Source organism: Pelecanus crispus, chromosome 17 (genome assembly GCF_030463565.1).
Source record: "Pelecanus crispus isolate bPelCri1 chromosome 17, bPelCri1.pri, whole genome shotgun sequence".
Classification (NCBI taxonomy): domain Eukaryota; kingdom Metazoa; phylum Chordata; class Aves; order Pelecaniformes; family Pelecanidae; genus Pelecanus; species Pelecanus crispus.
The window spans coordinates 3136515-3275493 of NC_134659.1; the positions used below are offsets into that span (position 1 = coordinate 3136515).

Below are 138979 nucleotides of genomic sequence, written 5' to 3' on the forward strand. Positions count from 1 at the left end.
TGTTTTTTGGCTGCACAAGATAACGAATGGGGCAGGTGATATACCTCAAACAAGCTGGAGATGTAGCAGGGTGCTGGTAAGGGGCTGAAAGGTGCTGCCGGGGCTGCTGCCTGCGGGCTGGGCTCTCAGGACGGGCTGGCAACAGGGTCCAACCACCCATGCCCCGGCTCTTCCCTCTCCTGCGCTGAGAAACCCAACTGGATCTGGCCGAAACCCCAGTCTGAGAACACACTCTGATGCCAATATCTATTTTTTTTTTTTCTTTTTTTAATGTTGAGGAAAAAAAAAGTGCCTTTGGTGAGGCACTGCTGCTTTATTTATTGCCTTCATCCGACTTGATGGAAGACTTCAGCAGCACGGGATCTGTCTGGCTCCATAACGGCCACCCAGATGTTTTTCACGGGGGGGTGGAGGGGTCCGTGCCGTTGTCTCGCGTGCCGCACGTCGACGCTCCGTTGCACTATTGCCGCGTGTTCGCTGACCCTTTCCCTTCTCCGGGGTGTGTGTGTTTTCCCCTCCTTCCTACAAAGTGGTCTTGAGGAAAAAACATTAAATTAAAAGCAAGCAGTAGATTTGAGTTGTTCTCTTGATTGCCGTGCCACTGCAGCTCGAGGGCAGGGAGGTGTGGGGTGCTGCTGCCCCGAGCTGCCTGTCCGGAGCTCGTGTCTCGTGGCTCCCACTGGGATGGGGCTTTGCATGGTGCTGAGGCTGCTGTGTGGGCTTAAACCGGGCTTAAACTGGGTTTAAACCAGGCTTAAACAGGTGCCTTCCCTGCAGCGCTGCACGGTGCCGAGCTGCGGCTTGGCATGCCCCTTATGTGGGGTCCAGCGCCCGCGGGGAGGGCGACGGGCTGTGGGTTTTAAGGCTGAGCAGCTGCTGCGGCGTGACCCAGCGAGGGGGGCTGGCTGGAGGCAGGAGTTGCCGTCCGGGTACCACGGCACTGGTGCGGTGATGCTGCGGGTGCTGCGCCCCTGAGCCAGAGGGGACCGAGCAAGCGGAGCCCGAAGTTTGGGGGAAGCTGCAATGGGGGTGGGTGGCTGCTGAGGATCACAGAGTTGCAGAATGGTTTGGGTTGGAAGGGCCCTTTAGAGATCATCCAGCCTGACCCCCTGCAGCGAGCAGGCACATCTTTAACTTGCTCAGAGCCCCGTCCAACCTGACCTGGGATGTTTCCAGGGATGGGGCCTCCACCACCTCTGTGGGAAACCTGTGCCAGTGCTTGACCATCCTCACTGTAAAAAATTTCTTCCTTATATCCAGTCTAAATCTATCCTCCTTTAGTTTAAATCCATTATTCCCTGTCCCATCACAAGAGCCTTGCTAAGAAGATTGTCCCCATCTCTCCTCTAGGCCCCCTTTTGGTACTGGAAGGCTGCAGTAAGGTCTCCCCGCAGCCTTCTCTTCTCCGATGGAGATGAGATGGTGGATGTGTCCCCCCGGGTTGCCCCCTCCCCACCGCGGGCAGCCCTGCTCTCCCGGCTCTGCTCCCAGACCACTTTCACGACGCTGGTGGCTTTAGATTTGTGAAACACCCGCAGCTCTTGGCGGCAGGAGTTCCCTCCCGGGGCGAGCTGCCGCCTGCTCTCGCAGTGCCGGAGGACGGACTGAGCGGGGCTGAGCCCCCGCAGCCGGAGCTCGGCCGTGGCACGCACCGCGGGGCTGTCTCCTCTCCCGCCCTTTCCCCCAGCTCCCTTTACCTCCTCCTGCTGCGGCACTGAAACCAGGTTTATTGCTCTATAAAGCGCTGTAATGATTTCCCGTTTCCAGTTGGGTTAATAGGAGACTTTTCGGGTCGCCCCCCCGCCCCGCTGCGGAGAGGCTGAGCCGCAGGGGCCGGGCAGCAGGGCTGCCTGCCGGGAATGCCACCCCTCATCCCGCGTGGCTGGAGCCGTGGGGGGCCACGCACGCTCTGCCCCCCGCCGCGCATTCCCTGCGTGCTTCCTGCGCCATTAAGAAACGCCGGAGCGCTTAAAGCTGCTCCGAGGGCAGCCAGCTTAGCAGGGGCAATGTCCTGGTGCCCTGTGGGCTGCCAAGGCGGGGTGGGGCGAGCCGGGGGCTGCAGCACCCATGGGTCCTGGGCATGGAGCATCCCAAGGCGGAGGTCAGGTCGGGCTGAGTTTTTAACAGCCACTGCGGGACACAGCCTCCTTTTTGGAAAGCGTCCATGGATTTGGTTTCTGGAGCATCCTGGGCTGCTGCGGTCCTGTTTCATTAATGACGTTAATGATCCTAAAACACGTTTACTTCTGTACAAGATGGTCAAATATTTTTTCGGGACATGGTTCGGTCTAGTCTACCCTTGATTGGTTTAGCGTGGACTTCGTAGTGTAGGTTAATGGTTGGACTGGATGATCTTAAAGGGCTTTTCCAACCTAAAGGATTCGATGATTCTATGATTCTATAAGAAAATGTTCTTGCGTGCTGGCTTCAGAGCGGCGGCAGCTCCGGGTGGGCACTGCATGGGTGCAAGGCACGTGCTGACCACCCCCTCGTGCAGCAGCTGCTGTTCGCACTGGTTTGGGAGCTGTGTCTTGCTCGGCTCAGCCCAGCTGAGCCCCCGGGGCTGCGGTGGCAAGCAGAGCCCCTGCCCACCCTGTCCGGGCCCGCGGCAACGTGCAAGGGTGCAAAACGCCGTCGTAGGCTCCCGGGGCTGGGTGAGCAGGTGAAGGCGGCAGTCTCAGCCCGAAGGCACCTCGGAGGCAGTGGGAGGGGGCCGCAGTGACTGTCCCCCATCCCCGCTGGTGCCCCGCTCCCCACGCTGTGCCTGTGCTCCCGGCATTCCCCCACCAGCCCTTGGAAACAGCCTTTTCATCCCAGCCCCAATTTCCGCTGCCTCTGCCCCCCCTCCCCGTACGGCGGCTGCTCCCCACAGCCAGGGGCTGAGCCCCCCTTTCAGGCCACCACTATTATTAACAGCTCTCTTTTGTTCAGCCCTTTCATCCCGAGGATTTGCAAACCCTCTGCTTCCCTCCTGCCTCCCGAGCTCCTGGGAGCTGCTTGGCACAGACCCGGCCCCCCCCCGTGAGTGTTTGCAGCGGGTGAAAATTACCTCAGCGGCATTTTGCTGAGAAAATGCCATTTTTTGGGGGTGACTTCAGCCGACCTGCTGCGTTTGCTGCCAGTGCAGGCAGCGCTGCCTCGGCATGCGGGAGCGGAGCTGTGCTCCTTCCGGGCTGGCTTGGGGGAGAGGGAAATGGGGAGAAACACCCAAAGATAAATTGTCCCGGATGATGAGGTGATGCTGGAGTGCTTGGAGTGCAGCGTATTGCCCTGCGGATTTATACCAGCCCGGTGCAGGCTTCCCTTGTCACTGTCCCGAGGGGTTTTTGGGGTGAAGCCAGCCCGCAGCACCGTGGCTGCTGGGGGAATGCCTGGACCCTGTCCTGCAGGTCCTCGGGGTGCTGGCTTCTTACTGGGGGCAGCCGGTACGTCCCCACGGGCTGCACCCCAGGGACTGGTGCTGCGGACATTGCCAGAGGGCAGGCGTGGGGGTTTTCAGGCATGAAATTGGGCATTTCCTGGGATTTTTCAGGTGGGGGGCGTTGGGGTGGATGGCATGGCTGTGGTTTGGAGGGTGACTTGCAGCCCCGGTGCACCATGCACCAGCCCAGACCTACAACCCCTGCTCGTCTGGGGGCTGTTTTGGGAGCCACATCCCTGTGCGACATCCGCGAGCAGCCCCAGGGCCCGCGTGCCCTGAAAAAGGGGAGAAAAGGGTATTTTGGGGCCGGGGCAGCTGGCTGGAGGAGGGGAAGCGAGCGGCTCCACCGCTGCTCCCAGCAGCTCCTGGCCGGCCGGGCTGGGTTTCCCGGCAGAGGGGAGCTGTGGGCGCTCCCCCGGCCCCGGGGAGCTGCCGGGGCCCTGAGTCACCCCGCGGTGCCGCGCTCCTGTCCGGGCTTGTGCCGGGGAGCCCGGATGCGCCCAGCCCATATTTGGGGCTCGGAGCGGGGCAGGCGGAGTAGGCTCGGGGAGGATGTGGCGTGGGAAGGATGACATGTGCCTTCCCGGGGGGGGGGGGGGGGGATGCCGGAGACCCCCAGGGACAGCCTGCAGCAAAAGCCACTTGCACAGAGCTGTTGCGAAAGCGGCTGCATGCAGCACAGGGGTGCAGCTGGCATCTCCCCTGGCGCTTGCAAGAACCCTTCTCATATCGGTGGAAAGGAGACGGTGGCGGGGCCACAGCCTGCTCTCGTTAGCAGCCGGCTCCTAACGATGCCCAGGGCACGGAGCGGCTCAAGAAAACGCGGGTGGGTGCCCCAGGTGCTCTGGGGTTTTCCTATCAGCTGCCCACCAGCTGTCAGCTCCCCGATGGCCACGACTGAGCCACGCCGCCGTTCCTTCCTACAGAAATCTGTTGTTGGTTTTTTTTTCCTCAGGTTTTCTGCTTGAGCATTTTTTTTGTCTGTCTGATGCATCGTGAGCCCAGAGCCAAAAATATTTCTAAGACATTTTGTCGTAACTTTGAGTGCCAGAACAATTAAGACAACAAAGTTTAGATGTTTCTTTTGCGTGTGATGCTTTCAAAGTAGGGCTTTTCTTTTTTAAGGTGCCTGCACAACTACTTGTTTGATTGCTGGATTTCTTTGAAGATCTGAAGAAGAGAAATCCCCACATGAAAGTCCTCCCATCTTCAATGGCACTTTGCTGCAGCCTGGAGCAGCCGAAAGAGGGGAGAAAGCGGCACCCGGAAACTTTGATCCTGTTTCCCTGGAGCACAAGGAATGGCTGCATCACATCTGAGCCTGAGACCTAAAAATGTAATCCCGGACCCGGCTGGGGACCCAGATAACCGAGCGCTGGTAGCCACCCTGAAGCCCCAGTGCCCTCCCGAAGCCACGGTGATGCTGCTCGGGCTGCTGGCTCCCTGCCGGAGGAGGCAGCCCGCGGGATTTCTCCAAGCAGGACAACTCTGCCCACCCATCCAGAGCAGCAGCTCCGCAGTCCCGGGGCGTGCAGCGCTGGGGCTGCGGTCCCTCTGTGGCAGGACGGGGCGGAGGGGATGGGGGAGAGGGTGCTGTGCTCTGCCGGCACTGCTGGAGCGTGGTTTGCAGCCGAGGGACTGTCCAGCCATCTCCTGTCCTGCCCATCATTTGCAGGGCCATCCACCCCATCGGGCCTGCCATGAGCTGATGGGATGCGAAAGCCGCACTTGCAACATGGGACCCGCAAATGCTCTCACCGGACAACCATTTTTTTGCCCGAGCCTCCTGCCCGGCACAGCCCATCCCTTGCCGAGCCCCTGGGCGGGCTGGGCACGGCTGCACGGGCAGCTGCCATACGGCAATAAAACCCCATATGCTTCTCAAGTACTTCATATATGTGCAAAGCAGGCACGGGAGGCACAAAGCTGGCGGGGCTCCCACGGAGACACGGCGAACCAGCCGCGCTGGCTCGACCGCCCAGCCGGGCGCGCCGTCACCGGCTGCCTGCGCCGGGGGCTGCCGGCTGCTATCGCCTGGTGAGAGCAGGGCTGTGATCGGGCTCTGCAGGGACATGGCACACCCAGATGCTGTCTCCTTGCCAGGCTGCCAGCTCGGCCCTCCCCGCTGGATCCGGCTGAACCGCTTTCTCCGGCTGCGGGCTCGGCTTCTTACAAAAGCAGGTGAGGCAAGAAAGGAGCCCATTTTTCCGGAGGCAGCGGCTGGGAGGGTTGGGACTCAGCACCGCTCACATGCAGGGCAGTGCCACTGCAGGAAGTTCCCAGCCGGGATGCAAACCCGCTCCCGACATGGCAACGATGTCCCAACCTACGCAAACACCGTGAGCAAGAAGCAGGCCTCCTGGCAACTCTGCGGTAGGTCCTGTGGGTAGATGGGTATTGGCGTTCCCATTTTACACCTGAAGAAACTGGAGTCACAGTTACTTGGGTGCCTAAAGATGCAAAGCGTTGCCTCACTGGATCGTCAGGACTGCCTTGGTTGGCTGGGTACCAACCTCCCAAATTCGGGACCCGCCAGGTCCAGCCCTTTCCAAAAAAACCCGTCTGGGTGCTTCTTTGCATTCACAGACAACCAGATACACTGGGAAAATCACCCTCCCCTGCAGCTCCCAGCGGTCCCGCACTCCCTTCCCGTGTGACACACGGGACAAGCTCCCTCGTGGCGCCAGGCTGGGGGACGGCGGCTCCCAGCCGATGCAGAAATGGCTCTTGGCAGAGGCATTTCGGAGCCTCCTGCCCCCAATGTGCCGGCTAACGGCAGCCCTGCACCCACCGCCAAGCAGACCCGGCCGGGAGGGTCACAGTGTTGGGGTGCAGCCTCGCCCAAGCTTTCCCCCGGTGCATCGGCCTCTGCAGAGCTGTGCCCGGCTGGATGGGCGCTGGCCTGGGCGCTGCAGAGATGCCGTCATGGTGACACGGCGGTGAGGGAAGGTGTTGCAAACCTCGGTGTCCCACGGGGCCACCTGAGTCACTGCGCTGTCAGGGCTTCGCCCCAGACGGGCCAGCCCGGGGACCTGCGCTGCCCGAGGGATAGCTGCCAGCGGCTTGTGCAAGCCCACAGTGCTCCGCAGGCAGCCGAAGGGATGGGATGAGGGTGCCCGTAGCCAGGGAGCTGCCCACGGTGCAGCCCTGCACCTCTGTGCCCTGCCTGCTTCTGCCTGCAACACCTTGCCCTCTGCAGCCAGGAGGGCACCAGCCCCTGAGCACGGGGCACGGGGATGGCAGAGCCGTCACGGACCCTCCCGGAGGCCTGGGAGCGTAGCAGGACCCTGAGCCTTTGGCCAATACCTTTGGCCGTTTGGTGCCTGGCATGGGGCACCGAACGTTTAATTTGGTTTACGCTGGGACCTGCGCATTGCTCCTCGCTCAGCCCCGCGAGGGTGACTGGGGCTCGGCACAAGCGAGCCGTGGTCCCAGCTGAGGGGTGCCCGTGGTGCTCGGCGGGGTCGGCACCTTGAGATGAGGCAGCCTGAAAGGGAGCGACGGTGCTGCCCCTGCCCTCGGCTCCTCCCCGGTGGCTTTTGCCAGGCAGGGGGCAGCCAGGGAGGCAGCACGGACCCCCCCAGCCTCCGCCACCCTACCATCGACCCGCGAGTCCGGGCAGCCCTCGGGGAGCTACGCGATCAATTATTTTTCTAATCTCATCTAGCTGTCTTTCTCCTGCTTTCTCTTGTGTGCCTTTCTCTCCCTGCCTTCCCCTCCCTCCCCTGCGCTTTGTAGCCGCCCGACAGCCCCGCTTCCCCCCTCCAGCCCTTCGCTTTGATCCTAGGAAGAAGCAATTGATCCTCCTTATCTTTATTGTGGTAGAGACATTCCCAGCACTGCCCTTAATTAAATTCCTCTTCATTTTCTTCCATAAGCCTTTCTTTCCCCCAACCCCAGACAAGTATTTATTTTTAAATGTGCAATTAAGTTATTAGATTGGCCATGAGTCTAACAGCAGCCAGATCCACCGGGGCTCTGCTCCCCGCAGTTCGGGGGGCAACCTCGGGGCTTTCCCCCTGCTCTCCCCTCCCGCACAGCCGAGCTGCGGGCTGCCGGGTTCATAGGAGCTCGAGGTGCTGCTGTTCACCCCGCGTGCCCGAGCGTGGGTGCCCGGGGCAGGGAGCTGGGGCTCAGGGGCTGGCAGCCCCTGTGCTGCTGCAGGGCCTGGCACCAGCTTGCGGCGCAGGGGCAGCGCATTTCTAGCAGCCAGCACCTGCAGGTGTTGGTCTTTCCAAAGCCCAGAGTCACCAGGAGCCGCTCCACGGTGCGGCTGACGTGCCTCTGACGGCTGCAGACGATGTGCATGGGTGCCCCCGGTTCCCCCACCACCAGCAACAGCCCTGGAGAGGGAGACAGTTGCAGCCCACGGGGTGATGGTGTTTGCTGGGCGCTGAGCTTGCCGAGAGCAAATCCTGGGAGGGGTCCGCATGCCCCCGGGGGCAGCCGAAGTGCCTGTGTTGGCCAAGAGCACGAGGGCACATAGCAGCAGTCTGGAGAGCGGGCGGTTCCCAAAACCACGTCACTGGTATGGAGCAGGCAGGCAGCATCCGAGACCACCCGTGCCGACCTACCCATCCCTGTCTCTGTCTCCGGCCAGGATTTGCCCTCCGTGAGCGGCTGCAGAGGCTCATGGCAGGAGGTTGGACTCGCGAGCCATGGTTTTCACTGCAGCCCCTCGGAGGAAAGGGGCTGCGTGGGGCATTTTCGGCTCCCACCAGTGGCTCCCTCCCCACCTTTCCCTGGCTGCAGGAAAGAAAAGCGAAGCTGCAGGCGGGGGCAGGCAGACACCCCCCTGCCCTGATGGGGCTGAGGGAGGCAGGACGGGCTGACAGCAGCCTCTGGCGCCCTGCCGTGCTCTGGGGAGGGCCATGGTGGCGCTGGCACCGGTCTCAGTGGCATGGGTGCTGGCCACGGTGGCACAGGCACTGGCCACGGTGGCATTGGCACTGGTCACAGTGGCATGGGTGCTGCCCATGGTGGCACAGGCACTGCCCACGGAAGCACAGGCACTGCCCACAGTAGCACAGGCACTGGCCACGGTGGCATTGGCACCGGTCTCAGTGGCATGGGTGCTGCCCACGGAGGCACAGGCACTGGTCACGGTGGCACAGGCACTGGCCACGGTGGCATCGGCACTGGTCACAGTGGCATGGGTGCTGCCCACGGAGGCACAGGCACTGGCCACAGTGGCATTGGCACTGGTCACAGTGGCATGGGTGCTGCCCACGGAGGCACAGGCACTGCCCACGGAGGCACAGGCACTGCCCACAGTAGCACAGGCACTGGCCACGGTGGCATTGGCACTGGTCTCAGTGGCATGGGTGCTGCCCACGGAGGCACAGGCACTGCCCACGGTGGCACAGGCACTGGTCACAGTGGCACAGGCACTGGCCACGGTGGCCCTGGCACCAGTCTCAGTGGCCTGGGCACTGCCCATGGTAGCACAGGCACCAGCCATGGTGGCATTGGCACTGGCCACGGTGGCACAGGCACTGGCCACCGCCACTCGCCCCAGGTGAGACCCGAGCGCCCTGGAGCTGGCTGCCGGCTGTGACTCCGCACTGCTTTAAGCTTTTCCTCTCAGAAATTTTTCCTCCAGACACTTTGACCTCGGGGGCAGTGTATTTTTCATGTAGATCAGTCGAAATTCCCCCGGAGACAGCGCAGGAATGTGAAGCATGTTATCCTTGGTACCAGCTCTTTCTTTTTACGGGCTAAGCTTGGCCACGCCGGCGGGGGGGAGGGGACGTCTGGGGTCCCACCGTCTTTCCCATTGATGATTGCCAACATCCCCCCCCCAGCCCCCCTTCCTCTTCCTCCTCCTCCTCCTCCTTGGGAAAACTCCCCCTCTGCGTTGCACCCCCACGGCGTGCCGGGGTCTGCTGTCCTGGCGGGTGCCTGGGTGAGGGTCTCCATGCCAGGGTTTGCAGTGGGGTGAGTGGGGGCAGACCAGGGGTGAGGCGATGCCAGCAGCACCCCAAAAAGGAGGTGAGCGCTTCTGGGTCCCTGCATGAGGGAGCAGCCTCCGGCTTTTGGTTCTCCTCTCTTTGGGCACGCAGGGAGGTGCCCGCCACAACGGGGACGCTGCGGGGATATTTGGGAGATCCACCAGCAGAGCAGAGGGCAGCAAATACATGATTTTACCATCTGAGGCTCGTGCAGCTGGAAACCCGATGGCGTAGCACTAGCGAGATAAATCGCTGCCTCGTTCATCTCCATTAAGTGCAATTACCCCTTAGATACCAAAACAATTTATTATTATTATTACTTCTTCCGAGCTCACCGTGGTGACAGGCGATCACATGCATGAGGCAGGGGAAGGGGCCAGTGCTGCCTGGCCACCCCTCGCCCCATGCCACGGCACCCAGGCACCCCGGGGTGCCTTTGGGTGGCACCGGCAGCGCGGTTGCGATGCTGCAAACCAGCCCCAAACGGGTAGCAAAGGGAAACGGTGCGCAGGGAAGCGCTCCACCGGCTGTGCCAGCTGGAGAGGTCCCACCGGCAGCTTGGCCGCAGCGCTGGTGCCCCTCGCCCCTGCAGAAACCCTCCCGCCCCGTCTCTGGCTTCCCCGCCGCGTTCCCAACATCCGTCCTCCCCGCGCGCAGCGAGCACCGGCCTCTGCACGCACCCACGCCAGCCCCACGCGATGCGGCTGGCGGCGTTTGCGAGCCCTTCCCCACGCCGGGGAAGGGGTGGCTGAGCCCCGGGGCCCCAGGGTGCGGGGCCGTGAGGGGCCCCGTGCCCGGTGGCAGCGGCTCGGCGTGCCTCGCAGCCCCCGGCGCTGCCCAGGCCCCCACCGCCCCGCCACTCTGTCTTATCCTGCTCTCAATAGCGGACTGGGAGCCCAGCTGCAGCTATTACATAAAATGCAATTAGCAACGCGGGCGAGGGAGGCCTGAATGGCATTAAGGAATTCCTCCCGGGCTGACGTCAAAGCTTCACCTCTCCTCCCGCCACCCGCACAAAGGGGGCCGTTATGAGCCCCCCGCACCCGCTGCGCCGGTGCCCGCTGGGAGAACGCGAGTCCTCAGGGAGCCCCAGGCTGCACATGCCACGAGGGAATTGTCCCTGCGACCAGCACGAATGTCACCGGCAGCTCCCTGGCTCCCTGCGCAGGATTTTCTGGCTCCCGCCTCCCCCTTGCCAGGCATGGGAAGATGCCGGCCGGCCCCGGCTGCCAGCTGCTTGCCTGCGAGCGGGGGCTCGGCCGGGTGCGCAGGCCAGGGGAGCGGGAGGATGCTGGATGGGCAGCGGCGATGTCGCTCCTGGCTGGCTGGCGCGACCCGGCCCACGAGCTCTGCTGCTCCGCGGGGCAGGATGGAGTGGAAGTGGGGACCGGCCCGGGCAGCTAGGCAGGGGGGACAGGCAGGTCCGGGAATAAGAGGTATCAGAGGTCCTGAAATTCCTGCTGGGATGGCGGTCGCCCAGCAGGCTGGAGGAGCTCTGCTCACTGCTCCAGCACCGGGGCCTCCTCCGGCCGCTGCCAAGGAGGTCGCGGGGTTGGCGGGTGGCAGGACACGAGCATTTCCACGTGAACGCCCCGAAGTGTCACGGGCTGCTCCCCTGCCCTCAGCCGCCTGCAGCCCTGCCTCTGCTGCCGGGGGTGCCCAGCTTGGCAGCGGTCCCTGCAGCCAGGGGAGGTGGCAGGGCGCACGCGTGGTGCTCCTGCCCCAACACCTCCTCCACTTTGCAGAGGACACAGCAACTGCTGGTGCTGAGCCGTGCCACGCACCCTCTCCGTGCTTGCACACTCTATTGCACCCATCCTCCGGCCGCAAAGGAAGCCTGCAGCCTCCTGCGACGAGGTGCTCGCTGTCTCCAGCACAAATTCCCCCTTTTCCCGCAAGCCCAGGGACACCGGCCCTCGCCCTCCGCACCCTGGGCATCCCCTCCAGCCCCTCCTCGCTGCTCCAGCCCCCCCCCCGGGCAGGGGAGCTGGGGCAGTGCCGCGCTGCAGGCAGGAAGGGGTTAAAGCGGTAATTGGGGTGCAGAACCCCACCTTGCCCCTGTGCGGCATTTAGGGAGAGTGGTCCCATAGCCCCGTGGGACACCGAGACAGGTAGGAAAAAGGCTTTTCCCCATCCTCCCCCCTCCTGCCTGCTTTTCCCCGTCCTCCGCCCTGCCCCGGCTCTCAGGGTCCGGGCTCGCAGGGCCAAGTAGCGAAGGGAAGTGGGTTTAGGAAGCTCAGGATTTGAAAATTAATCACTGGCTGTTTTGTTCTTACGGGTATTTAACGGCATAAAAGCTGACCTGGCGCCGATGCACGCACCTCGGTGGGATGCGGCAGGGCTGGTAGCTCTGCTGAACCTGAGGACGTGGCAGGATCCCCAGCCCTGTGCCCCAAAATCGGTGCAGCTCCGGGCAAGCCCCCATTGCCCAAATGAAGTTCACGGAGATAGGAGCCTTCACTCCAGAGAGGATGTGCCCTGGGTGTCACCTGCAGCAACGGGCTGGGCTTCAGGGAGCCTCCACAAAGTCTGTACTGGCCTGGCCCCTGCTCCTGCGCGCTGGGGCTCGGCTGCCCTGCCTACGATATTAAACCCGCATCACCTCCTGGATGCCCTTTCCAGTAAGCACAGGGGGTTCCTGGGAGCGGGGTCCACCCATGTGCCCGCAATCCATCGCCAGCCAGAGGTATTACCAAGCCCCTCAAAGCCCCGCCGCCCGCTGCCTTGCTTCTCCCCGCCCATGCCTGCTCAGCAGCCAGGTCACGTCCATTTGCCATCTTGCCGGGTCAAAGCAGCTGAAACCCAGCCTGCTGCTGCGCTTCCGAAAGGCTTGTCTCCCGGCTGCCCCCCACGCTAGGCTCGCCTGCAGCGTGCGGGGTTTCACTTCGGTGCAAACCGACGGGCTGGGATGCATCTGGTACCTGCTGGCCCCGCTGCCAGGGATCTGCGAGGACAGTGGGGCCACCTCTTACTGTGGTCACCCTCCACAAGCCGTGGCTCTTCTCTGCCCTTGGTCTCCTCTATCACTTCTCTCCTTGCTGATGCATCAGACCCAGCGCCCTGGGGCCAGGGCTCCCACTCAGGGCTCTTGGCTGTCACCCCAGGGGACAACCTGGGGTCTCCAGTCCATGCCCCCCAGCCCTCCTCCTTGCAGCCCCCCACCCTTGTGTTGCCGGTTCCTCTGGCAGAGCGCAGGGCTCCTGCGGGCACCCACTGCCCCATGCAGAGCTTCTGCTCCGAGCCCCAGCTGCTGGGATGCACTGGGAGTTGAGCCAGTGTGAGAAGTGATGCTCAAGTGCTGAGGGGATGCAGGGAGCCCAATGTGGGGCTGAGGGCGGGATTGGCTTGGCCCCGGGAGCATGGAGGAGGTGGGAGAGGACATGCACCTTCCCCTCCGCACGCTGGAACTGCTTCTGCCCCTTCTGCAGGACCCCCCGATGCTCCCAAGCACCCCGTGCCCGGCACTGGCCCTGCGCATTGGGCTGGGAAGGGCCACAGAAAATGTGAAGGGCCAAATTCTCAGCTGAGACAAACTGGTTCAGGGCCTCCGAAGTTGGTGGAGTGGCACCCATTTGCACCAGAGAGGATCTGACTGTGCATATACTTTTATATATATATTTATATATATGTGTGTATAGATATATTACATAAATATTTATGTATGAAATAATTTAAGAAACATCCGAGACAGCATGCTGTGCTCTTGTGTAGGGCCGGGGAGGCTGGGAAGGCAGCTGCTTGCCTCCCCCCGCTCTACCAGCTTTGATTCACAAATGGAAACAGAGTCTTGAATTAAATTAAAAAAAAACCGCACACACACACACGCACACGCACACATGACACGGTGCAGAGGCTGTAAAACTCAGAGGCGTGATGCTGGAAAGTCCAGGTGTCCCTGAAGAGATCAGATCAACTAAAGCCAAAGGAGGGGGAAATAAATAAATGAAGGGAACCCGGCGGAGGGGATCTTGCTTGTGCCGGTGCTGTCTCCGGCATTGGGTCCTCCCTGTCTGCCCAGGCCCCCGTGGGGACACAGGGACAAGGTCACAGCCCCGTTGTGCCCTGGCCAGGCTGTGGTGGGTTGGGAGAGGCTGGTGGGATGTGCATGTCCTGCTGCATTTGCCTTGGACCCGCTTTCTCCTTTGCCACGTGCTTTGCTTTCGCTCCATCCCGGGACTGAGCTTTTTGCCATCTTGGTCTTCAAGGATGAAGGGGAAAACCCAGCCCCAACTAACCCCTCTCCTCTCTCTGCAGAAAGTTCTCCTGGAGCTGGGTTTGGTCCAGCTCAATCCTTCCCACCGACAGAAGAGCTCTGCAGAAGACCTCCTTCCCACGGACTTTCAGAACAGAATGACATTTAAAAAACAACCCCCAAACCCTAGAAAAACCCAGCACCCCATAAATCACCAGTTTCTTCCAAAAACTCCTCATTCCCCATCCCACCCTTCCCAAACCTCCCAGAGGACTGACGGATCCCGGCTCCGACACGCCACGCTCCGAGCAATCGCCGCCGGCTGCGGCGAGGATGGAGGGCTGGGAAAGCAACCGAACCGAGCGTGTGAAGAAACAACCTGAAGGCTTTGGACCACCGTCCCCCCGGCCCTCTCCTCTGCGGGAAATGGAAAGCCCCTGGGGCCGCAGCGGCTGGGCTGCGGATCAGCTGGGGAGCAGGACGTGCTCCAGAAAGTAGGTGATGGAGTCCCAGTGCTTCCAGAGGAAGAAGAGGAAGAGGACGAGCAGGGCGGTGCTGAGGATGCGCATGCGGGTCTTCATGAGCGGGGTGATGAAGTTGGCGATGGTGGAGACGAAGACAAGCAGCACGGCCATCAGGGCCAGGATGACGTTGATGAACTTGCCCAGCAGCGCCCGGGCGTTGGCGTTCTCCACCCCTTCCAGCTGCACCACCTGCTGCTGCTGCTGCTGCAGCTCCAGCTTGGTCACCCGCGTCAGGCAGGACTCCACCGCCTCCTGCGAGGGACGGCACGTCAGGGCCGGCCAGCGGCTCCGGGGATGCCCCATGAGGACTTTTGGTACTCGCCCCATGCTCTGAGATCTTGCTGCTAGAAAGTTTTGCTTGCACAGCTCCAATGGGTGCACGACCTTGTGACAGTGACCACCCCAGCTGGAAAGGGGTTTGACCTCTGCAAACCCTTGGCCCACGCGATGTGCAACGCGTGCCTGTCCCATTCTGCCTGTGCTGGGGAAGATCCCGGTGCCGGGAGCACCTGCTGCAGCAGCAGAGATGACCCAAACGGGGACAGCGGGGACTGCGTGTTGGCCCACACGTGGCTTGTAACAGCCCAGCGCTGTAGCCACTCATCCGGAGCCTCGCCCTGCCTCGAGCACCCAGGGACTTTAGCACAGTGGGGACTCGCTGGGGCACAGACAGGGATTTTGAGGACATGGCTTAATTACCTGCTTCTTGCTGCGACAGCATCGCTGTGAGGACCTCATCTGGGGGGTGCTAGAAAAAGGGATCCCCCTTGCCCCCCCCTTTCCCAGCCCAGGGTCCCTGCCTTGCCCCGTGGATGGAGGGTGCAGCGGGGGGCTGAGCCCTCACACTCGCCTACCTGGATGTCCCGTGCCCTCTCGTAGGACTGGTAGGCCACCTTCTCCTCCATGCTGGCCAGCTCCTGCTTCAGGTTGGTCATTTCGTTCTGGTGCAGCTCGGTGAGGTCATTCAGCTGCTCCTCCAGACGCTCGTACCTGCGCACGGGGGGTGGAAGGGCACTGGGGTGGGCAGGTCCCCCCGTGGACCCCCGGCTCCCCTTCCCCTGACGCTGGGGAGACCGCTCGGCCCCTCCAACCCACCCCACTCCTGGCTGTAGCTGGTTACGGCTGCCGAAGGGAAAGCATTCCATGATCCTCCACGGGAGTGGTGCTGCCGGGGGGTCTGGCAGCAGGGACTGCAGCTCCCCATGTCGCTGGCATGCAGAGCTTAGCTGGACAAGCCCAGGATGGTGGCTCCGTGGTCCCCAAAAAGCCACCCGGGGTGACGCATGCTGCCACCCTGGCACCCCCCCCATCCCTACCTGTACCGCTCCTCTTGCAAGCACTGTGTCATGTAGGTGTAATCCCGCTGCAGCTGGGCCTTGAGGTCCTCCATGGCATCCTCCAGGTGCGACTGGCTGTCCTTGATCTCCCGGAGCTCCTCCAGGATGGTGTCGAAGTTATTGTGGTGGCTGTCCAGCGTGTTGGACTTGGGGCTCCCCAAGCCGCCGGGTCCTGCCCCTGAGTTGCTGCCACCAGCCGAGCCGGAGGTGGCACTGGAGCACTCGTCGTCACTGCCGTACTTGGGGCTGGAGACCAGGGTGGCACTGCCACTGAGAGCCCGCGAAGCCTCCTCCGGGTGCCCGTCGTCCAGCGTGTCCTTCAGGTGGGCGATGTTGTCCGCGCTGCCGAACTTGTTCCGGATGAGGCTGGCGAACTCCCGGGGCTTGGAGACCACGGCGGTATGGGTGGCCTGGGACAGACCCGAGAGCCCTCCCTTGACGCCCTCCACCACGCCGCCGCCGAAGCCGCTGATGCTGGAGCGAACGTTGGCGCCCACGTCCTTGAGACCCTGGTGCATGTCCCGGAAGACATCCTTGGGCTGCCGGGAAGGGCCATTCTGCTCGATCTCCTTCAGCTTCTTGTGGTAGTGCTCCAGCTTCTTGTGCAGCTGCGCGATGGTCTGCGCCGACTTCTGGTTCTTCTTCTCGAAAACCTGCTTGATACGGGAGGCTTGCTGCTTGTCCGCGTTGTTGGCCAGCTTCAGGTACTCGGCCACGTTGTCATCCCGAGCCTCCTGCTCGATCTTGATCTGCTCGGTGATCTTGAGGATCTTCTGGTGCAGGTGCTCGATGGCGGCTTTCGTCCTGTGAGGGTCAGGGGTGCCATCGGGGACGTCCAGGCAGACGGTGCCGTCGGCGTCGCCGTGCCCGGCGGTGGAGGGCAGGCTGAGCGCGGCCACGTCCCCCTTGTCCAGCTGCGAGCAGAGAGAGGAGGGCGATGCTCAGGGGAGGGAGCGAACGCCCAGGCAGCCCTGGGGAGGGGGCAGGAGAGGAACGGGGTGGGGGGCAGAGGAGGGAGAGGGAGGCAAGAGCTGGGCGGAATACTTAACCAGAGCAATAGTGAGAAGTTGGGTTTTTTCCATCTGGTTAAGCATTTCCCAGCCATACCGCTACTGCTGGCATCCCAGGAACAAGCCAGTTAAGAGGGCGCAGCAGCAAAATAATCAGGGTTTCCGGGCTGGGTTGGGGCAATTGCTTTCAGCGCGGAGCATCCGCTGTCGGGAGCGCGACTCTGACTTTCCGCCCTCGCTCTGTGCAGAGATGGGCACCCGCGTTTCTGGGCTGCTGGACACCCAGTGCCAGCCAGGGAAAAAGGAGCGAGGAGCTAAAACTGGAACCCATCATCAAATCTCCCACCAAAGCAGCAGTGAGAGCAGGGATTGAGCAACCCGGAGGTATTTTAGTCTCCTTTTCAGACTTTGGCTTTTAGCCTAGATGCACACAGGGGTTTTTCAGCTGAAGAAAAACCCTGCCGTAACCCCATTTGCAGGTTACTCGGGAGCAACTCCTGATCCCCAGAGAGCAGCCGGCTGCAGGTGCAGGGACTCCTTTGCTTTCTTTTCCAAAGTTTCTCACCTGGCAATGCCAGACCCCTCTGCAAACACAAGCTGCCACCTAGAAAGTTCAGACATGTGCTGATTTCCATTTTACAGATGGAAAAATCGGAGCATTGGGAGAGGAAATCACTTGCCCGAGGCCACACTTAAAATCACTGGCAGAGCCTGGACTGCAACCCAGGGTCCTGCCTTTCGCTTTCCGACCCAGGCACGCTGCTTTGCCACTTAAAAAAAATTACCACTAAATCTTTCCAGTTGCTGGGTTTTATATGCAGATTCTTATGCAAATATCAGTGGTTGTATAAATGGCTCCTGGCTTCTAATTAAGAGCTGCTTGAAAGTTAAATACTGTTTGGCAGACCTGAATAATTTCTAATTTCCATCACACTTTCCCCGAATGACCCTTTAATAGGGATAATGCTGCGAGATCATTACTTAGGAGTGTGTTATCACCAGGAAATGCCTTGCGCGGGAGGGAGGAATGTTCTCAAGATGCTGCTTATAAACACTCCTGCCTGCAGCAGGTCCCGCGTGGGGCTTGGAAAAGCGGGGGTGAACGCTGCCCTCCTGTTATTCCCTTGCGTCTCCTATTTCCCCGGTGCCGCTGTCCTGCCAGGAGCCCGGGGGTGTTGGTGCTTTGTGCAGGGGGTCTCCTCGCGGGGGTCTCAGCCTCCTCGGGAGGCGAAAGCAGACAAGCGCCAGCTCGGTGGGAGCGTCCCCCAGCCCCCTCCCCAAGGCTTTCTGCTCTCTCCATTGCAGCAGCGCTGCCGTAACATGGGGCAGGGGCTGGAGGGGGAGAGCAAAGGGGAAACCCAGCAGCCCCCAGCCCGCAGGCAGATGCGGGGCAGAGCTGGGAGCTGGATCAGTGCTTTTTTTAAAAAGAAAATAATGCCCGACAAACCTGCGGAGTTTCCAGACCTCGCTGCCAGGCTATTCTTAGCCGCTCGGCCAGGCTGGGCCCTCCAGCTGCCCTGCAAAGGGTTTCGCTTCGGTTTCTTATCAAGGGGCAGAAATTAGAAGCAGCAGGAAACAGACTTTTTGCTCTGATGCCCAATTCTCTGTACAGTAAGGGACAAAGTGGCTGTGGAAAAGGAAAAGGAAGCCCCGGAGATGCCGAAATGGGAAACCCCAACTGGGCCAGTGAAGGGGAGAAGTTACCCAAACTTTGTTTCCAAAGAGGGAAAGGGTTGGGAATCACCCAAACCTTTGCCCCTGCAAAGCCAGTCTTTTGGATTTATTTGTGGGAGTACATTTGGGAGGGCAGGGTGGGTGGTGAACAGCATGGATCTGATGCTGCCCGTACGTGCTGACGTGGCTGGGCTGAAATCCTTTCCCCAAGCACCGCTGAAAGCTCTGCTCTCTCTCAGACGCAGGGCACATCACAGGAAAGCCACATCAGGTTATTGCTTTGAAAACAACCAAAAAAAGACAATACCGATCTCTGCAGTATTAACAGACAGTGCCTGCTAAATCCCAGCAAGCCTAAATGACCGTGCAGTGGATTTAATCGGGGGATTAGTAAAAGCCACACTTTCCCTACATGCAGAAAACCTTCTGGTAGGCACATCAAAATGAAAATGTTGTTTTCCAGTGCTTGTTTTCCTGGTGGGCTCGGAGGGGAGAGCAGGGACTGATGTGGGATGCAGGAGGAATGCAGGACGCAGGAAGAAAAATTATTCTTATCAACAGAGTTCAACCCAGGAGAGCTGAGATATGCAAAAGGCTCAAGCTAATAAGCTGAGCGAATAGTACTTAGAGGGCCATGGCCGGGCACAATTATGCAATGCTGGTTTATTTGCTGCTGCAGGTTTGATGGAAGAAAGCCCAGGTGAGGAGCTCGGGGCCCAGCAGCTCGCTCGTGGCCGCGTCCCCGGCGCAGGGCTGCGGGTCTCCTGACACACCCGCGACTGGAAGGGATTTAAACCCGTTCTTAAGAAATTGCCTAATTATTGCAAAGTTCAGAACGAAACTCTCAAGACACTCATGCCCTGAACTCTTGTTTTCCATACCCTGTAGCCTACTGGGAAGCGCAGCGGGTGAGCTAACGCCGTGGTTTCTGCTGCATCGACCCCGAGCGAGGACTTTCACTACAAAGGGTGACCGTGGTTCCCAGCTGAAATACAACCCGGGGACGAAACAGCTGTGGGAAGGACCATATGCACCTTCAAGCGTGCAAAAAATAAGTACCACCGAGCTGTCGAGGGATGCTGGCGGGCAGGGCTGACCCGAGGAGCTGCTGCACTGGTCCGGCAGCTCCGCAGCGCGGGTGTCACCGTGCCCCTTGGGGGCTGTGGAAAGCCACAGAGGAGAGGCCACGGCCGGCAGAGAAATGCAGGTGGGCAGTGGACGTGGGGAGCTTGGTTTTGGGGTAGCCGTTCAATGTGGGTGCTTCCACGGCCCCTCTTCCCCAGAGCACTTTATCAGCGTAATTCGGGGCAGCATCTGTGAGGGTGAGTGCAGCGAGCCCAGCATGACAGGGGACGCGCTGGGTGTCACCGTCCCCGTCCCCACGTGCGTTTGCAGCCCCGTGCCTCCCGGTGCGGAGCCGCTATTCCCACCAGACCGCGTTACCCACCCCAGGTGTTGAAAATAGAAGCAGGAGCCCTGACTCAGCCTTCCCACCCTCCTTCCAAGCCTGCAGCGGAGACCAAAGCAGGCAGCCCTGTGTCCCCCTCCGCGCCCTGCCTGCTGCCCGCTCCCGTGCCACCCCTGGACGGACGCAACGGGCCGGCGGCAGCTCCCTCTGCTAATTTACCAGCCTGAGAATAATTTTTCTTACATAATGTAGGGAGGCACGTTAAGGGTTTCAGCTCGCAGCGGAGCTTCCCACCCCGTCTTTGCTGCGCCGGCACGGATCACGCCGGTGGGTTTCATTCACCGAGCGCCAGAAACAGAGGTACCGAAAGCCCCCGCGGGTCTCTCTGCCCATCACCACCCTCCCCACGGTCTTGCTCTAACCCCGACGGCTGCCGGCACCTACCTCCATCGCGGGCAGGGCTTGGGTCCCCCGGGGTTAGTTGGCGTGGGCGGCTCGGCCGCGTCCCTGCCGCGGCACGGAGCCTGGCAGCGATGCGCGGGCAGCGCTGGCTGCCATGGCAGGGTGCCTGGCTGGGGGGAAGCGGCAGCTGACGGCAGCAAAGTTTTGGGGAGCAGCAGGGAGGGAGGAGGAGAGCCCTCCCGCAGAGCCCCGTCAGGGCTGGCCCCCCGTCCCCGGGCGCTTCCCCAGCGCGCAGGGACTGAGCCGATGGCTGCAGCGGGATTGCCGACTCAGGAAATCTGCAGGAGCTGTTTACAGCTCTCAGTGACTGGAGCTTTCAGGGCTGTAATGCAACCCCCCCTCCCCGTCCCTGTGGCGGGATATTCGCACGCCTCCAGCCCCGTACGCTGCCTGTGCCCTGGCGCAGGGGGTCGGGACGGGCCGCTGTCATCTGCTGTGTCACGCACCAGGACGTGAGGCCTGGGAGAGGCAAGGGGAGGCACGCACAAAGCAAAACCCCGGGTGGGACCGATGCACGGGAAAAATACAGCTGTCAAGCAAGGAGCTGGGCAGCCTGAGGGAGCTAATAGCTGGGAACCGGCCACTTGTACCAGGACCAGGTAGCATCCTGGCCCATGCCATGCACTGGGATCGACCCGGATCCATCCTGCTCGTGCCACGAAGAGCGATGGGGAAGGTTGAACCGACCCGATTCTGCCACGGGAGAATGCACAATGCACACAAAACACATCCAGCCAACTGACCAGATACAAGTGTTTGAGACTTCACGTGCGATTAAAAAGATATTAAATGGGACGTCCAAAAAGCAAGCAGGGACAACAGCAGGCTCTGGTTCTGCAGAGGCCAGTGGCAGTCTGGAGTCACCCCCCAGGCGCTGCCTTTTCTCCCCGGGCCAGTGGAGCTGGTGAGGGGCCAGGGCAAAAGTCCTGGGCGAGAAAGCAGACCTGGAGCTTGTGCATTTGCCTCAGCCCAAACCCATGGGGCTGCACAGAGCAGGGTTTATGTGGCCAGCACTGCAGGATCAGGCCCGGATAAGAGCAATTGAGGGAAGCAGAATTCAAGCCCACAGCCTTACGCTGTGCCAGACCAAAGCCCTCACCGTGCCCGGCTGATGCTGAAACCTCAAACCAACTCTGGCCGCAGACCAGAGCATCTGTGCAGCTGCAGACAAGGGGCTAAACGAGAAAGGTTCATTTGCAGCTCTCTGGTTCAGTTATTTCTCAAAAAAGGCAACGAGACAACAACAGCTTAGGAAGTATTTTCAGCCACACATTGAATTGTACAGGCTGGACCGATGAGCTGATCGTGACCTAGATGCATGTTTAATGGGGAAGACCGTGCTGCTCCCGCAGCTGAGACAAGCCGAGCGCCGCTCAGCCTCGCGCTTCCCATCATCTCTTGGGCTGTCCCTACGTCCATCCGTGCCCTGGAAGTGTAACCTGCTGCGTCGGAGAGGCTCTGGGTGCGACGCTGCACCTCTGAGCTACCCCGCGGTGCGCAGGCAGCGCAGCCCGGCCGGCACCGCCTGTGCTGGAGCTGGCTCTGCCCAGGTTTAGCAGCTGGGATGGGCAGCACAAAAAGCAACCTGACACAGGTGGATTTGAAAGGTTCGGTTCGACAACTTCATAAAAGCATCATCCCCAGGTCTCGGTCCCTCGGTATCGTGCAAATGTGAGCTCCCCTAAACCTGCAACAGCGGTGATGCTTCCCTGTGAAGGCTTCCCTTCCAGGAGACATCGGCTCTGATGGGTCTGGGCCAGGGGCTGCCTGCGCTGCCCAGCCGCAGGAACACACGCGGCTGCAGATAAGCTGGCTGGTGTGACAGGAGGAAATGGGCACAGAAGCAACGGCCTCCGCTTGGGCTGCTCTGAGCTGGGAATGTATTTCTTTGAATCACCCCATCCTTTAGCCCGGCACTGCCAGACCCTCCCGGACCAACAGCTCCCATGTTTCTCAGTCTGTCCTCTCGGGAGGACAGGATCTCGTAGGCAAAAGGCTCCCCTCCCCATCTGGCTGCGAGTTTGCGTGAGCAACTTTTGTGCATGCCAGCGCTGAGCCCCTTCCCTGCACGCTCACCCCCCGTTTGCAGGCGCTGGCAGCGGGCTGCGGTACCATCCATACCGAAGGGCAGAGAGAAGAGCAGATTCCCTGGCAAGTTAAACCCACCAGGAGCAGAAACCAGCTGCGCCTACCGTACGGTTCTCGGCCGCGCCGGGGAAGGGCGAGGAAGGAGCAGTTTCCTCCCGGTGCCGCACCGACGCTCCAGAGACGTGGGGTACGGCCAGACCCTGCGGGCAATGCTGCAGTGCTGCCCACGGGGCCTGGTGCTGGCAGCACACACGGCTCCGTGCCGGCGTGGGTAGGAGCAGTGTGTCTGCCACGGGCAGGCACCGCTCCTCGTCCGTCCCTCCGATCCCACCGAGCTGCCCTGGAGAGGGTGGATTTTGCAGCCTGGCCAAGCCCCGGGCCGTGGACGCCTCCGGGCATGACACGGGGCGGATTACCGAGGGACTTTGGTTTAACATCTCTCATAGCATCACTTCTCGTTTTAGCATGGGAGCCAGAGGTCACTTCCCATCACTCTTCTGTTGCCTCAGCAGGGCAGGAAAAATCCCCAGCTGCACGTGGCCCTCTGGAAAACACCCTCCCTGCTCCGAGCTCTGCTTCCGTTTCCCTCGTTTAAAGCGCCGGGGCCAGCCCCGAAGCCCGTCTGCTCCCCGCCGGCCCCTCGCAGCCGTGCTGCCGGCAGCGGAGGGAAGTGCTTTTTGGGGCTGCCAGGCACAGCCCCGCTTCCGGGCTGCGGCTCGGTCCTCCCAGCCTGGGGTTAACTGCAATGGGCCCCCCGAGCCCCCCACACCTCCTGCCAACTGCCCCCTGCAAGCCCTGCCTGACCTGCCAGGCTGTCCCTGGCCTTGGGGAAGGACGGGGGAGCACAGATTTCCCCTGAGGAGGCTGAAGAAGTGAGGATTTGATAAATGCCAGGATGCTCAGGATGAGACTTTGCAGGCAGCCTGCCGCAACGAGACCTGGAGAGCATTTTTTTATTTATTGGGGACCTCAGGCAGCTTGATTCATAGGAAACAACCCATTCTCAGCTCCCCAGCGCAAGGGGAAGGTTAGGGTTAGCAAATAATTGCAGAAGGAAGAAAGGCACCTATTAACGCCCCGGTGAAGTGAGGTGGAACAGTGGTGCAGCGTCTCCCCTCCCGAGGGCACAGCCTCCCTTCCACACGATGCAAAAACCCCACCGGCATGGGAAAAGTCGGGGGGTTTGCAAGGAAATTACCCGAGAGGTTGGTGGCGGGTTCCCCTTCATCCTTAGATAGCTCTGCTTTAGATTTAGTCCACTGCTTAGAAAGTGGCAGCTATGTTTTTCAGGCCTGCCTGTAAGAGGCAAATTTAAAAATAAATAAACCCCAGCTCCCATGCAAAGAAAATCCCTGGATGGCCATGAAATCACAGCACATTTGGTGTGTGCTGGTGCTGAGTGGTGCAGAACCCAGCCCTGACCGCCTACAGTGTCCGGGTCCGAGCATCTCAACCAAGAGACCGGTCAGCTAGCGATGCAACGCAAACACACGGCAAATTTTGGACTCGGGCTCTGCCTTTGCTGGCCGGCATGGGCAGCAGCTGGGGCTGGGCTTAGCAGGAACGTGCAGGGCCTGAGCTTAGCGCAGAGAAGCAGGTACTGGAAAAAGGAGGAAGACCGGCCGAGCTGCACTAGAGCGTCCTGAACTGGGCTGGGAAAGCTGCGTATGGATTATGGGGAGCCAGGACGCTGACAAAGGTGAAGATCTGCAAAGTCCACAGCTCCTTAGCCTCATGTTCCCGAGTGCATTTGGTGTCCAAAGCAAGTGGCTTCTTGGCTAAGACCTCAACCCCTGCAAGCAGCAGCCACGCAGAGCCCAGCAGCAGCCAGACCTTCGCCTGCAGGCACCACCTTGCTCCTCACCCCTTATTCCTGGACATCCCGAGTCCTTGCCTTGCCGGCACCTAGGAGCAGGAAGGAGAGCAGAGGGGAGTACTTACAAAGACACCCAGCAGAGAATTTAAGAGCAATATCCTTTTGCCAGGACAGGATTCAGGAGGATGCGGTTCCGGCATGAGGATGCCCTGGTCGCTCCTGCAAAGCGCCAGGCCGGTGCTCCGCGAGGCGGCCGGATCCTCTCCCTCTGTCATGGCTGTGGTTAAGGAGTTGAAGGGACAGAGGCTCGTACGACGCACGTTTGCAGAGGAGGCACTATGAGGCTCTGAGGCAGCCAAGAACAAGCAGCACAGGCTGGCGAGCTTGGAGGGAGCCCGGGGGATCGGGAACAGGCTGGGTGCCGCAGGGGCCGGTCCTGCTCCTCCAACTGTGCTGGGAGAACAAACAGCACCGCCAAGCGCTGCCTGGCCGGGCTGCCTTCCGAACGATGCGGAGAATAACCAAACGAGCCGCCGCAACGCCGCGGTCCCCACTCTGAGCTGGGATGGTGCCACCATCCCCCGGGGCTCTCGGTGGCGGCCGGCGGGGAGCGAGCGCGTTCCTGCATGGCACCCGGCGAACAGCCCTGCGCGGGGGGTGGCTGCGTGGGTGCAGGCGGGCAGACCCCCGGGGTGGCGGGGATCCCTCCCCGCTGCCTGCCCTGGGCTCGGGGCGTCCCTGTGCCTCTGTGCCCGGCCGCACGACGCGGGCCCCAGCGTTTCCTAATTTGACGCCACGTCCTCCAGGCTGGGGCCCATCCCTTGTGCCCTGGGCTCACAGGGCAGCGGGAGGGACACCCCTGCAGAGCTGATTCAATGACCATCCCTCATGGGTGAAGCTATTCAGGGCCCTGCCTATGCCTGGAGAATCTTTGGAAAAATTCCTGTTGCTCTTTTTACTGGAGGGAGTAACCCTGGGTGCTCCAGCAATGGTGCTGCTATTTCACTCGCTGGGTGAGACAGCATTACAACCCGTGCTGCAGCTGGGTTTCAACACCTCTAACAGGGTGCTTGTGCAGCCGGGGGGGGGGATTTTCGGCAGCTTATGTGGGAAGGGTTTGAGGGGGAAGGCAGGGAGAAGCAGAGCTGCAGCTGCAGCTGGGCGAGGAGTCACAAGGCAGGACCCTGCTTTGCTCATCCTGACTCAGGAGCCAAATCCTGCTCTCGGCTACAACCCAGCCGCCTGCCCACGGCAGCAGGGGACGGCCAGGACAGACTTGCGGGATGGACATGAACCCTTTGCTCTCCCAATCCTGCCCTGGGCATCCACCCCGCACCCCAGCCGCCTGCTCATCCCAAATCCCCCGGGAGCAGGCGGCGTTTGGTGCTCCTGCCTGCCGGGGAGCGGGAGCTGCTGGTGGGCTGGAAACAACAGCCATATGTCACCGAAGGCTGAGGAACACGATGTCTTTTGCTAGGGGGTGAATCAGTACGAGAGTCTGATCTTCTTCTGAATTAATTAAGCAGCAATCTCGGGTATCTTTGTCTTCACAGCTATTATCTGCTTTTCCCGAACTGCTCCTTGAAGCGCCATCCCGATGGGAGCGAGGGAACGAGTTCCCAGCACCCCCCTGCACTCACAGACTCTCATTCCCCTGTGACACGCGAGGAAGCGGAGGCAGAGGGGTGGGAGCCAACCTGGACACGAGCGCTCTCGCACCTCCAGTTTCGTGATGCCTGGTTTGCAGTGGAGGTCAGCAGTTCTCCCCCCAAAACCCTTGGCACTTGTAACGTCTCCGCACGCCGGTGCTCCCCAGCTCACCCCCTTGGGACCCTGCCCAGGTGCCGGGGGGATGCCCGGCCGAGGGGCTGCAGGGAGGGCAGCTTTACACCACCGTTCCGGCTATTCACTTCTGCAGTCACCGCTGGCCTATTTTAGCTCCTTCCTCTGGGATCTTAACACCAGAACTCGCCCGGAGTCTGGGTGGGAGGGGAGCATGTGCTTTGCCGTCGTCAGCAAATCCTCCTAAAGAGATGCAAGAGACTTCACCCAACGCATGGAAATGTTGGCCCTGGTTCCCAGCTGGGGAAACTGAGGCAGGGAGCGAGGGGAAACCCCTGCCTGGGTTAGACACCTGGGGACAGCAACCAAAGCAGTGAGACTTGAAGGTCCTGCATCCCCTTAGCTCCTGCCAGCTCCTCGGGGCACCCTAGGTGCTCAGCACCCCCGGAAGGCAGGCTACCTGCTCAGGAGCTCAGCTTCAGGCTTCTGGTTTTAGGATTGCTGGCCCCGGCACCACAGAATTCCCATCGACAGGGAGTTCTAGGGGCAGCAAAGCAGCACCAGCATCCCACCATCCAAGCCACCCCAGCGTGCCCGGCCGACCTCCCTTGCCACCACCACGTCCTCACCCGCCGCAGGGAGAAAGGATACTCAAGAAACACCACGGAGCAAACCCGGCTTCCTACCAGCAAGTCCCCGGCCCCGCGGCATCTCCCCGCTGCGCTGGAGCCAGGCTGGAGCTCAGCACCCTGACGGGCCACACCGGCCCCGGGGGGTCACGGCTGGGCTGCGCAGAGTCCCTGTTGCTGTCCCCATCCCAGTTGGCGACTGAGACCAGTTCTGGGTAACCGGAGCCGCAGGAGGCGAGAAACCACGTCCCCGCCCTGAAACCGAAGGCGGTCGGATGCCGGTGAGGCCGGAGGGAGCCAGGGCTGGGCTGGACACACTGCAGCCAGAAAGCAGATGCCTGAGCAGGGGAGATGAACTTTGCCCGACAGCCCCAAGCTGCCGGGGCGAGGGCTGAGCCGTCCCGCAGCCTCCCGGCCACTGCTCGCCCAAACCCCTCCATGCCCACGGACCACAGCCATGCTGGGTGTGGACGCTCAGAAACTGCGGGTTTCTCCCTGCTGACTGTAATCCGCCTCGCCCTGATATAGCCACTGACCCAGCAGGCATCTAAATTTAGTGGGATGAATCCTGCCCTGTGTTCGGAGCGCTGGTGGCCTTGCGGCAGCCAAGGACAGGTCCCCCCTGCCAGGCAGAGCCCCCAGACTGCAGACCACCTCCCGCAGGGACTGGGCAGGTGGCCGGGGAGCGGAGGGAGGAGATGGGAGCAGGGAAATGGCACACTTGGGCTACGAGCCCATCGATAAATGTGCCTTGTAGCCACTCAGCAGCCAGCCTGGCCCGCAAGCCCAAAGCTGAGAGGTGGCACAAAGCCCCCCCTGCTCCCCCCCCGTTCCTTTGCCGGTGTCTCACGGCAGAAGCATCCGCGCCGGGGGCCAAGGCGGCTGCGGGACGGGCACAGGGGGCCCTGGGCCCCCGCAGCTGGTGCTGTCACTTGCCGAGGGACACCGAGGGCTGGCGGGCAGCGAGCATGGCCGGGGTCCGGCCCTCGCCCCCCTCGGGGGATGCTGCTCGGGGGATGCTCCGTGGGGGATGCTCTGCGGGGGATGCTGCTCGGGGGATGCTCCTCGGGGGATGCTCCTCGGGGTATGCTGCTTGGGGGATGCTCCTCGGGGGATGCTGCTCGGGGGATGCTCCTCAGGGGATGCTCCTCGGGGTATGCTGCTCGGGGGATGCTCCTCAGGGGATGCTCCTCGGGGGATGCTCCGCGGGGGATGCTCCACGGGGTCTGCTCCGCGGGGGATGCTCCGCGGGGGATGCTGCTCGGGGGATGCTCCTCGGGGGATGCTCCTTGGGGTATGCTGCTCGGGGGATGCTGCTCGGGGGATGGTCCGCGGGAGATGCTCCTCGAGGGATGCTCCACGGGGTCTGCTCCGCGGGGGATGCTCCGCGGGGGATGCTGCTCGGGGGATGCTCCGCGGGGGATGCTCCGCGGGTCCGAGCCGTGCTGCCGGCCGGGGCTGAGCACTTCCACTCGTGACACTTGTGAGCGGGTCCCTCTGGGATGCCGGGGAGAAGCCGGCTGGGGGTGCGCACGGACGGACGGACGGACGGACGGACAGACACCCGCGCACGCCGGTGCGGTAACGCTGCCCTCTAACGGCCACCGGCCCCGCACCCAGCCCGCTCGCCCGGCCCCGCCGCTGCCCGCGGTGGGTTGCGGGGGCTCGGAGGGACCCCGGAGCCCCGGCCCACGGCGGGGGCTCACCTGGACCTGGCCCACACCGCAGGCGCCCGCGCAGCCCCCTGGCAGCACCAAAACCCCGCGGCCGCCCCGGTCCAGCTCCGGCCGCCCCGACGGGGACAGGGGCGAGGGTCCCCCCGGGATGCTCGGCCCCGCCAGCACCGCTGCTCGGCTGACCCCACCGCCACGGGGGATCGGGCTCTGCGGGGAGACCCCGCAGCCGCTGCTGCCGGGGCCGGGGCCTCGGCGGCCGTCCCGGCTGGCAATGCCCGTCTGCCCGCTTCTCCCACAAGGCGCTGGCGGGTCACCAGGAGGAGATTAGGGAGATCAGGAGAAAGCTCTCCCGCACGCTCCCATCGCCACGCGTGGTCCCTGTCCTGCAGCCTCCCCCTGCTCCAACCACGTACTCGGCGCTGCTCAGGCCGCACCTGGAATGCTGTGTCCAGTTTTGGGCCCCTCAGCACAAGAAGGACATTGGGGTGCTGGAGCGTGTCCAGAGAAGGGCAACGGAGCTGGGGAAGGGTCTGGAGCACAGGGCTGGTGGGGAGCGGCTGAGGGAGCTGGGGGTGTTCAGCCTGGAGAAGAGGAGGCTGAGGGGAGACCTCATCGCTCTCTACAACTGCCTGACAGGAGGGGGCAGTGAGGTGGGTGTTGGTCTCTTCTCCCACGGAGTTAGCGATAGGACGAGAGGAAATGGGCTCAAGCTGCGCCAGGGGAGGTTTAGGTTGGATATTTGGAGAAATTTCTTCACAGAAAGGGTGGTCAAGCATTGGAACAGGCTGCCCAGAGAGGTGGTGGAGTCACCATCCCTGGAAACGTTCAAAAAACGGGCAGACATGGCACTTTGGGACATGGTTTAGTGGGCATGGGGGTGTTGGGTTGATGATTGGACTGATGATCTTAGGTCCTTTCCAATCTTAATGATTCCTAGTTTTTACTTTCATTATAATTAATCTAGCCACCAAGCCAGGAAACATGAAATTGCTACTCTACCCTTAATTGGTTTAGTGGTGGACTTGGTAATGTTAGGCTAATGGTTGGACTGGATGATCTGAAAGGTCTTTTCCAACCTAAACGATTCTGTGATTCTATGATTCTATGCCACTGCCACCACAAGCCGGCACGTCCTCGTGTGAAACACCAGCACCGGCCACGTGCTGGACACACCGATACCAGCGTATGCCCCAAATGCACCACCGCGCTTTGGCCAAGCAAGCGAGCCATGCACGATGGGATGCGTGGGAGAGCAGCTGCTGGAAGTCCAGCGGTGCTCCTGGCTGCTGGTGCCTGCAGCCCCGGAGAAGCAGCTCCCCCAGCGCACCCAGCGGGCTCACCGGCAAGCGGAGATCTGCCTTAGGGCAAAGCAGAGAGCACGCACTTCATGGGCACACATCCATCGGCTGCAGTTCTCGGAGTCAATGTACAAAACCTTGGTTCCAAGCCACGTGCAGTTGGCAGCGGGAGGCAGGGGACGTCGGGGCCATCGCACTGTCATCCCACCCTCATCAGGAGCTGCTCCTTGCACGCACAAGGTAGGCAGAGCATGGCGGGGAAGGCTGGAGGCGGGGGCAAGCCATGAACATGTGTGCTGCAGGTGGGCACCATCCCAAAAAGCAAAGCCTTGTCCCCAGCTCAGTCCCCGACGTGCTGTGGTGACAGAGCCCCAGCCCCAGCCGGGCGTTACCACTCCACGACGCTCCCGACAGGCAGCTGTGCCGGGCACGGGGCAGCTGCGGGCGCAGGCAGTGCCGGGGCATGCGAGGCATCTCTCCGATTACACCGCGAGCCCCAGCCAGAACCGGCGCCCGGCACTGAATGCCCAGACCGTGCCATAGTCCCACTCACCTCCAGCCACCCCGTCTGCTCCCCGCGGCCGCAGCGCCCCGGCAGCTGCCTTTTGGGGGGACTTAGGGGGTGCAGGGGGGAGGAACCGTGTGTGCCCGGCCCTAGCAGGGCTGAGAGTGGCCCAGCGCCCGTGGGGACCCCAGGACAAGGAACTGGTCGGGGTGAAGGTAGGGAAGGGAAAACTGCAGGAACCTAATTAAGAAAAAAAAAAGGGGGGGGGTGGGAAATCAATAGCTGTTCAAAAAGCGCTTGCTGAGGCTGAGTGATCCCACGAGGGATTAATCCAGCGTGCGCTCAGGGCCCTTGCGCAACGGGTGGAAAACTCAGCATGAAATTTCTGGGGGAAGAACGGCTCTTTCACGGTGCCCTGTGCATCCCTGGGCCGGCGGCTTCCAAACTGGGGATGAAACGGGGAAGAGGCGGAGGCGTGTGACCCTGGCGGGACGGGGCAGAGGCGATGTGAAGCGGCTGCTGGCCCAAAGCCCCGGTGCAAACCCGCCGGCCGGGGTCTGCCGGAGCTGTGCCGGAGCCCAGGGCATGGCAGCACCAGCCGTCCCTGCGGAAGAGCAGCCAGTTTGCTGCGGGCAGGGGACCGCGTTTCCCGAGGGCTATGGAAAAATAATACGGCATGAGAATATCACATAGCTCTTGTTTCTCTAAATAGGTTATTTTTCCACTGCCCCACAAAGGCCCCAGTATCGTGTCTCTTCTTATTACTCTTTGTGTCATATGCAGTTAATTATTCATCCCCTTTTTGTGCTCTTTGTGCTGCTCCGCGAGCAGACACGGACCCGCTCTGCTCTCGCCTCCCTCCGGGTGCTTCTGTCCTGGGGTGAACCGCTCCGGCTCAAAGCTTTGGCTGTAACCCCAGAGGGCTCAGCGGGGTCGGGCTCCTTGCGAGGCCGATGCCATGGGCCAAATGGAAGAAATTTTGGCTGCAGGTGCTCAAATTCACAACCTGAACGGCCCCTGGCCCTGCTCGGGCACTTGGTCCGGGTGCAGCGCAGGGACTGCCGGGGAAGGGTCGGGGTGCCCTGGTTTGCACACAGGAAAGCAGGCAGAGGAGGACCTGGGCAGCTGTTTCTCACCAATACAATGACGTGTTTATCCTCTGGGACCAGATTCCTACATCCCGGTGGTGGCCCCGTCCCCGCACGGCTGTGGCCGGGGAGCAGCGCTGGCACCCGCTGCAAGCCGCGAGTGTCAGCTGCAGCTCGGCGCTGAAACAGCCGCGCGAAAAGAGAAAGAAAAAGTATCTGGTTGATCCTCTTTCCATTAGCTCAGAGGGCAACAGAAGTCTCCAGGTCAGGTTTCCCTCTCGGAGACTCGGTGCCAAGGAGAGAGGAGTGGCTGGTGGGGGGGTGCGTGGGAAGCGTCGCCCCCAGCCCCTGCGCCCGCTGGGTCCCACTGCTCGGGGGGAGCGCAGGGACCTGCCAGCCCCGCTGCTGTCCCACCCCAGCAGCTCTGCCCAGCCACTGCCACCCCGTTCCACAGCTGTTTCTGTAAAAGCCACCCAGGCACCCACCCACGAGCCCCCACGGGGTGCCGGAGCCTGCCTGGCCATCTTCCCACCCCAAGCCCAACCGCTTTGCCAATTCACCACTGGCATTTTCAGGTAAGTTAAGAAAAAAAAAAAAAAAGGATGCGTCTAGTCCTCAGGGTTTTAGAGTGTGACACCCCCTGACTACCCATCAAAGGCCAACACAGAGAATCCCACCAGCCCCCGGAGCACCTCTCACCACTGTCACCGTGTCCCCAGCGTGCCGTGTCGCTGCGCTAATCTCAGCTGTTTCATAATTAACGGGGCTAAACGCTAGATGGAAATACCATCCCCTCTATTAGCTCTGCACAGAGCACTTTACAAATGACTTCGGATGGGACCAACGTGCAGCCGCCCGGCCAAGCCCTTGTAGGCGCCCGGCGCTGGGCTGCCCCGGATCCCCTCCGACCCCGCGCCGGGGGTCCCACCCCACTGGCACAGACCTCTTGCCAGGTCCCTTTCTCTCTCCCTCAAATCCCACTTTGGGAATCGGCCCAGGCCATGTCCCTGCTTTCACCTCCCCGCGAGAGGAGCATCAACCCCAGCGGCGTCTGGACCCAACTCACTCCCGGGCGGGGGCTGCCGTCTGCCATCCTGCACACCCGGTGCCACCAGCGCTGCCCCGAGGCACAGCCTCTTCCCGACGGCATTTTGGGGTGCTCTGCACCCAGTCTTGCCCCGTTGCCCCGGCTCGTGCCCCACAGCTGCCCAGGGATGCCCCCGCAGCGCAGCCCTACCTTATCGGCCAGGCACTCGGTGTCCTCGGTGAGCAGGTAGACGGTCCCGCTCTCGGCCAGGAGGATGGCAGTGTCGGTGGTGGAGGAGGACCTGGGGCGGCCCTGGTGCTGATGCAGGATGGCGGTGAGGCTGCTGTCCTGGGGGGCCTTGCGGACGAGGTGGGGGCTCCCTTTCTGGGGCTCCAGCGAGCTGCTCTTGGCCCGCCGGCTGCCGCTGTGCAGGCTGGTGCCGCGCTTGATGGAGGGGCGGGAGCGGATCTGCTGCAGCACCCGGTTGAAGGCGGTGGGACGCGCCGGGAGGTCGTGCAGGGACATGGCATAGGAGACGCGGTGCATCTCCGGGGACCGCTCCTTCTCGTCGGGGGAGTCGTGGTCGGACATGCCGTAGTGCGGCGGCAGCGAGTCCTGCGAGTTCTGGTGCTCCCGCTCCCGCGACCGCCGGCGGCTGTGGAAAAGGTGCTTCAGGCCATGGCCAAACATGGACCCTTCGGACAGCTGCTGGATTTTCTGCAGGAGAGGAGAGAAAACAACCCCTGTTACTGTCAGGAAGGGATGGCATCACGCCGCTTCGGCACACACAGCTCTGACGGACGGTGCCCATGCTAATGCCAAACTAAAACGCGAAGCTCAAGGGATTAAAGAGCTTCTGGAGGGCTCTGGGGACCCCACACCGGGCCAAAGCGATCTGCGAAAGGGAACAAGCCTTGTTGCCGGCACTGCACTTTATACCCATGGAAAAGTATTAAACGTCAGTGGCCATTTGATGGCACGCAGGGCTGAGCACGGTGGCTCGGGATGGCTCAGATCTGCAGCTCCAAGAGCATTACTCACGCAGGCGAAGGTCTCTGATGAGCGCTGGCTACGCCTGAAAGTCGCAAGAGGAGCGGAAAGACCCTTCGGAGCAATGGAGGGAGGAGGGTGCCTGCTGCAGCCAGTGCCACGTGCTGCGCAGAGACCCCGACTCTGCAGGCAGCGGGGACGGAGCAGCCTTTTCCTTAGCCAGAAAAGCCATGGATACTCCCAGCCTTGGAGCCTCAGCCACCGGCGTGCTGCCAGGAGCCACCTTCTCTCTGAAACATGCTCCAGGAAGGATTGGGGAGGGCTTTTGCCTGGGGGATTTTCCATGGCCTCCAAGCACAGCCCATACCGGACTGGCCTCGCTTACAGGGGTGAAATCGCAGCTCGTGGCCCAGTGCCACCAAATCCAGTCCCCACTGGGCAGCAACTGGTTCCCAGCAGGAGATGGGGGCACGCCGCTCCCCCGAGTACCCCCAGGTTTTCCTCTCCCAGGGGGCTGAGACTCGTGTTCCCACAGAGCACATGGCTTTTCTCGTGCCAGCTCCTGGGAATCGGGGCGCATGCTAGCCACGGCAGAGTCATGCAATATGGATGGTGGAACAGATTGTGCTCTTGATTACAGCCAGGTTAGCCCAGAGCAATTTCCCTACAGACACTGGAATGCCCAGATTTGCATCTATGGGAGATTTTGGCTGGGTGCCCTCTGCAATCCCCTGCATGTGGTTGACAGGGGGGGCAGCGGCATGGGCAGCAACTTCCAGCATCTGCAAAGGGCTCAGCAGATCCCAGATCTCTGGTCCATCCCAGCTCCCAGACAGCAAGTAAATGATCTTGGGATGTTGAAAGATCCTTTCACCTCTCGAAGCAGCCTCGGCTACCAGGAACCCAGCAGATCGCAAGGCACAAGTCTGCCCTGTTGCTCTCTGCCTCGATTTTGGAGTTAAGCCGAGCACCCTACCTTTGAGGACGCCAGTCCTGACCCTGCTGACGTTCAGGGGCATTTCACCACCGATTTACTGCGGCTGCGACTCTCCCCAGGGATGCTGGTTCCCATAACTGCAGCGCTGCCATTTACTCATCCTTGAAAACCAGCGTGAAGCGGGATCCAAACCAGGAGCTACTTATAGCCCCAGCGGACACTTGGCAAAAGCCCCGGCTTTTAGAAAAGCAGTGATGTTTGAGACACGACCTCCAGGAGCTGCAGACTGTGGAGGATTTCATGGCCCTACAGAAAGGACTCCACCTCCTGAAAACCCCAGGCTTTAAAGCCACAAGGTCCAAATCCATAAGGGCCTAATTCTCATCACACCTGTAATATTGACAAGGAATCAGCAATTAGATCCTGTGTCACTAAACGCTACAGGCAAACCCTTTAATCCTTCTGTTATCCATTCATAATGAAATTTTCTATCCTTTTGTTTTTTCCTAGGAAATGTGTAACAAATCCACGGTGCCAAATTGCTACTTCAGGAAATTGTGATTTAAATTTTATTCTATTTATAGAGTCTCTATGGAAACAGAGACAGCATTAGATAGGTAATAACTATAAACCCACAGATTTCTACCATCAGGGGCACGGCATACCCTCGGATGCACAGTTAGCCCTTTAGAAGGTCCACGTGAAAAGAAACAACCAACTCCCTTCCTTGAGGGTAATGAAAAACAAAATAAAAGCGAAGCCGGCAATAAAGGGGAAGACGTTTCTCCAGCACCAGCGTGGAGGTGGAAGCCAGCCGCCCTCCGGGGGTTCTTGGCCCAACAGCTCCGTCTGACAGAAATTCACCTTTTAAAAGAAACTCTGAGGCCCTTTCCAAGCTTTCCTGAAAGAAAAAACCTTTCCTGGGCTCTGCAGGTGAGGCTCCCGGTGGGACGGTAAGAGATCTGCATGGGAAAAAGGGGAAAGAAAGCAAAAGGAGGAATCCCAGCCCTGCTGTCCCGGGCTTGAACCCCCCCAGATCCACGGCTTGTCAAGCCAAGGCTTGGCTACATTAAAGAGTGGTCGGGAGCGCTCACCACGAACAAGCCATTCTGCAAGGGTTATTGCAGAGAATTTGCTGACGTAAAAACTCTGTTTTCTTATGTTACTCCGGGATATTACCGGACTTGCAAAGCAGAGGCATTTTTCTGGCACAAAACCACTCAGAACAGGGCGTCTGCACAGGCTATTTTGGAACAGCCGTTGCTTAATAACTGATGCAATGGATATGGAGATTAATTTCTCAGCGTGGACAGCTGTAAAACACTAAGATTAATACAAAAGTATCTTTATTTCTTTTGTCTTTTTCATTAATGCAGACAGGGTCTCCTGCTCAGTGGCGGGGACTTGTTTCCGCGGACTTCAAAGGAGCGGCTCCTGCTTTGCGTCCCCCATAAGCGGATCTGTTCTCGCCGGCTGCGGCGGGGTCAAGCCCAAGGCACATGGCTTCGCTTGAGCGCGGCTCTGGGCTGACCACGGTCGCACTCTCTGCCTCCTTCTTACATGTTTATCTACGGATGGAAACTAATAGCTCGAGTGTGAGAAGCTAGGAGGGGGCTGCACGACCCCCCCTTGTACCCATCCCACCGCCCTGCCTGCACCGAGAGCGGAGTCCCAGCCCTGCGGGGACACCACAGGGACAAGCCACGCCTGGCCAAGAGCCGAAAAAAACCCCATTTTAACCCAACCCAACATATCTTGCAGGAAGACAGTGACTTGGATGACTGTTCTGTCTGGGACGCTGCTCTTTGGCAATGTCCCATGGGAGAGCCAGGTGCTGCCCTTGCCCGCTGCGGCAGGGCTGTGCATCCCGCCCGGTCCCTGGGGCCGTGCCGGGCTCTCCAGGGCTGGCGTTCCTCCCGCTGCCAGACGGCCGCACAGCCCAAACCTCCCAGTTTCTCGCTAAATGGTTTGGCAGCTCTGCCCCGGCATCCAAACCTCTTTCTTGGCTTTCAGATGCGCAAGGAGGGGATCTTGTTGCCATCACCTTATAGCACAGCCATATGCCGCAAAGGCCCACTCTATTATTATTATTATTATTATTATTATTATTTATTTATTTATTTATTTATATCCCTGGCCTGCCCAGAGGCTCCAGCCAAGATTCTGCAGCCCTTTGGAGCCATTACACAGATACAGTGGAAGTCCATCCCATCCCATCCCATCCCATCCCATCCCATCCCATCCCATCCCATCCCATGCCATCCCATCCCATCCCATCCCATCCCGTCCCATCCCATTCTGTTCCCTCCGATTCCATCCCATCCCATCCCATCTCATCCCATCCCGTCCCATCCCATTCTGTTCCCTCCGATTCCATCCCATCCCATCCCATCCCATCCCATCCCATTCTGTTCCCTCCCATTCCATCCTGTCCCATCTCATCTCATCCTGTCCCATCCCATCCCATCCCATCCCATCCCATCCTGTTCCCTCCAATTCCATCCCGTCCCATCCCATCTCGTCCCGTCCCGTCCCGTCCCATCCCATCCCATCCCATCCTGTTCCCTCCCATTCCATCCTGTCCCATCTCATCTCGTCCCATCCCATCCCATCCCATCCCATCCCATCCCGTCCCGTCCCGTCCCGTCCCGTCCCATCCCATCCCATCCCATCCCATCCTGTTCCCTCCCATTCCATCCTGTCCCATCTCATCTTGTCCCATCCCATCCCATCCCATCCCATCCCATCCTGTCCCATCCCATCCCATCCCATCCCATCCCATCCCATCCCATCCCATCCCATTCCATCTCGTCCCATTCCATCTCGTCCCGTCCCATCCCATCCCACAGAATTCCATATTTTAAGGTGTGTGGGGAGCCATTCCCCGAGTGGGCAGACAGGGAAGGAGCCACTGAGCGCTCGCAGCCCTGCAGACAGGACGCCGGGAGGTCCTGCCCCACCTGCACAGGGTGTCCTGCCCTCCTGCTGCTTTCCCCAGCCGATCCTCCTACGCGTCCCCCGCAAGTGGGTCCCACCCCCACCCTGCACCCCGCTGCCGGCAGCCAGGCTGGGGGCGGGGGGCAGAGCTGTCCCCGCGGGGTGGCAGCCAGCCCAGCTGCCCCTCGCATCCCCATCTCACACCAGCATCACGAGCCCCCGTTCTGCGGCTCCTCCCGTTGCCACAAATGCCAAGGAAAACGTATAGATGTTCTAAAATGGAAAATAAAGCACTCCCCCACACAAGCTTCTCCTCCCGGGGACAGGATGAGAGAACAAACATGTGACGAACGTTAGTCATGTTGTTTAATGCACTACCAAAGCGCTACAGTGAACGCAGCTCCTTAAACGCTCTCCAGAACATCTGCGGGGCCGGCACCGACTGCCCAGGTGCGGCTCCGGCCGGGGGGGCTGCGGATCCCCCCGAGCTCCCGAGCGCGGGCAGCATTTGCAGGGCGAGATCTCTGCTGCCAGCGCTGAGAGGAGCCAGATGCGCTCCCGGGGGAATAACACAGCGAGTGGCAGCCCACGACCGCTTCTCCCACGGCTGTCACCTCTGCATCTCCTGGCCTGACTGCGGGGATGCTGAGCGCTGAAATTCGGTGGGAAGCAAGGATGGGGACGCTGCGGGGGTCAGTGCCGGGGGGGCTGGGACTGTAGGCAGCTGGGCACGGAGCGCTCGGCCTCAGCCGAGCGGCCCACGCCAACACGAGCGCGTGTCTGCTGGGACGAGCCGTGCAGCTCCCGGGAGGGCACCGCGCTCCGGCCTCGGCTCTCATCCCTCCACCGCGCCTGGCACAAACCCCGGGGACACACGGTGTCCTTCGGGCTGCGCCCTGCCTGGGGGGGTGCTCTGCTCTCCCTGTGGTGCCGGGGGTCCCGGCGTGCGGCTCCGCAGCCGTGAGAGCGGGGACCCGCCGGGGTCCCTGCCAGCAGCCCCAGAGCTTTTGATGAGCCGTGCCCCAGGGAGATGATGGATGCGGCCGCTCCAGGGACCGTGCTGCTCCTGCTCGAGACGCTTGACAACAGCTCCATCCCACTAACCGCAGGGGAGCCGGCTCACCTTGGCGGTGTCCTTTCAAGACCAAAATATGCCTGGAAAATTGTTCACGCGAGGGATTAAATATAAATGTACCTGAGGGTTTAGAGTAGGGGCTGGCGACCTTTACGGAGAGGAGGAGTCCTCTGCATCCTCCCGGCAGCGAGCAGCCTGCACAGGCGCTGCCATGGGGGAGCCTCTGAACCGGATCGGGGGGTCTCCACCCCCAGACCCATCCCCTCGTAGCGAGGGACCTTCCAAAAAAAGTAAACTAGCTGAGTGGGTCTGACCTGCTACGAGGAAAGGGGAAGTTAATGCTTCACCCTGCCCCCTCCGGCCACCCCCGCCCCAAGCCCATTGCTGCGGGCAGGACCTGTGCTGGGGACTGCAGGGCCCATGGTGGGACCCCCCCTTGTCCTTCATCTCCCTCCTCCCCGGGAGAGGCTCCCCAGCTCCAGGAAGCCCAGGGGGAGATTTTGTCCATGGATGCGGGGTTTGATCAGGCCCTGGGAGGAGGGAAGAGCTTAGGCCAGTGCCGCTGGACTCCTGCTGATCTTGGCTTTCAGGTTCAAAGGAGGGAAAGGCAGGAGCCATGAGGACCAAGATCATGAAACGAGATGGAAATGATGTCAGGCTTCAACTTTCAGCCCTTGGACAGATTGGCCCATCTGGGAAAACAGAGAGACCCAGGGAAAACACTCAGCTCGGAGATGCTCGGGGAAAGTGGGAGTGGGGACCAAGTGGTGAACGCCTTGGTGGTGGGACGCCCCGGACCCCCCGGCAGCCGCGAGAGGCTGGATGGCTCCTGCAGTGTTTTGTATGGATCCAGTCACTCTGCTGCAGAGCACAGAAATCCCTGCCACCCAACATATTTTTGAGCAGAACTATGTGTCATGCATCTGCTTTGCTCCTTGCCAGAACTTTTTTTTTTTTTTTCTCTCTTTTCCCCTAATGGAGCCCTCGCTCTCGGCAAAGGCGCCGGAGTCGGGGCTGGGGAACGGAGAGCTGCCGCGGATCTGCCGGGGTTAGGGGATGGAGATGACACAAGGCAGCCTGTTGTTTCCAGGTTGCCAGCTCAAATCCATCTTCGGCTGGCAGCAAACAAAAGTTTACATCTGATGCTTGTTCACTGTCCACGGGGAGATGACTCTGTGGGTCTCGGTGCGCGGCACCACGCCAGCCTGGGGACAGCAGAGGGGCCAAGGACCAGCCTGTTTGAACCCACACCGCCGTGGCGAATGCAGTGCAGCTCCAGAGCAGGTTTGGGACAGGAAAACTTTAAGATTATATTAACAATGCCGCTAATTGTAGCAACAGGAGGCAAAGTGGCTGAATCGGTGGTGACTGTGGCGGGGCCAGGCAGAGCGCCCAGCTCCACCGCGGAAGCTGCGGGCAGCACCGAGACGCAATTTTTCATGCGTTCTGCCTGGCGAAGCAAGTTTGAGGATTCGCTCCATGCAGGCAATTAATTGCTGAGCTACAAATGCGTTAAAGGCGAGCATTGTGAAGCAAACCTGCATTAGGGTATCACTCGCGTCGATAAAATCAATGGGCGTTTGGCCACTGCTGTCGCTGCGAGCTGGACCGGGCTGCAGACCAGGCTGAGCTCCAGCTCAGGGCCAGGAGCGCCGACCGAGGAACGCTTGGACTGATGGCCATCCCCGCCGTAAGCCGCGGCTCCTTTTGCCCCACGCGCCCACCCCTTTCTGACTCGCTGTGCAGGTGAGAAGGGCCCCGGGGGGGATGGAGAGCGGCTGGGGGATGATGCGGGTGAGAAGCACCACCGTGGCCAAGCCAAGCCGAGCCTCTGCAAGGTGAGGGTGTCCCACCCCACCAAGCCTTGCGTGGCCCCGAGCACCACATCCCCACAGATGTGCCTTCCCCTGGCACGGGGCTCTCCCCTCCAGCTGTTTTTAGCAGCAGCTGTACATCACGTCAGCAAAGCCAAAACGGCCTCAGGAGCAGGAGCTGCTACTCGGGCATCGAGGAAAAGGCGCCGTGTCTCGCAGCAAGCAGCGTCCTGCAACCACAGGGCTTCTTGTGCTTAAAGCAGCTGAGTTCTACGGGAATGGGGCTTTTTATTTCCTGGCTGCCTTTCTGGAAGGGATGCATGCAGGCATGGCAGCAGCCTGGCAGTTCTGGCTGTGCTTCCCAGCTCTCATGTGACCTTGACCGTGCCAGTAAGACGTTCTAGGTCAAGCAGCAGGTTGGGGTGCTCCACAACAAGGGTCTCTGTCCTGGCTGCCAGGCTGCCCCTGGGTGACCAGGGACATTTTCCACTTTTGTCCAGGTCTTTTTGAAACCAAGGAGCGGAAGCGGCACCTCCGTACCACCGCAGCGCACCCGCCACATCGCCTCTGACAGCGCTGCCACGAGCACGCCCTGCCCGCGGCCGCAACAAGCTGCAGCGCCTGAAAACACCAAACTTACAAATTCATCTCTGCAACGTAAAACCCCACCGCACCCACGCCAGCGGGACCCTGTTGAACGGCCGGGCGTCAGAGCTGCTCCGCTTTCAAACCCACAGGAAATTTCTGCCCAGTTTCACCCGGGAGCGCTCTGTCCTGCCTGCCCGCATCTCTGCCCGCGCCCTGCCGCCGGGGACCAGCTCCCTTCCCTCCCGCAGCGCTGCAGTGCCGCGTAACTTGTTTTCCTCATTAACTGGACACAGCCCGAAGGCACAGGAGGAGCAGCCTCGGGGCCATTTATACACCGGCGCTTCCCGGCTGCCGCAGCACTAATCCTATCAGCGTGGCTGGCAGTCCCCTGAGCATCTTCCCCACGCTCAGCGCCGGGGTGACTCCGGTAGTTATTTATCAGGGTCTGCTCAGCCCCTCCGCAGGGGGACAGCCCTGGGACCCCAAAAAAGCCTGCTCGGGTGATGGTAGCATGCTCCAGACCTGCCCCGCGGTGCAACCCTCGTGCCCGCAGCCCCCTTGCCAAGGGGGGGTGGTGTCAGCAGGGTCCTCCCGCCTCTCCCACCGCCGCCCCATTATTATCGCTGCTCTCGGTGCCAGGCTGCAGCAGGGCCACGGCCTCGGCGGTGCCCAGCCCCGTGCATGCTTGTGCGAGCCCACCGTGAGGCACCTCAACCCTGGGAGGTGGCCCACTGCGGGGCACCCACGGCCCAGGGCCATATGCTCCCCTGGGAGCATCCCCAGTGCAGGAGCATCCCCGATCTGGGAGCATCCCAACCTGGGACCTCTTCATCCCAGGAGCATCCCCATCCCAGCCACATCCCCATCCCAGGAGCATCCTCTGTGCAGGACCATCCTCATCCCGGGAGCATCCTCTGTGCAGGTGCATCCTCACTGCAGGAGCATCCCCAATCTGGGAGCATCCCAACCTGGGACCTCTTCGTCCCAGGAGCATCCTCGGTGCAGGAGCATCCCCACCCTGGGACCATCCCCATCCCAGGACCATCCCTATCCCGGGACCATCCCCATCCCAGGATCATCCCCATCCCAGGAGCATCCTCAGTGCAGGAGCATCCCCATCCCAGGACCATCCCCATCCTGGGACCATCCCCATCCCGGGACCATCCTCATCCCAGGAGCATCCTCAGTGCAGGACCATCCCCATCCCGGGACCATCCCTACCCAGGAGCATCCTCACCCCGGGGCCATGCCACATCCTCCAAGGTCACACCTGTAGCAGAGCGGGGCCCAGGGGGTGGGCATGGTGGGAGCCCACCAAGGCGGGCGTCCCACCGGTAACCGCGCTGGGCGCTCACCACACCGGTAACCCCACCGCTAACGCCACAGGGCGCTCGCCCCATCGGTAACCCTGCTGTTGACTCTAAGCGGCCCTCACCCCCCCGGTGACCCCACCGGGATGCTCGCCCCATCGCCGCCCCACCGGAACCCCCCGGCCGGTGCCAGCGCCGCTCACCTTCAGGTCGGGGGGCTTGGTGCGCGGCGGCGGGACAGCGCCCGCCTCGGGGGCCGCCGCCTCCCCGGCCTTGGCCTCCATGGCGGCGGGGCCGGGCGGCTCCCCCGCGGCGCCGGGGTCCTCCTCGGGCTGCCGCAGCTCGTCCGACCGGCACCGCTTCATGCCGGTGCGCCGTGCCCCCCGGGAGGCGGGGGCGCCTACGGCCGCGGCGGCGGCTGTGGCCGGCGCCCGGGCGGCCGCTGCGGGGCCCGCGGGCTTCGCGCCCCGGCCCCGCCCGCGCCTGCCCCGCCGTGCCCGGGCCGGGCGGCGGCTCCGCGCCGCGGCGGCTCCGCGCCCGCCGGCACCGGCACCGGCATCCCCGCCGCCGGGGCCGGGGCCGGGGCCGGGGCCTGAGTGGCGGCGGCGCTGGCCAATGGCGGCGGGCGGTGGGAGGGGCCGGCGGCGGCGATTGGCGGCGGCGGCGCGGAGCTGTCGCGGCGCGCGGTGCTGCCGGGCCCGCCGCCCTCGGCCGAGCCGCTCCGCGCAGCGCGGACACCGAGCGGCCCCGCCGCGCCCCGCCGCCCTGCCCCGGGGGAGCCGCTTGGCCTTTTGTTTCCCCTTTTTAAATACGTTTTTCTATTGCAATTCATTTGGTTTTCATTTATTTTTTCCCTCGCTCTCCGCGCTGCGGCCCGCCGTAGCTCCGCGGGCCGCGCGGTGCCGAACGGGCAGCGGGACCGTCCCGCCGCGACCGGGGCTCCGCCGCCGCTTTGCCTCAGTGCGGGCGTGGCTCCGGGCCAGGGCTCCGCCGGCCGCTGTCATCCGCCTGCCGCTCCCGATCTCCCCGCTCCCCGGGGCGCCTCCCTGCCGGCCCCCACCTGCCCCCTCCAAGCCCGACCGGGGCCGGGCGGAGGCCCCGGGGAGGGGGCGGCAGCCGCGGGAGGGCGGACCGGCGCGCCGGGCCCCGCCGGGCTCACGGGACTACAGCTCCCAGCAGGCCCCGCGGCGCGGCGGGACTACAGCTCCCGGCATGCTGCGCGCCCGGGGTCCGCCCGGCCTCCTCCCCCTTTGCCCCGCGGCGCCCCGATAAAGGTTCCGCGCCGCACGCAGCGCGGCTTGCTGAGGCGCTGCCCCTGAGGAGGAAGGCGGCGGCGGGGGTAGGGGGAGGCGGGAGGGGTGGGGGGGGGAGGCGAGGAAAGCCCGGCCGCCGGGGCCGCGCCGTTCCCTCCGGGAAGGCGGAGAGGCCGGGAGCGGCAGCCTGGCAGGGGCCGAGTGTCCCCCGCGGTGGGGAGGGGATAGCGGAACGGACCCGGAGGACATGGAGGGCGAAGGGGCCCCGTCGTGGCGGGGTCCCGGCGGGGGCGGCGGGGTGATCCGCGAACTGTGCCGCTCCTTCGGTCACTACAACCGGCACCTGGCGCGGCTGCAGCACAACCTGCGCGAGACCAAGAAGTTCTTCCGCGACGTCAAGTACTCCCAGGGGCACCCCTTCGCCTCGGCGGCGGTTGGCGAGGGTCCCCCCACCGGCGCTGGGGATGGGGCCCCCCGGGACGGCCCCGCTCCCGGCGGTGAGAGCGGGACGGGGGGAGGGCGGGCAGGGCCTGCGGCGGGCGGGGAGGCCTGTGTTTAGGCTGGGGGGAATGGAGGCGGGCTGTGGGGAGAAACGGGGGGCTGTGGGGTGAGCTGTGGGCAGCGGGGAGTTGGGGTGCGGGTGGGAGGCGGGGGGTGGGCTGTGGCGAGGGAAGGGTGTGGGCGAGGGGCTGCAGGGTTTAATGGGGGGGTAGTGGGTGGGCTGTGGGTGTGTGGGGAGAGCTGGGGTGCCTTTGGGGGGGGGTGAGAGGCTTTGTGGGGTGAAACGAGGAGCTGAGGGGGTGATGGGGGCTGTTGGGGAGATGGACCCCTCTGTTTGTCTTCCTAACACCCCACCCTGCACCTCCCAGCCCCTGGGGGGCTGGGAGGTGCAGGGGGGGGTGTTAGGAAGATGCAGCACCTTGGGAGTGCGTTTGTCCTGGAGCTCTGTGGGAATAGTGCCCGGCATAAATCGGGAGCTTTTCTCCTCATCTCTCACTGTTGACAAACATTGCTGCTTGGTGGGAGCCCTCCCGCCGTGTGCAGAACTTCACCTTTCCGTAAGACTGTCTTGTGAGGAGAGTTTAGCATGACATTAAATGTATATAAAGATCCTCTTTATTCATTTCCAAGTTGCTCATGAGTCATCTGTTGGCTACTTGTCCAAGATGCTTGCCCATGCTTGTCTTATGCTTACAATTCTGATTTGAAAATTGAAGTGTTGTGGAGCTCTTCTGTCAGTCTGTGTTAAAAAAAAAAGTTAAAAAAAAAAAAAAAGTAGCATTCCACAAAAACTGTCAGAATAGAAGTGGATAGTTTCATAAAAATGTGGTGTCTCCGTTTACATCTTTCTGTGACTTCCAAAAAGTAGGAACTAGTTGGCTTCACTCATTTTCTCTGGGTCTCAATGCTGTTTGAATGGTAGTGCTCCATCGGAGTTGCTCTTCTGTTTGGTTATGTCTTGTAAAACATTGCCAGTCAAATATGGTTGCATCTTTGAACGTCTGCTTATAGGGCTTTATAGATGTGGATGCATCATTAGTTAAATATTCCTGACATAGAATGTAGATTTCACCAAATATCCTGATATCCTGCCTGTTTCTAATACAGAGTGCTTAAACCTTTTTTTTTTTTTTTTTTTTCCCCCCCCAAATACCTACCTTGGCCCAGTTTGACTTTACTGCTGAATGTGTTACCAAGTGGCCCTTAAGTATCAGGGCTTCAAGGAAAGGCTGGCTGCTTTAGAGCTTGTTCATGCAAACAGTAATAACAGTGTAGGCTTTTGGCTGAGGATTTCAGACTGTAGAGGTTGTATAACATTAACTGCTCTTAAAAAGAAAACTTTAATCAGTAGTTTTCAAACTGGTGAAGTGGTGGCGTGTTCCAGGTGGGGCACAGATCAAGTGCATAAACCCGCTCCGTGTAAGAAGGTGGGCGGTCTTGAGGGGAGTGTGGAAGGAGGAAAGGGAGAGCGTGAAGAGCAGGACTTGGTGGAATAATGGAGGCTGGCAGTTTTCTTAAATGAATCAACTGCAAAATAACTGTGAAGCAATTATTATTATTTTTTTAAGATATGGGAAGATGTAAGCCTTTGCCCGAAACCCAGAGCCTTGGTATTGCTTATTACCTTTGTGCCTGAATAATCACCTTTGGACAGAGTTGCTTGTTCCTGTCAAATTTTAGTTGTATTTTACATTTCCGGTACTCTCTGAAACTTAGTGGCCGGTAATAAAGCTTTTTTCCCCTGTCTGACCTGGGGAGATTATTTTAAGCATTAGAGGGTTTAAGGAGCACAGTTCTCACTGACTTCAGAACCACTTTTTCCTGGAACCTGCCCTACAGGTGGTGTCAGAGTGAGAGGAATTTTGACCAAACAGTTCTGCAGACTTTTTGCAGTACTCTGCAGTGTGCTGAGGCGTGAATGCTAAGGTTTTGTGAAATACAAAGGAACCGGGAAGTGGAATGGACAGGACACTTACTGCCTATGGCTGAAGTGGAAAAATAAACTGTGAAAGTAAATTTGGATGTCTTGGAAACAAAACAAATGTGAAGGGGTTTGCTTTTCAGACACCTGTGAAGCTAGTGTAACAACATAGAAAGGTAACTGCCCTTCAAATCAACACAACTCAAGCAACCTAAAGCACGGCCTTGGGTTACTCTGTCCAAAACCAGACCTAAGTATCTGCCAAGCTGAGTAGTAGCCACTGACCTTTCAGGTAAGCTGGGTCAGTCAAAGTTGGGTACTTGAAGGAGCAAATGTGTACTTGCTTTCACATCCCACCCTCCTCTGCTTCAGAGGATGAACGGCAATATTCATCCCGGAAGGATTGTCACTGACCAGATGTCCCCTCTGTGGTCTTAGTACCAGGACTTACTCCTCATAGTAAGAGAAGTAAAATGAATTCAAGGGAAAGAAAATAATTGCCTTCCAGCTACTGTTCATGAGGGGAGGCAGAAAGTCTTGTTTGCACTGTCTGCATTTCTGAAGCATTCAACAAAATATTGTTTGTTCTCTAGGTCTGCTTTGTCATGAATAGGCTTTTAAGAACGATTTGTTAAAGTACTATACGTACTGGTTTTGGCTGGGGTAGAATTAATTTTCTCCACGGTAGCCAGTATGGGGCTGTGTTTTGATTTGTGCTGCAGACAGCGCTGATAACACGGGGATGTTTTCGTTACTGCTGAGCAGCGCTTACGCGGAGCCAAGGCCTTTTCCGCCCCCCGCCCCAGCAGCGAGCAGGCTGGGGGCACGGGGAGCTGGGAGGGGACACGGCCGGGCCAGCGGAGCCCAGCTGACCCCAGGGATGCCCCACACCGCACGGCGTCGTGCTCGGCACACGGAGCTGGGGGGAGGAGGAGGAAGGGGGGGACGTTCGCAGTGATGGCCTTTGTCTGCCCAAGTCACCGTTACGTGGGACGGAGCCCGGCTTTCCTGGAGATGGCCGAGCATCTGCCTGCCCATGGGAAGGAGTGAGTGAATTCCTTGGTTTGCTTTGCTTGCGTGCGTGGCTTTTGCTTTACCTATTAAACTGTCTTTAGTGCAGCTCACAAATTTTCTCACTTTTACCCTCCTGATTCTCTCCCCCGTCCCACAGCAGGGGAGCGAGCAAGCGGCTGCGTGGGGTTTAGTTGCTGGCTGGGGTTAAATGATGACACTATGACAATCCTGTAGCTTTAGCCTGCACAGATCTGACAGCTTTTTATTCTTGGTGCTGTTAGCTAGCGTGTTCTGTACTGACTTTCTGTAAAAAGAAAATCTTAATTAGGGACTTGGTAGCAGATTTTACTAAAATATGTAAAGAGGCTAAGAAAAAAAACCCCAGCTTTCTACTAACCGTAGTTGTTTTCTTCATTCTGTGCTTGAAATAATTTGAACTCTTTGACCTAGGAGCCTGAGTTTTTTTGGTATTTCTTTTGCCTCATTTCAGAAATTTCTGTAAACTGAGCTGTACCTCTTGTACAGATGTCCACAGCATCTCCAGAGTTTTGGTCAGCAGCTGTGGTGTTATCTTAATGAGTGTGTGCTGGGGGGAAAGCCCTAGGCTTGGTAGCCTAATGATTCCGTACATAAATGTATTTTGTAGGGGGTGAATGTATTAACCAGAGGGTTTGGAAGAGTTTTCATTCTGACACTATACTGACTGAGGGTATATATCCTGGTTAAAATGTGACTGCTCTGCCTATATGGCTGTGATCCTCAAAAGGTTAGGACCTCTGTTGTTCTGTTAGGCATGTCAACATAAGACGACGGGTTTTAAGAGTAGAAGATAATGTGTGGAGAGGCGGTTGGGAGGGTATTTGTGAAATAACTCCTCAAATAGATGGGAGGAGGCACTTGCTAAGAAGCTTCAAGTTAAGCAGAAGGTGAAGCTTGGTTCTGCAGACCAAGTAACAGCCGCTCCTGTAGGAACTGCTTGTGTTCATATATTGATCAGTCATGTGTGTTCTCCTTGAGTTATCGCTACTGTGCTGATAGATGTGTGGTGGGGTGGAACTAAAACTTGGTTTGTGTAACTGAGTGTGTTAATCATGAGTCTCGTTGTGGTCAAAGCATGCTGCAAGTCATTGCCAGCACCACGGAAATGTAAGGATTTCTGTGAAAGGTGTTGGTATTTGCAATAAGAAGTATGAGGCTCTGGCCTTATTTAGGCACTGTTGTCCACGTATATTATTGAAAATAGAATAGAAAGACAAGTGAGGCCGGCAGTGTAGTTGGCCTTCCTTGAAAAAGGGATGAGTAAATGCTTGGGGCTTCTATAGATTCCATAAATTCAACCTAAGATTCTTCTGCCAAGTGTTTGAGTGAATTTTAAGATCAGTCTTGTTGGGAGGTATCCTTGTTCTTGGACAGGCCTCCTTTCATCAAAAGGAGCTTGATAGGATGCACGCACTTAAGGACTCCCCCTGTGGCCTTTTTTTTTTTTTAAGTGTTTATCACATGTCTCCAAGTGATACAGTATATTGATACAGTATGTAGCACCAGCAAACATCTTTGGCAAAAGTCCTGTCGCGAACAGGAACTGCTCACATAAATATGGGAATATTGCTGTATCTCTTCAGTAAGCAAGTTCTAAATCTACTTTTTGTTAGGTACCACAGGAGGTCATAATTCCTCCCAACTTGCATTCATGTTCCAATTAGTGGCATCACCTCTTAAGTACTATACGAGTGTTTTTACCCTGAGTCTTACTCGAATGTGCAGAAATAGTAATACACTTTATGCAACGCAGAATATCATAGAATCATAGAATTTCTCATAGAATATGAGCAATAGCTCCATCGCTGTGTGACTCGCTTCAGATTTGAGACCTTGAGGTCACTGTAAGATACCCAGTGATAGGTACGTGCAGGGTTGGAACCACTGCCATGACTTGGGTGCCTTGATGGTGCACTGCGTTAGTCGTGATACAGCTGAATCTTGCTTTTGGTGTTGGTTCCAGGTTTGTACTTCACGTACTTGGAATATCGCAATGTGACATAATGTTAAAGGTAATGGCTTCGTTACTGATACTACTTGTAGTAAACTTGTTGAATAAATGCTGACCACAGGGAGGTTATGTGCATGAAAAGATGAAAGGTGTTTTAAAGAGGTAGTATTTATATATCCATTCTGTGCTGCAGTAATTTCAGCTAAGCTGCTGTATTTCAATCATTTTGTGCTGGCATTAAATACTTGTAAATACAGAGGCTGCTCAGGATGAGGAGAGTGTGCAATCTGCCTTTTCTTTTCAAAAGCCTCTGCAGAGAGGGCTTCACAGCCTGTACAACACCTTCTGAATTGCTTTTTTCATTCCTGGTAGTTGAAGAGCAAGCCTGAATTCTAACTGATGTTTCAATAGATGTAACCAGATCAAAGAAGTTCTTTATCTTGTAGATCAAGGCTTAAATGTCCTATTTGTGGGGTTTTGCTGATTTTTATCTTTGTGAGCCACTAGCCAGATTCTGCCCTTCAGTCACTTGATGTGCCCACTCTGCTACGGCTGTGGATCTTGAAAGGCTTGCTTAAGAAACAGTTACGAAGAGACACACTTCAAGTGATGCCTCCCTTAACCTTTTCCAAGCTGTTGGTTTATGGGGGTCAGCGTGGGGGGCTGCGTGCGGCAGAGGTGCAGGAGAGGGGCTTGCTGAGGCACGGAGAGGGTTTCCCCTTAGTGTTGTGTGGGATGGAAGGACTCCTCTGATGAAGAGAACTCCTCCAGCAGTCCTATTTCCAGACTGCAGATTTGAAGGAAAGGTAAATTTTGGGCAAGATGTTAAAGAAGCCTTAAACTGGGTCTAATTAAAATAGAGGAGTGGAATGCTATCAGAATGAGGACCAGAATAGCTGTTGTATGTTATCTTTAATTTGATTAGCAGTGTTGAGGAGTATCTTGTCTTCTTGGGGCTTGAGATGCTGAACCAATTTTGGATGCCAGAACATGACTCATTAGAAGAATCTTAATAGCCCTGGTGAAACAGGACCTTCCCCTACAGAATCCCTGCTGGTGCTTCTCTGCTGTGTTGTCTTTGAGTCTCTCTTTAAACCATCAGCCTTGTCAGTTTGCCTGATATCAGGGCAATTGTACTGGTTTATAGCTTTCAGATTTGGCCATTCTTTGGGGGACTGGTGTCTCCATTTGCCATTTTATTCTTGGGTGCCATCTGCCTTCAGATCTGGGATCATGGGCTAGCTCTCTGGCTGGGGTGGAACACTAGCTGTTTTGTACTAGTGGAGATTGTGCTGAAGTGCAGCAGATGGGGAATTTGTTTGTATCCGTTTTTTGTACTAGCAGAGTTATTCTGTTGCTATGCATAAGGTAAGGCAAAGCTTCTTAGACTTCAGCTTAGATGACTGAGCGTGGGAAAAGCTGTATTTAGGACTTGTAAAAGAATACAGAAGCTAAATTCAGTGCTGAGACTGAGAATTAATGTAGTAAGGCAGATGCAGGGAGTTGCAGCATTATGGACTAAGAATTCAAAGGGCCTGGTTAGTGGGATGGTACAACTGATGCTTCAGATGGAGGATGGGTAAGGAGGGTGATTACAGGGAGTCCGGCTACTCTGAAGAAGATACAGATGTTGAGTGGTTTCCTTTTGCAGTTTAAATGTTATTCTTAAAATTAATAAAACTATGTGGCAAACTGTACCTATTTAGTTCAACTATATAGGTTAAGAAAGATGTTCCTGTTAGCGTGACCACAGGATTGAAGCCGTTTCTTCCTGTGTTTTAGATTGCACTAGGAACCTCTTGGCTGCTAGGAAAGAGCATCTTCCCTTGGGCTCATCTCTACCCAGGCTGCTGAAAGCGTGACAGTTTCTTTAGATGCTCTGATTGTGTTTCCAGCATAGGGAGTTACTGACAGAGGCTCTTAGTTCTGCTACCATGTCTCGGCAAACTTGGTCATGCCATATGCTTCATGTAGATAAGCATTTCTGCAAGAACAGCTTTCCTTGAGGCTAGAAAGGAGGTTTTGCTGCTAATTTAATGTCAGTGATCCTAGACTTGGTCAACAAGCTTGTGTACTAATACCCTTGGGATTTGGGAGATACAAAGTATTTGCCATTTTTAAGTGTGTGAGTTGATTGATTTTATTTCTGGTATGTGACAGGAATGCTCTGTACAGCCAAGCCATCAAAAGAAGAGTTAGCCTTAGGGACCCATTGGGCCTCATTGAACTCTGGAGCAACGTCAAACGCTGTTCCAACCCAAGGCAAAATTAACCCTTTGGTTGTTTCAACCTCGACAACTGTTTCCTCTTGACTTCTAGGGCCTACCATTAGTCTTCCACTAACCTGCTGAAGAGAGCTCTGTGTAAACACTTGCCAGTGCAATAGGTGGGGAGAACAGTAAGAAATTGTCTTAATGGCTTTGTGAGAATCAACCTGCTCTGGACCTCTGTGTTGGTGCAGTAGAGATGCTGAATTGCTGACAGTAGTTTCAGGATACATAAGCAAATTCTTGGTGCTATGTGGGTTTCTTGGCGGGCTGTGGGGCAGCAATGTCTGAGCTTTTGTGTTCAGCTGCCTTAAACATATGAGACTTATTGTTCAGCCAACCTGTTCTAATGCAGTCTGTCCTCAATTTTAGGACAGAATTTCATTTCCTTCCCTCGCCATGAGGAAGAGCATCTCCAGCGGACTGTGAGCTGGCACCCTTGCCTTCTGATTCTTGGCCAGAACTGTAATGCCAAATGCCAGTTACTCAACATACTGTTGGGTGAGAAGCTGCTCCCTACCACCAAAATCAGCAACGAGGAGAATTGTAAGAGGCGACGGATCCGTTTCACGCATGGGACACAAACACGGATTAGCCTAGCGCTGCCTGAGCAGTATGAACTGGTCCATATGATGGCAGCCCACCGAGGGCACTGGGACACGATACCAGAGGAGGACTTAGAAATTCATGGGGACAGTGAAGATCCTGCTCACCAGATAGCGGAGCTGGAGGTCATGCTGCCGTACTCACTACTTAAGGTAACTGGGTGAAGCTGGAAGTCTTGTGTTAGGATTTTAATTGGACGTCACTGTCTCTGCTCATGTGCTTTTGTTTCAATGTTGACTCTTAGCATTATTATTCCTCTGTAATGTTTCCATCCATCTCAGAAGCCAAGCCTACTCAGATGTAACTCCAGGTGTCTTCTAAAATTTTACTCCAGTTTCAAGGTCCTTCAGAGTTAGCTTTGCTGTCTGATTTTAGCTGGCATACAAGGATATGTACTTTTTTATCCCTGTCCTGAAGAGCTTGTCAGAAAAAAAGCTTCTTAATTCCAACATCTGATAAAATGACCTGACTTCATTTGAGAGGGTGGCTTTTTACATTTCTGTGGCATCAGTGGAAATTCAGGGTGTTAAGTACAGGAAGGTGGGAGTCTGTTCTCAGTACCGTTTCTAACATTGCTAGCGTCTTGCTTTGACTTTCATTTTACTTGTCCATAAAATGTGTTCCTGTCCTGTGAGTGTTGCAGTTTGGTGTTTAGCAAATATCTTTAAAGGTGAGGGTTGTATTTCATAGCGTTGTATAGCTTCCATAAGCTTTCATTGCATTTCGTATCTTATGTTGAGCCTTTGTTATTGTAGTATAATACTTCTGGAGCATTGTGTTTGGCGGTCGAGTATTTGGAATAGATAATTAATTCTTAAATTGCTTAAGTGCAAAGAATATGATCTGTTGTCACATGAGTAAGAGTATGAACTTCATAGTTGAATAATAAAATAGCAAGGGAATCTTTTTCTGGACATATGAATTGACACATGATTGTAATTAGGCAGAAAACGAAGACTGAGTCTATCTTCTTAGAAATCCTGCCTGTAGCTAAATTCAAGCCTATCCTAACAAGATCAGCTGAGTCAACGCTATGTTGTAGCGCATTTGTGGCTTCCAGTATCCACTGAAAGAGAACAGAAGTGCCATGTTTGTATAAACTGTATGTGAGGCATCCACTGCTTTCCCAGAGAGCACCAGATCAGCTGCTGGTGCTGCAAAGCAAATGCCTGTTCTGGATCTTCTGCTTGTAAAATCCTGTCTTGCTCTGCATAAAAGAGTATTTAGCTTTACATTTATTTTACTTGGTTACATTTTTATATGGGCCAGTTTAGACACACTGCAGTTTACAGCCCTCTTTCAGATTTCTCATGTGAGTGACAAAGATCTCTCTGTCTGGCTTTGGTTATATTTAGGACACTTAGATGAAAACAGCTACTCAGATTAATTTGAAAAGGGTTGGTGAAATAAAAAGCTCTTCCAACAGAGGGAGAGGGAGGGTGAATCACAGATAGCTTCAGATGGATTCAAAGGATTCCTTACATGAATTCAAGGGGCTAAAGAAAGAATAATTTTTTTTTTTAAGGCTGATAGGAGAACATAATGCATTTTGGCAGGTAATTGGGCTAGGGATAGCTTCCTGTTAAATTACAGGAGTCTGACCTCCTGTTGAGAGACCTGAGGTTTTTCCCACCCTTCTAGTTAATGCGTGTTCTCCAGCTCTGCTCAGCGTACACCAAGACAACAAAGCTTCTTAAGTAAATATCTGCAAGTCACGGACACTACTTCTGTAACTAGTGGAATATATATCTGGAGCAATAATGCATGAGGGTTTTTTGGACACTATCCGAAGTTGCATGTCTGCAGAACGACTCTGAAGGAACTTCTGCTTTTTCTTAACTTGTGAAACAAAACTAGGAATCTAATAATAATTGCATGCTTGATGATAACGTGATATTCAGTACAGATCTTAAGGATTTAGATTCGCCCAGGAATCAAACAATTGGGAGGAGTTCAGCACCTTTTGGGCAGAGGGGGAGGGAAATCAATCTGAATTTTACCCTGCCTGTTACCTAGAATCCCTGTATTTTCATCTGTGTGTTTTTCCCCCAACAGCAGAGTGCTTAAAAGTAGCACTGTGTTTCATGATAACTTTACACTGTAGATATTCAAACACCGTACTAGTGTTTGAAGAAACATTTGCGGGTCCTTATTGTGGACTTGAACAGTTATAGAAGATGAGAATTTAATTTGTGGATTTCTGTTTGAAATCACATTCACTCCCCATAGTGAGGACACTTATCCTACGCGTAGGCTGCCATCAAAGGAGCTGTCAGTGACTTCAGGACCTGGGGAATGTTGTGCAGCTTTTGAGGCCTAAGTATCTCTTGGTAAGAGACTTAATTGCGCAGGCTGGCTTGGGCACCTAGATTACATGCTGCTGTTTTGTGCAGGCACTTAATGCTGAATAATGCTTCTTGGTGCAGATACTTGTTTGCTAAATCCAAACTCATTAGCCATGACTTCAGTAAAGAAAGGCTAAGTTATTTGTAAGTTAATAATGTCCAGATATTAACTAAACTACTTTTTTACTTGGAGGTAAATTCAATACAAGTGTAGAATATACCATTTTTTAATATTGCACTGCCAGTGGAACACCCTGAGTTTTTCTTCTTTAGTCTGATATCCAGGATGGGACCATGCTTGCTTTTCTGTGTTACTGAAGGATGTCTTAATCAAAACTTGTTTCACAGAAGGAGGGGGTGAGGAGGAGGGAGCCAAAAATTTCATTTGCATGGGTCGGCTGCTGTGAGAACGCTACCTTGTGCTAATAGGTATGTGAACTTAGTTATTTTTAAATGTAAAATATCAGGGAAGGAAAAACTTTGGCAAAGCTGCTGTATTCCTTGGGGATCACTGTGCACAGGAATGCATCTAGGTCATGGGGAGTAATCCATCTACCCAGACAGATTATTAGATTTATAGCAGGAGTAAACAGTTGGCTCTTTCCCTAAGTCTTATCAGTTGTGCCTGGAAGCCGAAATGGACTTCTCTGAAGTATTGGTTTTTGTCTGGATGGTACAGCTGAATGGGAGGAGGGTAACGGGGCTGAAAGCTTCCTTTTTCATGCCTCTGTCTTGCTCTGTGCTTCATGTGACTTTGAGTCTAGGGCTGAAAAGTTTTAGCTAGGGCTTGTAGGGAAAGAAAAATCTTCAGCTGCTCTGACTAAGCTGGAAAATGAGTGAAGAAGTACAAGATGGTTCTATGAGTTCTAACAGAAGAATTGAATTAGTTTGTGTTTATTGTTGCATTTCTTCAGGTACTATAGCAGTGATTCAGGTCACATGAATTAGTACTTGTTACAAGTAGCAAAGAATGTGGCTAAGTACCTATTGGGTGGTTATTTAATGTACATCCTGCTTAAAGCTTGGAAGAACGTGCCCCGATGTCCTTCATGAGAGTATTTTTAATGTGTTTGGTTGTGGCATTCATACAGAAAACTGAAAAGCTTTCACGCTGGCTGAGACAATCTTCCTTCCACGTAGCATCAGTTTACTTTGGGCTATGCTGAGGTGCTCCTGCCATGTACCAGCACCAAATACCAGAAGTCTTCTTCCTCTGTCCCCTTACGCTGGCATAACTGAGGGTAGAAGATACTGAAAATGCCAGCACCATGAAATTATTCTTCCACCCATGTGAAACCTGTTCTATATTTCTAGTTTTGCTGGCTTAGTGACCTATCTTTTACAGGGGAAGAGTTCATGATCAGAAAAAGAGCATTGCTTCTCAGACTGTTTTGTGAGTGTGTACACCTCACAGGCTTTCTTGGGCTGGCCCTTCCAGCAAAGGTAAAACAAAATTCCCTGATGAAGTGGGGTTCAGAGTCATTGCACAAAAATCAAAAATGGACCAAAAAAAAAAAATCAAATGGACAGCAGTGTTTGCTGGAGACCGGGGGTGTAGTTCAGTTTTCTTTCCTGGGATTCTCTAGATCAGAGGTACTGAACTTGTGACTCAGATCCCCATGGAAACAGAATAAACTGGCAAGATTTCAGAAGAAACTGGGGGGGGAATGTGTGTTTAAAAAAAAAAAAAGTTCCAAGTAGAATCTAGGGGTATATACATGCTTCAGATTAATAGGGAGGCAATGAAATTAGATCATATATATAATAAATGCAGTAACTGTCAGACTTCAGTGATTCACAGACTATTCTTGGAAGGCAGAGTATTCAAATTGGCTTAGAAGAAGACTGAGCTGGGCCTTCAGTCATCATCTGCTTGGTAGGAGTTTGGGTAAAAATCTGACTAAATTGGGTTAGCTTCTCAGCACCTCAGTTAACTAAACAAACAGTGATTAAACTGCCCGAAGCCTAGCAAAATAGGACAAGGTCCTCTCGGGATGTAGCAAATAAATGCTTTTTGACTGATTGGAAATGAGGAATTACCTGTTGATTTAGTAAAATGGCACACTTCACTGGTCCCTGAATACATTTAGTGAGACTCTACTTGTCTTATTGTAGGTCAAGACCTACTTGATCCTTGATTTTAATTTTTGTTCTGGGATATGGGATGCAGTGGTCATGCTAGCATTGTAAGTCTGAATCCATAGATGAGTGCATAGTGTCTCTGCATGGTATTCTCTTTAAACTGTATTTTTTGTATTACTGTTGCCAGCAGCTGTGCACCATGTTTTAAGTGGAAGAGTTGTAACTCTGACATTTGTGTACCTGATGTTCAGATTGCTAAGTGGGAAGCTTTGATATTTTAAAAAGGGCTGTTTAGTTATGGAAAACACGAAGTTACTTGACAGCAATTTCATGCTTACAGCTCTGTCAGAAGTGTTTGAATGTGTTTATAGCGATGTGACTTTGCAAGAACCAGCTTAAAAATTTCAGGAATCCAGCGTGAGTCATAGGTATTCCCCATATAACAAGACTTGATCCCTAATAGTATGAAGCTGCATAGACAGTGCTTAAACTTCTGTAGGACATTAAAGAGAAGAAAAAAAAAAAAGCAGGGGGCCAAGAAATGTTGCTAATGCTCTTGGAAAAGCCGGAGAGGCCTCTATGGAAACAGAAGGACCAGTTGCTCAGGCTGTATTCGGTTGTCCGTGTTGGTTTTCTCCCTGTCTCCTAGAGACAGCGCTGGCTTCCTCCTTTGTTTACAGTCGCTGGCGTGAGTCATCGGTGCTGGTGAATATTGCAGCACTGCGCATCCCGTTCTGCTCAACCTCCTGTGCAGCAGACAGGTTTGAGTTTGGCGCCGGGGAGTCCCGTGGCACTAATGACTTCCTGTTAGCTCTAAGAGCAGTTGGGAGATGTGGTCAAGTCTTTGATTTTTCTGGTGGAGAAAAATGATCGAAGAGTTCTTAATTATCGTCCCCTGTTACGAGTTGGGAAGATGGCACTTAAATTATGTCTTCAGTTCAAAACCTTTGATGTTTTATTTCCTTATTTTAGTAGAGCGACATATGCAATTCTAACGCTGTTCTCGCATATCCAAAGGTGAATCTTATCTCCTTCCTTGGAAGGGAAGGAAGCGGGTTTCAGAACTGGCCCTTTTTAGTAGGGTTAGTAAGAAGTGGTGACAGCAGGAGCATATGACCAAAGTAAAATACATCTCTTAAGTTTTGGTTGGATTTGAAGAAAGTCATAACTAAGCTTGTCACAACCATCTGTTCCTCCTTGTCTGTCCTTTGGCTGTGAACTCTTTGGAATCGGTTATTGTGCTGCCTTTGTCTTGGCAGTAGTGGCTAGTGTAGTGCTTTCTACCGTTGGAAGCTACACTGAAAACTGACAGCACGAATATCTCCTCCAAGAGCTGCAGATCTGGTAAACATCAGTGGGAGGTTGAGAACGTATATTTCCTGGGAGAGCTTGTTGCAAAATGGGGCAGCTATAAGCTAAAGAATAACAGCTATTCTGCGATAGCACTTACCTAGGAAACGTGTTCTAAGTTTTGTTCTGAACTAGGCTAAAACTCAAAGGCATTTGGTATAAAATAAGAGTTTTGGAGTCAGTGGGCCCTAATCCATGTCTGGCTGCATCCCTGCGAGAGGGCTCTCATCAGCCTTGCAGGCAGGCTGTATACTAAAGCATGATGCGGTATGTGAGGCTCCATAATTGTTCTAAAGGGTTTGAATGTTTCTGGTTTTGCACTTTGTAAATGAATTACCATGCATTTTTGCATGTATCAGTTTTCAAAAAGGATCTGTACAAACCTTTTTTTTTTTTTTACTTCCTCACTTGCTAGGAAGTGGATGTGGTGGTAGCACCGTGTCGTGGATTCCAGTCTGCTGAAGCCACCTTGGGAGAGTACGTGAACCAAGTCTTGCCTGTTGTCATCTTTGCCATCAGCGAGGCTGAACTTTCCTCATCAGACGAGAATGAACTGCGCGAAATCAAGGAGAAATTCTCTTTGCCCATTTTCTTCTTCAAAGTGCCAGAGTCGGGGGTTGAGCTGATCACTCCTAAAAAAACTGATAATGAAAAGTCCTCCCTCTACTGCCAGCTGATGGACTTGGAGTACCTGAGTACCAACCACTGCAGCTGCGGGGCACCCGGTCCTGATGCTGATGCCCAAAGCATGCTGGTGGAGCAGTTTGAGAAGCTCCGTCTCCTAAGCACTTTTTCCAGGCAGGTGCTTCAGAAGCATCTCGTGGAAGCAGCTACCAGTTTAAATGAGGTGCACTGCCGCTGCCTGAACATCTTCATCAATCAGGCTTTCGACATGCAGCGAGACCTGCAGATCACCCCCAAGAGGCTAGAGTACACCCGCAAGAAGGAGAATGAGCTGTATGAGTCTCTGATGAACATTGCCAACCGCAAGCAAGAGGAGATGAAGGACATGATCATAGAGACTCTTAGCAATATGAAAGAGGAGCTCTTGGAGGATGCTGCTAATATGGAATTCAAAGGTAACTACTGGCAGGAGAGTAAGGGGAATGAAATGGTTAGGGGCTTTAAAGGAGAGTGGCAGAGTGATATTTGCTGTCTGCTAAGGGGCGGTTGAATGGCGGTCTAGACAAGTGACTCTGCAAGAAAATTCAGAACTAATACACAAAGAATTTTTCTGTGTCTCTGTGTCTTCTGGGTAAAAAGCACTGTCCTTAAATGAGAAGCCTGAACATACTAACTCTTGATTTCTTATAAATCGGACTTTTTCCCCCAGAACTTGCTGGGCATTTCTGGGTTAGGGTATTTTACTTCTTTGCTTTAATTCCCTGTTCTGCCAAAGAAGAAAATAACTCTCTCAACTTTGCCTCAGTGGTTGTGTTGAGACTTGGGAATAAATCTGTCCTAAGAAAAAAAGCTGTTTGAGTTTTAGTGGTGAAGGCATGTTTTGTACTTTCTGCTTGATTTCTTTGTCTGAGAGAGGTTTGCATAAGACTTTTGGGTATAGAACCTCCTGAAATTAAATCCTTCTAGGGAGGTAAGGTTTTCCTTTGTAAAAAAAAAAAAAAATCAACACAACATATTGTGCTCCTGAGGCCTATGTTTGGCATTCAGTGTGTGTTTTTGGGAAATGTGAGAATTCTCACCATCTTCTAGTACCAGAGCTTCCAGGAACACACAAGCTGGAAGCGTACAGAATGATGTGTAAACTGCGAAGGGCGAGAGGCTATCCAAATCTTGTCTGCAGGAATACGTGGTCTGTCATAAACATCAAAGTGAAGATTTGTAGGTTGATACTCCACAGCTCTTTTCTCCTCTGCTTGCTAAGCAGAGGTTTACCATAACAATCATTTCTGGTCTAAGGAAATGCGGTTCACTGGGCTGATGGGGAAAGATTTTTTCCTCTTTAAAATAAAATCGGAAATAACTCTAGGCTATAGGTTTAGGAGAAATTATTTTTTGTGCATTGAATGCTCTTCTGAGGCATGAGAGAGGCGAAAGCTCTAGATAATTTGGTTTGCCTTGACTGACTTCCTCCCAGTTTCAAGTTGGAGTGTTATCTCCTGGGACAACGAGGAGAAATGATGGACTATATTTAATCCTGCAGATTAGGATCTGCATCTTTTTGCTTCTGCAGGTGGGAAATGGAGAAGATCTTTCCTGTTTCTTGAAATGTTTGCTTTGTAGTGCCCATGCAAAATACCGTCCTCATAAAGAGCTTGTCTTAATTGCCTTAATTAACCTATTTACATGCTGCAAAAAACCCCCAACAAACTAGCATATGCTAAGGGAATAATGAGTGTGTTAATTCTACCTTTTAAGGGCTGCTATTGCTCCATTATCAGGACAGGTAGTAATTCCTGTATTTTGTCTGTCCCACTCTTCAGAGTTGAAGCACTGTAGTGTCCGAGTTCAGGATTCTGTATGTGCAGGAGTATGTTCAGGGGCAGCACAAGCTAAAACACCTGCAGTAAATGTGTGTATATATGGACATATGTGTTTATATGCACAACAAATATCACTTAGAGTACTTAGAGTGTAGAATCTTGTTGGCTATCAGTATTTGAACTAATATCCTAAAAGGAGGAAGATGTTATTTTGAGGAGCTAATGCCACCTGTCGATCACTGGATTTGTTTTATGTAGGCTAGACCACTGTTGGCCAAAAGCCAGAGACAAGGTCTTCAGCTCCTGGTAGCAATGTATTACTGCTCAGAGTGGTTACAGTGCGTGAGCAGCAATTGCTCAGTGTTTGTTTAAAAATACCAAGTGGTAATCAACCTTTTCAAGGTTCCAGGAAAAAGATTTAATGTAACCAGCGTGGCTGTTACATCACTTTCTCCGTCACATTCAACATCCTGCAGTGCTTATGGATTGCAGCGTGGCCTGGAAGAATTTCCTGATCTGTACTTCTTTAGAAAGACAGCTTTGTGCTTCTGCCCTTCAGTTTTTGAGATGATAGTTGACTTGTCAGCACTGTGTGACTGTAAACCTGTAGTAGCTACAGAATGCTTGTATAGAGTCTATCAGGTGGTAGAGTTGAGTATCCTGTGAATTTGAACACCGGTGAATGGAAGCAAACATCAGAATATTTTCCACCTTGGTCAGATGTGATTTTTAGCTTTCCTGAAACTGGAGTACCAGATGTGCATTCCTGGAGCTACTCTAAGGCTTTAGTACTTTCTATCACAGAATACCAAATTACTCAAAATCTGTAGGATTGGTTTTGGGACCTCTGTAAAACTGGCGTTGTGGCATTAGACAGAGACTGGCAGAAATTTAATCCTTTGTCATAGTCAGTATATGCGTTCTTCTGTTGCTCATGGGTTTCTTTGTGTGACTTAGAAACGCTGTTGGCTTCGGGTTATATCATCTGGGCCTAAAGTAATGAACCTCTGAAGGAGCAAATTAGCGAAGGAGTGTTTGGAGCAGAAGCTGGCTGGACGGGCTGTGCTGTAGCTCCTTTGCAAAACACTCAAAGCAGCTCTCGGTAGCCATTGTTGCAACAGTGCTATGTTGAGTACCAAAGATGCCTCTTTCTTTACTTTTATGCAGATATCATCATTCCTGAGAATGGAGAACCTGTTAGTTCCAAGGACATAAAGTGTTGTATTAAGCAAATTCAGGAACTGATTATTTCTCGATTAAACCAAGCAGTTGCCAACAAGTTAATTAGTTCAGTGGACTATCTGCGAGAGAGCTTTGTAGGGACTCTGGAGAGATGTCTGAAGAGCCTGGAGGAGTCTTGGGAGGTTTCAGTACATCCTGCAAGGAGTTTGGAGAAGTCAAAGGATGTTTCTGTACACATCACAAGCAATTATCTCAAACAGGTATGGTGGCTTAAATGGCTGTCTAGAATATTCTTAATAATTGTCTTTATCCTGGTCCAGCAAGGGTGGTAGGAGACTGAGAAGCTCAGTGAAGTTAGAGGAACACTGCTCTGGAGTATTTGTGGGTCTGGTGTCATTAAGGGAGGTGCTAAACCTGGGGAACAGTCACTTAAAGCCCTAGTACTTACCTTTCCTAAATCTGTACATAGTAGTCGTATTACAGCCTGGAAACACCTATGAGCTTGATACAATAAATTAATTGAACCAATTGAATCATGGAGTATCCCATATAGTGTCCATTTTTTTCATTTTCAGAGGGTCTAGCAAATTTTATAGTGACTATAGTTTGCAAAGTTCCTGTACTTTCATCTTTCCCCTGCTTTCCAGATACTAAATGCAGCCTATCATGTTGAAGTCACTTTCCACTCTGGCTCAACAGTAACGAGGATGCTGTGGGAACAGATCAAACAGGTATGGGCATCTTTATCATTAATTTCTGGTGTGTGTCACTGTATAGTGAAACGTTTTTGGAGCAAAGAATAATGTGCATATTCACAGCTGCTTTCTAAATTTTGACTCTGGGCACATACATTGGAAAGCTGTTGCTTCCCCACCCAGCACTAAGGCTGTGTGTATAGTTTATTCCAGAGGATGCTAATATTTAATTTAAAGCAAATACCTCTTTAGTGTTTTCTTTCTGTTCTAAAACAGCAAAGGAATGATGATCAATATTTTGAAACTCTTGCTGTTTATGTTTTGGGTAACTGGTTGTTTATTTGGGTTTGGAGGTTTCTTGTGGGTTTTTTGTTTGTTTGTTTTGCAATGTGTCTTGATTTGGGTCAATTCACTCTTCTTCCTCCAGAGCAGACCAGATTTCCTCAGGTCTTTGTTTTAAATTTCTGTCTGTTAAAGCATTCATCTTCCTGAAGTTCCTGCTCTGAGCTGTTGATGACCTTTACTGCCATCTCCTTCTTGAGATTCCTTGTATGGATGGGTGAGGGGAATACGAGTTTTTCCCAAATAGGTGCAGTGCAGGCTGAGTGGTAACAAAACCTTCAGATTCCTCCTTCAGCCTGGGAGAAGGATCCAGACTGGGTGTGCAGCAGCTGGATTTCTGTGGCTTCTAATAAAGGGTGGGGCAGGGCATCTTAATCACCCAGCAATTTAAGGCAAGTGGCGCATACAAACACCTCGTATTTCTGCACCTTGACAGCATCTCTGTCCAGCAAAAAGCTGCTTCCCTGTAGCTTTCACCAGTTTAGGAACATATCTCTTCCTGAGTCTCTGGGTTACTGCTTATGCTGCCTGTTCTTCCAGCCTACAAGCTGCACCACAGCTGTGTGGTTTTCCAAGCGGTGGCTGTCTAGCTTTGTATGTTCTTGGTCAGACGTGAAAGGATGGTTGGCTTGTAGGAATGAACGGAGCGGATATTCAGAAAAATCAAATCTCTTTTTTAGTGTGCATGTACAACAATATTGTGATCAAGACCTCTAAATTGTTAGTAGTTACTGTAAGGTAACTATTTAGCCTGATTCTATGTGCAGATGACTGTGTTATTACAAGGCATCTAAGCAGTCTGAGTAAATCAACTGACCCTTTGCGGGTTTTTTTTTTGTGCTAGCGCCTGAACTCTGTTTCCTGTTTTACTAGATAATCCAGAGGATTACATGGGTCAGCCCACCTGCCATCACCAGTGACTGGAAGAGGAAAGTTGCTCAGGATGCTATCGAGAGCCTCAGTGCGTCCAAGTTAGCCAAGAGCATTTGCAGCCAGTTCCGGACCAGGCTAAACAGCTCCCATGAGGCTTTTGCAGCTTCTCTGCGACAGGTGAGTGTGTGGAGCTGTCAAGGATGTCGTTTTGTACGCTGCCACTTACAGAAGGAGGATTTTTAATTGCAGAGATAGCTAAAAGAGCGGCTTGTGCAGTTAATGCTGCCATTCTGTAGGTCGAGGTGGCAGAGCTGATGTGAGTGCCCTAATACAAGGTCCTAGTTTTAAACTAGGCATGCTTTAAGCAGGATCTCTACTCAGTTGTGCAAGGCCCGTCAACCTCATTACATTAGGGCTTCAAACCAGACAGGATTACAGTGTACATGTGGTATCTCTTGTAGTTAGAAGATGGCCATTCTGGCAGGCTGGAGAAAACAGAAGACCTGTGGCTGAAGGTGCGGAAGGATCATGCTCCTCGGCTAGCACGGCTCTCGCTGGAGAGCAGGTCCCTCCAGGATGTGCTGTTACATGGTGAGCATTGTGCTTGATGTTCTCTGTGTTATCGTCTGCCCGCTCCTTCTGAAGCAGTCAGTGGGTGTAAAGGAGTAGGAGGGGTGTTTTGCTTTTTACTCAATTACTTCAGTGAGCCTCCATCTGACACATACTGAGTACCTTGAATTGTGCAGCTGTTGGCCCACGAAAAGCTCTGGGCTGCCAGCCTGATAGTGTATGGGAAGAAATAAAACATGCTTTAATGTCGAACTAAATGGATGTTGTGCCTTACAGGCAAACCAAAGTTGGGCCGTGAGCTGGGCCGAGGACAGTATGGCGTGGTCTATCTGTGTGACAGCTGGGGAGGGCATTTCCCATGTGCACTGAAATCTGTTGTTCCTCCAGATGAGAAGCACTGGAATGACCTTGCACTTGAGTTTCACTATATGAGGTGTGTATCGTAAGCGCTTTTCTCATTCCACATGGATCTCCTTAACTTCACTGCTGCAAACAAGCGCTATTTGCATTTGCCTAGGCAGAACCTTCCTTGCTGTAGTTCTGCTCTGCAGTCAGTGGCTTGACCTCGTGAAATGCTAAGCTGCCATTTCTAGCAAAGGCAAGGCAGCTTGCCAGTGTGACTGCAAAAATGTAACAGGCGCAGAATGGCAGGCAGACGTGCTCCTTCCTGTCTTAATCTGATTCTCTGGTGTCTATGCTGTTCGAATGCTTGCTCTTTTGCAGAGTAAATTAGAATTACTGGAGTATGATAGCAAACAGTTCCTTTCCCTTGATTTTTGGCATTGAATCATCCCTGCTTTCCCAATCTGTCTTTGTCTGTCTGAATTCACAAAAGAAAATGATGGGTCTGCAGTGCAGAAAAGAGCTTGTTTTCAGTAAACAGCTGCAGGCAAGTGCTGCAGTACAGACAGCTGAAATGATACAGTATTTCTTTGGTACTATAACCTTTAATAAGCTTTCTTGAGTTTAATTGGATCAGACGGCTGTATGTTGTTATGGTCCTCAGAACTGGGGTGCCGTGAGTTTACTGTACAGCCCATGGTGTAGGTGTATCTTACTCTTGTGCTAAAGCTGCAGCTATTGGGCATTTTTCCTTTACACGGTGAGGCTTGGCCTGGGGTGGAGGGAAGGATATAAAAATGACTAACTTTCTGCGCTGAACTTTCTCTAGGTCTCTACAGACACATGAGCGGCTCGTCCATCTCCATGGTTCCGTGATAGATTACGGCTATGGAGGAGGCTCCAGCATTGCCGTCTTACTGATAATGGAACGCTTGCACAGAGACCTCTATACCGGACTAAAGGTAACAACAATCTGTGTGTATGTATATACATTTTTTTTTTGTATATGCATTAAAAAAATCCATTCCTAAATATCTATTAATATGTAAAACAAAGCTAGAATTGCTTAGTTTTCGGTGTTTTTGGCAAATAAGAGAAAGCAAAAGTAACTTCCACTTGTAGGAATTAAATCTGTGTGTGTTTATTCTTCAGGCTGGGCTAGAATTAGAAACACGATTACAGATTGCCTTGGATGTAGTTGAAGGAATCCGTTATCTTCACAGTCAGGGACTTGTGCACCGGGATATCAAACTTAAAAATGTCTTGGTAAGGAAAACTTTTGTATCTGGCTAATCCTGAAGTCTTACAAGGCCCTTTTAGTGGGAGGAAGAAGCATAATATAAGTGAAGTAATACCTTTCTTCATACAGGATCTTTCAACTTGTGGTATCGTTAGCCACAACGAGCCTTGCAGTGAAGTTTCCCTAACTCATTTTCAGGCAGAAGGCCTAGGGGAAAGGGAGCAGTAGAGCAACTTCTCTTGAAGGTAGATAGCTTGAGCTGCGAGTAGGACTCCCAGTTCTATTAAACCCCAACCACACCCTCTGTGTAAAAGACAAGCGAAGGCATGTTTTATTACTGAGCTTAACTAGGTAAATGTCCAAAAGGAGTCAAGTAATCAGGGAAGCTTACTTAAGAACAAATGCCCAACTTTTCAAACATAAACAGAGTTTAAAATGTTAATATTAAAATGCAATACTAAAACTGAGAAGTATGGTTATCAGCTGCCTGTGTATGAATTCTCCTACAGCTTGACAAAAAGAATCGAGCCAAAATCACTGACTTGGGGTTCTGCAAACCAGAAGCCATGATGTCTGGCAGTATTGTAGGCACACCCATTCATATGGCTCCTGAGCTCTTTACAGGTAAGCTTGTGGATCAAATCTGCTACTGTTTCTGGCTTGAATTTTGAAGGCCGTTACTTTGAATTAATATCTCAATTTGCTTATGAGGGAAATATAATGAAATCAGAAGACTACCTGCTTACAATGCATAGTATGTATTTTTCCTTTATTTTAAGACTCAGTCTTAAATCTTTGTTTACTTGAAAGAGAACTGTGGGATTCATAAGCTTTGCTAACGTGATTAATACTCTTGCAGTTGGAAAGCTAAATTATTAGGAAGCTGGAAATATTTGGCTTCCGTAGGCAAATTCTTCAGAAAGGATCCCCTGGTTTTTGTAGAGATACCAAGTAAGGAATTCCCAAGCTGTTACTAACATGTGGAGTGTGTTCAAATTCACTGTGCGTTGTGCTTCTGGCAGGTGCTCTCTAAACTTTTTGTCCTGTGCAAGCATCTTTCAGTAGCACTTAGAGGTCCATGCCACACTTATCAGAATCCTTTTGGTCTCTCTGAGATGCTGTCCCTGCTTTAACAAGATTTGCAATCAAATTGAAGCAACCCCCTTTGTGTTTAATTTAGAAAATATTATTCAGGTGGTTGTCACTACTAACTCATGACTAGCAGGCTAGACCTTGACCTTGCAGAGGTGAGCATTGGCTTAGCCCTTACGCACTTAACTGTGCTCAATCTTTTCTTATTCAGTGGGTGAACTTGCTATAAATGAGTAATTGCCCAGCTTCTGGATTGAGAGGCTGATGTTAGCTCCGTCAGACTCCTGGGCTAGCAGCAGAGCCAAACAGAACTCATAGTCTTACAAATGTTGGTGTTTTAAGTCTGAAATATGCCTGAGCACCTGTACCTGCAGTGGTCCATGAACCTCAGCTTGGGAACTGTGTACAGGTTAAGCCTATAAATCCTCTTGAGAATGGAAGGTCTTAACTTTTATCCTTCCACCTTTGGCAATGACTCCTGATGTATTACTAGGCTTCATACAAGTCTTGCCTTCTGGCAATGAAGTTGTGGTTTTAATTTGAGGAAGTCGAACACTGAAATTATTGTCGGACTGCTCAGTTTCCAGTGATGATGATGATGTTTGCCCTGCTCATCAAATGTGTTTTTGTTGCAGGAAAGTACGATAACTCAGTGGATGTTTACGCATTTGGCATTCTGTTTTGGTACATTTGTTCGGGACATGTGAAGTTACCAGAGGCTTTTGAGAGATGTGCAAGCAAAGATCACCTTTGGAACAATGTTAGAAGAGGTATAAATAGCTTATTTTGAACTCTATTGGCTGATACCTTATGCTTGAGTAAAATTTGAGAGGAGATTAGGAAATCCATTTTTATCCTCTTGGAACTGAAAGGTAAAAATACAAGTTGTATTGCTTTGTTGACAGTCTAAAGAGTAACACTTATCTAGTTAAACTTGGTCATGTTCTACTGAAAGTCTAACTAAAATTAGCAGGGGATAAAAAAAAAAAAAAGGCTTTCAGTTAACCACCTCCTTGCCATAGTGTCATAGGAGCTGTGCTAAAGGAGCTCTTAAACCACACAAAGTAGTACAATGGTTATGATGTAAACCAGATCCCAGAACCAGCCAGGCATGATCCCCTAAAGAATGTTTAATCCCTTGCAATTTCTGGAGGCTGTGGAGATCTGCACATTCAAGTGCTTAATATGCAACATGCTGGGGAGGCTGTCACTGATGGGCTGGATGTTGAGTAAAACACACTGATATTTTTTTCCCCAAAATATAAACTTATTCTTATGCCTGTGTGGGTTTAGTGTAGTACTATGTTTAGTGGTAGCTTAATCCTTCGTGCTGCGTCATGGTATCAGAATGCTTTACTACTTTGTGTCCTTAGTTCCTGTCCATATAATCTCACCCGTTCTCATGTGAAAAAGATTAACTCAGATGAGTGGGTCTTGTATTTGGTCAGAAGGCTGCACTCGCTGCTTGTTCTCGTGTTGAACTTGCTCCCAAAGGCACTGTTATGAGTGGATGTGGTGGGGGGGACCTGCTCTTAGAGGAGGGTACTCATTTTGCTCCCAAATAGTTGTAAAGAGAAGGCTCCAATGAAACGAAATGTGTTGGCCATCCTCTGGAAGCATGCATGATCTCCTGAGCGACTTAGCAATGCTCCCAAAAATGTCTCAGCAGTGCTGCTGAAATGTAAGCTTTTATCAAGAGCATTAGACCCCAGGCAGTCCGCTCTGGTCACTTCAGGCTGCACCAAAGTAATGAGCAGCAGACGAAGTTTCTCTCAGGCTTGAGGTGTACTGATGGTAACCAAGTCCCTCTCCATTTCCCAGGAGTTCGCCCGGAGCGTCTTCCGGTGTTTGATGAGGAATGCTGGCAGCTGATGGAAGCCTGCTGGGATGGAGACTCCTCCCAGCGCCCTCTCTTGGGGATTGTTCAACCTATGCTGCAGGGGATCATGGACAGGCTCTGCAAGTCAAGCTCTGAGCACCCAAATAAAGGGTTGGATGACTCTACTTGAAAAGGAAGCATGGAAGAATTTTTAATTGTGGGAGAATTCTGAACCCCTAACTCTACGGATGGCTTCTTCAGATGTAGCTCTTTGTGGCTAACATGAGTGGGACAGGTAATAGCAACCAGAAGATTGGTCATAGAGGTGAGACCTCGGGGATGTTCCATCTTGAATAGCGGCCAGAGAAATCTCCCCCGGTACACCCCACTGATGCTAGTTACCCCGCTGCAGCTTTTATTATGGAGTTGTGCAAATAAGATAGAAAATCTACACCCTTGAACTGAGAGGGATTTTTGCCAATCCCACACAAATACCAATCAAAGAAAAGCATCTTGTGTGTTCCAGGTAGCATCTGTGTTGCTAGGAGTTGGTCACGACAGTCTTTACTCGGTAAAGTAAAAACTCTTCCAATTAACTGATGGCCCTAGGTGGCCTTTGGTCCACACGTAACTATCCCAATCACTTGTCGATTGGCACCAATTCCAGTGCGGTCGGAGAGGAAAGAGAAAGCAGAGGCTCTAGGCTAGAAAGTGTTTAGAAGCTAAGAGTGTCTGTCTGTATTAGCTTCTTGCAACACTCAAAATGTTTACATTGACAGGAGCAAAGCTTCCATGTTTTACCTAAGGGGGTTTATCTACTGTTCCACTGCAGTGCAAATACCCCAAGTTATAAGCTATTTATCTCCTATGTACCCTTCACCTCTTACCTATGTAAACAAGCTCTTTTCTGGTAATTTTGCTTCAGAATAGTTATTTGAATGTCTGAAGAAACCTGACCTTTCTTTTACAGTCTTCTGGTAAAATGGAAGACTGCTCAGAGATTACATATTGTAATACCGAAACAAAGTCATTACAGCTAATGACTGTCCACGGGGAAAATGCCAATTAATTTTAATTAAATCTGGGTTTTGAATTGGTTGTAAAGGCAATGACAGTTTTAAATTGTGCTAACTATGACGGACATATTTTTTTAAACATAAGGTTTCTTCAGCTTTTTTTTAAAGTCACATGCTTGGTGGAGCATACTTGAGGGAAAACAAGTCATCCGTTCTTCAGTAGCTGTGTACTGTGGCTGTGTCCATTCATCTGATCGTTTCACTCTGGGATCTCTAATTTGGCTGTGTTGAAAAGAATAAAAAACCGGGGGGAGGGGAGGGGAAACCTTCTCAAGGAAGGTATGGGCTGGGGTGCTCCTGCTGCCCTTCCCAAGAGGGCTGCTGTTGAAAATAATGTCCTTGCCCTTTGTATTTCTGGGGCAAGATTGGTTGATCTTAATGTAACATACAGGGTGGAGGCTGAAACAGAAAATGCACCTTGTTTACTACAAGAAGAAACAGTGAGTTGGCAAGTTCTCCCTGGGTTTGCTGTTCCTCCCAGCTGCAGGGGATGAGCACGCCATGGCTTTGTTTCCCAGGAAAGCTAGCATGCTGCATCCAGAATAGCGTAGGCATGTGGAATTACTGCACCTTGTTGCTGGAATTTATCGGCTAGTATACAGCAAAATTACAACCGATCGTCTGCCTGTTAAACAGCTTGAACAAAGGAAAGGGATACATAACCCTGCAGTGTTAGTTTAGTTTAAATCCTCCTTTCTTTGTGCAATAAACAGAATTAATGCTTTTTTTTTAATAAGAAAAGACTTTTTTACTTACCTGCACGAGTGGCATTTTCCTGGTCTGTGATGGCATTAACAGTATGGTTCTATACAGATGCAGCCTCGCCAGCTGCTCCAGCTGAAAGTGCAGCAACCAAGAACCACATGCGCAGAAGAACGAATACTTGTCCAAAGTAGAATCGTTAGGCGTTTCACTACCTTGGTGCACACTCATGCCACCAATGACACTAACAGTGTTAACTCTGTTCTACCATGCATGGTGGTTAGTAACCTTATTTAAAACTAGGAGAGTCAAGGTCAGCCTCTGGCAACTAATAGAAGTAGCTCGTGTAAATAATAAATGTATGAATAAAATTTAAATCTCTGTATATGCAATTCCAGAAATGTCTTGTATAGCTTTTCCTGTGTAGCCATCTCCAGACACTTATCCCATGCCTTTTTATTGTTGTTTGTAGCGACCTTGATGTCTTGGTTCCATTTGGTTTGTCTTTTTGCCTGTGTGGCATTGTAGATCTGCAGGTTTTCCCAAACTCAGTACAGCTGTTTCTCTGCATTTCTTTCCTTTTTTTTTCCATTGGGTATAAAATCTGCCTGACTGAACTTGTTTTGAAGTATTTCACACACACTGTTTATCTTTAAAAGTGTTCTCCCCCCTGCCCATTAGAGCAAGGAGAACAAGGTGAATAATTACTTTATTAAAACATTCCACAGACTGTAAATTGAAAGTGGTACCGAACTGAAACACCTCTGAGCCTGGTGCAGTGAGCCTAAGCTGCGCGGGTCCTCGTCTCCTAGATAAGGCTACCTTTATCGCCTCAATCTGCTGAAGATGTTTGTTACAGTACGTTTTAATGTTATGTTATAAAAGGGTACTTATAACTTCTGCATTGTATGACATACCACATGTAACCGGGTAGCGGACTGGCTTCTGTTGTGTGTGGACATAAACCTGTGCGTGCTGTCCCAGTGCTGTGATCGTTGCCGCTTAAAACGAGCTCCATCCCGGAGGCCGAGGCTGCCTTCTGTGAACGCTGAGGTGTAAACCTCCACTCTCCCTGCGCACTGTACAATGGCGAAAGTGGCGATCAGGCCTAAAATGATTTGGGGGGGGGGGGGGGGAGCTTTGTTTACAAAGGTGTGAGGCTTCCCTGCTGCCCTGGCTGAGGTGGCTCTGCTGCAAGAGTCCCGAGGTTGCTGCAAGGTTCAAGTGCAGCCCGAGAGGTGCTGGGAACTGGCTCTGCGCTTCAGACCCCCCAGCCCAGTTCCAAGCCTTTCCTTCACGCTCCGCTCGGTGGGATGAGCTGGGAGAAAACGCGCTCGCACCCCATGGGGGGAGGAAGGGGCTGGAGGGCTGCGGCAGCCGGGTGCTGCTTTTGCTGCGTCTCGCTGCCAGAGCAGAATTCTGCAGGATGCCGACTGTGTCTCTTGCGGAACCAGATACTTAGCTTGATTCAGAGGATTATGACTTACACTAAATGCCTTGCTTTGGGCCTGAGAAGCAGACCTGGCGTTGCCTGGAAGGCGGCTCTCCCCCCCCCATGGGAGCCTGCAGCCCCCGGTGTGGTGTTTGGGGAGGGGAGAGCAGCCCCCCGCCCTCCCTGGCCCTGATTTTAGCTTAAGTTACACAAGTAACTCTTTTTTTTTTTTTTTTTTTTTTCTTTTCTCCTTCTCCCTAAAGCAGAACTGACCTTTTCAGGGGAGAGCGGCCCTTTATCTGCTTCAGACCTCCTCGAGGCTTAAACATAAAACAGCACTAAAATGTTCTTAAAGGCTTGGCCGGGGGGGAAGCCCGTCACGGCGTTACAGGAGACTGTAAGCAGCTAACCGGGCGCGTACGCGGCCGTGCGGTAACCGGAGCGACCGAGCTCAGCCCTTGTATTTTATTATTATTATTGTTGTTGTTATTTTTTTGTATCCGACCCGCGCGGTACCAACCTCCCCCCCGCACTCCGCGTGTTGCAAGCCAGGCGAGCGTGAGCCCGGCCCTCCCGCACAATAAAGCTGCTCTGCGCGGCCCCCGCCGCCGCCGCTTCTTCCGCCGCCCCCGGAACCTCCGGGGCCCGCCCGGAACCTCCCCGCGCAGGCGCCGGGCTGCCCGCCGCGCTGCCTGCGCCCCGCCGCCGCCCCGAGCGGGAGCCGCGCCGCGCCCGGCCGCCGCGGTCGGGTCGAGCCGAGCCGGGAGGTGCCGGTGGGGTGGGAGGTGCCGGTGGGCAGCGGGGCCAGAGGGGGAGCGGGGGAGCGGCGGCGGGGAGCCGTCAGGCGAATCCCGGGGCGGCGCAGCGCAGGCCCCCGGCGGGGTCCTTCGGCGACGGGGACGGAGGGAGCGGGACGGCGGCCGCGATGAACCTGGAGCTGCTCGGTGGGTCCGGGGGCGGCCGGGGCGGGCCGGGGGCCGCGCGTAGGCGGGGAGCGGCGGAGCGCGGCCGGGCGGGGGGCGGCGGTGGCGGGCGCCCCTCACTCAAGCGCCGTCTTTGCGTTTCGTTGCAGAGTCCTTCGGCCAGAACTACCCCGAGGTAAACGTCCTCCCCGCCCCGCGGGGCTGCCCCCCGGCCCGCCGGCTGCTGCGAGCGGCTCGGCGGCCGGGCGGGGCGGCGGCGGCGGCGGCCTGACCGCCCCCTTGCCGGGCTCTCCCCGCAGGAGGCCGATGGCACGCTGGACTGCATCAGCATGGCCCTGACCTGCACCTTCAATCGCTGGGGCACGCTGCTCGCCGTGGGCTGCAACGACGGGCGCATCGTCATCTGGGACTTCCTCACCAGGGGCATCGCCAAGATCATAAGCGCCCACATTCACCCCGTCTGCTCCTTATGGTGAGGAAGGGCTCGGCGGTTTGCCTTCCTCGGAACGACCGAATTCGCTGTTGAGTTGTAACTGAGCTCGTAGCCAGTGCGCTAGGTGTGAAAGGCTGGTCTGGTTTTAATTAGAATTTGTCCATGCCTGCGTTGGCCGAGCATCAGGTGCTCCCATACCCTGACAACCCTTAACACCCGGGCACGTTGATTACTGGAATGCCAGCCCGTTGCAGGATGCTTGCTCGTGTTTTAGGATCATAGAATCACTTAGGTTGCAAAAGACCTTTAAGATCGAGTCCAACCATTAACCTAACGCTACCAAGTCCACCACTAGGCCAGTTAAGGGGAGAGTAATATAATTTCATGTTTCCTGGCTTGGGGGCTGGATTATTTTTTAATGAAAGTAAAACTGGGAATCACTAAGGTTGGAAAGGCTCTCTAAGATCATCAGTCCAACCGTCAACCCAACACCTCCATGCCCACTAAACCATGTCCCAAAGTGCCACCTCTGCCCGTTTTTTGAACCTCTCCAGGGGTGGGGACTGCACCCCCTCTCTGGGCAGCCTGTTCCAATGCTTGACCGAGGATAGTTTCCTTTAAGAGAGTTTGGAAACATTATGCCTGTTAAGTTTTTGACCGTTAGGCTGTTTTCCAGGCTAACAGATTTGTATCTGAGCCTGATAAGTCAGTCTGATAATTTTAAGCTGTGGGTGTATGTTTCATGCATCTAAGGAGTAACTTCCACTTGAACTGCTTCTCGTTACTGTAGCTGGAGTCGAGATGGGCACAAACTGGTGAGCGCTTCGACCGATAACATTGTGTCGCAGTGGGATGTGCTCTCTGGAGACTGTGACCAGAGGTTTCGATTTCCTTCGCCTATCTTGAAAGTTCAGTACCACCCTCGAGACCAGTAAGTCCTGTGAAGAAAGGGTGGAATGCTCTCATTTTGGTAGAACTGCTCTCGCGTTGGCAGAAGTAATGGTTATTAACATGCTTTTATTCCAGTTTGCAAAGTGAATTTTTCTAAACCTAACAGATGCTGTCCATGTATTTTCTTTTTGTGATTAGAACCCTAACTGGATTTGTTGTGGCTCTTTTTATTATGAAAATATCAGGAAGGGGGGAGAGTCAACAAGAGAATAATTCTTAGAAATGTGTATAGAAATGCCTTGTTGAGTTTACAAGTTACTGCATAAACTTGGAGAAGCTTCCAGAAAAAGAAAGGAAATGAAAGCAGACACCAGCTTAATGTCATGGTGCAATTGAAGTAACAAAGATGAAATAAGATAATAAAAATATGGAGGTGTTCTGTATTTCTTGCTTTAAGTTGAGATTTTTTTTTTTTTTTTACTTCTAAATGTGGAAACTTCTTTTCCAGAGAAGAAACTACTGACTCCTCTTTCTGCTTTGCAGAAACAGAGTTTTGGTTTGTCCCATGAAGTCGGCGCCGGTGATGCTAACGCTATCAGACTCCAAACACGTTGTCCTACCTGTGGATGATGATTCTGATCTCAATGTCGTGGCCTCCTTTGACAGGCGAGGAGAATACATTTATACGGGCAATGCCAAGGGGAAGGTGAGGCTTTAGCAGGCGGCATTGGATATGCAGTAGCTTAGGTTGATTCCTGTCTTTATCAAGATGCTTAACGTTTCGGGGTTGCGTTCTTTGTTTTAATACGCAGATAAGGCTTCCTGAATATCTCTTGAATAATTGGTGTTGCGCTGATATGATCTGCTGAATGAAGCATCACACTTTAAGATTTCTGGACTATAATACTTTGGCTGAGTTACGTCTTTGTGTTGCTGTTGTCTTTGACCGTATTTGTTGGATCCTTTTCCAGTGTAAATAAACCAATGTTTATGTCGCAGAACTGTCGCAGAAACTGTAGTAGAAACTGCAGTTGCAGAATCCCAACTATTCCTGTGTAGATTGCTGAGGCTTCTGTTGTCAGGGTTAGTAGCTGATGTGAAAGGTACCAAAAGGGGAATGAGTTATAATAAGCCGCTGATTGCCTTCTGTCTCCTTGATCTTCAGATCTTGGTCTTAAAAACAGACACTCAGGATCTTGTTGCTTCCTTCAGAGTGACAACTGGAACCAGCAACACCACAGCTATTAAATCGATTGAATTTGCTCGGAAAGGAAGGTGAGTTACTTCCTCTGTCGGGTGGTATCTTTCAAGATGAATTGAAAACTACAGGGTGGATTGACAGAGCAGACAAGGTCTTAATCCCCCCCCCCCCAGTTCTTTCATGGAACATATTCTAATTATTTCTATTTTCTTAGTCTTCTAATGCAATACATGTTCGGTGCCCTCCTTCCTACAGCTGCTTTTTAATAAACACAGCTGACCGGATAATCAGGGTGTACGATGGCCGTGAAATTCTAACTTGTGGACGAGATGGGGAGCCTGAACCAATGCAGAAGCTGCAGGATTTAGTGAACAGGTAAGAGGCAGCAGAGTGGCTGGTCAGCCTGACTTGAAAAGGTGAGGTTTTTGTGCTCTGCACTAGTGGGAGTCTCAGGATGAAGGGTAGCTTGGTGTCTTATTCAGTGTAGTGGACAGATGCTTTTGTATGAAACCTGTCTGCCACAGCTTGAAGTTTAAATACTATTTGTGGGTGGGAGTATGCAAGATCTCAGTCTGAAGAACAAGCCCACTCCGCAGTCCTCCATCCCCCATGTTGTGCTGTCGTTTAATTGTTTAACTTGCAAGGTTGTTTTTGCACGCAGGACACCGTGGAAGAAGTGCTGTTTCTCTGGTGATGGCGAATATATAGTGGCAGGTTCAGCACGACAGCATGCCCTGTACATTTGGGAGAAGAGTATTGGAAACCTGGTGAAAATCCTCCACGGGACCAGAGGAGAGCTGCTCTTGGATGTAGCAGTAAGAAAACTGTCTGTTAATACAAAGTTTCTTGTTATTTTGAAAACTAAGCTTTCTTAATTCCATTTACCAATTAAGTTCCTCCTCTTTTCTCTTTCACCTAGTGGCATCCTGTCCGACCAATCATAGCTTCTATTTCAAGTGGTGTTGTGTCAATATGGGCTCAGAATCAAGTGGTAAGCATTTTAGTGTTTCCTTAAGAGGATTCCCCAGTAGTCTCCATACTAGTAGACTGAATTGCTGCATGTTGAAATCCTTTATTAAACCCTAATTCAACAAGCCTGTTGGGTTCACCTGTCTAACTTGAAATACGTTTGCCGTCTTGCTGAACGTGAGGAGGGTGCTCGCACTTCAGTTGCTGAACTAGTTAAGCTTTGCATTAAAGTCCTTGAGTATCGTCACAGGGACACTTTATGTGGAAATGGTGTCCTGAACGTGTCGTGTAAGTGCAGGAAATCTGTGTGAGCGAGCCAAAATTTACGTGGCTAAACATGAAACACACAGCTTTGGTTTTAGGGGTAATTATGACATACATTGCAATATTTAAGGACTACTACGAAGTCATATTTTCAGTAGGAACTAACCTGTGCAGTTTCTAATTTGCCACGTGACTGTGGACCCGAATGAGGCTTGATTTTTGTGATCTTGCATGTGGCTTGGGGACTTTAATGCAGAATGAGACTGTAATTGCATGAGTCCTCACTATCACTGCTGTTCCTTTGCATAAGGTAAAAATTGTTTTGAATATGTGGTTTAGGAAAACTGGAGTGCCTTTGCGCCTGACTTCAAAGAGCTGGATGAAAATGTAGAATACGAAGAGAGAGAGTCAGAGTTTGATATTGAAGATGAAGATAAGAGCGAACCAGAACAGACAGGTACTGCCTAAGCTGTCTTTCTGTGTAGCAAATAATTTGTAGCCTGAATACATGAGCATAGTAAAAATTAAAACTAGTGGTCACGGTAGCGTACATGGGTGGTGACAAAACAGGAGTGGAATAAATGAAGACGTATGAACTAGCGCAATCAGTGTGATTCCTGCCAATTGACATGCAACATTCTTTTAGAAATGTATGTTTACGCAAAAAGCAATAGCAAATAGACGTGTAGCGTTGTACAGGCTTGCTCTCAGCAGCAGCAGGGCTGAATTTGAATCAACAGCCTCAACCTGGCCGCTTGGTGGTGCCAAAAAATTGTGTACGGTGAAGGGCTCTAGTTAACCTGTGGGAAGAAATAAGGATTATTCCCAGCATAGCACAGAGCTCTCCCTACCAGGCTTTGCAGCACTTCCCATACTTAGATTAATGGTTGTTTAGCAGTTTTTAATATTCAAGTGTAAGATTGACTTATGCGAATTAAGCGCTGAAACAAGTTTCATCTGGTTAAGGACTATTTTAGTGAAAAGAACAAAACATTTAGAAGACTTAAAATCTTCTATCTAGCTTTACTATCAGTGTTTCATAACAATAGGTGTGTATTAGAACGCAGAAACAAAATAAAAACCTGATGGATTTAAGAGGAAATTCTTTAGGTTGGTTTTCTGCTTTAATTCTCACTTTAGCATGCTGAGACATTTAAGCACATTTTTTTGAAGTCATTTGATCTTTTCCTTGCTGTCTTTAATTCTTCTTTTTTGCCTGACTCTCAGGTGCTGATGCTGCAGAAGATGAAGAAGTGGATGTAACTAGTGTGGATCCTATTGCTGCCTTCTGTAGCAGGTGAAAGAGTGGTTGTTTTGGTTGAAGTATGAATACAAAAATGTATCACTAAGACTCTCTGTGTAATATGTTTTAATAACCCCTAATTTTAAATGAAAGCAAATTTTTTTCCTTCACAGCGATGAAGAGCTGGAAGACTCCAAGGCTCTGCTTTACTTACCCATTGCTCCTGAAGTTGAAGATCCAGAAGAAAACCCCTACGGACCTCCTCCAGATGCGGTTCAGAGTTCTTTAACTGATGAGGGAATAGGTTCTGAGAAGAAGAGGCAGTCCTCCTCTGATGGACCTCAGGCACCAAAGAAGAAGCCCAAAACCACCAACATTGAACTACAAGGAGTACCTAATGATGGTGCGTAGAAGCTGCCATTGTGTTATTGCCTGTTCTGCATCTGAGGTGGTCTGACGACCAGAAGTTCAGAAGGTCACTCCTTAATTTTCTCCTCCCTGTAAAGTCACTTCTTACAGCAGTTATTAATGGTCACCAGCTCTGCAAATTTTGCTGGCATTTTGCAAGCTGGGAATGAGTAAAGGCATCCTGAAATTGTGATCTGTCATGATGGCATGTGCTGATAGAAGCATGCCAGGAGATTAACTCCCTTTGGTAACACGCTGTCTCTCCGCAGAAGTCCATCCGCTGCTGGGTGTGAAGGGAGATGGTAAATCCAAGAAGAAGCAAGCAGGCAGGCCTAAAGGATCAAAAGGTAAAGACAAAGATTCTCCATTTAAACCGAAACTCTACAAAGGGGACAGAGGTGCTTTACCTCTGGAAGGAGCAGCGAAGGGTAAAGTGCAGGCGGAGCTGGGACAGCCTTTGACAGGTAAGGAGAACCCAGCGTGAGCGTCGTTGGCTTGCTTGGTGGCCTTGCTTTGTACAGACCCTGACTTAATATAGTCATAGCATTTTATCTTCCCAGATGGCACTTGCTCACTAAACGTTTACCTGCTGTCAAGGATAGGCAAAATTTTACATTTTAAGTGGAAGTGCTTTCAGTATTTTTAATAAAATCGGTATCTCTGCCTGTGTTGTTGCATATAAAGAGCATGTAGGGTTTTTAATAGAGACTGAGCCCTATTTCAAAAGCAAAAAAAAATCTTTCTGTGACTTTAATCCTCTCGATAACTTCTATCAACTCTTACATAAACAGTAATAATGTTTGGTTTTACTGGGTCGATTCTGAGGGGGGAAAAATGTAAATAGTGAAGGATTCTGAAGCTTAAATTGACATTTTGTGCCATCAATACTAGGCAGAGTGATGAAGAACAGAAAAGTTCTGTAAGCAGAACTAGGACATGGAGCATTAATTTGATAATTTGATATCAAATTAATAATCAAAAACATTTGATAAACAAACCCCGAGAATTCAGGAGCTGAATTTTCTATTCCTAGCTGTACAGCAGCCTTAAATTCCAGAAAGTACAGTTGCTGTAAATGAGGATAGATTTTTGGTGGACTCTTTTTTTTTTTTTTTTTTTTTTTTTTGGTAGGTAGGTTGGTTGGTTGTGTACTAAACCAGGACTGTTGCAGTCACCTTTGTTGGGGCTCAGACTTAGTCTCAGAGAGGCTAAGTGTTTCCCATGTGTCTCATTTGCTACTTCCGCTTCTGATTTGGGAAAAGTTCATTCAAGTGTAGTAAAGAAAGCACATGTTTGGATTAAGTGATGTGGACTCGCATTTTTTTTAGATTGTAATGAAGGACTCAGGGTTGATATATAAACAGTTTCAAAACCACAGTGTAATTGATATACCAAATTTTGCATTTCCTTGAACTCAGCAGCTGCTGCTGTGGATTTTAGACTGTACAGAAGTGATTTTATTTTTCCCCCCCTTCCTTCCCTCACTGCTGGTCCTATGCTGCCCACCTTGCTCATTGTCCTTCCTGCTCAGCTCCTGTTATGTTGCTTGTACTACTACTGATAATTGCTATTTGCAGAAAAAGGGAATGTGATAAAAGAAACTTAGTCTATACATGGAAAAATGTGGTGGATGCTTTCTGGGCTTCCATTTAATCCTTTCACACTGCACACTGCAAAATCCAGAAGTTAAACAGATAACCGAGAATATCCTCAGCCCTTGTTTGTACCTGGGAGGTACTGAGTAGCTTCTAGTGTCAGATTTACTGGACAGGGTGATTCTCTTTTGACTTCTCAAGTCATTAGGGGGCATCCAATGTGTTTTAAAGTATGATGGTAAGGAATTGTCTGGATTGTGTGGATCCTCAGCTGTTTTTGCTGGCATCTGTTACACATCCTGATCGCTCTGTTGGGCCGTGCTGGATGGACAAGACTGGTTTGAAGACCAAATGAGTAAAACCATTAGTTTCATCAGCAGGCCTGTTGATTGCTTTCTTTTATCACACCACTAATTAACATGACCACATGCAAAAGTATGTAAATGAGAAAGGATCGTGCACTGGAATGATCTACATTTGTAGACGGATCTCAGCGTACTTTCTTCTTGCAGCTTGAGATCGCTATTGCATCGGTCTGTTTTGAGAGCTGGAAAAACAATACTCCCATTTCCTCTAACACATTTCAAATGAAGCAACATTCTAGACAGACTCCTTCCTTGTTTTGTTTTTTCACACGTCCTTGCAAAGCCATATTTGGGAGGATTTTTGTGTGGTTTCGTTTGTAATGCTCCCATGTAGTTGTTGTAGTCTGACTTACTATAAAAGACAACAGTGGAATTTTACTGGCTACTGCTGCTGAGCTTGGGATGTCTATACCCATGCCAGAAGAGTTAGCTTTGGTTTTTGGGCACTGTAAAATGGAAATTTTCTTTTCTTACGAACAAATGGGTTTAGACTCGCATTCCCTACTTACTTTACGCACCTATTGGAGATGGTAGAGCTTTCTAAAATTTACTTCTAGTCTTTGTCGCCTGTAAGCACTTTAAGATACTTTTCCATGGTGATGTTCTTTAGCTGGATTGAGCTATAGGCAAATAATTTATATTGCTATAATGGACTTCTGTCTCTCATTAGGACCTGTTATTATGCTCCCTTCTACAGTACTGTTGACTTAAGAGGATCTAATAGATCTGTGCAGCAGATCTCAGCAGTCAGTGTTGGAAGTGTCTGTACGAGTCATGTTAAGAGAAGAACAGATTGTCCACTGAAAGAAACTGTCACTTGGATCTTTCCAAACTCACAGTAGTCTTCTAGTCCATGAAGTTCTTGTCTGTCTTCCTTTATTCTCTTTATGGCTTGCACTTACAATTCCTAGTTTGGGCAGCCAGGTTTTTTTCTTGTGGTTGTTGGTGTTCCACCACGTGCAAATACACACTTCTAAATTCAAATGGCCACCTGCCTGGGATCCTGGAACCGGACTGCCTTTTCTGTCTCTCGTGCATGAAACTGTTAATTCTGCTAGTTCCTTGTGCTGTTGCTTTCTGAAGTAACTAATCAGCTGCTAAAACAGTCACACAACAAGCATTTCTCGTCTGGAAACTGTTTGCTGACGTGCGATAATACAGTGTCTTTCTGCAAGCTGCATGGCTGGGACTTGGAGCCTGCTGCAAGTGCGTCTGTGTTGCTGTGCTGTGCAGGCTGGCAGTAAACATCTTATTCTTAAAGCTGCTATGTCAAAATCAGATTTCAATAGAAACAAACTGAGAAGCTTGATCCATTTTATAGTTTTAGAATAAAATCTTACGGCAATCTGGTTTAGCCCAAACTTCGTTGGAACTTGTTGTTTTCAGTTGTGTTTTGCTCTGAGATTTTTGGGATTGATGAATCAAAAAATTTTACACCAGGTAAGTTTGCTTGCAACTTTGTGGAGTAAAAGGTCAGAGTTCTGTAGCCACCTGGTCCATGCCTGTGCATGTGATCTCAAATACAAATGCAGAAATAATGGAGATCTTAATTTGTCATAGGAGGTATCTTGCTGATTATATCTTGTTCTGAAAAGAATGTCTTTATCTAGGAAATCTTGTTCTCTCTTTCTTTTTTTTTTTTTTTTTTCTGGAAATGCTACCATATTTGGTGGTCTCTCATTTCTGGTAACATCTGTTTGAGTCTGATTACTTATTTTTCACCTGTCTTTGATCTCTTTAGCAGGTGGTGCAATCTCAGAATTGTTATGAAGACGCTCTTCTCTATCTTCCTGTATTCTTTCCTATATTGGCACCATAATGTGGAAAATAGATTAAATGCTCAGTCAGAGTGGACTGACTAATACAGCGGACTGATTGTTCGTGGATTCAGGGAGTGACTTTTGTAAGAAATGAATATGGAAGAGGAAACGGCCTTCATTCCTCCTTAACTGCCTCTTCATCGAACAGTGTAAGATGCTGACTCTCAGGTCATGCGATTTGCAAAGAGACTAACTGGACTGCCTTTGTGTTGACACACGTAACTGTTTCTAAAGTGAGCTGGTACCCAACACTCTGCCACTCCACAGCTTATCAGCCATTGTCTTTTAAATATTTTTTTTGGTTGTTCCTGGATTGAAGAATACCCAAAGTGTGTATTTTTATTCCCGATGCCGTGTGACTGTGTATCCTGCAAACTTCCCTTTCTTTGCTGTTAATTTTCCCTTCAGTGACTTGTAAGTCCTTCTATGCCAGCTGCATTACCTTGTCAGCTTTTCCGTTAGCTCAGCATGATGTCTTCTGTGCTGACGTGCTTAGTGAAACACCGCTGCCGATTATGTGTCCGCTTTGGTTTCATCTCAAGCGGATAGAGATCTAACGTGAAGAATCAAGACGCCCTCTGAAGTCTGCAAAGAATGAATCTTCATATTGTGAATTTTTTAGACATGAAGAATGACTCTGCTTATGGGAAAAGGAACAAGTGAAAGTAGCTCTAGATAAAATACTCGGTTTATGCTTTTTTCTAGCCTGTGATGAAAAGCTGTGTTGGCAGTTTCTTTCTGTCCTTGCAAGTATTTTTATTCTGTCTCTCTCCTGTGAGGTGCCCTACCAGAAACAATTGGTTTCCTCCTTAGCCGGTAGGTACTGGCAGTTAGAGAAAAAACAGAACCAGTATTTCTCCAAACTGAAACAGTAGTTTTTCAGGGTTTGTTTTTCCCACTTCTGGATCGAGAATGGAAGAAAGATGAATGCTAACAGCTCATTCCCAGCTATGCTTTAACTTTTTATTCCTTAAAGACAGTTGTAATATTTTCCTTGTGGGAATGGGAAGAGATGCTTTATCCAATACCTACAAGCTGGCATCTCTCTGTACTAGACCAACCACCTGTTAAAAGAAAGTTTTCATTCCTAATGCCCCTTGTTCCTTGTTTTGTAGACTTTTATAGTCCCTATGCAATTACTTTCAGTTTTTTCCCCAGGTGTAATTATTGAGATTATCACTGCATATTTAAATTTTCAAAGTATCCTGCAGACATTAAAAACCAAGAAGAAGAGTCATAAAGAGATTTATTAATTTGCAGTTGGAAGTATGCAGTAGTTGCATGAGATATAAGCATGGGAAGATAGGAGACATTTTACATCAAGGTTTTTTAAAACTGGTATTTTCATTTCTGGCTTTGGTACAGTGGCCTGCTTCATTTAATGAAATTCATTCCCATGCGTACAGTATTAGTTTTCTTTGTTCTTTCTGCTTGTAGGATGACTCGCATCTTTGCTGGAACACTGTTATGTCAAATCCACCGGTATGTGGTGTGGCTGACCCCGCAAGCTTTAAAAGATGCACAGGCAATGGTTCTCCAGATTGTTTTAAAGCATATTATTTGCCACAGACTCCAGCCTTCATTTCTGTTAAAACTTCTCTGTACAGTGTATATGTCCTTGGTTTATTTTCTTCTGTCTTTTATTTTATTTTTTTGGTATCTGTAGTTTTGTACAATATTTGTCAGATACTGGCTTGATGGTAGTATATAGCAGTGATGTTAGTTTTTGTGTTTGTAAATAAAGAGGTATGTTTTATTTCCTAAAGTCAATGGGTAAGTTTTGGCTTTTCCATACTTCCGTGATTGCTTATATCGTGACAATGTTTAGGAATCCTACGATACAGCTCTGCTGCAAACACCAACATACTGTGCCTTCACCACAGCTGGTGTGGTGGTGTTTGGTTGGTTTTTTTAGTGTGGCGTTTTGTTGATGATCTCTTTTCAAGAGGCAGGAGTAAATCTGTAGTCTAATAAAACCCCTGTATCCTGAAGCCCAGCCTCAGCACTCCGAGACAGACGTGCGAAAGGGGAGCTGAACACAAAGCGTGCTGGTGTAGAGTGCACCTCCAGGGAAGTTGAATGTGGAAAATTGCATATGCTAGATCTTCAGAAGTCTTCATTTTAATAAATTAAGGATTGTTAGGTAGAAATATGGATATTCATTAAGCAGAGCTGTTGAAAAACATGGCAGTCCAAATCCTTTCTGCAATCCATGATTCAGCTGCTGGTGAGGAGACACTGATAATTGAACTGGCTTGACCACGGTTCAGTCATGCCATCAATAATAAGTAACTTTGATTTTTTTTTTTCATGAGGAACTTTTTTAGTAGTGCATTATTCTTTTGGGATGCTTGAGCACTAAGTGAATTATTCTGGGTGTACGAGTGGTTTCTGTTCTACAGATGCATCGACTGAACACGGAGATTTTTGGCTCGGGTTGCTCTTCAGAGGCGGTGGCTGTATGCGACGCAGAGCACGGGGCTCAGGGTCGCAGCTCCTCCAAGTGATGCCGTGAGGCCAGTGCTGTCGAATCCCTTCTGAGTCTGACATTAGATGTCAAGAGCCTAATATGATGCTTTTAACGCTGAGTCCTCATCTCAGAGGACTCGCTTTGGCTTCGGAGTTAAGGGAGTTCCTTGTTCCCCCTCAGAAGGTCTGGGGCCACGTTCTGACCCAGGCAGCCGGACTGTGACATCGGCACCGCTCCCGGGGAACACGGGCTCATGGAGACGTGACTTCGCTCAGCCCTGCGTAGAGATGGATATCATCAGTGATAAAATACTGTTCAGCTTCCCTCGTCAGTGCCGTCAGTCTGTCTAGAGGGTGAAATCATGTTTTTGTGATCTTGGTAATTTGGGGAGTACTTTAGATTTTGGGATACGCGTATGAACTGTACAGGTGCTGCATAAGGAATTAGGATTTCCTTCTGTTCAACAGCGTCATTTTAAGGGTTGCAGTAATGATTACTTATATTGCTTTATAGTTTGTTGGGAAAGTTAAACTGGAACTGTACTTCTTTACAGTGGAAATAAATCTAAAATAGTATGTAAAATCTTACAGAGAAGGGAGGACTTCATCTTTTTTAAAATGTTCAAATAGATCCCAATTGCGGGAATGTAGTGGATTAAAACATTCTGTTGCTGTGTTACAAGAACTGGAATTCATGATTCACACTCTGACCGACATAGTAACATGTTGCATCTTCTTTAGCAGTGTTGTACTTCAAGCCTGTCTTGTTGGAGGATTTTTCCTAACAGAAGGATTGTGTCTTGAAGATGATGCGATTTCAGAAATACTTAGTTTGAAGGTTTACAAAGAATGATTTGTGGGTTTGGGTTTTTTTGACTACTGAATTTGCACGGCTTTAGAAAGCTGCATGTCTGATTTGATAAGCCCAATATGAAGTCCTTGGGGAACAGCCACATCCTTGGGATATTACTTTGTGCTTTCTATGTACGGTTGGTAGTTTCCTTTGGAAAAGTTACCATCCCAGCAGAGCTGAAGTCAGCTGTAGCGAAAGTTGCAGTCAACGCCACATCCTGCAGCGTCACCTGTGGGCTGGGCTTCAAACTGGAGGAGATGTGCGAGATCACTCCCACCGGAGAGAGGAGGAATTGTACCGTGCGCAGGTCTGGCTGCCTGACCAACTGGGTTTGTGGCTTACTCCACTTCACCGTCCCGGTGGGCAAACCCTTCCAGTTCAGCTGCCTGACCTCGGACACAGTCGGCTTTGGTAACCAAACATATGGCTATACGTGGAGGCTTGCCCAAGGCCTTGTCACCACAAAGGATACACTGTTCAGACCTTTCAAAAATCCCAATCCTGTCGTCAGATTTTCCCCTATCAGGGAGTCTGATGCAGGGACTTACCGATGTGATGTGCAGATGTTGAAGATATTCAAAGTCATCAAGAGGGTCTACTTTGGGGTCAGAGTGATCAAAAGTGACTTAGTGGATCTAAACTTTCAAAAATCCTTGACCTGGGAACAGAAGTTAGCAGCAAACGAGGAGGAAGGAAACACAAAAAACAGCACCCATGAAGAAGTGCAAGAGCTGCAGCACTTTTGGCAAGGAGAATTGTTTTATGAAGGCTTGGTAGGAGTTGGAAGTGGAGTGATAGGGGGTGTCTTGGTGAACTTGGTGCTCTACTTCTTGCGGAAGACTTTGAGGAGAGCTGGAGAGAAATGAACTGAGATTTAATGCAATTTCTTGTCTCTGTCTCTTTATTAGTCTTGATGCAGTATTTCATGGCGATGTTCGTAATTTTTTTTTTTCTGGCTGACACAGTTTATTACCAAATATTTTCTTAAGCTTCAGAGTCTGCTTAGTATAAGACTGAGCACCAGAGCTTGAGTCTTAATGGAGTAGTGCAGACAGTATCTCCAGATGGGGCAAGGCAGTTTGCCTCCACGTTGTGTGAAAGGATGGTCTGGAATGGTCCAGGCAGGAGTTAGAGGACACTGAGCCAAGAAACTGCCCACTGCTCGCTGCTAACTACCCTGCCATGCTCCTCTACCTGGCCTCTATTTTACCTCTAGATGTTTGGGGTTTTTACTTAGCTAATAACTTGCGATCCTGATTCCTGTCTTATTTCCTCAAATTTCTTCTGCTTTGCCCAGAGCTCTGTGGTGATGTGAGCTGACACAGATCACTATTTGGTAGCTGGTGTTTCTCCAGCAAGAGGTGCAAAGAAGTAAGGACGCTTTCGAGGTGGGCTTACAAACCAGGTTTCCTGGCTGGTTGGTGTCCTTTCCATCAGATCCAAGTGGTCTGGTCTCAGTAGCCGTGGGGCAGTGTGGGGATAAGGGGTGGACCACCACTGCCTGCTTCCTCTAGAGAGATTTATCTCCCTCTGCTAGAGCCCAGAAAACTGTAAAGGATCTTCAAGTGATAGCTTGGAGCTTGCACTGTTTCCTTTGTAGTGTAGAGTAGCGAAGCAGGGAGCATTGGGTAGCACAAGCAAATCTTCAATTTGAGCGCTGCTGCTTAGGAACATAACTGGGTGTTTTTAATCATGGCTTAGAGCTGAGCTCTTTCCTAAAATCTTTAAAGGGGAGAAAGGGAGCTCAGTGGGCTTGTGAATCTTTCATTTTTCCTGGTGATTAATAAGTATAAAACACACAGCAACTTGCTAGTGAGTATTGTTTGCCTCTTGGTAGCAGGATCCACAGAGGGACCTATTAAGTGCCTTCTCTTTCTACTTTCTGTGTCTTATTTTACAGTAAACAACTATATTTACTAAGTCTGTTTCCTTTTTTTTTTTTTTCCTGTGAACTCAAGTAGAAGAATGCATAGGACACCCAATTCTGGAGAAAATAATGATAGGTCTCTAACATTAAAGATTGAAACATACTATTATTTTTTCTTTTTATCAGAACAACAAAAAAAGAACTTTAATACAGAAAGAAATGGATATAGAAGTAAGTACCTTATTTGCAGAGAATGATGTATAAAAAAATCAGACTGAAATGTAGTGAGCCAACCTTTCAGGTCAGTAATAAGTATATCAGGACAGTGATCAGTAGAGCCTGGGGTTGTCTAGCTGTGTTTGAGTGGAGCAGCAAGCCTGGCATCAGGCTTGAATTCCCAGTTTGTACTTCTGCTGAGTTCCCTATTTCTGCGGGAAGGCTTTAATGGGCACAGTAACCAGCAGAAGTTTGGAAACGTTGCAGGGAACCATTCTGCAGTGACAAAAGATGCTTTTGGGAAGATGCACTGTCCCTTCCTGATGCCTGGGGTGACCCTCTGGGAAGGGACAGGGGGGTTGTCACACAGTTGTGACAGACAGCAAGAGACTGTATGTCCTTCTTCTGTCTGGTGACCTGGTCCTGTGGGTCAGAAGCTCCTGGATGGTGATTGCATGAAAGGTCCAGGGCAATCCATTTTCTTACTGCTTAGCTGAGGAGGTCAGAGTGGAAGCCAAAAGGGTCCGTCATCTTCTTATTGTGCCCTCCCTTTTTTTTTTTTTTTTTCCCACTGAGGGGAGCCAGATGCCCGGAGAAGGAAACATTAGTATATATATTTTTTTAATGCTTATTTTAAGATGGAGGGCTGTGATGGACAGTGTGGCTCCAGCTATCGGAAAGGATGGGACTGGGCCTCTTACTGGCATAGCTGCTGTTTGAAATGGCGCTTTCCTTGTATGCTTTTTGAGCTTTGCAGCAATCTCAAGTATGTTGGCTGATGTTTACATGAGCTGGGGGATGGAGGGAAAGGAAGGGAGAGCAGTCTGAGCTGAGGGAACAAAAAGGGAAGAGGGGAGGTCAGTGAAAGCAGCTGAAGCAAGGACCCTTTGAAACAGCATACCCTCCCCATCCCTACATTTCTTTCTGTCTCTTCCTGTAATCTGCATGTTTTCTTAGTCGCTGTCCCTGTTCTTCCCAACATAACTGGCTGAATTGCAGAAAAAAAGTATCTCTTTCTGCTCTGCATTGGTAATATGATGCCTAAACTTCTTTTTCCCACACTTGGCCAATTTGTCTGCCTCACCTGGAGGAGAGGATGGTGGGGACTGCATGCAAACCCTGCGTGCTACCCGTTCTCAGCTGGAGGGGTTTTTTGTGGTACAAACTTCTGCTGCCTGCTGATGGTCCTAAGTATTAGGAAGCGATTAGTATTGTACATACTAGAGCCAGACAGATTGTGTGAGGGAAGAAGTCAATTTGCTAATGGCATTAACACTTGGAAAGGAGGAGGTAATAACAGAATAGTGAAGCATAGGCAGCTGTTTAAATTGCTGTTAGCTACTGAAGCTTATCTAAATTGAGGAACTAGATAACTACCTGAAAGGAGGGTGTAGTGAGGTGGGTGTTGGTCTCTTCTCCCAAGTAACTAGCAAGAGGACGAGAGGAAATGGCCTCAAGTTGCATCAGGGGAGGTTTAGATTGGATATTAGGAGAAATTTCACAGAAAGAGTAGTCAAGCATTGGAACAGGCTGCCCAGAGAGGTGGTGGAGTCCCCATGCCTGGAGGTGTTCAAAAAACAGGCAGACGTGGCACTTGGGGACATGGTTTAGTGGACATGGTGGGGTTGGGTTGATGGTTGGATTGATGATCTTAGAGGCCCTTTCCAATCTTAGTGATTCCTAGATTTTACTTTCATTAAAAAATAATCCAGCCACCAAGCCGGGAAACATGAAACTAATTATTACTCTCCCCTTAACTGGTCTAGTGGTGGACTTGGTAGTGTTAGGCTAATGGTTGGACTGGATGATCTTAAAGGTCTTTTCCAACCTAAACGATTCTATGATTCTGTGATTCTTTTTGGTCTGTCTGTGCCAGTAAGCCGTGCGGGTCTCAAGGGCTGGGGAAGGTAGCAGATGCATCTCATGCAGATCATTGCATTTGCTGGTGGCTCCAGCTTCTCCGCTGTCACTGCTGCCATCTGGCTGTTGTCTCTGTGTCATGACATGCAAAGGCTGCAGGGCTCATAGCAAGGGGCCACCAGACTCACTGGGGAGCTTATGGCTTGTGGGGAAACCTCTGGTTTCCAGCCATGTGCTTCCACCATGGCTCCCTTTTTCCCTTTTTCTGGGTGCAAAGGACCTGGCACACACTGCTGTTGTACCACTGCCTCGCTGATGCTCTATAACGAGGAGTGGAGCGGATAAGGCCATGGCGCCACAAGCAGCATCTCACCCTGCAGGACACACAGCCCTGCGGTTTTAAGCTACCTGCACTGAAACCACATGGCAAACCCTCCACTGTTTTTCTTTTCTGCATCAACCAGCGAGACAACAGGGAGTGTGGTCATCTTCGGAGGAATCGATGAGTCTTATTTCACCAGCTCCATCAACTGGGTCTCCGTCACTTACGAAGGTTACTGGCAGATCTCCATGGACAGGTAAGAAAACAGCTCTGCTGGTCTATATTCATTTCTAACCATCATTTCTAAAGACACCTTGGACCCATCAACATCAGAGGCTTTCCACTGGCATCTAACACCCCATGGCTGTGGGATGCAGAAGGTTAAGGGGGCCAAAATCCATAGTACTTTGGTAATTGCCACCCAAAATTGGGATGCTTTGTGCCTGGGACACAGCCTGTTTCTTCTCTGCACAAAACCTGTGCTCTTGGGGATGTCTCTGGTGATAAGCAGAGCAAAATTATGGTCTAAAAACTACTTTGTTGCGCTCAGTTGAGTCCCAACTGCTGGGTTGTGTTCAGTGCTTCAGTGCCCACGTGTGCAATAGGGGCTGTGATACCAGCTGGCATTGCAAACTCCAAGAAGCAAAAGGCTCAAGGGCGACACTTTGGGTTATCCAGTTTTAACTCTTATAAAAGAGGTTAGAAAACATCACTAAGATCCAGCTGGTTATTAAATGGCCCCGTGCTTTGTTTGTGCCCCCAGCATCATCGTGAACAGCCGGGAGATTGCATGCAGTGGTGGCTGCCAAGCCATCATTGACACCAGCACTTCCCTTGTTGCTGGGCCACCCTCCGGCATTAGTATCATCCAGAGCACGGTTGGGGCTAGACAGGACATGTACGGAGAGGTGAGAGCACCCCCCATGGCTTGCTCTGCTTGCCCTGGAGGCAGCCTGGCACTGCCGTGCCCGGCACCAAGCCTGCTTCCACGCACAGGGAAACCACATCTTTGCTCAGGGCAAACCAGCCCTGCTCCTCTGGTACCTCTAATAGGGATCACCACGAGACACTCCTAGACTCTAGTTTGTACTGGTGAAATCAAACCACTTCACTCCTTGCCCTGTGAACATGTTGTTTCCCACCTAAGAGCCTCTTTCCTTTGCTCTCTACAGCACAACGTGAACTGCAGCTCCATTTCTGCCATGCCTGATGTCATCTTTGTCATCGTTGGGGTTCAGTATCCTGTGTCTGCCATGGCTTACATTGAGCAGGTAAGGGGGAACGAGGCGGTCCTGGTTTCAGGAGCCTCTCTCAAGGTCCTTCTACATTCTCCAATGGCTCTGGTCACCTTGGCTTCTCCCATTCCCATGGAAGACAGGGGATGGATGGCCATGGGCCTCCAGGGCAATGCAAGAAAAGATACTAGCCCACATTTCCCCCATTTGCCTTTTCTTGCTCAAATGCAGAATGACCAAGGATCTTGCATCAGCAGTTTCCAGAACACCTCTGGGGCCCTCTGGATCTTGGGAGACATCTTCATCAGGGTGTACTACAGCATCTTTGACCGGGCCAACAACCGCATTGGACTGGCCAAGGCTATTCAGATCCACCACAAGGCCAGCGGTGCTGTGGTTTCATCATGCAGTGAGACCACAACTATGCTTTTTGGCGTAGCAAGAGATCCCCAAGGAATCTCTCGCTCACACACAAATAAAGCATTGATGGTTCAGAGTTGGTGGCTGCACATTTATTTAGTAATTAGGCAGGAGCTGTCATACACTTGCTGCTTCATGGTGGCTGAGGAGCGTTTGGTCAACACAGTCTTGACTGAGGCCTTTGGGAGCTGCGGTCATAGCCTGCAGCGTCTGAGGGCAGGTCCTAGGAAGTCGAGATTGGCTCTTTTATTGGGGCTACATCAAGTGAGTGATTCTGGAAAACCCAAATTTCCATCCAGGGAGGATGAACTCGCCATCCCAGACAGAGCCTGTCTCGGAGCAAATCCCTGCAGACCCACAGTCATGTCCCACCAGTGGCTCACCCAGTAGCTCCCCAACCCTGGGCTCAAGGTTTGCCCCTGTGTCCCCTACATGGTGTCCGATAGCCCAAAACCATCTCAGGGCAGTGGCTCCCCAAGGAGGCTGTGGCTCGGCTGGAGATTTCCCTTGCCCTACCCAAGAGAGCAGGGCAGGAGATGGCTCTCGCCCAGTGTGTGCCTTCCCATCGTGAGCCTTTTACAGAAGCGCATCCATAGCTGTGTATGTGTAGAGCTGATGTCTTATTTCAGTTTCCATAGTTTAGAACAATCCAGTTACACTTAGTTGTTTCCCCTTAAAGAATCTCAATTAAGTGCCCTTTTCCCAATATTGAACCAGTCTATGCTATGAGATGGTCACCAAGAGCCTGGAAACACCAGCTAGTCCTCAGTTATAGTCTTTACTACTGTGCAAAAACCCCACCAAAACCTAATATATTTATTTTATGAGCATTTTCCCTTGCAATGGTCAGGACGGTTCCTTCTCTAATTTTGTTTCATTCCTTTAAAGTAGCGGTTCCCATTTTTGAAAAGGAAATTGCCTCCATCCTTATAAAATCCTATTAAAAATGGAGTCTGCCTCTTTCCTCCTGAGCAGCTGCAGTGAAAGTGCTCAGCAGGCAGCTGGGAGAGAGAGCCGAGAGTCCCTGCTGCTGCTTCATTGCTACTGTGCTGAGGGCTAAGGGGCTATTTGCATTATTGATTGGTAAGTGAGGTTCTATCACTGATGGGCCTCGGAGATTGCTTACCTGATTGCAACAGGGATGCAGAGGGAGAGATCCAGGCAAACGGGTTTGGAAATGAATCTTTCTCTCCTCTCACTGTGCAAAAGTTGCCCTCTCTTTGCGCTGACTAGAAAGGAGCGTACGATGTGGGATGGTGGAAATGCGATTTATCCCCCCCAGCTCCCTGAGCTCACACAGCCCTGGGTCACTGAGCCCCAGCATGTGGGAATCCCTTGTCCCCAAGAGCAACCCAAGCCTGGATTTTGGGCAGACGGGGCTTTACCTCAGCTCCATCACAGGAATTTTCTCATTGTTGTGAGCAACAAGAAATGAACCCTATGCAGTGGGAACCATGGCTCTGAGGATCGGCAACCCATGGGCCAGCCCCTGCCCCAGGAGGGACAAGACCCAAGGGAGCACCCAGGAGCTGGAGCTGCGCTCCTGGTGAGTGGGACAGGAAAGGGAAGCTGTGTCCTTGTCCCGGGCAGGACCAACAGCCCAAATGCTGTTGGAAGGAATAGTGTGGCCAGCAGGAGCAGGGAGGTGATTGTTCCCCTGTACTCGGCGCTGGTGAGGCCGCACCTGGAATGCTGTGTCCAGTTTTGGGCCCCTCAATGCAAGAAAGACCTTGAGGTGCTGGAGCATGTCTAGAGAAGGGCAGCGGAGCTGGGGAAGGGTGTGGAGCACAGGGCTGGTGGGGAGCGGCTGAGGGAGCTGGGGGTGTTCAGCCTGGAGAAGAGGAGGCTGAGGGGAGACCTGATCGCTCTGCAGCTCCTGACAGGAGGGGGCAGGGAGGTGGGTGTTGGTCTCTTCTCCCAAGTAGTTAGCGATAGGACAAGGGGGAACACAGAAATGTCTGCCTGGTGGAAAATGGATGCTCCAGGGAAATTTCAGCTCAAAGGAGGAGGGAGATGCTTCTATATTGACAAATATTTCTCACATAGCCACAAGTTCTGACTTGGTCCAGGGATAAAAAGCAGCCAGGACATCTTTCTGATAAAGCAAAGAGGTGTGTTGTGGTGGGTTTTTGGGGTGGTTTTTTTTTTTTTTGTCTTCTTTTTAGCTTTTTCAGTGGCAGTACAAAATTTCAAGTGGGAATTCAGCCTGCATGGTAGAGGACATGACAGATTGGCTCATTAACGCTTGACTCAAGAATAGTACAGTTAATAAGGGCCTTTTTTGGATTTTGTCGAGCTTTGAGCTTTGGGCCTGTATTTGGGAAGGTACTAAGCTGCAAATTGTATGGGAGAATGGGTTTTCTGGCAGGTTTTTATCAAGCACCAGCTGAGTGTTGACATTGGGTAGTCATAGCCTGGTTTTTCCTCCTCTTCACTTTAGGATAAGGCAGAAATAAGCTGTTGTGTCTGGAGAGGTTTAATGCCTTGTAGCATAAATCAGGGATCCCCCTTGGACCTGGCCTCCTGCAGCAGGCGGTGTAAGCCAAAGTGCTGGGGAAAGCCCGGCAGATTTTGTCCTCAGCTCACAGAGCTGAAGCTTTCAGGTCTATAATGCCCCGTGTCTCAACCCACACATGCTTCCCAGCTGGGTACCAGCTCCCTTGGAGCAGCACAAAGCCAAGAACGAAAAGTTGGGTCCAAATAAACAATATTTTCTGCATGCCAGACTTTGAAGCATCTAGTCTTTTATTTGAGAATAAAGTTTACAAGTTAATAAGAATCAGGTTGTTCATCAGTCCATCCATCCATCCCAGCACCATTTCGGTCCCTGTTTGCTAAGGGAGCTGGAGCAGTGAAGCTGTGCTCGTAGCTGATCAGGCTGAATTTTTCCCAACCCAAACCTTTACATCAGGGTTTCTTGTGGTGACTTCCCAAGGAATAAGCACCAAAAGTGCTTCAGGTTTGACAGGCTGGGAGTGAAGTTTGGGGAGGGGAGCACTAAAAAAAAAAAAAATAAAAGAATGTAAAAAGTTCAAATTTTCTAGAGGAAAAGGAGAAGGACCCTGCTATGAAATAAAAAGAGTGATGTGGCAGAGCTGCTGGAGGGACTTGAGGGGTGAATGGAGAGGAGCTGGGGATGTCTTGGGCTGCTGTGCTCCAGCTGTGCCTCCTCCAGCCATCCCCACAGCTGATGAGAATGTGAACACGGTGGGCAAGAGATTAAGTAGCTCTCACAGCTCCTCCTCCTGTCCAGGATGATGGTCTGGGGATTGCAAGTGATGGGGTGAGGAAGAGGATGGTGGAGAGATGGGAAGACGCCAGGGAGACCAGGCAAAAAGGGGGATTTGGCCCAGAGGGAAACACTGTCCTGAAGGAGCTGTGCTGGTCATGTCCCAGATTCAGCTCCCTGGGGTGCGAAAGACCTCACTGCAGAAAGACAGTCCACAAAAAGGCCCAAAAACCAACATACCCCCCCCCACCCCCGCAGACCAAAGCCAGCACGAGCTCTGCAGCAGAGCTAGCAGGATGCAGGATTTCTGCCACAGGGAAAATCCCAGCACACACATTTTTCATCAAACCAGGAATTTAAAAAAAAAAAAAAAAAAAAATCAAATCCATCTTTCATGACTTCTTTCGGAATGAAATTGCAAACCAGAGATGCTGGCACATTGTGTAATGATCATGTTGAACCTTTAGGAGATGAGACATCAAGTATAACAGATGTGGGATATAAAAGCAGCTGTGTAGACACTGCACGAGAACCTGTGATTTTTAATGTAGGCAGAAACATCAAAAAAAGCTAAGTGAAACAGTGAAGCTGGAACAAAATGTTTTTGTTGGAAGAAAACCTGCTGGCTTTAGGGAGAACGGCTCGATGAGCTGTTGCTGGTTTCTCCCATCAAAGGTGCCAATGGAAATTTGCAGGGTTTAGCAAACCAGAAGTGCCTTTTTACAATGCGAAGCCAAGCTGTCGGGAAATGTCAGCCCTCATTACTCTGTGCCCCATTTGTGGCAACATAAGGGCCAATAAAAGCTACAAGGTCACGGTGGCTTGTCCCCAAAGGACATTTGCACACCAGATAACCCCTGAGTCCAGCATTTTTTGCAGGAGAAATCCCCTTCCCTCTCTCAGAGCTCGGTTTTCCATCAGAAACCCCAGTGGGCACTGAGCCACTGTGCCCCGGACCGTTTTTGGTGGCCATGCCACCGTGACCGGTCACCATCCCTCTCCTCCTAATCCCCCCACACAGTGGCTTGGTCGCATCCATCCCTCCCCACCCTGCTGTGCCAAACAAATTGTTTAGGCAGGCAGACCAGGGAACTCATCCAACTAAAACTGTAACTTTTAATTTTTTTTTTTTTTTGCCAGTTTATTTTTCAGTCTCAGATCTGAGATTTGTTGAGACCCAGATCCTGAGTGGTGGGTGGGGAGGAATTATTTAAAATGGATTAAGAAAAGCAGGGAGCGGGACCCATCTTCATCCCTGGACAGCTGGATGCCACCAAGCAAAGCATTTAATGTAATTTTGCCCTTTTTTCCCCTTCTTTAAATGGGGGAAATCTCTGTATGTGGAAAACTCCGTTCTGATGCCATGGACAGAGAAGCTAAATATCAAGCAGATGAGCATCAAATAATAAAAAACAGACTGATGGGCAGGGAAGAGAGATAAGAAAGATGGTATTTATTTGAACAGCCACAGGAAATCAGAGATTGAAAAATGTCTAGAAAAAAAAAAAAAAGCAGCAGCACATTTGGTTTAAAAAAAAAAAAAAAAATCAGAGCGTGCAGATGTTTTATACCTTATCCAGCCAATCCCACCTGACAGTGTCTAGTCCCATCATGGCCTTGACCATCATTTTTTGGCCTTGTCTCGAGGGTAACCCCCATTGGTCTTATTGAGTGACTCCATGCTGCCATTTGCCGTCACCACGCTGGTCAGTATTCGCTCTACCTCCCCGGGCAGAATTTGCTTCTCTTCGTTCTCTGTCTCCCTGTGGTAGAAATAGTTGAAGTTCGAGACGATGACAGGGACGGGCAGTGCAATGGTCAATACCCCTGCAATGGCACACAGAGTCCCCACGATCTTCCCACCCAAGGTGGTGGGACACATGTCTCCATAGCCAACCGTTGTCATCGTGACCACAGCCCACCAGAAGCCATCGGGGATGCTGGAGAAATGGGACTGCGGCTCATCCACTTCTGCGAAGTAGACGGCGCTGGAGAAGAGTATGACACCGATGAAGAGGAAGAAAATGAGCAAGCCCAGCTCCCGCATGCTGGCCTTGAGCGTCTGCCCCAGGATCTGCAGCCCCTTGGAGTGCCGGGAAAGCTTGAAGATGCGGAAGACCCTGACCAGCCGGATGATCCGCAGGATGGCCAAGGACATGTTCTGCTGCCCGTTGAGTTCGCTCTGCTGGATTAGCTCAGTGGTGAGCGTCACAAAGTATGGGATGATGGACACAATGTCGATAATGTTCATAATGTTCCTGAAGAACTCAGTCTTGCTGGGGCACACGATGAACCGCACGAACAGCTCAAAGGAGAACCAGATGATGCAGGCTGTCTCTATGACAAAGAAAGGGTCCGTGAAGGTGCTGTGGGCCAGCATGGTGTCTGTCAGATTCTTAGAAAGCTCCTGGGTGGACTTAAATTCCCTTTCCTCCCTGAACTCCGGCAGGGTCTCCATGCAGAAGATGATGATAGAGATGACAATGACTAGGACGGAGACCAAAGCCACACCCCTGGCTGCACTGGAGCTTTCAGGGTACTCGAAGAGCAGCCAGAATTGCCTGTGAAAGTCATTGGTTGGTAAGAGGGTCTCAGGGTCCTTGATGAACCCTTCATCCTCCCTGAACTGGTCCATGGCTTCATCACCCAGCTCATAGAAGGTGATTTCATCAGCAAAGACATCGATGGGGACATTGGCTGGGCGCCGTATTTTCCCACCGGACTGGTAATAGTACAAGATCCCATCAAAACTGGGCCTGTTCCTATCGAAGAAATATTCATTCCTCATGGAGTCGAAGTAACGCATCCTCTTCTCTGGATCCCCAAGCAAGGTCTCAGGGAACTGGTTGAGGGTCTTGAGCCGCGTCTCAAACCTCAGCCCAGCGATGTTGATGATGACCCGTTGGTCCCCCTCATCCATGCCCACCCTCTCCCCCACCAGGTGCTCACTGAACTCGGCAGAGAACCTGGAGAAAATGGTCTCATTGTTGGCATTCTCGCTGTTGATGAGGATTCTCAAGTTGGAGAGGAGGTTGGCGCAGCTGGGATGGCCTTTCCGCGACTGGCCAGCGGGGCTGAGGTCGTTTGAATAACAGGGATCCTCCACGATCTGATCAGCGTTGTCAAAACTGACTAGTGCCACCTCCATCTCCTTCCAACTGGACACGTCCATCATACACTAATCAGATTAGCAGCATAAATCCCCGGGTCGGATGCCGGCAGCTTGCGTCTTTCCCACGCTATGAGGATCTGCAAGTGAACGGACAGGGAGAGAGCGAGCTGAATTGTGCATATGTAGCTCTTGGCTCGACTGAAAAGAATAAAACAAACCTGAGGTCAGAAAACCCTGTATTTTTTTAATGCAAACATTAATTTCATTGACTGGCAAAAGCCTTATACTTTTCGTCGTTCATCTCTGGATCCTGCAAGCCCTTTTGGCATGGCTTCATTATCATCGTTAAACCTCCCAATACCATTTACAGCACCCAAGGATGAAAGGTCAGGCAGTAGCAGAGGATGAGGGTGAACCCAGGTGTCCCACCTTTCCCCAGTGATCACAACCTTGCAGAGCAAGGCGTCATGTCAGACATTTCCAGGTGCTGGTCCAGAGTTTGGAGCAGGATTTGGAGGTATTAAGCATGGGTGTCCTGGTTAGCAGCAGCCCTCGCCCCAGCTGGGAGAGGCATTGGGTCAAACCCCAGCAGGTCCTGGGCAAAGTTGCAGCTGGGTCAACCAGTGCTGGGAAAGCAATTCCCAAACTAGGGGCCACACTGGGATTTGGGGAGTGCAGTCCATGAGGAAGGCAGGTCAGGAGGAGAAGGACATCTCCACCAGCCTTGGAGAACCCCTTTGCTCTGCGTGAAGAGGGGTACGAACTGGAACCTCTTGTCTTGATCCAGATTTTGGGGTAGGCAGTGGATAAGATGATGTCCTCCAGAGCTCTCCTAGGCCTCCTTCATGGTAGACCTGATATTCCCAGCCATAGGAAGAAGATGAGGACTAAACGCTCAGGCCACTTGGAGTGCATCTTTCAGGCCATGGGGTGGATTTTTTCCCAGATCAGCTCTGGCAGGTGCTCAGCAACAGACACCGTGTCCCCAGAATACTCTCAGGTGCACGTCTCCCCAACACGCCGCTGCTGTTGTACTGAACAGAGGCAAAGTCAAAGAGGAGCCCAGGGACCAAGCCAAGTTATGGAGCTGGGAAATTACCTGTTCCTGCCTCAGGGAGAAGCACGAACAGAAATTAGACGTTAACAGGGAATGGTTCTGGGGAGACTTGCACAAAAATGCACTTTCCAAGTAAATTCAACCCCCTGATTTATTTCCCCTCCAGCTCTTTCCCCCAGATATATTTTCCAGACGTGAGAAACCACAGAAGGACACACAGAGCTGTTCCGCATGACTGCTAATCACCAAGGGCATGCTGGCTTTCTTACCCAGAGAAGTTCAGAGAGAAGGAGTGAAAAAACCCAAACGCCCTCAACTGCCAAGAATAGCAATGCAATTTAGGCCACGCCTGCACGGAGCAGCAGCGGCGGCGCTGGGGCCGGTCCTGCGATGGGATGCTCTCCACCGCAGGCTTTGCTTCGTGCAAGCAGGTGCTGGGAAGGGAGCCGTTCTGTCCATGGGGACTGAGCTGCACCCGGTGCCTCAACACCCCTACTTAACTGAAGCCATTTGGGGCTCTGAAGTTTTTCTTCCCCTGTTCCCCAGAAGCAGACTCATCCATCCATGCCGATGCACTGCTGGTGAAGTTGGGTAGGACAAGCTAGAAGCCCAAATCTCTTACAGAAGTAGATGTTAACATTCCAGCTTGCTACAAATCCTCCCTCTTCTGCTCTCAGCATTACAGCCCCAAAAGCAAGACTTCATACAGGAGGCCAGCATCGATATCCCAGAGGAGGGCTCAACCTCAGCAGCATCATGAGATTCTGGATTTGGGGACAAATCCCACAATTTATCATAAACCAAGGCAAAGACACTTAAAAATCACATTTCTTTGCTTTAAAAAAAGCCATGGAGCATGGCTGCTCTTAGGTATCCGTCTCTGTAGAGCTGCTTCTGGCTGGTTTTGTGCCAATTTTCCCACTTGGGGACGTGTAGAGAGGAACATTTGGGGTGATGGGGCAGAAATGATGCCTGGAGGAAGCAGCAGCAGCTCGGTTTTGCCCCCCAAAGCAACCTGCTGCAAAGCTGAGGAGCCCAAATGACTCCAAACCCAAGTCCTCCAGCCCCAACGATGGACACAGCTCCTGCTCAGGCACGCCCAAGGCACAACGGCTCTCCATGGGGCCGGATTCAGCTTAGGCTTGATGTTTGGGTGGCTCTGTTGAAAAGCTGGTGCAGGCAGAATGAGATTCTCACATTGGAGTGATGGGGGGGTGCAGAAAGTGCGACACAACCTCTGCGGGGAGACGGCAACCGAGAGCTGCAGATGACCCAGGCTTCAGTGCCCACGTAGCATCAGGAGGCAGGCAAAGAGATACCGCGATAAGCCCAGCCCAAACAAAGTTCTTTGGAATCTTTCAAGGGAAAAACAAACATTAAAGAAAAAAGGGAAAGCAGCACGTACCTTGCTCTTTTTGTGTTCTTGGGGTTTTTTTTAATACAAAACACCAGAGATTATTTTTAAATCAGGAAAAAAATAAAGAGAATCAGTTTGAATGAGGACAGTGGGAGTATTTAGTGTTCAGCTGGATGGGAGAGCTGACCTGACCCACCACATGCCCCATCACACCTCGGTCCTGGTGGGAGAGCCCAGAGGGGACCACGTGCCCAGGAGCCTCTCTCAACAGTGGAGCAAAGTCAGAGCAGCTAAAGCTGACCGTGAAATTGCATCCTAAGTCAGTGCCATGAGATGATCTTGGTATTTTAAGCATTAAGTGTGCTTAACTCTTATTACTGCGTGCTGGCACTGCGCGCAAGAAAATTCCCCAGCCATTGCTTGGTGGGACAGCTCCAGCCTGAGACTTTTGGTCACAGAAGAAATCGTGGTATCTTGAAACTTGGCTTTGCCCTGGAGCCTCCGCGCACATCAAACTGAGACACCCCCCCGCCCCAGCATCATCCCTCATGGGGAAAACGAGGCACAGAGCTGTGAAGGGACAATTTGCACGTCATGGTCACGATAGAGTGGAAAGTTGTGCTCGTCCTCCCCACTGGGACACGGAAAGGTGCTTTTTAGCTCCATCAAGCCCTCGGGGCAGCTGCCCAAGGGATGCAGGGCTCTGACTTTCCTTTTCTTGCCTTCAAAGCCCCAAAACATGCTGGCATCTGCCTGTCCCCATCACCAGAATAGGTGCCCCACCTGTCCCCAACCCCCCAGAGCATCCCATCTGTCTCATTTTTAATTTAGTCTAAAATTAATGGTGCTGCCCAAAGCCTCAAAGCATCCTCCCAAAGTGAGAAGGGAGGCACTCACTTTGCAACGCGTGCTCCGGGCTCCAGCGGAGGCTTGAACTAGAAAGTTGCCTCATTTTTTTTCCTCCTAAATCACCTAACATCTGCTTCTCAGAATCTGATTAACTAATACCCTTCAGATGAAATCCCTGGCTGCGGAAAATAATAAAAAAAGCAAGCGAGGGAGAGAGACAGTGAAAGAGAAAGGTCATTTTCAGGGAGAGAGTTTGTGTTTTGCCCATCACGTCCCAGTAAACTGGGGCCACGGTTTCCACCAGCCCCTCCGCAACCATCGAGACCTCCCCGTCTGCAATTCCCCTCCCCGTCTGCAATTCCCTTCTGCTTCCCACCCATCGTCCTTTCATCCCCAGCAACCCCTCGCACTCCTGGGGTGAACAACATCCGTTTCCAAGGTTTTTCCAGAAAATCGGAGATGCTGAGCCTCTCTCTCCCCCCATCCGCTCCCCACCACCCCTGTGCTGGGATGAGGAAGGAGGTGACTCCTCCTGAACCCCCCCACGCCGTCACCTACGGGGACTTACCCGCACACGGCATGGAAGTACCAACGTTCTCTGCATCTGGGAAGAGAGTTATTAAACACACATAGGGATGTGTAGGGAAAGCGGAGGGGAGGAAAAAAAAAAAAAGTAGTCCAGCCATACCCTTGAAAGGTCCCTTTGGGATAACGCAGGCAATGTCATTTAAAAGGCTCTTCTCTATTTGGTTCACTGTATAATTGGCAGCCCAGCACGGCGGGGATGGGCTTTGGCAGGCACGGTGGCCGGATCCGGCGCGGTTTGGAGCTTCGGCCCGCCATCGCCCCGGGAGCCCTAAAATGAGCTGGGGATCCATCGGGAAAGGGGGCCGGTGGGGTGCAGGGGACACCCTGTCCCCATGCCCCGCTTGCCCGGGGAGGGGGGACCCGTCCCCCCACCTCCTGCCCCCACCACTCGCCGGCGAGCGAGACGGGGGAGGACGTGCCCGTCTGGCGGATGCCACCTTTAATCCCCAATAATGCTCTGGACGGTCCCGCGGGGACAACTCTTGTCCGTGACGTGGCGAGGTCTGAGCTGGTCCCCGTGAGGGAGGCAGAGAGGGGGGACGGGGACCCGCACGCCGCTGACACGGAGAGAGAGATTCACAGCAGGCGATAAGGCTCTTTTTGTATTAATATATAAAAAGGGTACCAAAAAGAGGAGGGGAGGGGCAAGCCCAAGGGTTGGAGCATCCCCCATTGCCCACCTACCTCCTGCCTGTGGCTGTGGGAACGGTGGGCTCCTTTCCAGGAGGGGACGGCCACGATGCCACTGCCACACGGGCCATCTCCGTCCCCGCCCCGGCGTGGCTGGGACCAGTTGCAGCAGCAGGCACAGCCGGCATCGTCCCGGGGAGGGCATCGGCAGGGGACGAGGGAGAGAGGGGACGTGGCCCTTCCTCACGCCTGGCTGCTGGCCGGCCTCTGGCTCCGACCCCGGTGCCGCCAGGCTTACGACCCCCGGTAACAAATAAATAAATGCCCCGGGTGGACGGGGCTGGGCAGGTTGGCACAATTCACCGAAAGAACTAGGATTTATGTATTTTTTTCTTTCTTTCTTTCTTTTCCAGAGCTTGCTACACTCACAGGCATCCTCGCCATGGGTGCTCCAGGGTGGTTTCATCCCTGTCAGGTGGGTTCACATAGGGCTGAGTCCCACCTCTACCTTCACCCAGGTGACCTCCCCACCCTCCTCCTCCTCCTCCTCCATCTCCTCCCAGGCCTGCACATTTGGGGAAAGCAGAGGAGGGGGTGGCACGTTTCCACCCGCATGCTTCAGCCTGAATTCCTCCATGGTGACGCTCCTTTGCTCTTGAGGGACCTGGTCACCTCAATTTCCCTCCCTCCAGCATCCTTTTCTGTCCTCTGAGCTATTTCTCCCCCCGTGATGTTAATGAGCACATTAAACCGCCCCGTCCCGGAGGAGAGCCCGGGACCCACTGGCTTGGAGCATCTTACGCTCATCTCCAGCCACCTGCGATGGAAACAGGACACAACCTTAGCCAGACGCTTGATCAGGCCCTTCAGGGTTGGGTTATCATTTTATATACCCCCTTCTGTACCCCTATAGACTACGGTGCTTATATTTACCCACCCCGCTGAGGCAGCTGGAGATCTACTAACAAAAAGGCATTAAACCAATATTCCTTGCACCTAAATTCAGCCTGTGCCCATCTCCCCTCCAAACCCTGCTTCAGGAGGGCTTCGACCACAGGGAGACGGTGTTTGTAGGCAAAACCTGACCTCTCTTGCGTTTTTTTTTCCTCCCAAAATCTCTCCCTGGTACTAAGCAGGGTCACATCCTGCACCTGGGCAGAGAGCATCTGTGGTAGAGGGAAACCCGGAGCGTGAAAACCAGCCACAGGAGCTGACGATCCGGCCTGCACTGGGGCTGAGCAGTCAGCTCTAGCAAAAACCCGCTGTTATGGAACATCCCCGAAATCAAAGCAGCGTTACAGTCTGGGGGAGACCGGTACGGGGGGAGATGCCCGGAATAACATCATTGCCTCCAAGAAACAGGACGGTTACACAACAAATCTCCAGAGATTTCGGCTACACCCTGGATACCCTGGGGACAGTTCTGCCTTTGCATTCAACCAAGGTCACTTTAACGCCCTTTTGGCCCCAAGGATTCAAATACCCCCCCAAGCCAGACTGCCCTGCGCACCCTGTCCTCCTCCTGCACATCTTGCCCTCTAATCCTCTGCTCCGTGCTCCTGACATCGCCGGCTCTGCCAGGATTTATCCCACAGACAAATTTGGCCCCCGAGGGTGTCCTGCATCCGGGATGGACAGGCACCCGGTAAGCGCTGGTACGGGATCGCTGCCCAGCGGCTCCGCACGCACAGCTCAGCTGCGGGAGGAGATAAAACAGACCCTGCAGCCTGCCCCGCTGCAGAGAGATTAGCTGGTAAAGATTTTTTTTTTTTTTTCCCCCCCAGCAGCAGGTCCCTGAATTACTGCTTGGACCTGTGTTTGCACAGGGAACTTAATTTTCCCTGTGGGGAAAGGAGCAGAGGACCGAGCAGCTCGTCACACCCATTTCCACTGTGATCCGACATGGGATGAACTGGAGCAGGGTGGGAACAAGGAGGAGAAGACAGGAGGGGTCCAGACCCCGTTGCCGCTCCCATGTAACGAGGCAATGACACTTAATTTGGCTTTTTTTTTTTCCCCTAATTCTCAAGCAAGATGATGCCTGCAGAGACTTCTGCAAAGCAGCGCATCTGCTGGGCTCTGCTCTTTGGTCCACAGAGCAATTTACTGCGGTAATGAGCCCCTGCTAATTTTCCTCTTTCTTAGCAGAACTAATTAGCTGGGGTTCAGCACTACTATTTCAGCTACGCAGCGCTCGGATGGAGCTGGGTTGGCTCCACGACACCTCTGTGGTTGTTTGAAATATCGGGGTAAATTTTTCTTATTTCCCAGCACTGCATGAAGTGCCCTTAAATTAGCAAAACATCCCAGCATTACGGAGGGCTGGATTTTGGGGGACACGCAGGGGCTGCAATATGCAAAAGCACAACCCAAACCCTTCACCCCCCTCGATTTAGGGCTGGGTTTATGGACCGACTCCAGCCGGACGGGCTGCCCCGGCGCTGAGGGTAATGGAACAAGGGATGGTGACAATTAAGGGAGCTTTGGGGCTCTGGATTGGGCATGGAGCATCCTTGGAGGCTCAGTGAGGTGGATGGGGCATCTGTTGCTGCCGGGAATGGGACAGGAACCATCCCTGGAAGAAAACCGAGGAGCTCCTAGGTTTGCTGCCAGGGAAGATCCTGCAACAGTTTGTGGCTCATCCCCCTCCTCGGGAGAGACATTTGCAAATCAAGCGCTTTGAATTCAAGGCAAACACGTGCAGCTGCGAGGGAATAAGCGGGAGGGGAGACACTGGTAGTTTATGAATGATAAAAAAAATGGGAAAGAATAATTCAAACCTTCGAGGGGATGATAGGGGTCTGGCAAAAGCTGCCTCTGCTTTCAAGTCCTCGGTGCGGGAACAGCGGAGAAATGGAAAAGGGGCCAAAATATGCTGAAATAACAGAGCAGCTCAGAGTGAGCCCAGGGTTTCTCCTGGCCCACGGCACCAAAGGAGCCCAGAGCTGAGGAGCAGCCCAGTCCAAGACCCCTACACGAGACCTTTGCTTTTAAAAGGAGAGGTTAAAGTGTGTCTTAGGCAAGGGGGGCAGGATGAGCCCCAACATTTAAACCCACAAATCACACCAGCAAAGAAACAATCAGCCTGAAGCAGTGGCCACCGACTCCCATGGGCTAATTTCATCCCTGTGCCTCAGTTTCCCCAGAGCTGGTGATGTGCTGTACAGGCAAGCAAGAGCCTTGCGGGAAAAGATGCACAGGACGAAGATCCCAGACTGGATTCCTGGTGCTGGGATGGAGGGGTCCCTTGCTGCAGGCAGGGAAGTGTGCCCAGCCAGACCCCTTTAATCCTCCCCAGTTTGCATACTTCATTCTGATTTTTCCACCCATATTCTTTTATATTTAAAAAAAAAATCAGATTAACAGTGAGCCCAGTACATACAGTACATGCCATGAGACAGATGAAACCTTTCTGATACCCAGCCATAGAGTCCCAAATTAATCAGCTATGGATTAACCAGGTCAGGATGTAATTTAATAACAAGCGAGGGCGAGTCCCTGCTAGGAGGGAGCCGACGTGGTCCTGCACCAGGTGCCCCATAAAAGCTGCCGCAGAACAATGCGGGAGCAGGAAAAGCCAGATGGGGCGAAACGAGCTCTGCAGCGATGCAGGCTGCTCGCCGAAGGGAGCTGGCGATAGCCTGGCCCCGACCCAGGCTTTGCTGCAGCTGAGCCCTCCTCATCCTCCCCGTGCTCAGAGTCAGGGTTTTAGCCTGATTCAGGAAAAGACTTAAATGGGTTTTTGATTATGAGGGTGCTGTGGTGGCTTTTGGGGATGCCGAATGGGCTTTTTGGAGGCTGGTGATCTGCTCTGCGCTGGGATTCGTGAAGCAGTTGCTGCTGCAAAATGTTTGACGCGCTTTAGGAAGCAGCCGGGGGATGGACAGACGGACACAAAGCACTTCTAAAGTACTTTGATTAGTGTGCACCAAAAGAGATGCAAGAAAGCACAGATGCATGGAGTGACCCCTTTCCCCTGAGCATCCCGGCTCCATCAGGGCGCCTGGATGGGGACAGGGGGAAGCAGCCGTCCTCCCTGCTTACCGCGGCTGTAATGTGATAAAGACAATTCAATCCTGAATCGATGGGAAACTTTCCCGGTCTGTTCTAAAGCGCTGGGATAGAGGCAGAGCCCTCCACCCTGACCCAGCGCCTGGAGCTCAGTGCTGGAACCTCAGTCTGCTCCTAGGGACAAATAAATGACTTTGTGTCCCCCCCCCCCTGCATTGATACCTGCATTGATCCTGATATTTGCAACAGCAGCAGCTAAAAAGAGCCTGTGGCAGGGTTTGGGGTCCTGGTGTCACTCGGGGCTTGCGGCATCGTGTGCCGAGCCAGAGCTGCTGCAGAGAGCAGGGCAGCTGTCCCAGGCACATCATGGCAGCCTGTGACTCCACGGTCCCATCCAGGTGAGGACATTATCATTTGGACCCGGCAGCAAAAAGTAGTTAAGACTTAAAGTGATTGAGATGATGCCAGTGGGACCCCCCGGCTCCTGGCAAAGCCGGGGTTACTCGCAGCACACCCCCAGCAATCAGGAGCACTTCACCCTCCTTCTTCCTCCAAAGACAAACTAAACTTCTCCCCTGGTCACCACCACCCAAAAAATACCCAACAAAAAAGGAACACAGCACCTGACTGCCCCAAACCCACCCACCAAACGCTCCTCTCCTGCACCCCAACTTCGCCCACCCCAAAGGCTGCTGCTGCAAAGAAGGGAGTAACAAACCTGGCTTTTGCATCATCCTCATCCTCCTCCAGCGAGTGAGGCACCCAGTCCCCCTGTCTCCATCCTCCTCCTCCTCCTTCAGCTCTGCTGCCCGGGGGCTGCCTGGCGGTGCTTCCCCTTCGCCTCTCGCGGGCGCATGGCCGCGGCAGCGCAGGGATGCTCGTACCTCTCCTGCGCTGGGCGGAAAGGTGATGCCGGTACCCACGTGAGCCCGGTGGGACTCCTTGCCCTCATTCTTCTTGTGCCTGAAATGGGTTTTTGTTCCTTCTCTGGGTCCTGCCCACCAGCAGCAGTGGCATCCATGCCTCCAGCCCACCACTTTCATGTCGACAAATGTGTGCATGGCCTTTGCTTTCCAAGTGAGGGTGAGGAAGGAGCGGCCCAGAGCGGAGGAAGAGGAGGTGATGCTCAAACATGGCCCTTTCTGTCCCCCCTGCACAGGGCTGCTCTGCCACGTTCAGCCGGGACAGCACCAATTTCACAGGGACCCCATTCGTTTGCACCTGCTTGGAAGGAAGGAGCAGCCAGAGAATCGGGACCCTCTGTTCTCCCACTGGTGCGGCTGCCTGCCCAGGTACCAGCCGGGTGGAGGCATCCAGGGATCCTTCAGCCAGGCGTCCCCTCGGCTAGGCGCTTCCTCAGCTGCTGCCAGCATCTGGGCCTGACTTTGCTCCGGTGTATGGGCAATTCCTCCGTTCCCGGGAGCCCGCAATTGCCCTTTGGGGAGCTCCCAAACTGCCAAAGCTTTGGGAGCAGGAACTGCACCCCTGGGTGCTTTTTCCATCCCATTTTTATATGGCCAGGGGTGCCTGTTCCTCCGTGAACCTCTGCAGGGGGGTCACACCTTGCCTGCGCAGCACAGGGGCCTGGATGTGCCCCGGACACAGCCAAGAGCAGTCCCAGCCAGGTGCAGGGTGGGGGGTGCTGGATTTGGCCATAGCCCCTCAGTTAGTGCAGAGCCATCGGGGCTGTGAGCATCACCTCCTGCCTTCAGTGCAGGCAGCTGAGCTGTCGCTTCAAGCCCCTGCCCACTTTGCCGGCAGAATTTGATGAAAGTGCAGCTATTTCCTTTTCAGTTTCTTTCTCCAGCCCCCGCAGAGAGCATTGCCGTCCTTCCCTGCCCCAAAACTTCACAACCAAAGGCAAAACCAAGAGCATCAGCCTGGAAGGGGACCCAGCACACAGGAATGGGGTGAGTACCAGCCGGGACATTTCCCAGCTGACCTCCAAAAGCCACCCCCAGGCTCTTGCCTGCATCCCAAATCCTCCTGCCAGCAGCTTGGGATGCTGAGCCTTTCCCTCAAGCTTCATTCCAGCCTGTGTAATTGGGGCAGGTTTCCACGTTGTGCTGTTGAATTGGGAAAGGAAAATATTGAGATCAGCCTGTGCTGAGCCCTTTCAGCGGCACCCTGGCAGCAGGGTGCACAAAGTCTGGGTGTCCCAGAGGTGCTGCTCAAGCGCCCCCCCACCCCCCCCCCCCTCCAAGCAAATAAAAAGAAATAAAACCAACCATCTTTTCACATCCTGGAAAATCAGTCCTGGAAAATCTCCCCCCAGTTGTGGGGAAAAGGAGATCTCAAAGCTCAGAGAGCGCAAAAAGCTGCCCCTTGGGGTCATCTTCCCCAGACAGCCCCAGGCTCCTTGTGTGAATTTGGAGCTGGTTTTGCCTCGGAGCAATTTCCTGATCTCCTTCCCGTGACCTTTGGAAGTGGATACAGCCAAGCCCCACGGCAGCCAAGCCCAGAGGGGTGTACGGCCACCCCGGGATGGGGTGCCCGGGTCCCCCCTCCTCGCCCAGGACAGCATTTAAGTGATAATGGCAAAGCCCTGGCTTTCCCAACTGCATGCCATGAGCTAAATTTCATCTTGGGATGCTACGGGAAATCATTCACAGGGGCACAGATGCACGATCTCAGCTGTAAAACCTGCAGTTTTAGGCCACTTTGGGGTTGGGGGAAGTGCAAGAGGAACAGCTCAACCCAGGAAGCCAGATTGTATTGCTCTGTGAATCAGCAATACAATCAATTTTTTTCCCCCATTAAAAATTAGGCTTTATTGGGTTGAGGGTTTGCTTGTACGGAAATTTCTACAATCTCTACAGGGATTGTCTCCCCCTGAGACCGTGCAACTCATCACACATCAAACATGAAACAACCCTGAAGGTGCTTGTGGAGTAACTCCGGGTTGATACTTGCTTGAACCTGAACGCAATACTAACCAAGGAAAGTCCCTTTGGCCCGTTCCGAGTCCTTCCATCCAACCTTCACCCTCAGTGCCTGGTTTCCTATGGGTTTTTTCATTAGCGCGTGGAGGATGGAAGCATTCGTTAGTGCGAAAGCTGTAGCGAGCATTGAGGCAGCGCCAGGACCAGCTCCGTCTGTGCTCCTGCACCAACCCACAAGACCAGGGAAGACGACCTAAACCAGACTCTGAAAATCATATGTTATTCTTCACCAATAAATGCAAACTGTACTGCATCCACTGGAACTAGAAGCAGTTTTGACCCAATATTGCCATTGACCCTCCCCACATCCTGCTCTGCATCACCGGGATAAGTGCTGCGCAGCTTTGTGCAGTGGGGATTCCCATGCTCAGTCCCCTGGGATCACCTAAAAAATCCCTTTTATTTCCAGGTGAGACCAAGCCAACCTAAAAAGAAAGATCCCATTAACTATATTATTACAGACTGAATCTGATGTCGTCCACTTCTGCACCTCACCCCCTCCCCATTTAATTCATCCCGATGGAACAGATGCTCCGGCCACTGTTTCAGGTTTTAAATGACTACTTGGCTGCCATGGATTTCAGCCTGTCAGGAATACCGATGAATTATTTCACTCTAGGTCCTTCCAGTTTAATCTAAGCAGGCTGAAGGCAACTAATATTTCCTCGTGTGTGTTTCAATGTCTTCAATGTTTCTTGCATATGCTCCAATAAAAGCAGATTGCAACGGCTGATGATTTTCTAATGGAAGACTTGCAAAATGTTCAAACCCATTAAAAAGATCACAGCCAAGAGTAACTACTTTATTTAAGTCTTGGAAGCGAAACAAAGGCTGTAAATGCTCAAAGCACAGAGCGTATCTCTCTGGGTTCAGGCACAAACCCAAGAGCATCCAAAAATCCTGTATCAGCACAACCTGGTACAAAACCGTGAGCCAAGCACCTTTTTAGCTGGAGATAAATGGAAACCTTTTCAACCAGGTGATTCTTCCACATCTTAGCAATAATGAAGTAAAATAAAAGGAGTGGCTTAATATAGGTGAGAACTTTCCACGGGTGTTGGGCTCAGTTACATTTCCATTATATCATCAATGCCGTACAGACTTTTATAAGCACAGCAAATAAAATTAAAACCAGTCACTCACCTGCAGCCCCGTTCAGCCAGCCTAAATTACAGCCCTTCCTCAAGCAATAAGAGTATCTCGGGTGGTTATGGATGTGGCTGGTGCCTGCGCATCTCTGACACGCAGGTAAGGATTAGAGTTTGTCTCAGGAAAGACTCAGATTCGGAAATCCTACACCCTCCTGAAACCCTACCTCATCTTGCTGTCCTTGGCTTTAAAGGAAACATGGGGAAGAAACGCAGTGCTGCAAGCAGGGCTGTGGTGCATCTTCACACACGGGGGTAACAACTGCCCCGAACAAACCCAAACTCTTCAGCAACCAGCCCCAAGAGAGGGGTTGTACCCCCAAGAGCTCAGCTCCTGACCTGACCCCCCCAAGCGATAGCTTCATTATTTAGGAGTAGATTTATCCCCATCATTGCTCCATGGGCAATGTACACATGGGGTGAGGGATTCCCTTGACATTAAGAGCTTCCCACCTGGCAGCAACACCTGTTTTAAGAAGCAACATTCACATTTTAAGACTAAAAGGCACCAAAGAGTCCAGCAGCTCTTACCTGCCCAGATGAGGGCTGTAGTCCACTCTCTTCATCCCACCAAGGCACGTTGCTGCCTTAATGGGAGCTGCTGCACGGCTTCGGGCTTGGGTCCTGGCCTCACTGCTCTTCCCTGTGCAATGCCTAAGGGACACAAGGCCAATACTTTGGGGACCAGTTGACCTGTGGCCCTTCCATGTCCCACAGAGGCCGTGGGAGCCTTTTGCCAGGAGGCACTGAGCATCCCACACTGTGGGCAAACTCAAAAAGCAGCCCTGCATTCAGCTTTGAGCAGCAGCATCAGGCAATGCTAGGGAAGAGGTGACATACCCCAAGGTCACAGAAGGGTCTTCCCATTAGCAAAGACCCAACTCATTCTGTGAGCAAGAACCAGTTGTAGGAGACTTTGGCTGCTCTGATGGGTCCTTCCAAGCCTCTGGTATGGTGTCCTGGTCATCTTTATCCTAAGAATACATGGGATGGTTTAAGCCCATCTATCTTCCACTTGGGAGGAAGGTACACGCTGGATGCTGCAGAGTAGCCATGAGTTTGTTGACCAGGATGGATGGGTCTTCTCCACCTCTCCTTGCTACATTGAGCTGATCTGCATCTTGGTATCAGGTATCATGTCCAATCCTGCAGTAATCATGGACAGTGTGTGGTGGAAAGAAAGCTCCATGGCTTGCCCCAAGTCATCAACTTGACCATTCTGCTTTAAGCCAATTCATAAAGAAGCCCCAAAGACTTACATTATCCTTTAAGCACCACCCAAAGCCATGCATGCCCAGTATCCCTAGGAGATGGTGCTGCCTCACGGGTATTTCCCAGAGGTTACTGTTACGCTGCAGTAATGGGGAATCTCATTAACTACTTGTTCAGCTGAATGGTGGTAACGAAGGCACAGGACATATCAAGAATCATGTTAGCATGGCAAGTGGCACAGGAACACCCAGAAAGGGTGATGCTCCACAGAAAGGCCTGAAGTTGTTACAAGGACGTCAGGAGACTTGATACAAAAGGCCGGCTTATTAATAGCTAATGGACAAATAAATTATGTACCCACTTGGGTAGATTGTGTTTCTCCCTCCCCGCTGCACCCTGCCATCTCCATCACTCCTTTCTCCCTGGTTTCTGTCCTACTTGGTTCTTTCTTCTCCTGTATTTTCCTGCTTTGTGGGACTTACGTGTTTTGCTCATCAATTAAAGCTTCAAAGCTGTAGTGCTGGATCCAGCCTCCCCCCAGGGGCTCAGCTGCCCACTTCCATCCAGAGCAGGACAGGGGACCACTGGCCACCCCGAGCCCTCTCCAAGGAGGGTTGGACGCCTCCCCCATCACACCAGGCCTGCTCCCAGAGACCCATCGATGCCCTGGAAACACTGAACCTGAAAGAGAAGCTCCAGGCAGCAAGACAAAAGCTTCTCACAGTGGCTTTCTCTGGGCTGCTTTGCAGGACATGACCTGCCCTGCCTGCCATCTGCCTGGCCCCGGCAGGAGCAGCCCGAGCTGCCCGTGATGCAGGCAGCCAAGCGCCAGCAGCTCCATGCCGGCCACGCTCCAGTGGGTCCCTGGCAGGCAGAGAGGGAAGGGGAAGGCTAGGCAACAGCAAGGGGCAGGGAAAAAGGGGGTTGCTCCATGCACTTGGGAGTTGGGGTCCCCAGCACCCCAAAAACCCAGACCAGGAGAGGGGAAAGCTGAGACTAACTTAGTAAAAGGAAGTTTGGGGCTCCCCCTGTTCCCTGCACCACCCAGGTGCTGGCCCCAGCTCTGCAAAGCCCAGGGAGGGCATGGATCCACCTTGGCAGCGCATCCCTGGCTGGGATAACGCGGCAGCGGGTTTGAGCAGCTGCTTGGGCTGCGGGCAGGCTGGGGCTGCCCCCCGCTCCGATGTCCACAGGGGCAGCAGTTCCCCCTCTCACCCTCCCGAGCCCTTTTCCCTTCTAGTTGGTGGGCAGCGCTCTGGTATCTGCCTGATGCTGCAGCCAGTAGGGTCCTTCCCATCAGGTGCTGCCTCCCCAAGCTCTAAACGCTGTTAGTGAGCCCACATGCAGCATTTTTAGAGGAGGCCACAGTCTGCTGGCGCCCATCTGCTGGCGCAGCGTGCTCAGCCTGCTCTGACCCCCCGTGGGACACAGCAGTGTGTTTTATTAAGCATCTTGGAGCCCACCACGCCACCCCTGCACTTTGGGTCTGGCTCCCGTCAGCAAGAGGGGCACAGAAGATAAGGGATGCTCATACAGGTTAACTCTCCACTATGGCTTTGAGTTGGGGACCTCAGGCAGGTCTGCGGTACAGCCCCATCCCCAATACACACAGGAGGTGAGGAGCATTTAGGGCAGAGCCAGGAGCAGCATCCCAATCCCTGGACCAGCTCTTTAACCAGATGGCCCCACCACGGTTGTCCCTGTGCCCCAAGGCCCCATTTCCTCAGCGCTCCCCCCTTCTCTAATCTTTCATGATCACATTCTCTGCCCACTCTGATTTCACCGAGTCGTGCTATGCTATCCCTCATGCCAGGGCAGTGTTGGGCAATCTGATCCCCACCCCCTCATCAGGCTGTCTATAAACACTGTCACTAATCACCCCAGTCCCCATGCTGACCTCAATGAAGTTCCACCCCGTGGGTCTTCATTGCCCAACTCGATGCTGCCCCATCAACAGGCAGGCTCTTTTTCCACATCTGTCACCTTCTCGGCGGGTTTCCATAACTGTGACCCACGTCACAACAGCTCCTGGACACCGAAATCAGGCTATTCTGTATCAGTAATAAGAAACTCTCACCACCACCTCTGACCGGAGCACATATCTGCTCGCACCGCTGCTTCATCCCTGGGGAGAGCAGCATCTCACCCCAACATCCATGAAGGATGACATCAAAGCAGCCATCTCCAGCCCTTATTTAACCCCCACCACAGCCTCCTCCATGAAGGGACCATTGCTTGTCTGGTTTCTATCAGCCAAAGGATGAGGAATCATAGAATCATGGAACAGTTTGGGTTGGAAGGGACCTTTAAAGGCCATCTAGTCCAACCCCCTGCAGTGAGCAGGGGCATCTTCAACTAGGTCAGGTTGCTCCGTGCCCTGTCCAGCCTGACCTTGAATGTTTCCAGGGATGGGGCATCTACCTCATATCTGGGAGGTGCAGGTCTGCTTCCTTCCTTCCTCCTTCAATACACAAGCAGCAGCTTGAGGGAGCTGCTCCGCCTGTACAGGTTACTCCACCTGAGCCTCCAAATCAAGTCTCTGCAGCAGCTAAAGCCTGGTAACATCAGAAAGTTCTTGCTGGCATCTCCAAAGCAGCAGTTTCTGTCTGCTCTGTGGTTACCAGGTCTTGCTGGCTAAGGGTGGCTCTGAAAAAATGACCAAGAAAATTAAAGTTACTGTCCATAATCTTAAATTCACCTTGCAGGGGAATTTGTCCCCCTCCCAGAGAAGCTTTAGTGGACTGTAAAGCAAAAAAGATCAAAATATCTTGTACCAGGAATTAAATCCAACAGTGCCCCTCTCTGGGGGATGGAAATATAGCAGCTTAATCCAAGACACTATTTTTACAGCATGCCACAGTATTTATTTAAATCTCATCAGGATGGAGAACAACTGTGGCTGTAGCACCCCACGGTCCCCAGGAGCCGGCAGCTCCTTCCAGACCCCCGACCCCCGACCCCCTTGCTGCCCAAAGCCAGGGCTGTGCTGCTGCTGAAGTCGGGCCCCCAAGCCCCATCCTCTGCAGCAGGGAGGGATGGCACATGGCAAATTTACCCGCAAAAAAGGGTCCTGCAGGTCTTGGCAAGTGGCTGCGATATAACAGCTCCAGCCAGAAGAGGACAGTGGTGCATGTGTTTTATTTAGGGATGCGCTACCTATGGGCACACACACACCAAAAGGGATTTTAAGGGCTCTAGCTCCCCTCTTTGCTATTAAAATCACCCATTTCAACACACACAGCAGGGTACGGCAGGGGTTGAGGCTACTCCCAGTGACAAAAACCCATCCAGCCGTGGGTATGAATGAAGCCGTTGCAGTAAGAAATGTTTAATAGGACGTCAGCTGCAGAGAGTCTTGGCTCCCACAGCCTCTCGGGCTGCTGGAGGGGGAGCAGGGATGCATTGCAATGAAGGCTGAGCCTGGAGACAGAAAGAATTGGTCTTTTTGGGGAAAACTTCCATCACAACCGAAAATGGGACTTACAGGGCTGATTAGAAAGGTGTAGAGGAAGTTGCTTCAGCTGGTGCCATTGCTCTCTGGGGGAGGAGATAAAGTGTGTGCACATGCATATATGTATTCCTCTGCCTGCACAGAGAGAGACAGAAGAGAATGCAAACACATATCAATAGGCAGATAGGTATAACTACACAGGAACAGGTATCCAAGCTGTTTCCTGTCTCTCAACACCTATTCCTAACCCCAAGCTGCAGTTATCTGACCCCAAAGGTGAGACCTGCCCACCACGGAGGGTAGTTTGTAATTTTTGTAATTAAAAAGCTGAGGATTTTTAGGTGAAAACAGAGCTGGAAACCTGCCAGGCCCCACTCATGCACCAGGCTCCTGCTGATGCTCCTCGCTCCAGGGAGGAAGGCAAGGGTGGAAATACAGGGAGGGACCGTTCTGCTACCAAAAGCCACAGGATTTAGGGATCTAGGATCAAACTGTCCCGGGGATTTAGGCACCAGCTCTCAGGAGCTGCAATAAGAGGTTGGTTACAGCTGTTTCATATTCTGGACCTCAGGTCTGTATATATTCCCCTAAAAATCATTCACCCTGGGATTGAAAGCCAGGTCTTTCCCCAACAAGTGTTTTCTCAGCCCCACTCCCCTAGGCAGGGGGGAGGGGGGGCTTTTGGTGATGGGTACCAATGTTTGCATCAGCCAGGATGCTGCAGGCACTGCAAAGGACCCATTTCCCCTCTCCCAGCCCCCTCGGCTTGCTCACCTGCTGCAAAAACACTCACTTTTCTGCTGGTTTAGAGCTCAAATGGGCTCATGCCAGAGCTGGGGAAAAGGCAGGCACTTTTCTTGGTGACCACAAAGCGCAAGATCATGAAACTTCACTCCTGCGACAGAAGCAGAGATGCTGGACGCAAAGGGCAATGCTGTGGTTCAGGAACGGTCTTGGTGGAGACAAGGTTTTCCAACATTCTCCCTAAATGCTGTTTTCTTCCCACAAGCTCACCTCTTAGAATCCAAAAACTGGTTTCCAGAGAACTCCTAAAGCTTGCCAAATCGGTGTGACGACCTGTCACATCCCTCTCCGTCAGTCCCCTCCACCGCCGTGCACAACCGAGCAGAAGTGATGGGAAAAGACCTGACAGACAGGAGCCCTTTGCCCTCCTTCATCCATTCTCTCCCTTTTTCACCCCCAATGTGACGTTTAAAAAGCTGCCGTGGGTCCTCAGCTGGCATAAACCTGCCTCGATGCAGGGATGCTCCTGGAAGTTAAAGGGGTACAAGTGCCCTCTGCAAAATTTGCCCTCTTTGGGGTAAAAAAGGGAAAAAACCCCACACGCTCAGCAGCTTCACGCAGTCCCTTGGGCAGGGAGAGGTTGCACTTAGACCCTTTTAAACACTGCTATATTCATCGGGAGCTCTTAGATACTGATATATTCATCAGCCCAAGGGCCGTTGCACCCCACAGCCTTCCCAGGGTGAAATATTAAAAATAGGCATTTGAAAAAAATGAGGTCTTTGCTCCTAACTCCAGGTGGCTCCTGGGGGGCTGGTTTCCCATTGCTGCCCCCAAAAGGTCCCCTCCATCCCCCCGAGCCCTGCTCCCGCCAGCTCAGCAGGCAGCACCGCACCCCCACTTCAACGGCGCATGCCCTGGAACAAGTCAGCAAAATTCACTGGTGTAAAACAAAACAACCCACAGAAACCCACCTCTCCTCATCCTTGCCATTAACAAACCCTCTTCCTCTTCCCCCTCCCCGGCTCCCGCATGGGAGGACAATGCAGACAGGAGCTGCCAGAAAGCTGTCACAACATCCCCAGCGCTGCTGCTGCGTGTGAGATACAGCTCCGCACCCTCAAATAGTCACATCCTGCATTTTATTGCTGTCTAACTATCAAAACGCAACCCCTGCTCCCTTCTAAACTGCCTGGCCTCGCTCACCTGCTTTAACCCAAGAGCAGAGTGTACCTGGCTGCCCCAGTAGGACCAGCAACCCCATGGATGGGCCCAAACTGGTTTGCCTTTGCAAAGGTCCTTTTCTAACCTCAGGCAGGTGGAGCTGCTCACCAGATCATCAGCCTCATTCCTCAGGTGCCCAACCAGCCCACAGCTTTGGAAGTCTGCAGCTCCCCAGATGATGCTGATGAGCAGGTTTTCCTGCTGGTCAGGACCAGATGTGCTGGTTGGGCTGAAAATCTGGGTGAAAATCTAGGAACTGGGCAGGGAATAGGAAGGAAAAGGATCTTGGTGGTCACCAGCACCCATGATGCTGGGCACCCTGTTTGACCCCTAATCCAGTGCTTGTCGCAGCATCCTCCCTCCCCATTCCCCACTGCTTTACTAAGAAGGTGAAAAGGAGCAATGAAGATGCTGGACCACCACTGGAAGATGCTGGACCATACCTGAGGGTTGGCCCATCTTCCCCGCCCCACAGATCACACGCAGGGACAAATTCATGCAGAACCAGGCAGGGCTCTGCAGCATAGTCCCCAGGACGCACTTCCCTGGAGACGTGACATGGGAAAGGTCTGGAGGCACCGTCCCCATCCCTGTCCTCCATGGGCAGCCAATGTTGGTCACTCCTGGAGGATCCTGGGGCAGATGAGCCTCTGTTTGCACCCGTAAAACTGCAAGATATGCTGCACCCCTCGGACAGCTGAACCTTGGGGAGCCTCCAGAAGCAATTCCCAAGTGGGAAATACCTCCTTGGATTGTCCCGGCTTTCTTTGCTGGGATTAGGGAGAACCGCTCCTTTTCACCCTAACACTGCCTGCCCCAATGGCAGCCTGCGACCCCGCTCAGCCCTGCAGTCTGCCACCGTGCCCCCCAGCTGCGGGGGGGAGCTTCTTGGAAAAGACTTCTAAGCAAAATATTAAAGCTATCCCCCCAGCAAATCCAGCTGGGACAGAGCTTTGCTGCGGTGCACTGAAAGCCTGAGGAGGAGCTGAAATGTGGGACGCCAGAGGTTGGCTTTTGTGGGGCAGGTGGGGTTGCATTTGAAATCCCACATCAAACCGGAGCTGCCTCTGGTTGGGACACAGGGACAGGGACAGCCCTCGGCAGCTGCCTGGGCGTGCTCCATCCTTGCTGGCGATAAGAAGGACAAAATAAGAAATAGCTTTTTTGGGGCCAGCAATGACTAATTCTCCTCTGAGAGCAAAGAAACAATTACGGGTCTTTCCCAGAGAAGGGACAGCCCTTAATTACAAGGCTGGGCAAACCCTCGGTGTAACTTTCTGAATTTCTCTCCTGCTCAGATGAGCTCCTCACACCTCATTTCTCCATCCGCTAAGTAGGAATGATCCCTCTCTCCCACCCCACCGGCACGACGCAGCCCTCACTGCGATATCTCCATGGGATTAATTATGCAGAATCATTTAACACTTTTTTTTTTTATTATTGTGGCTGAATAACGTCTTAGGGAAGCCCTGGTGATGGTACATGCCCACTCACCCGCACACAAAGAAATGCAGCTTTTCCTATCTGCAAAAAGCCAGGGCATCCCCTGTTTGCAGGCTGGTGATGCTGAGTCTCTAACCGTGCATGTAACTGGTGCTGCTCCGTAAGAGGATGCAGGTTTCAGGGTGCAGACATCCAAATGCTCCCTTCTCTGGCCTTTAGTTTCACCCCGAGGGGGTACTGCAAGGAAACACCCTCCCAGAAAAGCTAAAAAATCCCGTGGTGCCATGAGTTACAAACCTAATCCCCCTGAGCTTTGTATGGTGGCTCCTGCAGGCACGGGGACACTGAGGCACAGAGGGATCGTTCTGCCGGCGCAGGTGTTTGGCGGGGCTGTGGGAGCTGAGCCCGGGGCCAAAAGGGTGCAACCCCCCCCCCCCCCCCGACTGCAGCAGGGGGTTGAGGGGCCGAGTCCCCAGCTGGGGTAACAGGGGTATCCCCAGCGATTCAGGCTGGCCCCCATGGCAGCGGTGACTTACAAGGGGAGATTTCAGGCTGAATAATGGGAAAGCACCCTTTAGAAAAAGCCTCCGGTGCTTGGCACGGGCCAGGTTGGCAGCGGAGTCTGGCTGCTCTGCCGCCCTGGCAGCCCCACGGGGCCCGATCCTGCTCCACGCTGCAAGCTGCCTTTTGGCCGCCCGCTCCCCTCTTGCTGCTCCACGAAGGATTTGCAGCCTCTGCAGGGAGGCAGGAGCTATGCAACCCCATTTTAATTTTGCTCTCGCCGGGGACAGCGAAGGAAGCAGAGCTGCAAATCAAACAGCCTCGCTCCACGCCTCCTGCTGCAGGCAAAGAAAATGCAACAGCCTGGAAAGCTGGAGAGGGCTGGATCCTCACGCAGTGGGAATCAGCGGAGTCAAGGGGCAGGGATGTCCTGCTCGTTGCAAACCACCGCAGTGCCGCAGCTGGCACGGCAAGACCTGTGCTGGCTTCTCCCCCTCTGCCCAGGGCTTTGAGCAGGGCTGGGCAGGATGCTCCCGGGTTCTTCTGCATGCCCAGAGTGGTGACACTGGTCCAGCACCAGGCTCGGGTTCATTTGGATGCAAAAAAGATGCCGCCAGCTTGAGAACAAGCCCTAATCCCAGGGAGAGGAGAGACAGGGTTTTTTTCCCCAATGTGTTTCTCCTCCACTCCTCCCCTCCAAAAACTGACTCCAATTTACGTCACCTGCTCCCCTTTAGAGCCGAAATGGTGTCAAAATCCATCTGCAGGCTGGTGGGAGTCAGTCCTGATGGGGAGAAGCTGCCAGGGACAGAAAGGCAAAGAGGATTTTCCATCCCCCTTTTGCAGTTGAGGTTTTGAATACTTATTTTTGCCTTGAGGGTGGGACTGGAGCCCTGGAGTCCCCAGGAAGTCTTGCAGGGGGTCGCGTTATACTTTCTGTGAGCATCTTTGGGGTAAATTGCTCGGGGGTTAACAGGAGTGTGGAGGGTTTTGCAGCATCTTCCGCAATGGCTGGAAACCACGTGTGTGAACAGTGTTACCTGCGGGAAATCACCCCCTTTTGAGGCACGCCGGCTGGGTTATAAAACCGCCTGGTGCCAGGGATGCCCAATGCGATGGCAGCTCAGTGGGACGCAGACCCTTCCGAAATCACCCCCTTGCTCAGGCACAGGGACACACGGGCTTGGGGACACGCCTGGGGCCAGGATTTACACCCATACACGGGGCCGTGCAGGTGCCACAGCATCTCCCACACCTGCTTAGAAAGATGTGCAGGGAGGAAAAAAATACATCTTGCATCAGTGCCAGGTTCATCTCGCCGTGCGCCGTACGTGCCCGCTCGGTTTCCCCCCGGCCACCCCGAGACCCTCCCTCTCTCCCCACTTTCTCGACCACTTTTTTGACCACTTTGCCCAGCCTGAACAGCCCATCCCTCCGCTGGAGGAATCCTCCAATCCTCCCTGCTAAATACAACAGCCCTTGCCAAGATAAAAGCGAAGCTGTGAATAATTCATGTTTCAATCTTTTTTACCACCGTCTGCTGTAAATATTTAAATAGCACCAAGATGTCTAGAGCTGAACTTCGGGAGGCTGAACCTGAGCAGAGCCTCCGGCTTGGAGGGCAGGCCCATGGAGGGGGGAGAGCTGGGGACGGTGCATGGGGACGGTGGCAGATGCCATGGGGACGTTTCCTTGGCTGTGTATACCATGGGACAGGGACAAGGGAGCCCCAGGGGAAAAAAACTGATTTATGTCTCAGTTAGGAGCAAATGTCCAAGCCTTTCTGCCCTTCTGAAAAAGGGCATTTCAGAAAGGGATGCATTTGCACCATAGGAAAGAGGTGAACGCTTTATTGAAAGGAGTATCCAAATAACACACTTCAACTTCCAGCACTCTCCTCCCCTCTCCTCCGCTGCCTTCCCCAGCTCAAAACCTTGGTGGAATTTCACCCGCATTTATGATTGCCACAAAACCAATCAGCAAATCCCCTCTGCTCCGGTCTGCAGCTCCCTGAGCTCTGCTCTACACCTGGAAAACAAGAAAACAACGTCTGACATTAAAATAATATGCAGCCCCATGCCGTTTCCCAGCTCCCGGCGCAGCATCCAGCCTGGACATGAGGGGCAGTTATTTGGGATATTTACCCAATCCCAATGGATGGGGAACATGTGGGAGCTCATTGCAGGAATTAGGGATCCCCTCCAGGGACAAACCCCATCCCAACACTGGTTTTATTTTTATTCACGGCGCGTAGGAGAACAGCATGTCCCTGGGAAGCTGCTGTATGCCAGTGTCTCCTCCTGCTTCAGCATCGCTTTGGTATTTTGCAACCCTTCCCGTAGGCAATGGCTTGGAGCAATTACCGCCACCGTGTCTGCAGAGATGTGGTGCTTGTGGATCCTCAGCTGACGTGTCCCTTGATGGCCACCTCATACCCCCCGTGCATGGCGAACCTGCATCTCCCCAGGGCTCTGCTTTGAGTCCCCTTTGGGGATGCACTCAGCTGCTGAAACTGGGCATTTTCTTCCTGGAGATTTAAGTGGTTTTCACCAGAATAGGGGTTTTTCCAGGTTTGCAAGAGCTGTTTTAAATGCACCAAATGCCCTTTGCTCTTGCATTTCTCCCTGCACCAGCCTGCACATGTGAAGATGTGCTCATGGTGCTGTCGGTCCCCCTCCCGGCGAAACTCTGGTTGCAAATCCCTTCATCATCCTCCCATGAAATGCAAAAAAAAAAAAAAAAATCCTGGAGGGTTTTTGCCGCTGGCTCCAGCCCTTGCTCCACACCCCAGTGCGATGTCCCAGCCACCGAGCTGTCACCCGGGGAGGGGGGATCAGCCAGCACCAGCTGCTCCTGCTCGTGCCATGGCTTAGATCTTCAGCTCCATCACCGCAGCGGCTTTGGGGCCGTCTTTGGACAAAAACCAGGTCCAAGGTACCTCCACAGAGCCTGACCCTATAATCCTTCTTTTAAAGGCAATTTCTGGGTTGGAAAGAGCTTTCCCACCTCTGGAGACTCTTCGGGAGGGTTAATTGTTTCTCCTCCCTAGAACTTGAGTAAATGTAGAGTGTGGGACATCAAAAATTTTGCAGTTTGAAAATTTGTATGTGTTGCTCTTAAGCTGAGCATTTCACTCAGTTTTAACCTTTTAAAAACCTTTTCCCAACCAACTTAACATTTGAAACAAAAGAGATCTTGTTTTCCCAATGGGATGCTTTGAAAACTTCAAATCTTTTTCCTCATCTACATGCCCAAGCCAAGATATTAATCAAGACAATATGTTTCCCACAACAACAACAACAACAACAAAAGGCATTCAGTCAATGAGTCATCATTTTTCTGTGAAAAAAATAAACATTTCCGCAGCTCCCTACTCAAGAATGGCTCTAATCTCTGCACCAGCCCCTGCAGCCAAAGCAGTTGTGGTGGGTCCTGGACAGACGTGGGGGTTTTCTGGGTGTAGGTGTAGGCTCGAGTTATCTGGGCAGGGTTTACTCCTTCTTCTGAGGTTGATGGCAAGTTCTGCAACCTTTTTGGCATTGTGGGCTTTGCCTGGTTGGCTTAGTTCACCCATGCCCAGAGATTTCAGAGCCTGCAAAGGGCAAGGACGGCGTGCAGATGAACTAAGCACCAAAGTGCAGGTTGGCTGGGGATGGTTTCCCAGCTCTTGGTTGCTCTCCCCACCTCTGCAAATGAAGAGAGAAGGAAATGTCCACATTGGGGGAGATGTTACCAGTCTGCATGGATTGAAGCACCCCCTGGGAGGATGTCACCCCCTTTCAGCCCAGGGACCACATCAAGTGCAGCAGAGCTCAGATACACACTCCATGGGACCTTGGATGCTGGCCGGGCTCAGACTGTCTCCAAAACCCCGGGGCTGATGTGGCAAGCCTGCTGGGCATGGGGGCATCGGTCATGGGGCTTTGTACTGCCGTACGAGGGGTGGGAGCAGGATGGGTGCTGGGTGCTGGGTGCTGTTGCTGAAGGTGGCCCAGGTGGCTTCAGAAAAACAGAGAAAGAGAGACAAAGGGGCAAAAAAAAGAAAACACCGAGATTAAACCCGTGGCTGATCAATTTTCCGCAGAAGGCCGCTGAAAGGCTGGCGGGTTCGCTCTGTACTAAGTGGTTTATAGATTTCCTCTAAATAGGAAGATGCAGCTGCCGGTGTAGCACATCAAGGAGGGCACAAACCTGGTGTGGGGGGACAGGGACAGAGGTGGGGACTGCTGGCTTGGCCCCTTCCTCCTTTCTCTCCCAACATGCACATTTAGCAGCAGGCGAGGGGTTAATGAGGGGAGACACCCCCGTAAATGCTCCTTCCCACCCAGGATAAAACCTTGTGCATAACCACGGGCAGTGACTCGTCGCAGGGGGACGGGGTTTCTAAAGCACCCACAGGACACCAAGCCTTTTTTTTTGTGGCACAGTTTGTGCTAAAGGGACCTGCCCAAGGCCTCGTAGGAGGGAGAAAAGCAGCAGAGCATCCTTCCCTGCGGTGCACGGGGCCAGGCTGGCTTGTGGGCATGATCCTGCCTTAAGGTACCCCCCACCTTGGCCAAGTCCCAGCAGTGAGGACCCCAGAGTGGGCGCATCCATCCCGCTAACACCTCCTCTTCATCCCACTCCAGGGGTCTGGAGCAGGACCCCAGGGGTAAGTGGGTGAGCAAGGATGAAACCAGCCCTATGACTAAGCAAGGTGGGAAAAAAGGTGAAGGAGAGATTGTTCTGATGCTTAAACACTCCCACCTCATCCCGAGGGGAATCGCACTCTGGTACCATCTAGAAGAGTTTGGAGAAGTTTCCATTTAAGCCAACAAACGGTCGGGGGTGAGAGGCCTGGAGTCAGAGGGAAGTGACTAATCAATCCACTCATCATTTATTTATAAAAATGGCAGATGTGAGCATGAACCGCTGAAGACAGCAGCCAGCTACAGTCATTGCAGGAAGATTTTGGAGGAAAAATGGACAACCGAGGCAATAGCTTTCAGAGGAAGGCCTTATCTGGAGGGTCTGATCAATAGGGAGAAGAACCATATGAGACTTCTTGTCTCTCCCAAAGCCACTGAAAATCTCCCCATCTTTCCCAATGCTTTTATGAACTAAACAGAAAATCACTAAAAAGGAGTGACTTTGCTCCAGGGTGGAAACATCACCAGGACGTGCTGAGGACATTCTTCACTCCCAAGACACTTGGGTTCAGCCTGATCTCCCTGCGGATGCCTTGTCCTGTCCCTTCCAGTGTCTTTTGCTCCTCTGTTGGGCATGGAAATCCTCTTGTAGACAGATCTGGTGGAGAGGACACATCTGCTTGGCTTGGGAATGTGTAGCCATGAGGCAGTTCCAATGGACATTGCCTTCACTCAATATTAAGAGAGCAAGGAAAAGACAATACCCTTAGAAATAACATCTTATAGCTCCTACTGCATGGAAACACATGCAAAATATTCACCTCCAGGCAGAGTCTGGGCTCTCCCATGGGGCCTGAAGGGATGAGCCTCCCCAGCTCCCATGGGACTTGGGCACCTACGCCCTCACCATCACCCCCCCGCAGCAAAATTTCACCCTGGATGAAGCCAGGGAAGCCGGACCAGGATCTCTAGGTATTTTAAGGTCCATTACCTGGCAACAGGCCTGAGAGCCTCATCAGACATAAAATTGGAATAAATCCAGGGACATGTGCAGGGTCAGGGCACCAGAGTGGTGGCAGAGGGGTACTGGGGTTCTGGCAGCACTGGGAACCAAAGGAGCTCTGAGTTATGCAGCTGGGGTTGATCCAGCTCAGTAGCACAGAAAATACAGTGCTGAGCTGCCACGAAGCCCTGTTGACCCTTGCATTGCCATGGGACCTTGGGGCTCTTCTGGGTTCCTCTTGCAGCACCAGAAACCACTGCTATGAGCAGTGACGACTCGAGGATATGAGAAGATGACTTGTATTTGGTGTGGGAAAAGACGGCACCTACAGGAACCTGGAGCCCCTTGACTCATCTCCTCGTCACACACATGGAGGCATCCCCAGGAAGATTTCATGGGGTCTTGTTGCCAAGAGCACTGTCATGGTCAGCAGAGTGAAAGAGGATCTCCTCCACATCAATCACCCAGCTTAATTTAGAGATCTATCTTCAGGCCAGAAGAGTAATGCCTTAAAAGCACCCATTTCTCTGCATTCATGGTGAAAGGAGTCAGGGAAACAAGCTCAGATGGATTGTAGATGCCCACTGTTGGTGCAACGCATGCCACTCAGCAGATCCACATGAGGATCCTCTATTGCCCCCCAAAACCCTTCCCCCATGCCATTACCAGGGCTCGTGGCACCCACAGCGTTGTGCTGGCTGGCCATTCAACCCATCTTCACTTGGCAAGAGCTTGCCTTGGGAAACCATCCGGCCAAGGCGTGAGCGGGCATCGTGCCACCATAGCAGACGGTGGGAGCACAGGCAGCCAGGAAAGCACATCCCCAGCACGCCAAAGGCACATGGCCCAGAAAAGAACATCCAGAGGGGTCTTCTCTCTTCTCTGTAGGCATGAAAGGCACCAGCTGAGAGAGAGGGGGGCATGTCCTTATGGCTTCACTGTGAAAATATGGATCCAGGCATGGAGCTGGTGATGGGAAGCAGTTATAGTCATGTGAACCCCACATCTCAGCACTGCTCTGCCTGGGCACATATCAAAGCCATCCCATCCCACACAGCTCCTAACCGCTAGGTCTTAATAAGGGTCTTTCAGGTATCAGTGCCCTGGAAATCTGAGTGGCATCCCTTGCACCAACACTGGGAATCTATGGTCCATCTGAGCTTGTTTCCCTGACTCTTTCCACCACGAATGCAGAAAAATGGGTTCTTTTAAGGCATGCCTCCTCTGGCCCTGAGGCAAATGGCTAAATTAAGCCTGATGAATCATGTGGAGAAGTTTCTCTCTGCTGACCATAACGGGGCTCCCAACACTGAGACTGCATGGAAAGGTCCTCCTGGGGATACCTCCATAGGCATGAGACATCCCCAGGGGACCAGCCTGATGGGGAGCCCAGCTCTAGGGCTCTTCGCTCCCAAAGCACACCACCACGGTGACAAATCCTCAGCTCCTGGCCACAGGGTCAGGCCCTGGGGTCGGCACAGGGCAAGAGGGTCATCTCTGCCCAGAAGAAGGTGGGGAGCGGGATGAGGACAGGGATCGATGGGACAATCATCTTCCTGCGCATCAGCAGCCTCTCAGAATGTATTTAAAACACTAAAACACATTCCCCCAATTTTCTATTTATGGCAAACGAATGTCTAATCCTTGAGCCGCGATGTTGCAGCTTTATGCTGAGTCGGCAGTTCTGCTGATGCTGGTGGGGAGGGAGAATACGAGCTCGCAGGAGGCGCAGAGCACGGCAAAGCTGAATCGAGCCACCCCTGAGCCCCTGCCAGGGAGAAGCCACCTGAGCAAACTCTCCCTCCAGCAGAGCATCCCAGTGCCGTCCCGTTAATCCTGCACAGCACCAAAGCAATGCCCACGTTGTGGTCAAAGGTGCCTTCGCTTCTCCTTCTGGAGCTGTCGGGGGCTGTTTTCTTCCAGTGACAACTCCCACCGTGGTCAAGGTGCCACCATCCCACCTGGGAACTGCTCGAGCTAAACCCGTGAGCTATTTTCCCCTACAGCATCGTCACTAAGGCTGAACTAGGGCACAGAGGGGAAGGGATCTGAAACCAGTGCTCGCTGGGATTTAATGGATGTATTTGCATATCCATGCATAAGTCACTGCGTCCATGCACACGTCCCATGGCTGTGGACCAGACTGGGTGCGCACACATTGGGTACGCACCTGCCAACCAATGCAGAGGAGATTTTCCATTGCTAAAGGAGCCAAACAGCAAAGGCAACCGAAACCCCAAGTCCCACACGTGGCGGGGGTCTACCTGCAGTGGGGAGCCCCCGGGCCGAGGCCGAGCTCGCTGCAAACCCCCCGCAGACAGGCAGCAGCACGCGTGTGCTGCCTGACGTCAAACCCGGGCTCCTTCCAACGCAGGCTGGACGTCAGCAGCTCCCAGGAGCATTCGTGTGGATTCGGAGTGCACCCCGGGGCCCCAGAAATGAGGCACAGGCACCAGCTGCCTTTGGGCTGGGCTTTTGCTGTTTTCAAAGCAGTATTTTCACCGAGCCGGTGCGTGAGGCCAGCTCACCTTCAGCCGCTCCTCCCTGCCCATGGATGCCGCGGGCAGCGTGAAGGCAAGGAGGGACCTTCCCAGAGGAGGCTGCTCTGCCTGCTGCTGCGAAGACGGAGCTACTGCTGCTCCAGGGACGGTCCCAGGCGCCTGGAGCCCGAGCTCGCATCCGCATCCACAGGGCTACGGCGGAGAGCAGCTAATGTTACCTGCCTGGCCCCCAGCCAGAGCAGGGAGGAAGACTGGAGGGGAATTTGTACCACGGAGCCGTGCCAGGGAGCTCTTGCAATGCCCTTTCCCTCTGTCCTTGCACAGCCTGCGTGGAGCAAAACCCTGCCGGGCGGCAGACCGAAGCCATGGGGGTGTCCCAGGGACCTCGCATCCCTTCCCACTGTGGGAAGGCTAGCGCTCACAGCAATGTGCAAATGCGCAGAACCGCTGAGCTTTTCGCATCAGTCTGCTGCATTTATTGCAGGTGGAATGGGAATGTCGGGGGGGTTGTAGGGGAGGGGGTTGTTCACGGAAAGGGGTGTCCCCCCCCCGAGCTCTGGACTGGTTTGTCAGGACCACAGCCCTGGCCGTGCAGTGCAGGGAGGCTTCTAGAAGCTGAATAATAAATCAAATGCCATTAGGGTGGCTGGGAGCTGAGCAGAGGAGGCCCTTGCCCTGCAACCGGTAAAGCTGCAGTGAAAGCTTCTGCAGAAGACCATCACCTGTGCTCCTCCACTGAAATCACTGCAGACGGTCGAAGCATCTGAATCTCTTCTTTCCTAAAGCACTTTAGAGCTACTAATGAAAAGCACTGTGTAAGAGCCACGTAACATCATCATCAGAATAATAATAGTTACTATCAATGCCTGCCTCTTGCCAGCCTTATTGGATGCCACAATCTTTTTTTTTTTTTTTGTGTCTGTCTTCATGAAATTATGCCCGGCTATACCAAATGCTCTACTGGTTTTTTTCATCCTTAAGGGTTTCAGGGCATTACAGTAACCCAAAACCTTTAAAACCATTTGTGACTAAAGTGCTTTGGGCTGCCTGGCTAGGAGATGTTATACAAGTGCAGAGCATTCTTCTTACTTGATGGAGGTCCTTCAGGGTGAAATTCTCCTTCTGCCTTCTAACAGTGGAAATAACCAGCATGTGAATGCTGGAGAGCATGGATCGGACTAGTCTGGGAGTGGAAGAAGTTGCAGCCATCTGGACCCCCCGTGCAGTTGCTGGAGGGAGGCCAACAGCCAAGGGGAGCCTCATCCCTCCACCCCTCGGAGATGCCAGTCTCTCCATCGAGGGCAGACGGAGCCCCAGTAACCCCAGCAGACCAGGCTGCTCGTTTTTAGACAGCTGAAGCTGGAGAAATGGCTTCCAGCCCCGATCCTTTCCCCTGGGCCTGCCCAGCCCTCCCATGGGGATAAAACACGAGGTTTGGAGCAAAACCCTTCCACCGTGCAGTGCTGGCAGGGGGCAGAGAGCAGCCATAGCAAAATGGGAAGGCAAGTGCCGTGGTCCATCTTCCCTCTGCCCTTTCCACCTTCCCAGCCTGGTTTTGGGCTCCCCAGGACACAGGAGCTATCTCAAAGATCTCACCATCCTCAGGGACCTGGGATCAGCCTTCCGCACCTTCCTCTCCAGCAGCTACAGCGGGGTGATGCCCTTTCCAGGTGGGATTCAGCTGCCTGTAGGCATCTCCTTGGGGATGAGAGGAATTGCTTGCCCAGAGATCAGCAAGCACCCTCATTTGCCCAGATGGGGCTCGCCCAAGCCAGGCCCCATGGCACCCTGGGGACCCAGGTGATGGGTGGGACCTCACCATGGCCACGTCGTCTCCAAGGTCCTCCCCAGAGATGACTTGGGAGCTTAGGCAGTCCATCCAACTGATCCTTTTGTAAATTCGGACAACATGGGGCTGTATCTGCTGTTGCCTCCTTCTACAACTCAGAAATTTATTATCCCCGGAGGCAAAGCTGGTGAGCTGCGAGATAAAAATGCTATTTCTGCCCAGGATTTCTGCAGCTGCCTCCGAGCATTCGCAACCACTTTTTAGTTACTAAGGCTCAACTATGAAGAACTGTGTTCCTTCAGCAGAGATTTGCCTTTAATTAGCCAAGGATAAAAGGACAGTGGAAGACAACCCCGCGCCTAAGCGGAAAAGGCTACGCTCTCAAACGATGCGCCGTCGGCAGTTTTTTGCAAGGCAGGGAGCAGGTGTCTGGCAGAATAGATTTGTTCTGCTTCCCTTGCCTGCCCCGCACCTTCACCTCTCACTGGGTAGAAACCATGTCCTTGGGGCCTGATCCTGCCCGGTGCCTGAGGAGCGGAGAGGTGACCGCGGGCGGGAGGTGGCGGCAGATGCGGGGGCAGCTGGTGGATTGTGCCCAGCCGATCTCCGTGTGGATACAGGGGGCATGATGACCTCGGCATCTCCAGCTCCCCAAACCCCAGCGCTGCTCTTGCCGGGAGCTGATTTTGGCTGTATAAAGCAGCAGCGAAACAAACTCCCCGGGTTCTCATCAGCCCCAGGGTTTCTCTGCTAACCCTGAGGCTGCGGTGCCCGATCCTCTTGGGTCCCTACAAACTCAGCAAACCCTCCTTCAAGCCAATAATCTCCCCGAGGCTCGCCTGTGGAGCATCGTGCCGTTCGGGCTGGGATCAATGCCCCCGTCTCCTGTGCCCACCCGGGGCAGCGGGCAAGCTTCGCCCCAGCAACAGCAAGCCACAGAGAGCAGGAGGGGGCAAACCTTCTGCTGAGCCTTCGGTAAATCTCCCAGGCACCCTGGACCCAGCTCCTCCCATCATTTTTAAGGATAAAAAGCTGAGGCAGTCTCGCCATGGCTCTTTCTGCATCTCCCCAGCACAGAGAGGCACAGGGCAACCGAAGCCCAAGCAGGACCTCAGCATGCCAGGCTGAGAAAGGCAGCTGGGTGCCTGCCTTCCCTGTGAAACTGAGGTCACTTTGCAGCAAGGAGCCTAAATATCGGGGTAGCTCTAAATATTTGGGTAGAGCTGGCTTTAATCCTTGGATCACACCGCATTGTTTTGTCTGCCCTAACGCTTCATAGATCCAGGGCTCCAGCAGACTCAATTCTGCATCTGTAAAAGCATAGATTTATGTTTCTTTAATACACCCAGATACTGCTCTCATTTGCCTAAAGCTCCCCTTCTCCTGCCCCGTACACCGTGCCAGGGTGTGGATGAGAGCACTGCTCCCAGGAATAGGTTTTTCAACACCCAGCACAAATGCAAAGGAGGGACAAGAAGGAGGAAGAGAAAGTGGGAAGAAGAAAGAGGGACCTGGCCTGATTTCCAGAGCTGCAGGATAAATATGCATCTCGGTGAGAGCTGTGCAAGCACCGAACCTTTGCCTAGAGGTTACCTAAAGGTAGGCTGCGGGGGCCCCACTTCACACGCCCACCCTTGCAAATTTTTTGCACCCAGCCATTTGGCTACGGCTACTCCAAATCGGCAGCACTGCAGCACCGATGGTTCAACTCTGCATCAGCTCCTGCCCAAGCCCCACCGCCCTGGGCATCCGCAGAGCATCACCGGGAGAGTGGCAACATCCCAGCTGCGGGATCGTTTTCTCTTCCCTGCTCTCAGCATCTTACTTAATGGCCTCTTCGCAGCTCCGGTCCGGGAGGTGCTTTCAGGATCCAAGTGCCCATTTTGCCAAATGGAAGCAGACTCACTAACAGGCAGCCATGAGGGCTAAAAATTCCCCGCTTGTCCCTAGGGCACACGCGATGGGCTGTAATGGGGTTTGAGCATCCTGAGCTTTCCAGGACAAGTAGCAGAGGTAGTGCTTTCCTGGCACTTGAATCTTTTCCTTCCTCGATGTAAATGAGCAGGATTTTGAGGGCTTGAGCCCCTCAGCAGAAAGAGGAGCTTTTGCAAATGCATGCGGCATGGTTCTCCCTGCACCAAAGGGCATCACTGTGCCACCTTGGAGACCTCTCTAATTTATCAGCCAGAGCAGATCTGCGAGGGGTTTCACAGAATTTCGCCTGGCAGAGAGGCAACACTCAGCAAAGAAAGTGGAGGAAAGTAGGTCATTTAGCACAGGCGTAACCAGCCAGGCTGTGCTCAGCGGGGATCAGCCGCTCGCCGCAGTTGGGATCACAGGCTGGGAGCTGCCGATCACAGGGCAGAGAGGGCTGCCCAAGCGCAGAGAGGTCTCCATGTTGGACGGTGTAATTCTTCCATCCCTCTCCTTGACTCTTTGAATGGTGTAAAAGCACAAGCAGCTTGGCTGGCAGGAGGATGCAACACCCCTGATGGCATCTCCCGCATCCTCCGAGCACGGCTGGGATGGTGCAGCACGCTGATAGACTGGCAATTTAAAATAATTACTGTATCTGCCTTGCAGCCTCCTCCTGCCATCTCTTTGGAGAGCCTGTGCAGAGCAGACTCTATTCTGCAAACTCCTTGTACCACTTTGTGTTTAGGTATTTATGAGCCCACAAGCCAACAGGACACGGATAAGGGAAGGGTTCGGCTTCTGCCAAAGCTAGCTGGAGCTTCTCCTGGGCTTGGGAACAGAGCTGAGGAACACAAACTGGCCCAGTTTGGGGATTGCTTCCACTCGGCGTTATAGCAAATACTGTGACATTTCGCTCAGGATGCATTGCTCATAAATACTTATGTTACTTTTTGTGCACTCAAATGGTTTTCCATACTTAAATGTTCAGAATTGGCTGCTCTTAAATACCTCCTCTCCTCCTAACAACAGCCATCCATGGGTTCAGCCACCCATTTATGCATTTTTGCTGTCCCAACATTGAGCTAAGCTTTGCAATTTGCTGGGTCCTTGGAGACAGCTTAGCAAGCTGTGTTACAGATGGGGAAACTGAGGCACAGAATGGGCCATCATGTCCCCTGGGTCACACCACGGCCTTAACGGCACAAGTGACACTCGAACCCAACTCTGACTTTGAGCCCACACCAGGGGCTCCTCCATGACCAATACAAGGGGATTTTGGGGTGGCTGAGATGGAGGTTTGGCACCGCTGTGCTGACCCTTGGGTTACAAGGCGGTACCACTTCCCAGAGCCAAGCAGGACCAACCCATGCCATGGGAGAAGAAGGATCTCTTCTCCTTACGTTCTACATTCCATCCCATGAGCACAGAGTAGGTGGGCGACCTCAGCTCTCCCCTGCAAGAAGGGAAGCCCAGAGCAGCGGCGTTGCCTGTGAAAGCCACCAAGCAAACGGGCAAACCCCAAAATATGAGTACCAAGTGCCCCCAACGCCTTCCCTGCCCTTTGCTGCCCCAAGACGCTCGTAGGAGAGGAGAAGACAAAACAGCAGGAGAAAATACTGTGACAGTTGCTCCTGGGGGTGGAGCAAACAAGCCAATTCCTCTGCAAGAGGAGGTGAAGCCATGCCAGGGGAGTCCATCCCCATTCCCTGCCAGAGATCCTACCAGGAGACATCTCTGGGAACATGAGGTTTGTAACCCCACAGAGGATGTGCTACTAGCACTGTCCCTGCCTGTTTGCTTCTCCCTCTTCCAAGAGGGATCACCAGCTTAAAAAAACACCTGTTGGGTGCCCGCAAGGTTTCCTGAGAGCAGGTTTATCCCCCAACACCACCTGTTCCGTTACCTGCACGGATGTGACCAATACCCAAGTCGGTGGAGTGGGGAACGATGGGGAATGTGGGCTTGACCCCAGTTCCAGCCCCTTTCCCTCCACCCGTGTTGCTGCTGGAGGTTTTTTTGAGCAAATCCCATGGGGGATCCCATACGCACCATGCAACACGCCTGTCCTCACTGGTGCCCATCACTGAGACCCATCAGCTCCTCCCAGGGGGTTGCCCCCTCCAACAGCCCCTGCAGACCACCTGATGGTGGAGCATAAAGTGTTTTTTCCACACTTCAGGCTGTTTCTTTCCTTTCTCACAGAATGTTTAGAGGTACAGAAAAAAAATCCCCAGTCTACCAAAAATACAGTTGCTTGTCTTTTTCTTCCCTGCCCTCCACAGAACAGATAGCAAAGTAACTCCTCAATAATATACATATTTATTTTCTCTTAATTAGTGCCGATATTTACAAAAATTGTGATACTCTGTGAAGAATAAATTATATACACTCATGATAAACCAGACAGCAAATGCTCATTTGGAATATGTATGTACACAGATCTGTATACCTATATACAACGGTCAGCCTTATTGACTCGGGTGCCTCTCAGCCCACAGATCCACCCGGCCCCCAGGACACCCCTGCGTCGTCAATAAGAGCAGTAACGTCTGTACACACTGTGCAATTCGGATACAGCTGGTGTCTAAATTTTTGTCTAGGAAACGCATGGTTAAATGACTTGAAATTCCCACGAGTCCTCCTTTAACAGTTTACAGGCCTCTCTCCATTCCTGGTCCCATTTCTCCCGTCACCATGGAAACAAAAGGTTCAGCTCCAGCATCCTTAGGATGAGTCCTTCTTGGATTTCCTCTTCCTATCGATTCACTCAAATTAGGCACCGCAAGCAGGGTTGATCCAAACCCCATTTTTTTCCCTTTGCGCTTCAGTGTATGACACTGGGAGACAAGAACGCAGTTGCAAGCAATGAGGGAGCAAGCGCAAATGGATAATTACAGTCTTATAGGCAGCAGAAAAATAATAATAAAAAAAAAGAACCCAAACAACCGAACCCCAAAAGACCAACCCCAAGCTTGGGACAGCCAGGCAGGGCTGGGGAGGGGATGTGGACCCCACGAGGGTCCACATGCATGGACCTTGCATGGTTACATGATGTCCAGCAGCTCCTACAAGCCAAACCACCCACAGCCTCCCCAGAGAAAAAACAGAGATAAGGAATTTCTCTCTCATCACATACAAGTGGGCTGGGGGATCTCATCCCTGGGTGTAAATCAGTGCTGTGGTCTCAGGGATGATTTACACCGCCGGAGGCTGGTCCCTCTCCCCCACAGTGGGATGCGGCAGGATCAGAGCCCCTGTTTCTGGGAAGGGGGTGTGAAATGTGGGCAGTCAAATGCAGTAACGTCATGGGGGGACCAAGGCCATGGGGTGCCGTTCACAGGGGGCTGGGGGAGGGCAGTGCTTTGGCTGGAGGCAGGACAGGGGCTGGTGCATGGGGAGGGACCTTGGCCCCCCTTAGGGGCTCCTGGTGAGGGGCAGCAGCCAGTCCCCAATGAGAGAGACCGAGGGATGCACTGGACATGGAGGAGGTTGAATGCTGCCAGGGGTGCAAGGAGGGAGCCACAGCCTTTTTTTGGGTGCAAAAATGAAATGGTTTGGGGCTGACTCCTCCTCTCCTCACCCCTCAGCCCCTTTCCCCCTAGCAGCATGCTGACCAGCTCCCACTGACAGGAGAAACCGCTGGGACCCCCGCATGGATGTAGACCCAGAGATAAGCCCACCCCAGCTCCAAAGCAGGGAGACAGATGCTTCTTTCCACCACCCTGGGACCCAAAGCCAGCACGGTTCACGGAACTTAAAATCCATCCATTACAAAAAAAACCCTGAAAAATCCCACCCGGTGTGGCACAGCGCTTGCATCGCAAACAAATCCCTTCGACTTCTGCTTGGCTTCACCTGCGCAGTCACAGAAATGGTTGTGACGGGCCCAAGCCGGGGATTCAAGATCCAGAGCAGAGATACTGCAAAGCTGCCGGTTTGCAGAGGGATGCGCGGAGCTGGATGCTGCCAGCCCCTCGGGATGCTTCCACTTCCAAAGCCAGATCCGGATCTCCTTCTTCGCTTGGGCCCATCCCTAAGTGCATTGCAAGCTCTGGAAAAGCTGCAAGACTGGCAGCAATTTCAAGGGCTGACCCAGGAATTATCTGATAACAAAGCAAGGCCCTTCCTGAAATACCTCCTCCTCCTCTGTCTTTTTCTCTCCTTCTGTGTATTTATGCACAAATATTCCCATATTTATACACCCACGTGCTACGCTCTCATAACACCAATCTAGAGCTCCTTTTCTTTGTATAGCTCAGTATTCGTATCTGTAGGACTTTGACACAAAACATCACTGCAGAGATTAGTTTTCCCAATACAACACATTGCCCCGTACAGACTTTTTTTTCCTAGCAGCCCTAATCACTTGGTGGTGTCCAGCCAGTATATGACCCTCACCCCATTGCCGTTAGCAGAGATTTTGGCAGATATTAAAAGGCTGATGGGTTGCTCACAGGTTCAGGCATGTGGTTGGGTGTTAGAAGACAACCCGCGCTGTAATCACCATTTTCTCTCTCTCCAAAACCACGGCACAAAGGATTAAACTAAAATACAGGTGCTGTCTCCTCTGGGTTCCAACCCAGGAGCACCTCCACAGACCAGAAAGCTTCAGTCCTCCAGCCCTGGAGAGAGGCAAACAGCTCCGCCGGAGGAGGAAAGGAACCAGCCCACCTACGTTAGGTGGCCCGATGCAATCTAACGTAGATGGTGGGACTCTCCCCCTCCCTGGTCCCTAATTTAGCATACTCAGTCTGAACCGCTTTGCAGCTCATTTTTGCACCCTTTCAGAGTCAAGGGGAGTTTTGGATGCTCAGCATCTCTGCAGAAACAGGCCCAGAGTCTCTGAAACCAAATTCCTCAAGGAAAAAAAAAAAAAAAGAAAAAATCACAGTCTCCTCCTGAAAAACTGGTTCAAGATCACATCAGTGAGTCAGAAGCAAAGCTAGAAATAGCACTAGAGCTCCGACCTGCAGGCACAAATCCCATTAAAAGCTATAGGGGAATGATTTCTCTGTGCAGAGGAGGAACCTGGACCCTTCTGCTTCATGCAGCCTGATGGATTGCTTCCATCCATGGCCCCCACAGACCTTTTTTGCCCTGAACCAAACATCTGAGTGCTTATCTGGGTGTTTTCTCTATTTCCCAAACATGGTGCCAAGGGCAGCCCAGAGACAGTCTCCCACCAGGGCTCCTTTTTCCCCAGGAACATCAGCCTGGGTCAGCGCAAGAGGTACAAGATCTGTCCTAAGGAAGGGACCGGCCGTGCTGGCCCCTGCCACGGGGACAGATGCCAGCTCACATCGGCGATGACAGGAGGAGCATGGCCTCTTGCTCTTTGTCCCTCTTCATTCATGCGATGAGGCTCTGGGGCTTCCCAAGGCAGCCAGGAGCCCCCAGCTTGGTGAGTGGGTTTGGATGTGCCCCATCCTGCTCACGGACACACTCTCCCCTCCCACCTGGCCTTGGGAAGCCCACAGGGACACCGTGCCCAAAACAGCACCTCTCCCAAAAACCCCATGATCTTCCTCCTCGCTGAACCACAACGGCATTCATGTTCCCAAGATGCACCCAATACTTTGGCAAACGCTCCCCCCAGTCATCTGAAGCCCACGGGCATTAAACTTTGCAAAGTCTTGCTGAGCGCCAGCATCCTCCCAAAAACCCTGCAGCAACCTGCCCTCCGCCTTGGTTCTTTCCTACACACTAGGGATGGGATCACCCAGTGCAGGGGCACCCATGGGTGGGGCGGGCAGAATCCCAGCACATCAGGCAGCTTCCCCCATGCAAGGTCACATCCCCACGGACCCACCATGAACCAGATTGATGGAAGCCGGCTGACCACCCTAGGAATTGCACCTGAGCCGGTGGCTCACGCCAGCCCCATCCCATTCAACAGGATGAGCTTCAGAAGCAGAGATTTATTGCTTTCAGTTGCATTGCTTCTTTTTGTGGGTGTTTAAGTTGTTAACAGGCTCCCATTTCAGAGCTGCTGCAGCAGAGAGGGAGGAGAGGGCTCCTAATATAACGAGATGTAATTAAAGACAGGCTGGGGGCCCCATGCTGCATGGTGCTGAGCACCTTTGAGACCCAACGCATTGATGCTGCTGGTCCTCTGCACCAAGCAGAAGCCAAGACTCTCGTGCACTAACCATGGACCCTTGGTATTAATTATAGCCAGGCCTGAATCAATCAATCAATAACATAAAAATGAGGAGTGATTCCACCTGGCTGAGTGGAGCCACATCAGCACAAGAGACGGATCCAGCCCTAAAGCAGCATTTTGAACCATTGCTGTAGAATACGCTAGCACCGTTTATTTTATTGTTATTAGTATGGTTTTCCTCTCTGAGCTCAGGAAGGCTTTGGTTGACCTCCCTCGCAATGGGGTTCCCTCCGTGTGCCCACAATTCACCGCAGCAGTACAGCACTGACCATGCCCCAATTCAGCCCAAATTCACCCCAACTCAACAGGCTGCTAAACCCCATCCCGTACCCCAGGGAGGCTTTGCTTGACCATAATCTTGGAAGAGGTTTGTGTCCCTCTCCCCTGACCTGGCAAAGGAATGGGGTGCCCATCCCCAGGGATTGTCAGCAATGGGGGGAAAACACAAGGAAATCCAGATGAGGATGGGGAAAGCAGATGAGATCCCCCTGGACCGACAGCTCCCACCTATCCCCAAATAACACCAGGGATGAAGAAGAAGCAGAGACAACCCTGAGGTCTCTACACCTCGACTCACCCCTCCTAAAAACCCTGGAAGAAGTCAAAGCAAAAGCTCGGAGGCCTCAGCACGTGCCCTCTCCACCATAAGGACATAAACCACCAGCCCTGAGGCTCTACATGGTTGAAAAGGAGTTTTCCAGCCCAAAACACACCCTGCCCTGGTGATCCCATGGGTGCCCCGGGGCAGGCCATCCTGCTCCAGCCCATGTCCCGTCATCCCGACACCCCTGAGCCGGGAAGCCCCCGATGCCCCGAGCGCTCACGTTTGCTGAGGATTTGGCCCTATAGTCGCTCTCTAAATATCTATACACACACACACGATAATTGTATGGGAAATGGCTGAAAATTGCTGAACAGACAAGTCAGGAGAGCCAGTACCTGCTATTCCACCTGCTCCTCATGCCCTCTCTGATCCACTGTGGTTTCTGCTCATGACACCAAGATTAATGACTAATTACTCGCCCTATAATGAGTGCAGGTGTTTAACTTTCAGCTCACCTTCCCTCACTTGCCTTAGTTGGCTCTTGCATCTGGATGCTCGGACACTCAGGCTTTGCCTTGTTATCTATCAAACTGTTGTCAGCACATGCCTTCCCCATCCAGTTTTTAAGTATAATGGAGATTTTTTTAACTTCCATGAATCTCCTTCGAGCCACCGGAGAATCTATAAACACTATAAACATGAATATTGTATAGTCTACTAAGAAAATATATATTTGTGTGTGTATTAAATATTCAGATTCATGCAACGAATATCCATGCAGCTGTACTGTATTACTGGTTAAATTTCACTGCAGTATAAATATATTATAGGCCACAGCATAGTTGCTCCAGTTGTCTATATAGATATAAAAAAAGATGCTTTTTCCAACTCATTTGCAATGTGTCAGTGGAGGTGTCTTTGGTGATCCTGGAAATATTGGTGATGGAAGTGTCATCTAAATAAATAAATAAAATCCAAGCGCTTGATTTATTTACTCGTCCCTCCTGATGCCTAGCATAGAAAATTTAAGACTTAATAAATAATGTGCCGTCATACTAATTATCCCTCCCCTGGCCCTCACACTGGCATACTGCAGTGGCTGAAACTATTGCAGCATGCAGCATTTTCAGTTATGAAACATGAGCCTGGGTGATGCGTTCGCACTTGGCATTCCCGGGCCGGAAACCCGAGCCTTCAAGCAATTTGGACACACGACTGCATCTTCCCTTCGTTAAGCTCTGCCTGACCTTTCCCAGCCGTTCCCCATGCCTGGAAGCTGGCTGTCACCCAGCTGCGCGGGACAGGGACCGGCGTTCGTGGTACCCCGGGATAGTCCGGAGCTGCCCCCTGCATCCCCATCCCGGTGCTCGAAATGCCCAACTGCTCCGTATCTTTGGAAACCCTCAAGCCTGGGATGGGAGAAGGGAAACAAAATGGTTTGTTTTGGTGGTGGTTTTTTTTTTTTTTTTTTTTGCACGAACGCTTATCGGTGTGGAAATCAAAGGTTAAAAGTCACTTACACAGCTATTGCTTCCCATGCAGAACCAAATATACACCGTAGAAAATACTGTATTAACTACAATGCAGAGCAGCACTCAATATCTGCAATTGTTCCACTTCAGCTTTAAATACATTACTAGATTTTAGCGACTAGACATCGGTTAGCATTTTGGTGATATTCACATAGTTTGTGTTAGCTAGGGTGCAATTGGCTGTCTTCAAGTTCTCCTCCCTAAAATCCTCATTGCTATTGTTTACGCCTTCCTGAATCTCCATATAATCAGACTTACTAATAGTAGAGGCACTTCTGCTTTTCTTTAGGTCAGGGGAAGAGGGGATCTTTGGGCAGCTGGTTACTTGCAAATATTGAGCCTGCTCCTCCCCCTCCGTCTCCCGGTGGTAGAAGTAATTGAAGTTAGACACTATGACGGGCACTGGTAAGGCAATCGTTAATACGCCAGCGATGGCACACAAGGAACCCACTATTTTTCCCCCGATGGTCGTGGGGACCATGTCTCCGTAGCCAACAGTCGTCATGGAAACCACGGCCCACCAGAAGGCATCGGGGATGCTCGGGAACTGGGACTCGCTCTCGTCGGCCTCAGCAAAGTAGACGGCGCTGGAGAAGAGGATGACGCCGATGAAGAGGAAAAATATCAAGAGGCCCAGCTCCCGCATGCTGGCCTTGAGAGTCTGCCCCAGGATCTGCAGCCCCTTGGAGTGTCGGGAGAGTTTGAAGATCCTGAAGACCCTCACCAAGCGGATGACTCTGAGGATGGCCAAGGACATGGCTTGCTGGCCTTGCTGACCATCCTCCGGCTTCTCGGCCAGCTCCGTCCCTAAGGTGATGAAATAGGGAATGATGGCTACAATGTCTATAATGTTCATGATGTTGGTAAAAAACCCAGCCTTGCTGGGGCAGGCGAAAAATCTCACCAAGAACTCGAAGGAGAACCAGATGATGCAAAGTGTCTCCACGATGAAGAAGGGGTCTGTAAAAGAGGTGGACTGCTGGTACCCCATGCTGCTGTTGGAGTAGGGGGGATGGCTCAGCCCGCTGCCGTGCATGTCTTCATTCTCATCCCGAAAAATGGGCAATGTTTCCAGGCAAAAGCTGACGATGGAGATTAAAATCACCATGACGGAGACAATAGCTATAATCCTGGCAGGGCCTGAGCTCTCGGGGTACTCAAAGAGCAACCACACTTGTCTCTGAAACTCGTTCTCGGGCAACGGTCTTTCCTCTTCTTTGATGTAGCCTTCATCCTCCCGAAACATCTCCATCGCTTCTTCCCCCAGTTCATAGAAACGAATCTCTTCCGAGAAGATATCTAAGGGCACGTTAACCGGCCTCCGCAACCTCCCACCAGACTGGTAATAGTACAAAATCGCATCGAAGCTGGGT

General features: G+C 52.6%; 6 protein-coding genes across 11 annotated transcripts in view; 3 read left to right on the plus strand and 3 right to left on the minus strand.

The window, feature by feature from the left end:
* Window positions 1–13980: 13980 nt before the first annotated feature.
* TMCC2 (transmembrane and coiled-coil domain family 2) lies at window positions 13981–41754 on the minus strand. The gene is made up of 5 exons (XM_075722375.1): window positions 41743–41754; window positions 32099–32605; window positions 15405–16339; window positions 14943–15078; window positions 13981–14340 (listed from the first exon to the last, which is right to left on the minus strand). Exons 2-5 carry the CDS (start codon window positions 32576–32578, stop codon window positions 14029–14031), a joined length of 1863 nt encoding a protein of 620 aa, XP_075578490.1. The 5' UTR covers window positions 32579–32605; window positions 41743–41754; the 3' UTR covers window positions 13981–14028.
* Window positions 41755–43039: 1285 nt separating this feature from the next.
* On the plus strand, window positions 43040–69996 carry DSTYK (dual serine/threonine and tyrosine protein kinase). Of its 3 annotated transcripts, XM_075722327.1 has the most exons (14): window positions 51204–51243; window positions 53785–53865; window positions 54782–54879; window positions 57284–57947; window positions 60480–60754; window positions 61142–61225; window positions 62405–62581; window positions 62866–62995; window positions 63251–63407; window positions 64146–64278; window positions 64469–64582; window positions 65066–65180; window positions 66284–66418; window positions 67470–69996. In XM_075722327.1, the coding sequence occupies exons 3-14, from the start codon at window positions 54793–54795 to the stop codon at window positions 67655–67657; spliced, it is 2259 nt and encodes a 752-aa protein (XP_075578442.1). In that variant the 5' UTR covers window positions 51204–51243; window positions 53785–53865; window positions 54782–54792; the 3' UTR covers window positions 67658–69996. The 3 variants fall into 3 exon arrangements, with proteins under 3 accessions (XP_075578441.1, XP_075578442.1, XP_075578443.1); XM_075722326.1 differs by lacking the exons at window positions 53785–53865; window positions 54782–54879 and adding an exon at window positions 43040–43289 and having other exon boundaries at window positions 50858–51243; XM_075722328.1 differs by lacking the exons at window positions 51204–51243; window positions 53785–53865 and having other exon boundaries at window positions 54726–54879.
* A 1597-nt stretch (window positions 69997–71593) lies between these two features.
* Window positions 71594–88538, plus strand: RBBP5 (RB binding protein 5, histone lysine methyltransferase complex subunit). 4 transcript variants are annotated; one of them, XR_012831695.1, is made up of 15 exons: window positions 71594–71621; window positions 71750–71775; window positions 71900–72072; window positions 72824–72964; window positions 73468–73630; window positions 74090–74199; window positions 74381–74500; window positions 74787–74940; window positions 75045–75116; window positions 75698–75815; window positions 76586–76655; window positions 76775–77004; window positions 77279–77473; window positions 80711–80938; window positions 88519–88538. XR_012831695.1 is itself a non-coding variant. In XM_075722203.1 (14 exons), exons 1-14 carry the CDS (start codon window positions 71603–71605, stop codon window positions 80737–80739), a joined length of 1620 nt encoding a protein of 539 aa, XP_075578318.1. In that variant the 5' UTR covers window positions 71594–71602; the 3' UTR covers window positions 80740–82918. The 4 variants fall into 4 exon arrangements, 3 of the variants coding, with proteins under 3 accessions (XP_075578318.1, XP_075578319.1, XP_075578320.1); XM_075722203.1 differs by lacking the exon at window positions 88519–88538 and having other exon boundaries at window positions 80711–82918; XM_075722204.1 differs by lacking the exon at window positions 88519–88538 and having other exon boundaries at window positions 80714–82918.
* Window positions 84058–84977, plus strand: TMEM81 (transmembrane protein 81). Its single transcript, XM_009479271.2, has one exon. The coding sequence runs from the start codon at window positions 84189–84191 to the stop codon at window positions 84975–84977; it is 789 nt and encodes a 262-aa protein (XP_009477546.1). The 5' UTR covers window positions 84058–84188.
* A 6346-nt stretch (window positions 88539–94884) lies between the features above and the next one.
* KCNA10 (potassium voltage-gated channel subfamily A member 10) lies at window positions 94885–96435 on the minus strand. Its single transcript, XM_009479269.2, has one exon. It carries the CDS (start codon window positions 96433–96435, stop codon window positions 94885–94887), a length of 1551 nt encoding a protein of 516 aa, XP_009477544.1.
* Window positions 96436–137724: 41289 nt separating this feature from the next.
* The window catches only part of KCNA2 (potassium voltage-gated channel subfamily A member 2), a 1509-nt gene continuing 254 nt past the window's right edge, over window positions 137725–138979 (minus strand). The window contains exon 1 of the mRNA XM_009479268.2: window positions 137725–138979. This exon is cut by the window's right edge and continues 254 nt beyond it. Within this exon, the coding sequence (XP_009477543.1) occupies window positions 137725–138979 (1255 nt within the window).

What these genes read in the sequence shown, in the direction of transcription:
- TMCC2 (XM_075722375.1), bottom strand. Translation starts at nt 32,578, where the DNA reads ATGTTTGGCCATGGCCTGAAGCACCTTTTCCACAGCCGCCGGCGGTCG. An exon ending in CCGAGTGCCTGGCCGATAAG is followed by an intron (nt 16,340 to 32,098) that starts GTAGGGCTGCGC and finishes CTCTGCTCGCAG; the next exon opens with CTGGACAAGGGGGACGTGGC. An exon ending in TTGCAAGAGGAGCGGTACAG is followed by an intron (nt 15,079 to 15,404) that starts GTAGGGATGGGG and finishes CCCCGTGCGCAG; the next exon opens with GTACGAGCGTCTGGAGGAGC.
- DSTYK (XM_075722326.1), top strand. Translation starts at nt 43,040, where the DNA reads ATGGAGGGCGAAGGGGCCCCGTCGTGGCGGGGTCCCGGCGGGGGCGGC. An exon ending in GGACGGCCCCGCTCCCGGCG is followed by an intron (nt 43,290 to 50,857) that starts GTGAGAGCGGGA and finishes CCTCAATTTTAG; the next exon opens with GACAGAATTTCATTTCCTTC. An exon ending in GGCTCCTGAGCTCTTTACAG is followed by an intron (nt 65,181 to 66,283) that starts GTAAGCTTGTGG and finishes TTTTTGTTGCAG; the next exon opens with GAAAGTACGATAACTCAGTG.
- RBBP5 (XM_075722203.1), top strand. An exon ending in ATTGCTGCCTTCTGTAGCAG is followed by an intron (nt 76,656 to 76,774) that starts GTGAAAGAGTGG and finishes TTTCCTTCACAG; the next exon opens with CGATGAAGAGCTGGAAGACT. An exon ending in GCTGGGACAGCCTTTGACAG is followed by an intron (nt 77,474 to 80,710) that starts GTAAGGAGAACC and finishes TGATCTCTTTAG; the next exon opens with CAGGTGGTGCAATCTCAGAA.
- TMEM81 (XM_009479271.2), top strand. Translation starts at nt 84,189, where the DNA reads ATGAAGTCCTTGGGGAACAGCCACATCCTTGGGATATTACTTTGTGCT.
- KCNA10 (XM_009479269.2), bottom strand. Translation starts at nt 96,435, where the DNA reads ATGATGGACGTGTCCAGTTGGAAGGAGATGGAGGTGGCACTAGTCAGT.